Source organism: Dermacentor silvarum, chromosome 4 (assembly GCF_013339745.2).
Source record: "Dermacentor silvarum isolate Dsil-2018 chromosome 4, BIME_Dsil_1.4, whole genome shotgun sequence".
NCBI lineage: Eukaryota > Metazoa > Arthropoda > Arachnida > Ixodida > Ixodidae > Dermacentor > Dermacentor silvarum.
The window spans coordinates 210,477,909-210,622,087 of NC_051157.2; the positions used below are offsets into that span (position 1 = coordinate 210,477,909).

Sequence of the window (144,179 nt, forward strand, 5' to 3'; positions counted from 1 at the left end):
TACCAGCCCGGCAACCGTGTTTGGGATTCAACCCCAATACTTCTACGTGGACTAAGGGAAAAGCTACTTCGACGTTATTTTGGACCATCCAAGACCCTCCGGCGTATTGGCGCACTCGATTATGAGGTCGCGCGGGACGGCATTGCGAAATCAGAGCGCCGCCGCGAGCGTCTTGAATTCATCCACGTGGTGTATCTTAAAGGTACCGTCAAGTTGTTTTGACAATTTTGTACCCACGTTCTGAGTTCGTAGGGTATGTCTTTGGGATCATTTTGTGACACATTTAAGTGCTCCGCGTAAAGCGTGTTTTAGGGCTCAGCTTTTAGGCGTCCCTTCCAACGGCGAGCGTCAGCGTCCCTCAGTGTAACCGGGAGAACGAACTCAGCGGAGGAAAAGAGCGAACGCGGAGCGCAGAGACGGCGATGGTGAAGAGAGCGCGAGGAGGAAAGCGGAGGGGGAGGGTATGGCGAAAGCGTGAGAAGAAAAGCGTAGTGCAAGACGTGCTCTGTGGCGACGATAGCTACGAGATGGCGCCAGAGTAGCGCACTTCAGACATATGGAAACAGAGCGCAGCATGAGCGGAGATCTGTCTGCGGCGGCTGCTGTGAATCGAGCCCACGCTTCACCCACGCGCTGCCTCTCGCGATCACCCGATTACCGAGGCAGTCGTGCCACACTTCGCTCCGTTTGCAACGTGCCGCCGGACACAAATTGTTCGCGGTAGCCAAGATACGGCGAAATGGTAACACGTATAGACCTGCGCGTCGGTAAACTTTTTGAGCGCTTCCAGTTGCAGTAACAGTTCGTCTGTAAAACCGTTGAGAGCTTGGAATGTTGTCTGACCAATGACGGCTCTGTGATAGACGCTCCGCACCGATACTGTGCTAGTATTTGCGATTTTACAATCAAGCGTAGTTAATATAAAAAAATGTGTGTATACATTATGTACAAACGAAATTTTCTGCGCCTCTTCCTCCCACTTTGCGCGTGCTGTCTATAGCCGAGTGGACACTCGGTATGTGCCAGAATAGACAACATGACCCTTGGGCATGTGGAGTGGGCATGTGATACTAGACGACAAGCAGATCAAGACGAACGATGTGAAAATGTGGCCAACAGAAAGTTATTTTCGGTTCAAATCTTTTTTCGCCTATCCTCCCAGGTTTGCTGCCCCTCCTGCTGGTTCTTTCGGCATCTTGGCGGATATATTTGCGTATACACGACGTTTATATGTGCGCCGAATGCCACAACCAGCAAGTGGGCTGATATTAACCCTATAGGCTGGCCCTGTACGCTGACCTACCCTTTGAAAAAATATTGCAGACTTGCTGCAGAAATCTTACAGACCATGAGTCACCCGGGATGCAGAATTCTTGGAGACAGGTGACAGAAAGTGTATACTCATTTTGGTTGTGTTCAACACCACACATCTGCACCACTTCGAACAAAGGGACTGATTCTGATTCACTTAAGACAATTGTGAACAACAATAGACCCTTTTCGTAATTGTAAAGTTAGCTAAAAATATAGACGCGACTATCGGGATGAAATCCTGCGCAACGGACAAGCCCAGCATTTATACCTAGCACATCGTCTTTATTTGAACGATGGCCGGTGCCGCAGTAAGTTCGGAAAATGTGCAGTGCAGAGAAGCGCACACTGGAAAGGGTCTTTATTGAGCCTCCGATTCCTCAGTACATTTAAACTTTCAAGCGATCATTAGTAGAACGTACTGTAGCAGGTGGTCTCATACTTTTCTATAAGCACAAGCAATGAGCAATATAGCAAAGTAAGCGGTTAGCAGAGTTGGTATATGTTCGTTAAAAAAAAGCCAGCAAGAAGAAAGTGCGAAGACAAGAAGAGGACCGGATGACTGCAGCCTTACTAGCTTGCTATTCCGGTTTCGCCTGTGTCTACGTCCTTCTTGCGCGATTTTTTTCTATACTTTCATGGATGACAAATGTCACGACAGCCTGATAATTGTTATTGGTGAAGAACTTCTTGGAGTTCAGCGCATTGGCCGCGCGTCCGGTTAAGTTGGCGGTGACAGTACGTAAAACCATCGGTCGAACTTTAGCCGCTGGTGTTCTCGCCAACGTGACATAACGTGTGCGCGCGTTCACGCTACGTCGGACTATGTTTAGGCCTTTGCGGAGCCCTGAAAGGAGACATTGCTGCCGTTGCCCGAGTAGAGCTGGGCCCGGCTGCGAGTTGCAAGCAAGTCTCACTACTTTACTGATCATCGCAGTGTCTTCATACGCATAAAAATGATGAATAAACACTTTATTCATTGCAAATATGTATGTATATAATTGCGAAACCACACCTCGGCCACAGTTCGACAATGGGCCTAGCCAGGGCAGTGAAGCTTTCGCTATCAACCAGGGTTCATCATCATCATCATCATCATATATTTTATGTCCACTGCAGGACGAAGGCCTCTCCCTGCGATGGCCTCTCCCTGCGAGGGTTAGCCAAAGCTAAACCACACCAATTTTTCTTTTAATCTGCCGAGTGATGACTCCAACTTATATTAGAGCGGTTGTAATTATTTGCTATAGACAAGAAGGATCCTTCGCTTCACACAAGCATACACAAACGGAAGTTTGAGACATTTAATTTGGGTAAATTTTCTCTCAAGAAGTTTTTAATATATTATATTGTTACGAGGCATTGCGTATTAGCCGGCCTTAAAGGACCGCTGCGCTACGCGAAGAGGAAGAAGACGGGACATGCCGCGTGAGCTGCTGTCAGCGAAGCCATGATAAAGGATCATCATCATGTTCTTCTTCTTCTCTGGTAGCAGCAGCTTGTAAATATTGTCTCTCGCGTGTATTTGTGAATCCCCGTGACAATTTTCTGGAAGTGCGGGGTACCAGAAGAAGCACTGTACAACGGAGCTCCGCAGAGGTAGTCAGGTCGGGGTCATCATGATGACAGACGAGACCACGCCGCCTGCGCCGGCCAGTACGACGCCCGTACCAGCCCCGACAATAACGTCAACGATGTCAACGATCGTCGCTACGCACTCTAAGGACCTGGGAAGGTTCTGAGGTATGAATGAAGTTGGTGTCGAAGATTGGATTGCCATTTATGAACGCATCAGTGAGGTAAATCGTTGGGACCCGACGGCGATGCTGGCGAACGTGCTGTTTTACCAGAGATTGGAAGTTTTAGGCAGAGATTGGAAGTTGGGACACTTTCAAAGCAAAACTTAGTGCCTTGTTTAGGAAGCCCATGGGTCGAAAGGCGGCCGCAACGCAAGAGCTATCCATCCGCGCTCAAACGTCCATTGAACCACACATATCCTACATTCAGGACATCTTGGCTCATTGCCGTAAAGTGGACATGGACATGATGGAGTCGGACAAGGTTGGTCACTTACTGAAGGGACTCGCAGACGATGCGTTCAACCTGTTACTGTGCCAAAATTGTGCGACCGTCGACGCAATTATTGAACAATGCCGGCGTTTTGAGCAGGCCAAAAGTCGGCGTATTGCGAGGTCATTCGCTTGGTTACCGAACACCGCCCTGACGTCATCATGCGAAGACGGACAGGCCTCTCGTCGGCAGTCGTCTCCCCCATCGGAAATTACACGAATCGTACGTCAGGAAATCGAAGCAGTTGCTCCTGCTCTCCCTAACAACGGCCACGGCGATCTTTACGTGCCGGCCGTTTCCCTGGTCCAGTCCATTGCGCGGGTGGAACTCGGCAACTTGGGTTTTGCCGTCTGCACCGTTGCTCAGTCTCGGACAACTGACTTTTGCCCTAAGTTGCCGCCTCGGCCGACCTCACCGCCCCAGGAACAACGGTTTTATCCACGCTCTCGTAAACCAGCTCAATGGCGGACGGCAGATGATCGGCCGATTGGCTTCCACTGCCGCCGCATAGGTCACGTCGCGTGCCATTGCAACAACCGTTGGGTGTCGCCGTTAACCCGGGATGACCCTGCTAGCTGCACCGACAACTACCACCGTTTTCAGCCCGCTCAGCCATACCAGCCATACAACAGTGATAACTACCGCCGCTACCAGCCTTTCGAGCCGTGCAACCTCGATGCCCCCCCTACGCCGCACAGCCGTTCCCCGTCGCCCCGAGGTCACCAGTCCCGTTCGCCGCGAGCGCGTCGGCGGTCGTGTCCTCCGCCTCTACGACGACGTCCGACATCGCCGCTCAACCTTCAACAGGGAAACTAAGGGATGCAGCTCTTAGAGGTGACGCTGCATCTTCGACTTCCACCTCAAATCCTCTCCTCGTATTGCCGACGCAATGAAACTTGATCGACGTTGACGTTGAATGCTTAACTGTTCCCGCACTCGTCGATACTGGGGCACAGATATCCGTAATGAGTACTCACCTTCGTCGCCGCCTAAAGAAAGTACTTACCCTTGCCACTACTGGTATTAATCGCGTCGCTAATGGAAGAAGTCCCGCAGTCATCGGAATGTGCACAGCTCGCATCACCATCGCCGGTCACCATAAATGTTTTGTTTACTGTTTTCGAGCAATGCCCCAACGACATCATTCTCGGACTCCATTTCTTGTTGGCCCATGCCGCGCTCCTTGACTGCGTCCTTCAACTTGAGCTGCATCAACTGACAGATGTTGCAGATTTGCCATCACACCGCTTATGCTCTGTCGATTATGTTCGGTTGTCACCACAAGCCGTCACGTGTGTTGCCTTGACGACGGCAAACATTACCAGTTCCAGACTACATAGTGTCTCCACTAGTTGAAGTGCTGTTGACCAGATATATTTCTGTACCGCACACCCTCGTGACTGTTGTCGACAACCACTTCCGGCTCCCGCTTCTCAACTTCAGCAACTTGACCCAAGCTCTCCCACAAGGCATCTCAGTGGCCAACGTGTCTGCGCTTAATGAATGCGACGTCGCGGCACTAGACGTCGACACTTGCTCGTTCTTTCTCGCAACCGGTCCGGCAAGTCCACTCCCCGACGAAATTACCACGCTGATTGCCCCTGATCTTCCGACTTGCTAAGCCGCGGAACTCCACCACCTCATAACGAATTATAGGGATATCTTCGACTTCGATGACCGCCCTCTCGGTCAAACGTCTCTGGTAAGTCATCGAATACGTACCGGAGATGCTATTCTTATCAGACGCCCACCCTACCCTATCGTGTCTCTCATTCCGAACGCCAGGTCATACAACGAGAAGTCGACAAGATGCTCTCCAAAGACGTCGTAGAGGCTTCCTCGAGCCCGTGGGCGTCACCAGTCGTCTTGGTCAAAAAGGAGGAAGGCAGCTGGAGATTTTGCGTCGACGATCTTGCCTTAAACAAAATAACGCGCAAATACATATATCCGCTGCCACGGATCGATGACGCTCTGGAAAGTCTCCATGGTGCGAAGTACATCTCATCCATAGACCTGCGCTCGGGTTACTGGCAGATTTATGTTGATGACTTGGATCGAGAAAAAAACTGTCTTGATCGCACCGGATGGCCTCTATCAGTTCCAAGTTATGTCAATTGGATTATCTAACACCCCCGCAACGTTCGAACGCATGATGGATTCTCTCCTTTGTGGCTACAAATTGTCTATCTGCCTCTGCTAGATCGACGACGTCATTGTGTTTTCCCCAACGTTTTAAAGTCACCTTATTCGTTTGGCGACCATTCTACCTGCCTTTCGTCGAGTACGACTCCAGCTAAATTCCAAAAAGTGTAATTTCGGCAGACAACAAATCACTTTGCTTGGTCATCTTGTAAGTGCTACAGGTGTCCAACCTAACCCTGCCAAGATTAGCGCTGTGAAGAACTTCGCTGTGCCCTCGTCTACTAAAGCTGTTTGGAGTTTTGTTGGATTATGCTCGCATTTATGCCGTTTTATACGCAATTTCGCCATCATAGCCCGACCGCTAACCGACCTCATCAAGAACGACGTGCCCTTCTCGTGGGGCCCCGACCAAGCGACTGCGTTCTCGGCGCTGACCAACTTGCTCAGTTCACCGCCTATATTGGCTCACTTGGACCCATGAGCGCCTACTCAAGTCCGCACGGATGCTAGTGGGCATGGAATCGGCGCCGTCCTCGCTCAGCACCAGCATGGCCCCACACGTGTTATTGCATACGCCAGCCGCCTGCTCTCCACATCTGAACGAAACTATTCGATCACAGAGTGCGAGTGCCTTGCATTGGTTTGAGCTGTCGCAAAATTTCGCCCGCATTTGTACAGCCGCGCATTCTCGGTTCTTACCGAGCACCACGCTCTTTGTTGGCGGTCCTCGCTCAAGGATCCAACTGGTCGCCTTGGTCGCTGGGCTCTAGACTGCAGGAACATACCTTTGAGGTAATTTATAAATCGGGCAGGCTACATCACGATGCCGACTGTCCTCCGCGCCATACGGTGGTCCCTGCTAGCCTCGCTGACCATGACCATGATTCCTGTGTGCTAGCCATCACTGATTTACGCAACATCGGCACCGAACAGCGTCGGGATGCAGCCCTAAAGCTCATCAATCAGCGACTCTCTTCTGCACGTTCAGACCCTGCTCTACGCCAGTATGTCCTACGCGATGCTGTCCTTTACCGTCGCAACATGAAACCTGACGGGCCGGAATTCTAGATAGTTATTCCCCTACACCTGCGCACCACCATTCTTCAACATCTGCATGATGCTCAAACTGCAGGACACCTGGGCGTTTCGCGCACCTACGACCGCGTGCCACAGCGGTTCTTTTGGCCTGGCTTGTATCGTTCGGTGCGCCGATACGTTGCTGCCTGCGAGCGCTGTCCGCACCGCAAACGTCCTGCTCTTCCACAGGATGGCCTGCTTCAACCTGTCGACATTCCACCGGAGCCCTGCTTCCGCATCGGCCTTGACTTGCTCGGACCTTTCCCTACGTCCGTATCCGGCAACAAATGGATTGCCGCCGCAACTGACTACGCCACCAGATATGCCATCACGCGCACCATGCGCAGTAGCTGCGCTACCGACGTTGCAGACTTTCTACTCAATGACATCATTCATCAACACGGGGCTCCGCGCCAGTTTCTTATGGATCGTGGCCGCTGTTTCCTTGCAAAGGTCATTGCAAATTCTGCGTAGCTGCTCTACTGAACTTCACCTTACGACAGCCTACCATCCACAGACCAACAGTCTTACCGAGCGGCTCAAGCGAACTCACACGGATATGCTGTCCATGTACGTCTCTACTGATCACCGCGATTGGGACGCCACCCTACCCTATGTTACTTTTGCCTACAACTCGTCCCGACTGCCCTGCCGGCTATTCGCCGTTCTTTCTCCTGTGCGGCCGCAACCCTGCGTTGCCCTTCGAGAAGCCCCTTCCTGCTGATCCATCCGTACCCACCGCATATGCTCAGTTCGTCCTCTCTCGAGCCAGAATGGCTCGCCAGGTTGCTCACACTAGGCTATGTGCGTCGCAGGCCTCCCAAAATGAGCGCTATGATAGCCGGCACCGCGAGGTAGAGTACTCTCCTGAATCTCTGGTCCTACTCTGGAGGCCGTCTAGACGCCAAGGCCTGTGCGAGAAGCTCCTCCCTCGCTACACAGGACCCTACAAAGTTCTCCACAAGCTCAACGACCACCTGGTCACTCCGCTCAAACATCGCCCGTCTTCTTCTTTTACGTCTGCTGCTGATGTTATCCATGTGTCGCGGCTAAAACCCTACTACACCAGCAGTGCTGACTAATTTTAGAAGGCACTGTGACGGTACTCAGTCTGCCGGGGGTGATGTTACGAGGCATTGCGTATGAGCCTGCCATTAAAGGACCGCTGTGCTGCGCGAAGAAGATGGGTCATGCCGCGTGAGCTGCTGTCAGCCATTCTGTGGTAGCAGCAGCTCGTAAATTTTAACCTGATAGCGTTTAGGGCCCCGTGTCGCAGAAAATCTGGCCTCGGCGTCAGCATTGGCGCCCGCGGCCGAGAGAATGATCCCCAACCACCTTTAGGTATGTCACACCAGTCTATCATTAATGTTGCTCATACCTTGTCTTGCATTCTTGGCAAAGCTATTCCTCCGAATTTTGAGAATTACAATCCCCAAACAAATGTCTTGAAACAAAACACCCACAGCGCATGCCTTTTATGTTAAATATTCTCAGACTGAAATATTAAAAGTGCGAACAAAATACGGAAACTTGAAAGTGTTGAAATTTCTTTGGCGCGGTTGTGCACTATCTCCGGGATCGGCCCACGCAAGAGGCCGCGTTTCCACCAGAAAGCTCACCTACGTGCATAGCAGCGTTCGCCGCCAGTGTTTGCCAGTAACCATTACGGTTGCATAACCTACAGTCGTCGGGAACCATGAGTAGCAGTCAGACATCTTGAATGCTGTATATCGCGTTCCACTCTTAAAGGCGAAGCTTAAGCGTCCTCCTAATTACTTTATTTTTCGTCTCTCCCGTGTACTTGTGAATCCCCGTGACAATATACTCATCGCTTGCACAACACCTACGGTGCCAAAGCCCATTATTTCACACTGCACATAGTTCTGTGCCTTCCGGAGAATATGCTCGGCCGGAGAAGGACAAGGCAAGCCGGTTTCCTACCGCATAATGGTTTCTGGCAGTTGAAGCCGTGCATGGAGCAGTGTTTGTAGCTCTCAGTTTCAAGACGCCTAAGCGCTGGCTTGATTTGCCACGCCACCGTATAAGTTCTGTAACAAAATTGCTCAAATTTTTAAGCGGATGGACGCGCTCAACCCATTTTTCAGCTGATAACTTCTGTTCGCAGTAAAAACAGTAAAACAGCCTAATCGCGAGCATTTCCGGAACAAAAGATTGGTCACTCCAGGTGCGCGTACAAAGGCCGATAATGTGGTGGGCGGAAAGTGCACTTGAATGCGAATACCGCGCCCCTGCCTTTTGTGTCCTTCACTTTTCGTCTTCGGTGATGTCAGCCGTAATAGGAGCGCCGAAAAGGAGAGAAAACAGCGGGCGACGCGACCTCAGAGCGTAAACATTTCTTGTTGGAGTCCCACGCGTGTCCTGCGACACGTTGCCAACGTTGCTGTGGCGGAGTGCTGGCTTTCGAGCGTGTCGCTGTTGCTTGAGGCTGTTATCAGGCACTCTCTCCACACGCACTTCCTATCTGTTTTCCCTTACCCCGCACTCGCGACGAATGATAGCCGAGCGATCGCGTGTGACCGCGGTCGCGTTCACTGCATTGTCGCACACCACGCTTTCCGTCCCGCGGCACTTGATAGCTCTCTCGAACAACGGTGATCCTGCACTGAGCCCGTTTAGCCATAGTAGCACTTGACGGTGTGCCGGAGACCAGTATTTGTAAGTACAATGTTCTCTTGAATATTTGACACGCTAAGCAGTTGTTGCTAAGCCCATTTACAGAATGAAATGAAGTGCAATTGTGAAACGTGTTTAGCATGCCTGGGCAAGCAGTACAGGGTGCAAAAATAAGGAAACTTTTGTGCCATTGCATGTCGTCGAAGAGCTTGTTGCGTTACCGAGATATAAAAATAAAACGCAATAACAAAGCAGAAGTCACCGCAGTCAAGCAGTTCTTCTGACTTTGAGGTAGTGTATTTACTGCTTGTCTCGAGGGCATTAACCTCTCGGACACAACTACCACTGCAGTGTCGTTGGAATTTCACTAGATAAAGCGGGTACATTTCCATGAATTAGTCAGGGACAATTTCATTAGCGAAAATTAGCAAACATTTATTAGCATATATATAGCGCACAAACTTCAAGCAGTTGTGCGATGGCACACTTTACCGGTTATGTTGGCCTTTGAATTTACAAATTGCTGAGTTAACGTATGAACACAACAGCTATGCTTTTATGCATGTTAAGCCTCTAAAGGTGTTTGCACGAGCCGTAGCAGGACCAGTTGAAGCTTTGAATGCCTGATTGAGTTGCCGTTTCTCGCTGCGCCTCTTTTATGCTTAATATTGGAGGCATACTTATGGAACGATTCATCATCTCAATCCGCATTTTACGCGCTTTAACGAACAGCAGGCAATGTCGCAAGCTTACCTAGCATGCTTCATTGCTGTTGTGCTGGCCAAAAAAAATGCGTGGTGGTGTTCTAAGCGATGCTTGGGCTCAGGAACAGCTACATGGACACGTAAGCGGCGTAGACAACACGATGATGTCTCGAAGCGCAACGGCTTTTCACACATTTCTTTCTTGTCAAGGCATTGGACCGCACGAGACAATATTGAGAAAAAGCAATACAGCCATTGCAAAAATGATTTCTCAGTTGTGTATTATGTAGGAAAAGGAAACCTTAGAAAAGCAATATCTATTTCAGGCCCAAATAAGTTATACAGTTTCAAATTTTCTTTGAGAAGGCGGTACCAGATTTTGCACCTGCTGATACTTGAACGCTTTCTTATCAATTGTCACAAGAGTAGCCAAGAGGTCGGAGCGGGGGCTGTGCTGTAAATTGGCTAGCAGATTATATGCTACTCATTACCCGACATTCAATTTGAACGCCACATTCTTTTGTAAAAAAGTGGAGGGATGTCGGAGCATCTTATACTCTACATATTTTGGTTTTGAGGAACAGTCGAGTGCCTTTATAAAAGTCACCTGTGACCACTCCTGCAGAAGTATAATGAAGAGCAAGAACGGCAAAGTATTCGAAGCAGATGTACGCCATCCGACAGGTCGTAATAAGTGGCAATATAAAAGTACCACAGTGAAACACTCACGTTTGAATAGTTTTTTGAACAGCGCAAGAATGTCACTGAAATAGTTTAGTGGTTGAATAAGAAAAACTTTATTTCTGCAAATGAGTATTTTGTTAGCGTTCGTATGACCATGCCTATTTAAATCGGGCATAGCTATCGGTCGTCACAAAAGTAAGCCGGATGTGAGATCCCACACCTGGTGACTTAATGAGAGATGGTGAGGTTTATGTCTTTAGTAGTAAAGAAGGGTTGTCTGACCTGCAGTAAACTTTCTGGTATGTTTCTGGTAAAGGTAATTTATTCAGAGAAGTATCTGCCAAACAAAATAGTTCATATGAAAATAAGAAGGAAGTGAATGGGGGGAAGCGAAGTGTGACTTTTATGCATTTTTTGTGATGCCATGGATGTGTGCGTCCTTTTATTATAAATAAGAAAACGATGAATGTCTGCTGTATTTAAAAGGAACAGTTTTGCAAATTTGAACACAGTCATCAGCAATGGCCTTGGACTTCCTCGTTGCAGATCATATATGTTACCTTAGGATGCCAACCGCCATTGAAGACGTATACATTAAACGATCGTACTGAGACAGATTCCTCTGTGTATTTTGGCGTTTATAGATTATACCTATTAGAAGGCTAGATAGCTCATAATATTGTCACGTAGTAGTGACGCTGAAGAAAGCAGTCGTAAAACTCTGTATGACGAAACTGATTCTTTATTCGGCGAAACCATGCGGACATAGTCCGCATGGTTTCATTACGCGTAAGTCGATTCATTACGCGTAATTACAGCTACCCATCTAGCATAACACAGATTAAACAAGGCCTTGCACTCGAGCCACTAAAAATTCGTCGTGACATTTCCCTTTTATCACTTTTCCACAAACTCATACCCACCAGCATGATGCCATCTGTTCACCTTAATCTAGCTCATCGAACTTCACGCCGACTAAATAACAACTTTAGCTTATCACGCATGAACGGTGAAACCGACGCTTTCAATCCTTTCGGCCCTTCCACGAGCGATTCGTTTGTGGAATGACCTACCAGATGATCTCGCATCAGAGCGGGATCACGCAAAGTTCTTAAACAACCTAAAAAAATATTTATGCACCGAAATTTGATGTATGGCGTTTTCGCGTTCACTCGTGCCTACAATGCTGTTACCGGTATGCTTTTCTTTTCTTTTTTATTTGCTTTTATAGTTTTGGCGATGCTTTTTTCACCTGTTTTAATTTTATCGTCTGTGTACAGTTATTTGCGTAATACTTCTTCGGCAGTTATCATATCTTGTTAAACTGTTGGTGTTTAAATAGTTGCTTTATATTATCTTTTCTGTAACGCCTTCAGACACTACACTTTGCTGTTTTAGTATATTTTGCGTTTCTCTGTTCGTGTGTTCACTTACATCTGTAATAATCAATATTTCACCTATGTGTATTTCTCTATTCTGTACATGCTGTATTGCCCCCTTACACAATGTCCCACGAGGGCGCTGTAAGGTACTCATAAATAAATAAATAAACTCATCCTGTTCATCTCCGTCAGTGAAATATTTCAGCTGAGCGTACTAATCGGGTCCGTGGAACCCACCAATAGGGTTTTTTTGACAGTTCAGCTGTCTTCTCGAATTCGTTATTACAAAACATGCTTTTTCTTCAAGCAGCTAAGATTTGCAGGGTAATTCGGGGGGAAAAAGTGGCCATTCGCAGAAATATATGTTAATAGTTTCATAATACCGATCTGAAGCAGTAATGTTGCCATAACTGCACATATGCTTGTACGCTCGATATTTTCAGACGGACATGCCTCTGCGAACGGGCTTGAACGTCTTTATTCGGCGCTGGGCTTGCAGTTCGCCGAAACACACCGTGCAGCGGCGATTCGTTTCCACCGGTAAGATTCTGCGTGCGTGCAGCGCACTAAAATTGCTTGTTATAACGTCTCATTTCATAGAGACGTTTCAAGACAAATATTGCGTACGGCGACAATAAGTGTAGTTCCATTAATAAAAAAGAACCCTGAAGAAAACAACTTATCTCCTTGAGTAATCCAGCATTACGCAGCCACTACAGGAAGGATTTGTGCACAATATATATACGAATTGCATTGGATATGCCGGCCATGCCATTCTAAGTCGCGAATCAGCATGAAACAAAGCCGTATTCTGGGAGTCTGTAAATATTGCATGTTTGCATCCCATGGACGCAGCTGAACATCGTATTGAACAGTTGCACAACTCACAGTTCTGCGCCGACAGCACCGCCTCACAGTCGCCCATGAGCAAAAATCATAGCGTCTCTACAGCCGCAATTATGCACTATGTTGAGAGGTGATTCCTAAAATTCGCGCCTGGAAACAGAAGCATTGCGAAAGCTGTGTCTACCCTTTAAACAAGATGACGAAGTGGCAAATTTAGCGGTACATTTTTTCGAAGGAAACTTTTTTCTATTTCCTTGCATCAATTTTTCATGTTGATTCTTCAAAATGAACTTTCGTATCCAGTAAAATTGCATGACGGCAATAAAATTGCTATCTTTCGAGCACATTGTGATGTTCTGAGATGGTTATATTGACTCGTTGATTGGCTTAAGGATTATCACGTGGGTAACGTCCAGCTATGTGGCATTTTCGTGAACATAATTTTCATTCTGTCAAATCGTCAGCAGTTTACTATTGCAAATAAGTACCCTTCCTCCATAACAGAAGTTACTTCTGGCGTTCCACAGGGTAGCGTCCTCGGTCCTTTGCTTTTCCTCATCTTTATTAATGACCTACCACACAATGTGTCGTCCACTATAAGAATATTCGCCGACGACTGCATAATTTATCGCCCAATTAAAAGTTCAGACGATCATCTCATTCTTCCGCAGGACCTTGAACAAATTATTAGCTGGTGCAACAAATGGATAATGACTCTAAATACTTCAAAGTGCAAAGTAATGTCGTTTACCTGGAAGCCGACAACTTCATTGTATCCATACAATAATAATAATTTCCCCGTTGCAACGGCTAATCAATATAAGTATCTAGGAGTGCTATTCATATCGACTCTCTTTTGGTCAGAACCACGGTGTAAGAATATTTAGGTGCTGACACTGTGCGCGAGCGAGCGTCCAGATTATGTTCGGCCGCGCGCGGGCGCACCGAGTAGCTCTGCTGCGAGCAGATAGATGGCGCCGCGGCCAGCGGTCCCAGCCTAGCGGCGCCGGCGGCTTGGCATTCCTCTGCCTCCGCTAAATTTTCGTTCATGGTGGAGTGAGTAAATCTCAAAACGCAAAAAAATCGTTATTTCACATTAAAGTGATAAGTCTACCAGTCTTCGCTAACATGAAGGTTCCTTGTGCAGGGCGTGGATGACGTGAACACGAATCAATCGGGCAGCACTCAAAGCCCACTGAAGTTACTCTCGCGCGCACAATTTGTTTCCTCCGGTCTAGCCGTTCATCCAAGCATAAAAAATGAGTGTTAGCCCACGTGCTACCCCTCGATCCGAAAACAATAGTGACTGCACCAGAAAATATATTTCATGCTTATCGCTGCTTCCATTCACACTCAGAAAATCGTTCAATCATCCTTGCGCGAATTCAATGTGGCCGCGATGTAAATTAAGAAATGAAACGGCGCAAGCTTGCGATATGCATTGCACTAGAGCAAAGTGGCTGTTCATGGCTACAACTTAAGATGAGAATGCACATCAGCTACTCTTTCAAATGGGAATTTATTAGGCGGGACGAAGGGCAGGCGTCTATCTTGAATTAGAGCATCACTACCACAGTTTACTGATGAAAACCTGAGCAAATGCCTTTTTTTATTCCAATTCCACTTAACATACACCGTGTATATTATTCATTGGGCTTTCGTCCATTGAGGACTGAGTGGCTCTTGCAAGATCTAAAAAAAGAGGTGACTTTCTTTTTCTGAAATTGCCTATGAGAATGTGCCAATGTAAGCGTGTTTGACAATGCATGCTACAGCCTGTCCACAAATACACACCCATCCACCACACAATAATCCCATAGACCTTTTTTTTTGCATAGACACAATACGAAAAAACTTGTGCATGAAGCAGCTCGATAATTTTAATAGGTGATAACCATCCCAGAAGCACGCGGTCTCATACACTCCAACAATGGAAAAATATTGTATAAAAACATGCAAGCGTGTAATATACACCGCACGCGCATTGTAAAAAGAATTCAGTAGCCAGGATGGAACAAATTCGAAAATCAGGACACATCTGCACAGAAAACAGCAGTATTTTACAGGGAGCACAAATATTTCAAAATATGCAAATGTCACGTAGCTGGACAGAACCATAGTAATGTTGTTGCCGTCCCTTGGAGATACTCAGTTATATTTTACATTCCGCCAAATGAGATAATTTGTTTTATTTATTGATCAACTTCTCAATTATTATAATTAGATTAAAAGTGTCAATGAGAAAATTGTAGAGCAACATGAAAGACTCCAGATACAGCTTTCTATTGCTCAATACGCGCTACGTAGAAGTTTTTCCGAGCATGAAAGAAGCTCACGAATACACGCAAAGTGCCTCGAGCGGCCAGTCGCGCGACAACATTGCTGTATTCGCGGGTTTCGTTCACGCTCGGAAAACACTTTTATGTATCACGTATTGAGCCACAGAAAGTTATATTGGGAGTTTTCCACGCTGCTGTAAATTCTCTCGTTCACATTTTTTATCCAATTAAAGCTTTAAAAAGTTGATTAATCAATTAAGAAAATAGTTATGTAATTAAGCGGAATAAAAAATAATCTGAATATCTCCAAGCGACGGCAGACAAAATTACCTTGGTTCTGTCCAGCTACATGACATTTACATCTTTTCAAATCTTGGTGCATAATAGTAAACCACCCAGTATATATCTTGTACATGCAGCAAAATTTGCACAAACTACTGCGGCACACAGGAGGTTCTCTCTTCCGCAGCGGCTTTCGAGGTTTATTTGACCGTGTGAGGTTCTTTGGACAGTTTGGAAATAAGGTGGGAATCCTTTTATCGAGCGCTCCGCGTAATATTGCCACGTGTCTAGCGCGGCGATGACGATGACATAATACACATCGGCACTTACGAAAAACATAGCAAGAAGAAGAAGCAGTGAAGCGCGTGGCATTTTAAAACCGTCCGTTCTTGTTATTGCCTCTGCCGACAAGTGCGTTTCGTTTGGCCCTCGAGCTTTCGACGTCGTGACAATATGCCATCGATATCGTATCCTCTGAAAAATGGCTGGTGGAGACATGGTCGGTAGGCGTTATAGTTCGGTCTGCCCTCAGATTTGCACGGCGCCACTGCTCTAGACGACCACTGTCGGACGGCGCTTTGAATAAAGGCACACGCTCCGCACAAGTCAGGTATCCAGAATTGCAGTTCGGAACGAAGCATTTTCTAGCCATTTCAAACGACCCTCAGAAGGCCGCTGCCACCTTCGTCGAGGGCCCGTGGCGACAATACCCAAGCACAAGCTCATGAAACGAACGCGAACAAAAATCATGCCTTCAAAACAGCGCAACCGCACATGCAAGCAGGAAGACGAAGCAGCGGCAGCACGCGCCTTGCCGCCCAGGCTGGGACCGCATACCGCAGCGCCCTCTACGACGGCGACGAACCAAATGCAACCAAGCCGAACATAATCTGGACGCGAGCGAGCGGCGCTTTCGCGCGTGTTGGGGGGAGAGTGTCAGCACCTCTCCTTATTCTTACACCGTGGTCAGAACACATCACGTCCATTTCAGCTAACGCCTCCCGATCGTTGGGTACCTGCGACGCAACTTAAGAAATGTCCCTTCAAATGTTCGCAAGCTAGCCTATGTAACTCTCGTTCGGTCCCAGCTGGAGTACGCGTCTCCCATTTGGTCCCCTCACCAAACATACTTAATTGAACTCCTAGAACGGATTCAAAATAGGGCAAGCCGTTTTATCTTAAACGATTACAGCTACCAGTCCAGTGTAGCTCAAATAAAACAAACTTTCATTACAATCCCTGAACACTCGCCGAGACATTGCCCTGCCAAGACTGTTTCACAAATTCATTCATTCCACTCGAGCACCGGCATGCTTGAAACGACCCTACTCCACGTCACACAGGCTTCATAATCATTTCAGCTATGCCCGCATTTATGGTTCTACACAAGCATTCCAATACTTTGCCCTACCTCGTGCCGTGAGGTTTTGGAATTCTCTCCCGGATACCATCGCATGCCTGTCCAAGCATGATTTATTCCGTGACGCCTTGACAGACTATATGTCTAATAAAATGTGAAATTTTAGCATTGTCGCACCACGCATTCTTGTATTTACACTACGTTCTTGCACCCTATTGTAGCGATGGTACAGTTATGTCGCCGTGTATACCGCAATCTATGTCGCGTTAGTACTCCGGTTGAGGATCCGGTTGAGTTATGTCAATTGCTACTGTTTTATGTATGTCAAATATTCTATGTATTTTCTGTGTGTTTTCTATGCATTGCCCCCCTTACTCAATGCCTCAATTGAGGCATGTAAGGTATTTTTAAATAAAAAATAAATAAAAAATTGCGTGCCGTTGCACCCTCACATTCAGAGATTTGCGATTTGCCCCACATTTTCTTTGTTGAGACTGATTCTGTAAAAAACGCTGATGACCGGCCATGTGCACGGCGCCCCGAATGCGAATGTATGGCCGCATGGTCCACGTTTCTGGCCGTGCGGCGTTTCCTTTCTACATTTGCTTCGCTCTCGCGAGGTATTTACATTTGAGTTTTTGGCAGTCATTTATTAACCAATAAGCGTCTATACGAAATAATAATAGTCGCACAATAAACAAGCTTGTTGCGACGTTTCACGCTTTTGATTAATCTATTTTATCGTAAGATTAATGCCTTGTTATATCGCTAGAAACCGTGTTAATGAAGGCTCTTTAATTTATGAAAGTGGTGGTGCCTTGAAGTTCCATCTCGAGATTTGACTAATCGAAATAAACGAAAGGTGGCGGCGGGCATTTGTGTAACGCAGGCGGCCACCTAGGTTGAGCGCGTGGCTACAGCAATATTTGGCTGCTTGTCTGCAAGTGCATTACAGCTTGTTCGCTTAAGTTTCTTCAGAAAGCGATAACATGTCCTTCAAACACGCAATCCTTACATCTGGCTGGTCACTGGTGCTGTTTCGAAGTAGAATAAAAGCCGGTTGGCTCCCAACTAATACAACACTGGGACTTGATCCCGCGACCTCGTGCTTAGCAGCGCAACACCATAGCTGCTACGCCAACGCGGCGGGCAGCACCGATTGTAGGGACGATTGTGCAAGAAATCAATCCGCCATATGCCGCGGATGTAAAAAAACAAACAAACAAACAAATACAGTTTGAAGCAGCTTGCCAGTTGACAGCGGATCCTCACTCGTCCTCTGTCGCTGACGTCGTTCTCGATTTAAACCTGTTCGCGGCCTTGCATGAATTTCTTATGCCAGGCAAACACACGTGGCCTTGACAGTGTTTGCTACCTGATCTATGCCGTCAATTGTTATACTACACACCACAAGTTAAAAAGCTAGGCACCACAAATTACGCCAGCCATAATTTGTGGTGCGTAGCAAGAAAATACCAAGAAAGAAAAGAAAATAAACTTACCGGTCGAGGCGGGATTCGAATCCGCGCTCCCAACGCGACCGTCATAACCACTAGGCTATACATCCCCCTTTTCTTTCTTTATTGCTGGAACTTTCACTTAGCAAACACCAATTGCATAAATTTTTGCTAAAGAAATCAATACATAATTATGCATATACACATACTTTCAATCTTTCATGCATAAATGTTGTGCGGTCAGTCACAATTTGGCGGGCACTGTCATGTCATGTTTAAAATTCTTTTAAAGTTGAGAGGGGCTCAATCCTCGTCATCCAATCCGGGGGGCATTCTTGATCTTTAATTACGTCGATGAGTTTGCAAACACCCTTCCGGAAAAGTAGTCGTGCGGGTCTTCGGTCAGGCTCAGAAAAAAAAAAAACTTGCCATTCGAGCCCGCCATAAACAGTGGAGACCCATTAGCATCATCATCATCATCATCATCATCATCATCATCATCATCATCATCCTATATTCTATGTCCACTGCAGGACGAAGGCCTCTCCCTGCGATCTCCAATTATCCCTGTCTTGCGCTAGTGTTAGCATTAGCATAATGAGGTACAAAGGCAGTCCGCCCTCATTTTCTATAGTTAAAATTTAATACTTAATGGATTTAAGGGCAATTCTTTCTTTAGTGTTCCTTGAAGAACGTCCCAAAAATAAACCCCTTCCCAACAATGCAAAAAACGTGGTTGGTTGTTTCCAATTGTTTACAGTTAAGGCAATTTGCTCCCCAACTATGCTATACATCCACGCCTACAGAGCATGCATTTATGCGAGCCATATGACTGCGTTCGAGCGTCGTCGTCTTCTTCCCCAGCTGGCGCGTTCGTACGCTCGTGCTCTGCGATGATAAGTGGTTCTTGAGGGAAAAGGAAAGGTTGGCGCTATCTTCTGCAGCCCTTGATGGAGCACGGCTCAGCGCCAACGGGGAGGGGTAAGTGGGAGCGAAAGAAGGGATAGAGTGGAGTCGCCATGGCTGGGCGAAGCAAAACCGGCAGGCATAGGCGGCACGTATCAGGCCGAGATGGATTGCTCTGCGAGGTGAAGATGTTTTGCGCGCTTTGAGAGCGAGAGAGAGACGCATTCACAGAGCGGATCTCCTGGACCGTGGTGTCGGCATTGGAACGCGGTGTCGGTGTTGCAAGCTGCGCTAAGCAACGCGCATTGACGGCCGTAAGTCCAAGAAGCGCGAAAATAAATTATCATCATCATGATTAATTAGATGAAAAGTTCGCGCGCACTTCCGGAAAATGCTTGGCTACGATCGCCAAGCTTCGCTGTTTCAAGCGTTGCGCGGCCGAGTGCAAGGTTAAGCGTTTTTTTTTCCTTTTTTCATTTCAGGCCCATTCGTAGTCTCGGAAGAAGTGTCGGCTGCACTGCACGATGGCCGCGCCATTGTCGCACTGGAGACAAGCATCATGACCCATGGAATGCCCTACCCGGAGAACATCAGGTTCGTCTTGATTATGCTCTTCTGTTTAGGTCTCTGTCTGCACGCAAAACGAAGTAAAGATGGAAGAACATAACTTTTTCAAAAGTATTTGCATGCATCATATTGACCAGTTGAGTTGGGCTTTCGTGTTGGCCACGTTCACTGTCACATTACTAGCACCACGGGCACAATACCCCACACAGCTTCCAGAATGTTTAATTTACGGAAATAAAGCAGACCATTAGCAAAAGGGCAGCAGTCGTTAATAGTAGAAACATAAACTCGCTATTACCATTTCATACACTTCCTGCTTGTGTAAGAAAGCATTTTCATTCGTCAATATTCATAATAGCTTTTAACTGAAGCATAACTACGATTCGGCCTAGTTGGAACAGATTCATTTTTAAAACTTCTTGTGCGCAAACAAACAGGGACGAAGAAAAGAAGTAACACAAGGACGAGTGCTTTCTAACAACTGGTTTTATTTTCGAAGAACCACCTGCTTGAATCCCCACAGATCTGCGCGATCCAGTCAATAGAACACGTCAATAGCGCATTTACCAGAACTTGTGATAAAATGCCGTGTATATCAGCGGTACCCTGTCAACATAAAAAAAACAATGTGCATAAAACAAGCACATAAAGCAAAAATGCGTTAAAGATATGATGACAGGAGCGAATTCTCTTTATCTAACAGTGAAACAGAAGGACTGATGCATTTTTCCTTTAGTTTTGGAATCCAGTGAGCTTCCACAATTTATCTCGCGGTTTGATTTATATGCCTAAACAACATATCGGTGCTTCCAAGACAAGGTGAGCACACATGTTCTTGACAATACTATTCCAAATGCGTACTAGGGTGACCTTTCAGATTACACAAGTGTTCCCTTAGTCTCGTGTTAATGCATCTCGCCGTCTGCCCTACGTACACATGACCACGCGTTACAGGAATGTGATACACAACGTTCTTCGCGCCATTGACAAATTGTTTCTTACGCGGATATTTATTACTACATACTTTCTTAGCATCATCCTTACTTTCGAACTTACTTTTGACCTTGGAACACCCACTACCTCTTTTGTTTTTTTGCCGAAAACACCACTTTTCGTAATTCCCAGCCACCTTTTTAAGTCTGAGTGAAAGGCCGTGCACATACGGAATCGCTGAAACATTAGAAGCTAAATCTGTCTGCCTTTGATTTCTTGTGCATAATTATTTATCCTGTTTAAGTTTTTTTCATTAGTCTAGCGCATGACGCCAGCATCACAACGAGAGGGTACCCAGCCTTTCTCAACCGATCAACTTGCTCAAGAAATGCAATGTTTATAGTGTGGTAACATGACTTCAAAAACGCTGACCGGAAACATGAAATGACTATGCCATTGTTCACAAGGCTGGAATGGTTTGAGGCATAGTTCATTAGCGGTTTTCCATCTCGGGGTGAGAAGGACCAACGCACATGTTCCGGTAGAAATTCTAACTTGACGTGTTCTTGTGTTCTTTGGGGTAGCAGGGTCATAAACATTCACAAACAGCAATGGTCTTGACATCCTAAACGACGGCTCACCAACATATTTGCGTGGCACAACGTACAGCAGCTGTCTCGATTTAGCTATCGCTTCACGATGTCTTTCGTCTTCGGCTGCGTGGTGCATAGATGCTGAAACGTACGGCAGGGATCACCTACCTACTTATGTACAATTGAGATGGTTTACGAGAATCCCTAATCCTCATGCGCAACGCACTGACTGGGATGCTTTTCAAACTGGAAGACTCCTGCGGCTGTATACCGTCTCCGCAAGAGATCGAAGAGCGAATCACAGCACCAATGCACGCAACAACAGGCATCGTCGCAACATCAAATGCCAGAACATCCGTTGACGTTTTATATGAACAGCTGCGGGCAGTCAGTCGTCGCGCCGAGAGGAAATACAAGCTAACTAAATTGATATCAGACTTGACGTCACGCCGTGTGCAAAATAAAATTCAAAGACACTTAGAAAAGCTCGACAGACAACGTTGGAAGTCCTTTTGCACCAGCCTGGACCCAAGAAAACCATTATCCACGATATGGCATGTTGTACGAGCCTTGCCATCTACTCCACAACAACGACGTTCTTCCGAGCTCTGGCTATCAGTCAGATGCGCAGTGACAGGGAGATCGCAGAAGATTTCTGTTTGCCTCTCTCCGGCTCTACAACAGTGGTATTTACACTGTTCAGGTGCGCTCCACCAACAGTGGACGATCGTCTCGACCTTCCATTCACACTGCAAGAGCTACGTGCGGCGATCTCTTCTTCAATACACTCAAGTGCGCCGGGGCCTGATGGCATTACCTATTCTACCCAACGCCATCTGGGCCCTCGGGCGACTGAAGAGCTTCTGCCTTTGTATAATCTCTCTTGGACCTCGGGAACTGTGCCTGCACATTGGAAGACAAGCACGATCGTAGCAATATTGAAGCCAGGCAAGTCACCCCATGATATGCTTCCCTACAGACCAGTGGCGCTTGCCAGTTGCATAGGAAAAACCATGGAACGGATGGTTGTGATGCTTCTAGAATGGTTTTTGGAGAAGCGTGATATATATCCAGAAGCGGATGACAGGTTTTCGAAAGGGTAGGTCGTCAATCGACAGCGTTATTGACCTAGTACAACTGTTGAACATCAGAAACGTCAGAGACGATTGATGGCTGCTGACTTTCTGGATATGAAGGGTGCATTTGACAATGTTCTACGTGATGCAATTTTAAATGCCCTTGAAGAATATGGCATTGGTGGCCGTATGCATCAGTGGATAGCCAGTTATCTTCGAGAGAGAACTATATTTATGACCACTGTAGACGGTCATACAAGGAACCATCCTGTCTACCGTGGGGTGCCTCAAGGAGGTGTACTGAGCCCAACCTTATTTAATGTTGTTCTCGTTGGACTCGTCAAAGAACTTATAGGCGCAGTCTCGGTCTCTGTGTACGCAGATGACATCTGTATATGAACCACGAGCTTAACGCGCTTACAAGTACAAACGAAGCTACAGCGTGCAGTGTCAATAACGTCGCAATACCTAAATAGTCATGGGCTTCAGCTCTCGCCGACAAAGAGTGTAGCAATGGCATTTACGCGGAAGTCAATGGCCTGCTACCCCGTCTTGATTGATGGCAAGATTATACCTTCGATAACCCACTTCAAGTTTCTCGGAGTCACCATCGACCGTGACTTATCTTGGTCGAAGCACATATCTGTATTGAGAAAAAAGCTGGACAGCTTTGCACAAATTATTCGACATATGTCTGTAAAATCGTGGGGGCCATTCCAATCATCTCTTCTGCAGCTCTACCAGGCACTTTTTGTAGGATACCTCCGCTACAGCGCGCCTGTACTTTCTCGGATTAGTTCATCTGCCGTCCGCACACTTGACAGAGCTCAGGCTCACGCACTAAGAATTTGCCTAGGATTACCACGATGTACTTCCACATGGGGCACTATTGCAGAGGTACGCGCATGCCCAGCTCGAGTTTATCTGCAACATGAGCCAATGCGAGTGCACTTAAGGCTACTAACTAGGCATAGTAATCATTCACTGACAAATGTCACGAGTATACGGCCTGACGCCGCCTACTCAGAAGCCGTTTTATCGCAACGGGATCTACAGCCGTCGGACTTCGCATCGCATGGCATACCGGAAGCTCCACTCTGGACGATGGCAAAGCCGACGGTGAAAATCTCAATCCCCGGAATAACTAAAAAGTCGAAAATGCCGCTTGCTGGTCTCAAACATTTCGCGTTATCCTACATTGCTTACAGGGACGGATGTACCGAACATGTTTTTGCAAATGGTTCTGTTACACAGACCTCTTCCGCGGCAGCTTGCAGGGTACCTGCAATGGCGCTTACGCAGCGGTTCAAGATAGGACACAAAACATCGTCTACAGCAGCTGAGTTGACCGGCGTTCGAGAAGCAGTCCGCTGCATACTGCAACAAAACCTGGCTAACTGTACAGTGTTCTGCGACTCAAAACCGGCGCTGCAACTCATAAGCAATTATATGAATCACAGAAGCCCATATAGTCATCTAATCTACGACATCATGGCTCTGCCTAATGAGGCGTCTCAATTCGCACATACCATTGCGCTGCAGTGGATTCCCAGCCACTGTGGAATAGCCGGAAATGAGCAGGTTGACGCGGAGGCAAAAATTGCGCACACTGACGGGGAGATTATAAAACTTCCCTTTTGCCGTTATGACATCAACGCCTTGCTACACAACTCCATCAAAAGGTCTATGGCGCGTCAATGGGACAACCCCGAATATCGCCAAGAGCGCCTCCATAGACTTGACGCCGGTTTGCGATTCCGACTTCCACTTCGGATGCGCAGAGGCCAGGAAACACTGATCCATCGATTACGGCTTGGTGTGGCGTGCACTCGCAAATGCCTTTACCAGATTGGGCGAGAACGGGACCCTGATTGCAGCATCTGTCACACTCCCGAGACAATAGAGCACATACTTTGCGTGTGCCCTCAATATGCGACCGTGCGAAGGACACTAAAGCGTAGTGTTGACTGTTTGGACACCCGCCCCTTTTTGGAAGCAAAGGTTTTAGGCGCGTGGAGAAGCATTGATCATGCCCAGCGCACCGTAAGATCACTTTGAACTTTATGTGTGAGACGGGCTTAGACGGTCGTCTCTAGGAACTGTGCAGTGTGCGAAAGGTGTTTGTGCAATGACGTTTTGTGTGGACAACACCACTCCTGCGTGTAGTGTGTGAAAGGGCACAATCGCGTATTGGACAACGTGTGTATATGGTAGCTCATTGTACGATATCATAATCACCTGCCACCTACCTCTCCCTCTATCTCCCACTTCCCCTTACCCCAGTGAGGAGTAGCAGGCTAGAGACACGCTCTCCACGCCGACCTCTCCTCCCTTCTCTTCATTGAAATCTACTCGTCCTCCTAACTTGACGTGAAAAAACTGTAGATTATTATCTACCGGCACTTCCGAACTAAAAGTCAAGCCCCTGCCCAGAGAAGGGCTTGACAAGCCCCTGCCCAGAGAAGGGCTTGACATTTTGTTACTCTGTTTCTTCATCCCTATTTGTTGGGCACCAAAAGTTTAAAAATTGAAGACTTTTAACTGACGCTCGTGTCCCCATATGTCTCAATTTGAGCGCTTTCGATTAGTATATGCTATGTATTCACACTTATTTTTTCACAGGACAGCTATGCTAAAATTGGTGAGTGCAAGCACTCTAGTGGCGTCGAAGGTGAAGTAGTTAACATCTTTTATGATATAAAAAATAATTAAATAAAAACGTGTCGTACAGAGATGTGATGAGTAGGGCACCAAACTATAAATAGAGATCTTAATTGAAGAAAACAGCATAGAAACGATGATTTCATGTGGGTGGTGATAGCAGGCGTAGAAAACGGCAACCAAAACTAATCAACCACATCAAATACGCTGCAGTTTAAAGGTCATGGCAATTTTCTTGACAGGGATAAAGGGTTGCAACCCATTATCGAATATGGCGTCACATTGAGTAGTAATGCACTATGCAAGGGAATGACTGCTAAACAAACTGCACAGCGCTGGGTAAAAGCTGTTCCGATCCTGAAACTGATAGTATAAACTGATAGAATATATACTACAGAGAAACAAAAGCTAAACAGTAAGCCAAATTAGCTTGAAAAGCATGATCCCTCACAAATATGAATCTCCTTTCACGTAAAACGATCGATGGTGATCTCGCATTCCTTGCCTTTCTTGTCACAGCTAATGCCTTCTCAGATTTATCTTATGGGTTGGCTGCAGTAATGAATTTTATTGTCGCCTTCACACAGGAAGGGTCAAACCCTTTCGTGCTGCATTGCTGCATGCATGCTTACTGAACTTGTTGCCAACGCAGCGTCCCGGCTACCGCACGTAATTCCGGCCACAGTGCAACAGTGACGCTTCATAAACGATGTCTGTGTCCTGATCCTTAATTTGGCTCGAATAGTTCTTCTTGCACAATGCTTGTCACCGATAGTTCAGTGTGCGACACAGCACCCTAGCCGGCGCGGCTTTTCCTTTCGCCGTCGTTCTCCTGCACTGTTCCCCGTGTTGAAGGGAAAAAAATGGCCCCATAACTGCTTTCTTCGCTGCAAATGACGTCGAAAGACGATAGTCTTCTGTCGCGCCTGATACGTAACACCCTCTCTTCTCCTTCCTCCCACCCCTCACGCTCTTCCGCTCCCCTCTCACTCCTGCCATGATGCATATAATGGAGGTTTTGCTGAATTCAATTCAAATTTCCCGCGTTCGCCCTGCTCTCGCGCCATCTGTTGGGACCTTTTATAACTGTTGGCTTAAAGCCGGCTACAGAGCAGTGGCTTCAATCGGCTTGTTTTTAACGCGTAGCATCTCTTCGACACCATTTCTAACGCGTTCGACACCGTTTCTGACGCGTTGATTTTTCATTTACTAACGTAAAAAAATCAGGGTAGCTTGCACTAGTGGCGCAAGGCTAAAGACACACTGGAGCTGATCGGTTCCTTGCTGGTCCTGGCTATACAAAGTGATGCTAAGTTATACGAAGTAATGCCAAGTGATCCTAGTTATACGAGGTCTATAAGCATTTCCTTGTGGTCCGTGGCATCGGGGAACGCCTCGCGAAGCACTTGCAGTCCGAGCGCACCTAGGGGAAGTGGGGCGAAAGCTATGCACAGTGTACGGGCGGCGCGCAGCAGACGACACGCCGGGATGACGTCACCGCGCATGCGCAGTAGTGCGCAGCTGGTGGGAGCTCAGCCGAGCCGCCGCCAGAGGCGTCTGCGTCAAAGGTGTATGCCTATTTGTGTTTTAGATGCGAAGCTGCTTATGGTCGGGGCTATGTCACTCCCTCCCTCCCTACCTCCGCCGTGCGGCGTCCGCACCCCTACTGCGCATGCGCAGCCTCCTCCCCTTCCTCTCCTTTCCTTGTCTCATCTCTCCTCCCCCTCCTCTTTTGTCCTTGTCTCCTCTCCTCTCGGCATTCCTCCTCTCCTCTCGGACGCTCCTCTCCTCTCCGGATTGCGCAACGAATGGCAACACCTGGGGCTCCGTGTGCGATAAAGCGAAGCAGCTTAGGTTAGACAAGCGACGGTAGGCGCCCCAGAGGCACCGGCAAAAGTCACCAACGCCGCGCGCGTTCGGTGCGAACGCGGGCAAAACGCCGACGGCGTCGACAACAGTTCTGCGCGTTGCTGGTGCTGCTGCATGTCCAAGTTTATACAGCTGATAAAACTACCTTGAGTCGACCCCATGGCTGCTTCGCATACTACTCAGGGTTCCCCTACGGGAAGATGGTGTAATTTTTTGCAATAGCCGGACTTTGCCCGTTCTCAAATGAATAGAATATGGCTGCACGGCGGTCGCTTCTGGCATTGGCTATTCGGAAATGGATTGTATTTATTTACGTATAATACAATTTTTGCGTGGCGGTACAATTTTGTCGAGCTCTTTCAGCACGTACACGATATCACACTGCCATTTTTTTTTTTGTTGAGGATGCGTCTTAGCTGCATTGTTAGCCTTCCTTTGCACGCCGCCCGTTTTCTACCACAATTTTAGACCAGACACCGAAAGATAAGCAAGAAGAAGCGAGCCAATCGCAGACGCTGGCGCTACCCTCCCATCAAGATCTACTTTCACTGCGCTAGCCCGGTCCCACCAGAACCCTCCACACTATGCAGGCTCGTAGCCTCTGGTCAGCAATCGCATAAGAAAACTGTCAGCCCTTCCACTGGGGTGGAGATGGAAGACCAGCGAAGCTGTACTATGTTGGGAATTATGTATTTCCAATCATGACTATTGAGATGTGATGGTGTAATTCGTTATTTGAACTATGAAAGAATGAGAAATATATATGATCCGGTGGTTTTCATTTATGCAGTGGCCACAGGGACCATGGCCTTATGGTCACTACGGTACACCGCTATAGGGTGTACAGCAAAGGTTGGCACGTTATTCATAAACACGTCACCAATGCCACAGGCGTTCTGTGCGAACGCGGGCAAAACGACGCCGCCGTCGAAAACAGTTTGCGCGTTTTTTGTGTGACCGCACACAACCGCTGTCCAAACGCAGGCTACGTGACTGAATGGATAAACGCCGTTGTCGACACTGTTAAGGGAGAGGCGGGCGAGAGCCCAGAAAGAGCCTGCGGCATAGACGGCAGAGGCCGGCAGGGCAGCGCGCATGCGCCGCAGTGGGAGAGCGACGCACTCGCACAGTCTAGGGTGCCTTGATGGCATCCTCGCCCACCGCTCCCCTTCCACTTGGAAGTCGCGTTTTTGCCATATAGTTCAGTCTTGCCTCCATCTTTCTTTTAATAATTGGGTTTTATTTCAAATTACTTTGGGATGCTGCTGCATCCCCTTTTTAATTTTATTATTGGCACTCACGCCTGCTGTACCTATCTGTTGGTGCGGGCTTCTTCATTTTATTTTTAATATTTTAAATGTTTGAGGACACAAATAAGCAGTCACGGACACCGCGAGCGTTCGGCGCTAATTCGCGGAAACGGAGAAGCACGGATGGCGTCGGCAGCACCTCTGCGCGTTGCCCCGTTGGTGCTGCTACAATTTGTTTCTCTCTCTCGCGCGCGCTCTCATTTTCTCTTTCTCTCTCCCGAGCATATCGCGCGACAGACGCGCTCTCTCTCGCTCTCATGTTCTCTTTCTCTCCTGAGCATAGCGCGCGACGCGCGCACTCTCTTGCTCTCATTTTCCTTCTCTCTCCCGAACATAGCGCGCGACGCTCCGCGAGGTGATTGCTAGGCAACGCAGTGGCAGGCAGCATACATTGCGGCCGGCCTAAACAGCTCCGCTGTTAAAACGAGTCGGATGTGTATTCTTAATTAAATGAGCGCTGCGGATCACGGTTATGTACAGTCAACCACAAAAGTTTGCGGACCACGCGAGCGCGTGCCAGACTGCCTATCCGCGCCACCTAGCGGTACGCCACCTAGCGGCGACAGGGGCGCTCTCCCGGATATGAGCCCTCTTGGTACTCGCCTGCCTGTTAATTTTTTATTCCCGTGCATGACATTGTTAGTTCGTTGTGTTGACGCAGAGCGCTGTCTGCGATAAGACCGCCACATATCTGGCTTGATAGCAGTATCGGAGCAATCACTGCAACCTTTGTCGACTGGTGTGCCAGTGGGTAGATAAGTTTCACGAAGCGCTGCGACGATTTTTTTACGCGACGTTTACTGGCGCACTTTGGTTGGCAGCATCTTGGTCCAATGAGTGTTGCTGCTTCTGCGTCTTGAGAGAAAGGGTAGGGAGGTGTTTCACTGTCATCAAAAATAAAGAAAAAGCGGATGCATAGAAAATTTTCTTTCACACATAGGCGCATCTTCGCATCAGTCGCTGAAAACGTAGTAGACTTGCTTCAGGCCACGTGGTGATTGCCTATTTGGAAAGATGCCGCTGCGTGTTCCACTTGACGAAAGAAGGCACATTGTGCGTTTATTTATAGAGGGAATACCTCAGCGCGAAATCTGCCGCCGAACCAACAGGAGCCGGACTGCCGTGAATAGGATTATTCAAGCTTTCCGCGACGATGACAGATTCACAGATATGGAGCGCAGTGGGCGTCCAAGGGCCACGACTGAGGAAGAGGACCGCCTGATTACGGCCGCCATCGTGGCTGATCCTTTTCAAAGTGCAGAGGATATCCGAGAAGCGCTCTCGCTCACGGTATCGTCTGAGACTGTAAGAAGAAGGCTGAGTGAGCTTGGCCTGCAGTCTTTCGTAGCAGCACAGAAGCTCTGCCTCTCAGACAGCCAGCTACAAGAACGACTCATTTTCGCTACAGAAATGAAAGATTGGACAACAGAGAAATGGGGCGATGTCATCTTTAGCGACGAGTCAATTTTTTCCACGCGCTGGGACCAACGGAAGCGGGTTTGGCGTCCACTAAACTGCAGGTGTGTTTACAGTGTATTGGCAGTTAATTCACGAAGCTAATTCTGCATCACAACATGTTTCACGTAAAATGAGCTTTTGGACATTACGAGATTTTTCTGTAGTGGTATTATGTTGAAAACATTAACGATTGTTTCATAGTACTACTTACTCTGAAGCTAATTAAAAGCTGCCAGTGGGTCTTTCAGTACTATCTAATGATGTTTGCACGTTTTCTATTGCAACTATATAGCAGCATTATAAAGTTCATACGCAAGAGGAATCACAACATTTTTAGACGCGCCGCTGGAACCCAATTGTATGCTATTTCTTGCAGATATCTGCCTAATTACACACAGAGTGTTCTATCCAGTGGACGGTGTTCCGTGAGCGTGTGGGGAGCAATCAGCAAAGATGGCCTTGGTCCCCTTGTGCGTCTGGAAGGGCCCTTCACTGCGTCACGGTACTGCGACGTCATCACTAGACACCTCGTTCCGTATGCGCTGGACGGTCCCTTCAGCGGCGGCTGCTATTTTTTTCAACACGACCGCAGCCCGATCCATAAAGCACGTATCGTCCAGTCATTGCTAGAAGAACATGCTGTTTGCCAGCTTGAGTGGCCTCCATGTGGCGCCGACTTGAATCCCATAAAAAATGTCTGGGGCATGTTGAAGAAACGGCTGTCCACACGAGCCAACCGCGGCCGCACGGCCGATACGCTGTGGCAAGCGATCGCACAAGAATGGGAAAGCCTGCGCGGTCGACCGGAGATTACTGAATCTTTGTACGAGTCGATGCCCACACGCATCAATAAGGTGCTAGAAAACGGCGGACATTTCACTTCCTACTAGATCATTGAGAGACCTATGTTTCATGACACTTCTGTAAATGTCTTGTGAATAAATTCATCCCCTTCAGACAGGAATTATGATGCACTGTCTGCAAATGCGTCAAATGCGCATGGCATCATTTCAAGACGCTCACTATTACATTCCAAGAAAGAAGACGAAGCAATGTGCTGTTTTGTGCGAGTTTCAGTAAAAAAAATTAATTAGCGTATAACTCATTATCTAATTATTCTGAAATTCGTCAGCTTCAATGCTTGCATAAAAAGAATCAACTATTAGGCCCGAAACGCATGCACACTTGCTTTTTCGGTTGTATTCGTGTCGACCGGAGAAAAAAAAATACTCTTGACGTTGGTCTTGGAACGCGGCACGTCGAACGATTGTCTAACATGGTAGTGTCTCCAGCAAAGTGATCATCTGCAGCAATACGCAGGACAATGAAGTTAACTGACCGCTAGTTGTCCCATCAGGAAGCGGACACGAATGTGCACACTGAGTTTTAGGTCATTTGAAGAAACACGTGGCGTGGGACGCGCCTCCGAAGTTCGAGTCTCCAAACGAGGATGCCGTGTCGCAAAGGGTTATGAAAAGAGTCATCGCACCCGATTATTTCTTATTTTTCTAAATGTAACCACTATAGCAGCGCGGTGGTTCGGGCTTTGCGCAGCGATACCTGGGCGCAGGCGATCAAATCCCGGCCGCTACTGTCACTTAGCGATGGGGGAGGAACGGAAAAATTCTGCCTACTGACTAAGCATCTGTGTCCCATGGCTGCCTCACCGCTCACTCACGCACTCACGAAAAAAAAAAACAGCGTGGCTACGCGAAAATAGAACTGATAACAGCCGAAGAATACGCTGTCTGATTACTTGTACTGATATCCTGCTCTCAAAATATAAGCAAGTAGCCCTGGCTAACAAAGAGCGCGTCACGTTGAAAGAGATAGGTAGAAAATATTTGCGCACAGTGCGAAAATAGACAGGCCATAGATTTAAGGAGGGATGCGTCTTCAACGTAGCGCTGCTGTCGATCGCTGGTGACGTAGCGGAAGTGTCACGAAGAGGCTCTTGGCCACGCGCTCGCGTGGTCCGCAAACTTTTGTGGTTGACTGTACATATATTTCGCCTCAAATAGGCCGCTGTATAATGTTGACGTGTATGACTCCATGCCAGCAGTACTAGTGGCTTGGTTGCTTTTGGCCGGGTGGCTGAATTGAGTGAATAGAGTGACAGAAAGACGGACAGGCATATGGACTAAGTTTTTCGCGTTTAAGTAGCCCAAGAAAGACTATCGCCTTTTTAAAAATATGCATGGCTCTACTGTCGCAAACACCAGAGGCCAGCGGAGCTGGGGAAAGCCTAGTAAACTAGTGACAAACCACACACTTATTCTAACTTTTGCTTGGTTTTCCGCATGTCCGCTGGTCTCTGGTGTGTGCGATAGCAGAGCCACGCATAGTTTTTTTCCACTGCGAGTAAAAGGAGCGCCGTAGCGAGTGCCCATTAGCACCGTTATTCCCATGTCGTTGCATGTTGTAAAAGTTCCTGAGCACCCGCAACCCAGGATCTTCCAGTCTACTCTGTTTCCTGGCGTTCAGGATTTCTTCGCGATGTTGTGCGTAGTATTGCGATGAATTCAACCGGCCGCGATCACGAGCCTCGGATCTTCATTTCTTCGCCTACGCGAACTCTCGGCTTCCCTCAATATAAACTCGGGATGATCTCTCCTGCGACGCTTGGTTTTAGCTTCCCTAGCTCTCGCTTCAGTCTTTCGGAAGCGACAAGCGTCCAGTTCTGTGGTCGAAACCTGCCGAGCCGCCACCAGAGGTATCGGCTGCAGTCACGGACACCGGGCGCGTTCGGCGCGAACGCGGGGAAACGCGGCCGGTGTCGGCAGCAGCTCTACGCGTACCACTACCACCTGCCTCACCCCTCCTCTCCACCTCGCATCCGCTAGGCTGCGCGATGCTATTTTTATGCTCTGCTTTTACTCTCTCTCAGCTCTCTCTCCCCCCGTTCGGTGAAGCTGCGGACGACGGAATGATCATTATAGCGAGGTTCTAAGAGCTCCACTGTAAAAAACAACATGCTAGCTGTTCTTTTTGTGCAGTACGCAGAAAGAGCTAGAAGCCATCGTTCGAGGTCGTGGTGCTGTGCCAGCCACGGTTGGCGTTCACGGTGGGAGTCTTCATGTGGGTGAGTGCGCGTACACGATTATATTTTTCAGTGTCGTGCTAGAACACAATTGTTCACTATATTAGTTCGTGTAAAAAGCAAGCGCACATTACCAAATGCTCAAGAGTTGGCTCTGAGTTAATAATTAGAAGCCGTACAGCGGACTTGGCGAACCATTCTGACTGCATTATTAGCAGTGGCATGCGTCAGGACATTTCCGGTAGTGGCAAATTGAATTAAGCAAGTTCACTTATTCATTTGTCGTATCAAATAGCGACATTAGGAAGTACTCCACATACTGCGAAAGTGGTCAAACGCTACGCATTGCATGCCCAATGGCCAGAACCATTGTACCTTGCACCGTCTTCGAGGATTACATTCCAGTGTGTTTTCTGGTAGTGTGCTGTACAGAAAAATCGAACTTTCGCCCGAAAGGCGGAGCATTGATTGCGATAGTAAATTATTATACAGCTACACACAGCAACATTAGTACCTTTATCAGCTGTATAAATGGCTGTAGGCAATCTCCTGCTATCTAAATTAGCAAGCACGCGTTGCCATGGGGGCATAGGCAATCAGGAACGCATCTCATTCGATGACCGCGGACACTCGCTGTGAGAACGCTGGCGTGATAAAGAGCTGCCGCAGCGGTGAGTGAATGCCAATTCATGCGGCCTCTGGCTTCAACGTGAACTAGGCGCGCGAAAACACAGATCATTCGAAGCCATCAGTTATCTGTTCGGCTAGCCTTCGAACCCACCCCCCGATTACCTCCCAGATAGGACGCGCTCAGCCGCGGCCAGAGTGGATGCCGAGACGCGCGCTCCTCTGACACCCCCCTACACCTCCTAGCACACGCACATCTCTGCCCCCCCCCCCCCCCCCCCATAGCGCGAGCAAAAAGACGCCGCCGCACGCTGGCATCCTCTATCTCAGCTCATCTTCGCGTGCTTTTCCTCGTGCCCACAGTATACGGCGCGCGGCCGCTATCTTATCGCACTTGTACTTTGTACGGAAACTCACAGGCACGACGGCGACAATGAATGCGCCAACTTGCAAAGAGTGCTCATATAATTGGTATGACAACGAAAAATGGGAGGACGCTTAAGTTGCGCATTTAAGAGTGGAACACGATAGCGTTATCGGGCTCCATTCGCATCACATTTTTCTTTCAGTAGGCGTCACTGCAACACACAACGCGGGAAAGCCAGCTTACAAAGACCAAGCTTACACTGATCCCCTTAAAGACGGTTTCACTTTTAAACAAACATGCATTGCTGGGAAGACATTTTTCCACGAGCCATTTAAGCAGTCTTATATACCTTTTTAACATTTGATTGATTGTTTGCTGTTGCCCCGAGGCGCACGTCCAGAATTTAGAAAGGCTCATTCCCCTAAATGTTACCTAGAACCAAAGTACAGCGAAACACCATCAGAATTGTGGGACTTTAAGCTTCGCCTATAAAAGTGGAACGCGATAGCATTCAAAGATCCCTGGCGGCTTATCAGGCTTGTTTCTCGTATATTCAAATTACAACCCTAGGCTATCACGCCTGTAAAGTGTGGTTAAGTCGTATTTTGCAATTTTTCTGATGGATTTTACTTTGAGAAATTCAATTTTGGTCCACTAACGTCTTGCGCCACGCGGAGGGCCGGGGTGGTTGGGGTGGTTCGGGAGGATGTGTTTCGGCATCATCGTTTCCGCGAGACGCCGATGCTTAACGCCGCCGCCGAAGCCGACGCCGACACCAGATTTTCCGCGACATGGGGCCCTTAACGCTATCGCGTTAAAATGACGCGAGGGCCCTGGAACATTATTTCAATAAGTTAAGATTAACGCGCTGGCAATCAGTAGACAATGCTACTTGAAAATCGTAGCCAAATACTGCAATGCAAGCAAAAGGGAGCCCGAAGTCCCGAAGTCTCACGAAGTCTTTCAATGCCACGTCACTCACCCATCATGTTCTTCCAGGTCAGTTACTATGAGTGCAGTTGTTGCCGCAGCAGTGATGTCTGTCTGTTAGTGGTGTCGTGGCCCCTTCATGTTTTGGAGCATTTCCGAGCGGTTTCAATGCACATGTGGTGTCTTTTGGTTCTTGGAGGCGATATTGAGATGAATCCTGGGCCGATGATGAAGGCCCAAGAAGGGAAGCTTGAAAGTGTGTAAAACACAGTACAGAGGCTTGAGGCCAGCAACAATAACCTACTCTTGAAAGCGTCAACAAAATTTTACAGATTCATCTTTCACTGCAGAATGATTTACAGGCTCTAACTAAACGTGTTGAAGAACTAGAGTAAAAAAGCTCCACTTTCTTTCAAACTGACATTTAAAAAATGCAAGAAAAAATAGACTACCTGGAAAACCACTCACGCCGCTCTAATGTTCTTTTTTACGGTATTAGCGATACTAACAAATCCGAAGCATGGAACGTCTCCGAGCGTCTTGCCCCTGAATGTTGCACTAATGTATCCACCATAGCTAGGGCGCACCGCATAGGCCGTTTTTCACCTGATAAACCACGGCCTATCATTGCTAAACTGTTTCACGAAAAGGAAGTTGAAACAGTCATGGCCAGCGCTTTCAAGCTGAAGAACACGACATTCAGCGTTTCCTGTGACTACTCAGAAGCTGTTCGCGATATATGACATCCGCTGTGGCAGTTCTCTAAAACGGTAAAGATGGTGACCGCGTGCGCCTTAACTTTAAGAAACTTACTATTAACAATGACACGTATTACTGGGACACTGAAGCTGAATGCGCTGTACGTGCTTCTCAGCCTGTTTCAAAACCGTGCAATAGCGACAGCCATTGACACTCTGCAGTCTTTCGCCCAACTACTGGGGCCAATCAGCATTTTTGCTCACGTGTACGACTTAATACGAACATGACTGCTAGTTTTTTGTTTACTAATATCCGAGGTGTAGTGCCCAAAAGCGTGCCCCTTTCCTCGCTAATCTATTCGTGCTCTGCATCGGTCGTCGCACTAACGGAAACGTGGCTAAATGACAGCATTCCCGATCATTCTATCCTTCTCACTGACTCTGAATTTAAGTTGTATCGCTGGGACCCTGAAAACTGCCCAGCTGGGGGTGTTCTTTTGCCTTGGTAAAGACCTTATTGCTATTCCCGTTTTCATTCATGCATATCTCGATTCTACATGGGTGTCTCTGAAGAATGGTGCTACCAACATAATTATTGGTACTGTTTATCGTCCCCATGATATGAATATGTTTACAGTCGAATTTCGCAGAGTATTAGTCGAGATATCATCAAAATTTTCTAATCCAACGCTAGTCATAATTGGTGATTTTAATGTTCCCACTATCGATTGGTCTACCTTATCTGAAGCTGCCTTGGAATCGGAGCCTCGTGCTTTCCTGGACACCTGCCTTGATTTCTCATTGTTTCAATTAATCAGTCTGCCCACACGACGGTCTTCAACCTCGGCTAACATCCTTGACCTAATTTTAACAAACCATTCCAACCTTTGTTCAGTTATTGCAAATCATGATGGTCTTTCCGATCACGCCATTATCACAGGAAAGCTGACCTTTTCATACATTTCAAAAAGCGTTACTAAAAAGCAAATTAGGTGTTACGGTAGAACTAACTACGATCGTATAAACGAGGAATTGTCTACTTTCGCACGAGTGTTTCTCGACGATCATGAAACCCAATCAGTAGATTAAAATTGGAGTTTTTTAAAACTAAATTTGCCGAACTCATAAACAAATTTGTACCCTTCATAACATTTCCATGTACTAACCCACTTCCTAGGTTTATTAATCAGCTTCGGCGACTTAATAACAAAAAGAAACGCCTTTACAGGCAAGCTAATAAACATAAAGAATCGGCTTCCTGGTCCCGGTACAAATTTTGAGACAGTCAGTACCAATCGCTGCTAAAATCAACCCGCCGTAACTTTTTCACCCAGGACCTGCCATCAATGTTAACCAACAACCCAAGAAAGTTTTGGCGCACAATAAACCCTTGTAATCATCCCGACATCGCCCTTTCAAATGCTGCCGGTGACGCGATTCCCAAAGGACGAGTGCGCGCAGGTGCTAAATAATTTCTTTTTGTCAGTGTTTACTCGAGAGCACGTTGCGTCATCGCCAGCTGTAATCCCTTTTTCCGTTAACTCAATGCCTGAAATAGTTATTGACGAAGCCGCCATCTTTTCCTTACTCAGCAAACTTAAAACGACTTCAGCATCTGATCACCTTGGATTCAATAACAAGATACTAAAAAATGTATCTCACGCCATTAATCGCATCTTATCTGCTCTCTTTTCTAAGTGCTTGTCGTCTGGTCTAATGCCTGAAGACTGGCGATTCGCTAAATTAACACCCATCTTTAAATCTGGAGATCGTTCATCCCCACTAAACCAATATCATTAACTAGCACCATTTGCAAACTTCTAGAACATGTATTTCAGTCGCAGGTAATTAACTATCTGGAAGAGCATAACATCATTTTCAAATACCAACACGGCGTTCGAAAGGGCTACTCGTGCGGCACTCAACTTGCCGGGTTCGTTCATGATTAACATTCTTCCGTTGACGCTGGCATACAAACTGACGCAATTTTTCTTAATTTTTTCAAAGCCTTTGACCGCATGCCTCATAACAGGTTGCTAATCAAATTAACACGGTAATATTCATCCGCTTGTACTGGCATGGATTAGAAATTTCCTTTCAAGAAGAATCCAATTCACATCCGTGAATAACAGTTCCTCATCCCTTGGGATAGTGTACTCAGGCGTTCCTCAGGGCAGCGTCCTAGGCCCCTTGTTTTTTTTAATTTTTATTAATGATTTGCCTAACACAGTTTCATCCCAAATCAGGCTCTTCGCGGACGATTGCGTGATCTGTCGCAAAATTTCGCGTAAAGATGACGAACGGACACTCCAGGCTGACCTGTACTGCGTAACCTCTTGGTGCTCTAAATGGTTAATGTGCCTTAATACTTTGAAAACTAAGCTTATGTCCTTCACTAAAGGCCTTAATCGCATTTCCACCTCGTACTCTTTAAATAATACTGCAGTTGAACTTACTACTACTTAGAAATACCTTGGTGTTTACCTTAGTTCAGACTTATCCTGGAATTATCACTTCAACGTCATACTCGCATCTGCTAACCGCTCATTAGGTCTCTTAAAACATAACTTGAAGCATGCTCCATCGCACCTACGTAAACTTGCTTACATCACCCTAATACAGCCTAAAATCGAGTATGCATGTGCCATTGGGGACCCTTACCAAGCTTAGTTAATCAACAACATCGAATCACTTCAAAACCACGCAGTTCGCTTCATCTTTTCAGACTACTCCCGTCATTCTAGTGTCTCAGCATTGAAAATTCGTGCAGAACTGCCAGACTTGTTGCAACGACGCACAGCTTCACGGTTATCACTGTTTCACAAACTTTATCATCACACATTGCTTCATGACGACTTCTTTTCTTCACCAGTTACCATCCTTCCCAGACGTGACCATACTTTCAAAGTGAAGCGTTTTGCGTGTCATGCCTTGAACTATTCACAATCATTCATTCCACGTACAATCGTTGACTCGAACGCAGTGCCATCAAACATAGCTACCGTCATTGATTCTGTTAAATTTCATGAACTAATAATGACGAAAGTTGTGAAGTGAAAATCAAACTACCGCTAGTTTTATTGTATAACTTCGGACACATTGTTCTCTCTTTGTTTGTTGTTGCTTCTTCCATGTGTCTTCGTGTTATTTGGAGCTAATATTATTTTGTGATATTTGTGTTCGCTCATGCATTGTTCTTTCCACGTTTGACTTATCCCACTGTATAACATTTTTTGTTGTATTGAACACCCCCTATGTAATATCCTCCTACACGAGGGCCTTTATAGGGGTATTTTGAATAAATAAATAATTAAATAAATAAATAAATAAATAAATAATAAATAATAAATAAATAAATAAATAAATAAATAAATAAATAAACGATCGCTCGCTTTCTCCTGGGGCTTTCGATGTTACCTGTGTTGGTATCCACCTATGACGTCAAAGACCCATGTGACAGGCCTCAGACGCCAGCAATTTTATTTATTTATTTGTTTATTTTGGAATACTGTTAGCCCTTCCGGACTGTTACAGGTCGGGAAGAGTACATTCAATCAATACAGGGCAGTTCCAGCTCTTCTTCAACAGTCTCTAATGAGCAAGTATTATCAAATACGCGTCGGTCAAGGTTATTCCATTCTATAATTGTTTTAGGCAGGAACGAATATTTATAGACGTCAACTATCGGCACGTAGGACATAACTGCAACTGAAGGGTTAGTACGTGATGACCGTCTACCGGGTGCCCGCAAGTATAAGCCGGTATCCAAATTGAGTGCATTGTGATAGAGCTGGTAAAGATACTTGAGCCTAGATATTTTTCTACACACAGCCAATGTTGGTAGCTCTGCACGTGCAAGAAGTTCTGTTACGGACTGCGTTCTTCTGTAACAGGAAAATACAAACCTCACTGCCATTCTCTGAAGAAGCTGAAGCTTGTTAATGAGATATTTCTCATTTGGATCCCAAATTATACCGGTGCATTCCAGAGTTGGTTGGATCAGGAGTTATTCTCGAGTGAAAGCTGGCTTACCTTAATGCTGCGCGTAGGGTCAGCTTGAGGATTACCACTTGTGCAACGCAGACAAGAAAGGACGAAGCAATAAGCAGGGCCTTGCTATAGTGGCCGCCTCAACTAAGACGAATGCTGTCCTGAGAAAAGAATGAAAAAAGCATGCATTGCACCCTTTATAGCTCCATTATTAATCGGTCATTTTCAAATATTGCTCTGGAAATATACTCGGCTAAAGGCGTCGCACTCCAGTGGATTCCTAATTCTGGTGAAAAGGTGTTGCAAGGCCCCTTTAACTGCATCTTGCAACAGCGAGTGCAATGTGATCTTGTATACAACCGGCACAGTGACGACCAGCTGGTGTGGCGACAGACTAGATTGGTCAGAGCACGTAGGTTTTCACACTAAACAAGCACTGCTGTATTTTCTTTCAAGTATTCCGTTGAACATTAGGGATTCCATTAGAATCTGCTAATTTTATTAAACCTAAATTAAAAGTCCCTGTAAAGCTTTCGGGTGATAGATGATCAGGTGTAAGGCACTGGCAACGATCCGCGACACGATGGTCGAAGGAAAAGAGGGTGCCTCTGAGTATGGCGCGAGGGTGCACGTGGCTGTTAACATACGGGGTCCAAACAATTTGGCTGACTTGTTCGTGGTGGTTGAGGCAACGTCCTGTTTTATTCTGCGACTGAGTTAAGGCAAGCGGTGGAGCGCACAAATGGTGACCCGGACGCGTATTTCCAATTGCTAGTAGATACAGCGCTCGACCGCTGGCGCCACGCTGCGCCGCTCGCGCGTACCATGTTTCTAGCCGCCGCCATTGGAACGGAGGAGGCGTTGACGGAGAAAACGCTGGGCTGGTGGTGACTAGCCTGCTGTTGGGATCGGTAGTATTATAAACGCATCACTGTTTTGATGGGGCCATGGGTTAATTGTCGGAGTCATGAGGGAGGTAGTGGCCGAATACTGCACCAGGGAGGCCAATTCCTGTTCTGGTGAGGGAGTGACTTTGATGAAGCTTAGTGGGCCTGCCTAGTTTGGTTGCACCTGAACTAGTATAGCCCCACTAGCTCTCGGCAATATGTATTTTTTTTGCCAGTGTCAGGCACCACTCCATGCCCGGTAGTGGAATGGACCAGGATTCGAACTTACGCCCTTCAGATTTGAAGTCGGGCTGAGTGAGCTCGACGAAATCTATCCGTATTACAGGACCATGCAGCAGCAACCTTTAATCGCGATCGAAAAATTCTATCTGGATCGAGCTTGATCGGGATCGAAAGTGCCCGCGCTGCATCGGTAATAAAGAACGACGCTGATCAGAGTGAGCCTGATGTCAGATGCATCTGCGTTATGCGGTCGGGCCATGCTTGGCTGTGATAAGTGCATCGCATGGACCTTGCTGCTGCATCTTCTCTGCATTCTGCGGCTCGTTCGCAGTAAAGCAGCTTAATAGCGAATTACAAGTAGCTCCGCGGTAACGCCCAACCAGCGACAACTCCACCACTCAAAGAATATGAAGGCAGACCAAACGCCGACATGGACCGGCCCTTCACACCAGCAGCGCTCCAAGCACCCACCTACAAGCTCACGAGAAACACGAGCCCAGGCAAGGATTTGTAGGTCATCCTACGAATCCAACAAGCAGGATATTCAACAAGCACTTACAACAGCTGCCCCACCAGGCCTGGACAGCTCTCCTCCGGTATTACAAGTGCTGGGACAAAAGAGAGCTGCAGGCCGCATGGAAGCACTCGGAGGTGCTCACGATACCTAAGCCCAACAAGCCCACAACGCTAGAGAACCTCCGACCAATCTCTCTCACTTCGTGCGTTGGTAAGCTGTTTGAGCTTATGGTCCATGACCAACTCACATCGCACCTCGAAGACAATGGGCACTATACAAACACCACGTTTGGCTTCCACCAGCTTCTTTCAACGCAAGGCATCCTTCTCCTAAAGTATGACCTCTGTGACCACCTCAGCAAGAACAACAAGTCGTGCGTCCATGCAATCGACGTGAAGAGCGCATTTCAATTTGTAAGCCACAAAGAAATACTACAAAACCTCGAGGAGACCGGCTGCGGTTCCAAGACTTACGGCTATGTCCGTAACTTCCTGACCGGCCTGACGGCCACGGTGGGGATATGCAACCTACGCAGTAAAGAATTCAAGCTGCCGAACAGCGCCACAAGGCTCCGTCGTGTCGCCCCTCCTATTCAACGTAGCACTCTTCAAGCTCCCCCGGCTTCTCGAAAACATCCCATGCCTGCGTCACGCCTTCTACGCGGATGACATCACGCTCTGGACGCGAGACACGACCACCGGAGAGCAAGAACGTTGTCTCCATGAAGCGGTTGATGTCGTCGAGCACTATTTTGATAGCTGCGGCCTCCAATCCGCACCAGAGAAAAATGGGAGCTACTCGTACTCAAGAGACGCACGAGGGGAAGACTTCGCACCTGCGAAGCGCCAGACCCGTGCGTCACGCCCAACGGGATCCAAATACCGAAGGTCGCCTCACTTCGAGTACTCGGCTTGCACATGCACCGAGATGGACCAGGAGTCACCACGCTCCCACGGCTCCAACACACAATCTCCAAATTCACACACCTCTTAAGGAGGGTAGCCAATCGACGCAGTGGCCTGAAGGAGCAAGACACACTGAGAGTCGTTCAAGCTCTACTGACAAGCAAAATAACGTACGCTACCCGGTACCTCGCTCTCAAGAACTGCGAAGTCGACAAGTTCAATGTCATCATCCGCAAAGCTACGAAGCTCGCCATGGGTCTACCACCCATGGCATCGACCACCCGACTTCTCAAAATGGGTGCTCATAACAGCTGGCAAGAGCTGGTGGAAGTCCAGAAGACCAACCAACTCGAGAGGCTAAAGCTCACGCCGACGGGCAGATCGGTCCTTGCGCGCCTCGGCTATGGAGAACGCTACTTCTCTGACGCGGATCGCAAGGTAAATATACCGCCATGCATAAGGGAATCCCTGAGCAACGCCAAAGTACCGCGTAACATGCATCCCGAGCATCATCGGGAACGCCGGCTCGCTCGATTCGACGCCATCCGAAGACGGCACAAGCACGATGCAGATGCTCGCTACATATATGCGTTGAAATACCCGGGCAAATCCGCCTACGCCCTGAGTGTGGCCACTGTCAGGGTGCGGAACTCGGAAACCGCGGAAGAAGCGACAATCGCCCTCGCCACCACCACGAGCCCGAATGCGGTCGCAGTCTTCACGGACTCCCAGTCCGCAGTACGCAACTACGTGAATGGCCGAATCTCGGTCGAAAAAGTCAAAATTCTGAAGCCAGAACCACTCCGCTCACTTACACCTGCGTCACGTGGTTACCAGGGCACGAGGGAAACGAAGCGGCACGCGCCGCGGCCCACGATCACGTTAACCGGGCCTCTCTCGCCGCCTCGCGGGACCCTCGACCGCCTGATGACGCAGCGGTAGCGGAGACCTTACCCCCCACGTATAACGCCATCCTCGAAAACTACCGACTGGGACTCAGGGTGTACACGCCACCTCACCCAAAACTGACCAACGAGGAAAGCACCTCATTCCGAAGACTACAGAGCAACACGTACACCCATGGCATCCTCATGCATGGCATCGACCCGACACTACACACCTAAAACTGCCCGATCTGCGTCGTGCCAGGCACTCTGGCTCATTTACTACTAGAGCGCCTGTGGCGCCCTGAAGACGCCGTTACCATGCATACATGGACCGAAGACGTGAACCTCCTCGCCGTGACGTCTGAGGCCACCATCTCCACCCCGGTCCTGGAAGACCAACGACGTGTTGTCGCCAGAGCCCGGGATGCTATCGCGGCCAGAGGATTCCTGGGATGAGGAACCCTCCCACCTAGAGTGATCCAAAGCTGCAACGCTCGGGAACACAGTCTCGAAAGTTAAAGTTTATTTCATCATCATCAAGTAGTGTGCCGTGGGGTGTGGTTGGAGACACCAGACGTGATTTTTCACAAGTTCTCCAACTAAGAACGGTTATAAAAATGCGCCTAGCGTCGGTTGCTATGGGTCGCCATCGAAGCATAAAAACGGTAAATGCCGGTAGTGACCCATGCATGCAACTCTGTTTAAACGATGCCGGAATGCAAAGGTTTGCCGGCAGCGCAACCATGGACTCTTCCCTGATATGATAGACACCATTCCCAGCATGCCCACATGAAACGACACGGCCCCGCTAATTCATGCGTTTCTATTGTCATAAAAGCCGATGCACATACAGCGTTTCTGCCAACGTCGTCTGGCGTAGCGTCATTAAGCGTCATTCGCCATTACGCACAGCACGGAGGCAAGCCATCAATTAAGCTGAAGGCTTACAAGATCTTGGCACCAGCGTTTCTACCGGCGTCGGCTGGCGTCGCTCAGCTTTTCTCGGCGTCTACGAAACATGCCGTCATGGTTGAAGCCGGTGTTTCTAGAGCGTTCGAAATGGCGTAAATTAGAGCTGTCACAGCTCTCTATTCCATTAGAAGACAGGGCGCTGAGGGTTCGCCGATACGTGCAGAGCCTATCGCCCGCGTCGTGCAGGAAGCTGTGAAACAATGGGAAATGACAAAAAAAGAAAAAAATGCAGATCCAACACGGATGTTCGAATGTATGTAAGGTGAAGGTTTAGTGAAGTTAATGAAATGCAATGCAACTAGCGGTGATGTGTACAAATAATTCTGTACAGATTGTAATCTGCAATGTTTATCCGCAACAAAGGCCAAAACTTCAACGTAATACAATTTTTTTATGCACTACACCACCCGGAACCTATGTTGCAATGTAAACCGAGAACTGAGAAATGTAAACACAAAACCAGGCGGATGCACAGCGGGAGAGGCTGACGCGCATGTTGTAACCGATGCGGAGCTCGAGTAGAGTGGTTAAATTACACTTTACAACTAGCAGCGATGGGTACAATTTCGTGATGACAGTGTTATGCACATAAAAAAGCCCACCTCAAGCAACATTTAGGGATTCTGTACCTCTTGTGACGCAGTTGAATATGCCTATTCTGGAGGATTGACCAATAACCCAGTCCTACATGCTGAACGGGTAAATCTATAAAAATAAAGTGGTGCAAAGAATCCTATCAGCATAACTCCCCATTTTATTAACAGATTGGTATGCATTAGAGATGTCTGTGCGCCGACATTATATGTCCAGGTTTTACGCATTCAGTCAGTAAAGAACTTTATTGAGGTCCTGAGGAGTTTTAAGCTGTTGGATATTCCACGCGGAGAGCTCCTCCGGCCGAAACCGTAGGCGACGCCCAAGTCGGGACGGGAACGTGGTGACAATCCGCCACTTCTTGGGCCCTCTGGACGGCCTTGAGTTGGAGTTTGAGGTCCGGGCTTTTGAGGGCTTCTTCCCATTCAGGCTCACTGGAGAGAGGGCACTTTGGTAACGCGGTACATTGCCATAGCATGTGCGAGAGTGAGCAATAAAATTCTGGGCAGTCGGGCAATTTGCCGGGATGTCATAACAAGTTGTAGTGACTTAGTAGGCCGCGTGACTGATACGAGTCCGTTTGTAGCATTCGAAACGCGGCCGCCAGCGCGTATTCGAGTTTGGTGCGCGGGAGCGGGTGTTTGAGTCTGCCTTTTCGATAGTGTGAGGTGACTTCTTGGTAAGAGAGTAGCGTGTCAATAAACTGAATGTCCAGCCCCTCGCAAGACAGACCAACAGACCGACAGCGAACTTTATTTGATCCTGAGGAGCTACTGTTAGGACCTCCTAACGGGAGGCCGTTCTAACCGCTGGCCGCGCCCACGTAGAGGACAGAACGCCGTGACGCTCCGCCCTTTCCTGGGCCCTCTGGATAGCCTGGACTTGCTTTCGGAGTACCGTGCTTCTGATGGCCTCCTCCCATTCGGTTTCGCTGGAGAGTTGGTAGCTAGGTGACGCAGGACATCGCCAGAGCATGTGAGCCATAGAGCAAAAGGTTTCATTACAGTCGGGACAACCAGAGTCCACGTCGGAGTATATCCTACTAAGGAAGCTTCGCGACGAGAAAGATCCCGTCTGCAACATTCTAAGAGTAGCTGATTGACCTCTGCTGAGCTTCGGGTGAGGAGGAGGATAAACTCTCCTTCTAATTGGTAATGTTTAGTAATTTCATTAAATGTGAGAAGTGGATCGTTCTACTGAGTCCCTTCCGGCCCCTCCGGAACCTGCAGACCATCGCGGTGCATCAGTTCTCGCGTACGGTCGTGGGTCACCTCGTTGAGGTTTGGCGAAGCCCTCGCGAACGTTCGTCCCCATGTGTGCGGTGAATCACGTAATATAATGAGAACTTGGGAAAGCCCTCTACTGTAGAATAGAGGCCGCCTCTCGTGCGAGGTTACCCAATTCGAATGCTCTGATGGCGCCTCTCGAGTCGGTGTAAATGTAGAAATGCTCTGGGTCACACAAGGCCAGCGCAACCGCGACCCGGGGTGGCCACCCTTACCGAGGCGGACGAGCGAAGCACTCTCCACCCGTCTATAACCGACAACGCAAACATTCTCCTGTTGCCGTATTGCGCCGCGTCGACAAAGAGCGAGGAGTCTATGTCATCCCTAACTCTCTTCAAGATGGCTCGTGCACGGGTAGCCTCGTTATGATGTGGATGTACATTTCGCGGGAAGGGCCCCACCATGTAGGTCTCTCTCGTTTCCCGTGTCAGTGTTATCCGCCCTTCCTCCATTATCCTAGGAGCCATGCCAACCTTGTCAAGGATTCGCCTGCCAGCCTTGGTCGACGACAGCCTAACCACCTTGGCGCCTCTATGATCTCGTCTATGTTATTGTGCATTTCAAGTTGATCTAGCCTGTTGGAGCTCGTGGCAATCGGCAAGCCTAGCACTCTCTTGATGCTCCTGCACATGAGGGTATTTAACTTGGTTTTTTCCGTTTTGGACCATACTATAGCTGACGACACATAGTTAATATGGCTCATCAGAAACGCGTGGTACATCCGAAGGAGGTTGTCCTCACCTAACCCCTTCTTTCGGTTGGACACCCTAGCGAATAACCTCAATATGTTCTCCGTCTTGGCTGTAACGTGGGTAATTGTTCTGGCATTACAGCCCCCGCATGTATAAGCAGGCCTAGGATCTTGACTGAGTCGACTCTAGGAATTTTCTGCCCATTATTAGCGTATAATACTACGGGTAGCTGGTTGAGCGGTGTCAAACACCTAACCCCTTGCCTTGCCGGTCTGTAAAGTAACAGCTCCGACTTACTCGGAGACAACTTAAGAGCTGTGTCCGCGAGGTAAGCCTGTCTCATCCAAGGCCGCTTGTAGAGGTTGCTCCATTTCCGCTAGGGAGACCCCTGGGCACCCGATAGTGATGTCATCTGCGTACAGAACATGAGCTATGCCCGGGAGGCCGCCCAACCTTTCTGAAAGACCCTTCATGGCTATATTGATGAGCAGTGGTGAGATGACTGATCCCTGGTGGGTACCCCGAGCCCCCAGTTCATACACGCTCGACCGAATCTGCCCCACCTGAATAGTAGCGGTTCTATTCATGAGAAAGGACCTGACAAATGCTTGGAATTTGACTCCCAGGCCTATCCCGGCCGTGGCCTGCAGTATGTATCGATGTAATACTGTGTCTTAGCCTGAGATCAAGGGCGAGAATCCCTCTCACCTTCCGAGTGCCGCTATCAGATTTGCTTCTTCAGCATTAGCATAAACTCCCGCGTCGATAGGCCGGGTTGAAAACCCAGCATATTATGTGGGAGGATGTCTATGCGCTCTATGTACCCGGAAACCCTGTTCAACATCGCGTGCTCCGCTACCTTGACTATGCACGAGGTCAGTGATATCGGTCTCATGTCGAAATCAAGGGGCTTTCCAGGTTTTGGGATGAGTATCACCGATGCCTGCTTCCATCCGTCGGGCACCTGTCCTGCCTCCCATACCCTGTCGATCTCCGTAGTTAGTAGTTCCACTGTCTTATCATCCAGGTTACGCAACAGCCTGTTAGAAATCTTATTTGGACCAGAAGCCGATCTGCTGTTTAAATTGGGGAGCACCGCCCCTATCCCGGCCAAGGCGGCCGCATTTCTATGGGGGCGAAATGCGAAAACACCCGTGTACTTGATTTAGGTGCACGTTAAAGAACCCCAGGTGGTACAAATTTCCGGAGTCCCCCACTACGGCATGCCTCATAATCAGAACTGGTTTTGGCACGTAAAACCCCATAGTTTGGAGCACCGCCCTGATCTCCGATTCTGTGAAGGGCGTTTCCAGCTCCTGCACCGTCGCACACTCGATCTGCGGATAACCCTCTTCCTGCGTCAGCCCTATGGTGAGGTATCTATCCGCGACCGCATTTAAAAGCGACTGTTCAGTACCTCCCTCCTGTTTGTGCTTGTGTATGACTCTACTAAGTGTTTGTCTTTGATTCCCCTTAGCCTGCGCGTCACCCAGGAGGTGCTTGAGGAGGTTCCACTTCCCTCCTAAGCGCATGGACCCGTCTACTGCCGCACAGACCTCGTCCCATTGTAACCTATTGAGTTCCGTGCAATATCTTTCGATCTCTCTATTAAGCTCTGCAACCTTTTTCCTCAGCCTGCGGATTAGTCGTGTTTTTCACCTCATCAGAATCGAGGATTTGGCCTCCAGCAGGTGCGCTAAGTGCGGGTCAATTCGGGGGACCTCCGCTTCCGTTTTTACTATTTCAGTAGCCCTCTCTACGTCTTCCGTGAGCGAGTCAATAGCCTCGCCAAATGAGGAAAATGTGTTCGTTCGCTCCTTCCTAAGTTTTCTAAACGCATTCCAGTCCATGACATGAAATACCCTGGCTGGTCGGGCGTCCACGCTTAAGCTTACTGCCGCTATGAAGTGGGCACTGCCCAGGTTTTCCTGCTTATTGACTCACGTAACGTTACCTACGTTCCTTACAAATGCCAAATCAGGTGTTGTGTCTCGCGCAACCGACGTGCCCAGCCTAGTGGGGAACCCCGGGTCCGTGATTACTGTAAACGCGAGATCATCCAGGTTCCTCTCCAGATTCTCTCCTTTTACCGTCTGTCTGACGTAGCCTCATGCACTATGAGAGGCGTTAAAGTCCCCGGCAACTATCAGGGGAGAGTGCTTGGCTATCGACGTCGCCTTCTTTAGCAGAGACTTAAACTTCTGTCTGGTCTGATGGCGGGCTATAAATATTAAGCACAAAGACGCTCTGCTTAAGCTACCCGTGCGGTATAACCTCCACGAAAAGTCTTACCCCGTCCAGAATGAATTGGGTGCTCAATGAAGGGTAAATTCCCTCGTTCCTGACCGACACAGTTTTGAAGCCAGAGAGGGTAGGGACATACATAGTGTCTCCTGTAATAATAAAATCTGCGGCATTTCCACCTGATTCCTTAAAAACTGCCGTAGTGAAGCCTTGCGCCTTAGAAAACGGGCGCAGTTCCACTGCCAGATTACCAGTTCTTTGTGATCGAACCTCCATGTCTTTCCTTTACCTTTATTCTCTCTTTCTCCCGCCATGATGCTACATTACCATGCCTTGCTCCGCGTCCGGAGCATCCTCGGAGTGATTTGCTTTCATGCTTCGCGCAGGATTTCTGGAAACACGCGCACATAGTACTCATACCGAAACCGGGCAAGCCTCCAGGTCTCACCAACATGCGACCCATATTCCTGACGTCGTGCCTGGGGAAGCTTTTCGAAAACGCTGTGCTCAATCGCCTGAAGCCTCACGTAGATGACACGGGTTTCTTTCCATGCACGATGTATGGCTTCAGGCCGCATTTGTCGACTCAAGACATACTACTCCAATTGAAGGAAGAAGTACTGGACCATGTCACCACACATGCAAAATGCATACTCGCACTGGACCTTAAAGGCGCATTTGATAACGTAGCTCATGAGGCCATCCTAAAAAAACTTATCGCAACTAAATTGCGGCGAACGAATCTACAACGACATTCGGGCATTCTTAACGGACCGCACGGCAACAGTAGGCGTGGATACCCTCAGAACAAAAGAGAAAAAGGTTCCAAATAGAGGCACTCCTCAGGGATCAGTCTTATCGCCTTTTCTCTTCAACGTCGCCATGAAAAACCTCCCAGAGCATCTAGAGAAGATTTCGCACCTTCGTCACGCAATATATGCGGATGACATTACCATTTGGACAACTCGAGGCTCGGATGGAGAACAGCAGGACGCCCAGCAAGCGGCGGTAGACGCTGTCACCGAATACGCCAAAGAGTGCAACCTGAAATGCTCCCCAGAAAAATCCGCGCTCCTCGTTCTCAAAAATAAATCCAGAAGAAAAAGCACAGAGAGAGAGGCCATAGAAATACACCTAAACCAAAAACCTATACCCAGAGTCCAAACACTTCGAATATTAGGTGTCTCCATGCAAAATAGTGGTCGCAATAACCACACTGTAAACGCACTAAAACAAACTGCCTACAGCGTAGCTCGCATGATTAATAGAGTTGCCAGTCGCAGACATGGCATGAAGGAAGAAGACTTACTACGCTTGACTCAGGCCCTTATCGTCAGTAGAGTCATGTACGCGACTCCTTATCTGAACTTAACATCAACAGAAAAAGCCCAATTAAATGTGTTACTGCGGAAAGCGTACAAACAAGCCCTCGGCATTCCTCCAGGCAGCGGAACAATGAAACTTCTATCCCTGGGCATCCACAATACCTTAGAAGAACTAATTGAAGCACACCGACATGCGCAAATCACACGCCTCAACCTCACTAGAACAGGCAGTGCAACACTTCGAAGGTTGCAATACCCCTTGGCGACAACCAACAATCAAGAAGTACTCCGCAAGTACCTAGACGAGCAAATAATGGTGGCCCCTGTTCCGCGTAACATGCACCCGGAATGTCACTTGGGCAGGAGAAAAGCACGAGCGATAACAATAGAAAGGAGATACGGCACTCTCTCCACTGCTCGCTGGACAGATGCGGTCATGTACCCGAATGGAGAGGGCATGGTAATCAGCGTGGCTGGACACAGACAGCAAGAACTGGTATCCGCCTCCGTTCGTACGCAGAACGTCGCCGCAGCCGAAGAGGCCGCTATTGCCCTCGCCATCTCGGCATCGAGACAAAACGAAGAACTATATATTCTTACAGACTGTCAATCAGCATGTCGAGCCTACGCGAACGGCCATCTACATAAAATCGCATGTGATATTCTACATCGCCTCAACGAAATACCCCGCACCACGATAATTTGGACACCGGGACATGAAGGCGTCAGCGGAAACCATCGTGCACATACGATAGCCTGAGGTCACTGCAACCGGGCACTGCAAGAGACGCCAGAAGACCCAAGTCCAGACACACTACAAACTTACTACGATATACTGCAGCAGTACAGCATTTCGAGAAGAACGATGCCGCCACCGCACCCATCCCTCACCAGAGCTGAAGCCACGACCTGGAGGCAACTCCAGACCAACACCTATCCTCACCTCACGCTCCTTCACGCGATGTACCCCACCCTTTATCAGCCCCTTTGTCCTTTTTGTACAGAGCGAGCTACCCTCTATCACACTACATGGACATGCCAAAATATCCCCAATAACTCCCCACATCGAAACGCAACGCACGAGCAGTGGGAGATGGTGCTGACCAGCTCGGCACTGGAGGATCAGCGAATACTTATAGCCAGAGCCGAAAATGCTGCCACCGCCGCTGGGGCCCTGGACTGAAGGCTCCACCCACTACGGAGATCGACGCTTCTCCGTGCCCCATCAAAATAAAGTTTTGTCTCTCTGTCTCTCTCGCGCTCGTACCTTGGCTTTGGCTCTAATCGCCGCCTTTTCCTCTAGTACCGTTACTTTTTGCAGCAAAAGCTTTACACTTTCCTGATTTTCTGTACTTATCCTGAGTAGTTCCTCCAACAATTTTCTTTGCTGAGCCTCTGCCTCAGACGTTTCCGAGTTGCTTTCTTGCTCCTCCTCAGGAAGGAGGGCCTTCTGCTTTGCTTGTCCGAGTCCTACGCGGGGTATCTGACTACCTCTGGCATCTGGTTGCGCGCCTCTATTTCACAGGGCTTGGGTCACAGGGCTTGGGGCTCCTGTCGCCCGCCGTGTTGACGTCGGTCCGCAGCTGCAGCTGCTCGGCGCGTCAACGCCGCTGGTGCCGTTTTATTGCGATAGCAATTATATGGACACTTGAACCGGATTTCTGCCGTCGGCGTCGTCGTCGCCGTCGCCGTCGCCGTGACGTTCCCTATAGATAAAATCTTCGCCGCGCGCCGTATGCCCGAGAGGAAGCGTGCGGAGACGCGCGCTATCACGGAGAGCGAACGCACTCAATCTCCCACGCGCAAGCAAGGAAGCAGGAAGCCAGCGCCGGAGGGAGCAGGGGGGGGGGGGGGGGCACTTCTCTGCCAACAACCGCGCTCGTCGCTCGCTCGCACCGTCTCTTATCTCCACACGGCTCTGACCTTTAAGTGCATTCGCCGCTCAGTTTCCGTTGAAGCGATAGACCGCACGTACCTTCGCCCGCTGCGGCGTATGCTTGCTGCCAGCGTTTTGACAGTCGTTGTCTGCTGTCATTCAGTGTGATCTCTTCGTGTTTGTGCGCGCTCACACCACGCTTGTTCATTCAGTTCGTAATAGTCGGGCCACATTTTCCAACGCACCCTACAAACGCAATGCTGCCCGGATCGGCAGTGCAGCGCTACAGGTGTGTCCCTTCGCACGCGCTGCCCACGGGAAGCGCTTCTCATCAACACCACCGTTTCACACGCGCCTTCTCGTGGTCATCGAGTCTCTCTTCATGTCGGTCTACTTACGCCGCAGCACACCTGCTTACTTAATCAGCTCATGTTTACTACAATTCATATTGCTACCAAAGCCGCTCACCTTACTTCGTATGACATTGCTGTGTTGCTATCGCATTCATTGCTTCGCCCTTAGGGCGAAACTGTGACATTTTTTTTTTGTGCCCAACACAGAGCTGGACATGCATGACCAGCATGCAAGGCTTTATATATATATATATATATATATATATATTGTAATGACGAAGTTAGCACAAGCGTCGCTGTGGTCGCATGGCTCCTGAAGTGAGGAAGAGAAAGACAAAAGGATTGGTGTCGCTGGTATTGCCTCGCGCTGGCGTTTTGGCTGGAACTGCTGGGGTGCTCTTTGCGCTGGACCTAACGGGATTAAACGCCAATAAACCCCATATCATTTGGTGGAGGTGCGGGGTATCCTAACGACTCGCCCTGGAATTCCGGAGCCGCACTCTGCCCTCCGCTACCCCCACGACCATGCCAGACGACGCCGGTGAGCGACCTACTTCGTCAACTGTGCCAGTCACCGGCGGTGCCGTTCGTGAACGAGACGCAGCTTTGTTCAGTGGTACCGCTGATACCGACGTCGACGACTGGCTTTCGTCGTACGAACGGGTGAACAACCACAACAAATGGGACAATCGGACAAAGCTCACCAAGGTTATTTTTTATCTTGCGGGTGTCGCCCACCTCTGGTTCCGCAACCATGAAGCAACCATTGCGAAATGGAATGACTTTAAGACTGCATTCGCGGAGGTATTTGGCAGTCCTGCGGTGCGAAAGCTTCGTGCCGAATAGCACCTTCGCCACCGAGCGCCACAGCCGGGCGAGACTTTCACTAGTTACATCGAGGACGTCATAGATCTCTGCAACCGCGTGAGCCGAACGATGACTGAGGAAGATAAGATTAAAGAAATCCTCAAGGGCATTGATGACGACGCTTTTCAGATGCTCATGGCCAAGAATACTACCACGGCTGCAGCCGTAGTCACATATTGCCAAAGCTTCGACGAATTACGCCGGCAACGAGCGCTCACCCGCCAAACTGTTCAAGTGGCCTCCCTTTCCAGTTTGGTGACTGCTCACGGACAGGCTGATGACGGGTCTCTGCTGCCTCAGATCAAAGCCTTCATTCGTGAAGAGGTGGCCCACCAGCTCTCGCTGCTCCCTCTCACCCAGAAGCCTGTCCAACCTTTGTCCTCGGCCGTGCAGCAGGCCATCCGCGAGCAGGTTGCAGAGGCCATTCCACCAGTCCAACAGATTGCTGCACCAGCTCAGATTACTGCACCTTTGACGTACGCTGAAGTCGTGTCGCGTCCTAGACCAACGACACTCCCCTACTCGGCGCCGCCACCGCGCCCAGCGCTTCTCCCTGTCCCTCTCATGCCCCCTCAGTACTTCCGGCCGCAAGATCCATGGCGCACGCGGGACAATCGGCCGATATGCTTCTCGTGTGGTATCGCGGGACATGTGGCGCGCTTTTGTTGCCGTCGCCTGCCGCATGAGGACGTCGTCGTTGAGCCACAGGTACCTGCAGCCCACCATCATGCTGATTCGAACCCATCGCCGAACTTCTGGCCCGGTCGTCAGAACTTCAGCACCCGTCGTTCACCATCACCGCGTCGCCGTTCGATATCGCCGATGCGTCATCGCCCACCTTCCAACGAGGGAAACTAAATGCTGCAGCTTCGGAGGCAAGAGCTGCACGCTTGTCGAAATGCCCAAGACCTCAGCTATCGCCGCAACACATTATAGAAATACAGGTTGAAGGAGCCGGTACATTCGCACTCATCGACACGGGCGTTGCAGTTTCCGTCATACATGAGACTCTTTGCGGTAAGATTAGGAAGGTCAACACATCACTTTCTGGCCTTGTACTTCGTACTGCCACCACGGAGCCTATCGCACCTTCAGCCGCATGCACCGCTAGGGTCGTTATTCAGGACGTAGTTTACACAATTGAGTTCCTTGTTCTGCCTTCCTGCTCCCATGATGTCATCCTGGGATGGGACTTTCTGTCGCGCCACCGTGCCGTCATTGACTGTGCCCGTGCCGAAGTTGCTCTGTCTGTCGTTAACACCACTCTGCCTGCCGCCTCTCCCGCCCCCTTAAAGATTATTGTCGCCGCCGATACTGATCTGCCACCAAGAACTTCAACACCAGTCGCTTTGTTGTGTCCATCGGCGCCCGACGCCTCGGTACTGTTCACGCCTTCGTCTGTTTTTCTTCACCGCAAATGTCTACCACTTCCATTAGCCGTTCTTGACGTAGCCGCTGATACAACAATTATGCTAGTGGACAACCCGTTCCACTACCCGCTGACTCTGCTTCGCGACGAGTGCCTCGGCTGTGTCGAACCTATTGACATGTCTGAGTGTTTGGAGGTGCCTGGCTCCTCTTCTGGCCTTTCGCTCGACGCCATGACACCATTTCCGAAAAGCTCCCGATTGCCTACCGAAGTCTGATTCATGCGTTGACGCCAACCTTTCCCTCGAGCACCGCGAGCAACTCCTGTCTCTCCTAGATGCTTTCCGTTCTTCGTTCGACTGTACGGAACACGCCTTGGGTCGTACGAACAGTGTTTCCCACCACATCGACACCGGGTCCCAGTCTCCCCTCAGACAACGCCCCTTTCGCGTTTCTGTGGCGGAGCGTCGCATAATCAACGACCAAGTGAATGACATGCTCGAGCGTGGCGTCATTCAACCATCGCAGAGTCCGTGGTCTTCTCCAGTTGTGCTAGTACGAAAAAAAGATGGTTATATTCGTTTCTGTGTCGATTACCGCCGCCTAAACAAAGTCACACGGAAGGACGTCTACCTGTTACCCCGAATTGACGATGCACTCGATTGTTTACAAGGCGCTGAGTACTTCTCGTCATTGGACCTACGATCTGGCTGCTGGCAGGTTTCCATGGCCGAATGCGATCGACCGAAGACAGCGTTTGTCACCCCTGATGGGCTATATAAATTTAACGTCATGCCATTCGGGCTCTGTAATGCACCCGCAACTTTCGAGCGCATGATGGATAACATACTTCGTGGTCTCAAATGGAACATTTGCCTATGCTACCTTGATGACATCGTCGTGTTTTCTTCAGACTTCTCGACGCACCTCTCACGTCTCCACCAAGTTTTTACATGTCTTAAGAAGGGTGGTCTTCAGCTGAATATCAAAAGTGTCGCTTTGCAGCTCGCACCTTGACTATCTTGGGTCACGTTGTGTCCAAAGACGGCGTCCTCCCTGATCCTGCGAAACTTCAAGCTGTCGCCGACTTCCCTAAGCCGACGTCACTGAAGACCCTCCGGAGCTTCATCTGCCTTTGTTCTTATTTTCGTCGATTTGTGCTCAGTTTAGCGACCGTTATCTCACCTTTGACGCGACTTCTCACCGTTGGCACCGACATCTCTCACTGGGCTCGTGAATGTGATGACGCATTCCAGACGCTACGCCAGCTGCTCATAGCTCCTCCGGCACTACAATCCCCGGGCGCCTACGGAGGTGCGCACTGATGCAAGCAGCGTGGGCCTTGTTGCGGTGCTCGCGCAACGAAAGCCTGGCTATAACGAGTATGTTGTCGCCTACGCGAGCCGAACCCTCACAATGGCCGAGACCAACTATTCATCCACTGAGAAATAGTCTGGGCTCTTGCTCCGACCCTACCTTTATGGCCGCCCGTTTTATGTCGTCACGGACCACCACGCTCTTTGCTTGTTGTCGACTTTGAAAGATCCCTCGGGCCGCCTCGGTCGGTGGGCCCTCCGGCTGCAAGAGTATGATATCCAAGTGGTGTACAGGTCTGGCCGCAAGCATTCAGACGCGGACGCCCTTTCTCGCTCCCCTCTACCCCACGATACAGCGTCTCTCTCGGCACAGTACACTGCTATCTCAGCGCTCAACATCGAGTCCATGCATTCGGAGCAACGGAAGGATGCGTGGATTGTTGCCCTTCTCGACCTTCTGTCGGATTCCACCGCCAATCCGCCCTCCCGCACCCTTCGCACCCTTCGCCGTCAAGCCTCTCATTTTACCGTGCGAGACAACCTGCTCTACCGCCGCAACTATATACCGGGTGGTCGCAAGTGGCTTCTCGTAATACCTCGTCACATGCGCTCCGACATCTGCGCTGCTTTTCATGCCGACCCACAGAGTGCTCACGCAGGCGTGCTGAAAACTTACGCAAGGTTGCGCCAACGCTTCTACTGGCGCGGTATGTACAGCTTTGTCCTAAAGTATATCCGTGCTTGCGAAGCATGCCAACAACGCAAGATTTCTCCGCAACGCTCGACCGGCGCTCTTCAGCTTTTACCTTGCCCTGCGCGGCCTTTAGATCGTGTCGGCATCGACCTTTACGGCCCACTCCCATGCACTACGTCTGGAAGCCGATGGATAATCGTTGGTGTTGACCATCTCACCTGATATGCTAAGACCGCCGCCCTTCCTGCCGCTACAGCACGTGAGGTTGCTTTCTTCATCCTGCGCAATTTCGTGCTTCGACATGGCGCTCCTCGAGAACATGGCGCTCCTCGAGTGACAGAGGACGTGTCTTTCTTTCCCAAGTGGTCGAAGCTCTGCTTGCCGAGTGCCACGTCGTCCACCGTACATCAACCGCGTACCATCCGCAAACCAATGGATTAACTGAGCGCTTCAATCGCACTCTTGGCGACATGCTCACGGCCTACGTCGCGTCGGACCACTCCAACTGGGATATGGTTCTCCCCTTTGTCACCTACGCTTACAATACCGCGACTCAAGCGACCACAGGTTTTTCACCATTCTTTTTATTGTATGGACGAAAACCCTCGTGCACGCTCGATACAGTATTGCCATACCAACCTGACGCCTCTGAATATCGACCCATATCAGAAGTAGCCAGGTACGCTGAAGAGTGCCGCCAACTTGGCTGTACCTTCACGACGGAAGGTCAAGCCCATGCACCAGCGGATTCGACATGACGCCGACCTGAGCCCTACCACTTTCCGTGTCGGCTCCCTCGTTTGGTTGTGGATCCCGCCTCACGTTCCCGGTCTTTCGTCTAAGCTGCTGGCTCAATACCACGGACCCTACCGGATCGTCGCCTGTGCATCTGCTGTAAACTATGCGGTCGAACCTCTCACGCTGTCTGACGATCTGCGGCGTCGTGGTCGCGAGACTGTGCACGTCAGCTGGTTTAAACCGTATTACGATCCCTCTATCGTGTCGTCACCGTGAGTCGCCAGGATGGCTAGTCTATTTCGTGAGGCCATTGTAATGACGAAGTTAGCACAAGCGTCGCTGTGGTCGCATGGCTCCTGAAGTGAGGAAGAGAAAGAGAAAAGGATCGGTGTCGCTGGTTGTGCCTCGCGCTGGCGTTTTGGCTGGAACTGCTCGGGTGCTCTTTGCGCTGCACCTAACGGGATTAAACGCCAATAAAAACCATATATGTATATGTATGTATATATATATATATATATATATATATATATATATATTGTACTGAAGGCAGTGGGCCACGTTGCTGGTGAAGGAAGAAGACAAGTGACGCTTGCTCGCCCGCTTCGCCATAGTTCCCTTAGACTTGTTTCGGTCTACCGTTGAAACTCTAGATCGAGTGCTGCTAGGCAAACACCCCCATTGCATCTGGTGGAGGTGCTGGGTTTCTCTTCCACATCCTGGAACTCTGCAGTCGGACGCTACCACCCGCTCCTGCGATGATTGATCCCGGACTGTCCCAGGTTGGTGCTCCCGTACCCCCGACCATTGTCTGCCCTGGCGTCATCCGGCAGCACGATCCTGCTATATTTATCGGCGCAGACGACCTCGACGTCGAGGAATGGCTCACCGAATACGACCGTGTAAGCGCATATAATAAGTGGACCGACCGCGATAAGCTCACTAATGTAGGCTTTTATTTGACGGGAGTGGCGAACCTATCGTTCCGAAATCATGAATCAAGTTTTACCACCTGGAATGCTTTCACGAGCACTTTGACTGATGTCTTCGGCCGTCCTGCCGTTCGCCGCTGTCGTGCTGAGCAGCGATTGCGTGGTCGGGCTCAACGCAATGACGAGAGCTTTACCAGCTACATTGAAGACGTGCTCTCGCTCTGCCGGCGCGTCAACTCATCCATGAACGAAGCTGACAAGATCAAGCACATCATGAAAGGCATCGATGACCACGCCTTCCAGATGCTTGTCTCCAAGAGTCCCCAGACGGTAGCCGAGGTAATTCAGCTCTGTCAGCAGTAGGACGAGCTGCGCAAGCAGCGTGCCTCAACACGTTGTGCTGCTCAGCAGGATACCGCGGATCTCGCTCCCTTGGATTTTAGCCGCGACGCTGCCGACCTTTCTGCTTTAATGCCGCAAATAAATCAGTTCATCCGCCAGGAAGTCGCGCGGCAACTGTCTCTGGCGACTAGCCCTCCTGAGCTGGTGACTTCCTTGGCTCCTTCGCTTCGTCAGGCCTTATGTTCCTCCGACTCCTGAGGCCAACCGGACCACCGGAACTTTCCATGTACCACCACCACCACCTTCACGTCAGGTTCCGGTTCCTTACTCGACCGCTGGAGCCCCTGTCTTCAACCCGTGGCGCACTCCTGATAACCGGCCAATATGCTATTCCTGTGGTTTCCCGGGCCAAGTAGCACGATTCTGCCGCCGTCGCAACTACCGTTTCCCTGACAGTAGGAGCGCCTCCCGCTACATGCCTGCTCGACTTCCGCGTCTTCCGACAAGCGTCGTCGCGGCCAGGAAATTGTCCACGTCTCCCGCCTCAAGCAGTGCCACGACCCCCCTGTGTTCTCCTGCCCCTAGGTCGCCAGGATGGCTCCTCTTTCGGTGGGGAGTGATTGTACTGAAGGCAGTGGGCCACGGCGCTGGTGAAGGAAGAAGACAAGTGACGCTTGCTCGCCCGCTTCGCCATAGTTCCCTTAGACTTGTTTCGGTCTACCGTTGAAACTCTAGATCGAGTGCTGCTAGGCAAACATCCCCATTGCAATATATATATATATATATATATATATATATATATATATATATATACCATGGAAGTTGTACCTTCACATAGAGCAACTTTCATTTTGTAATGTTATCTTACAAGCAATATATATATATATATATATATATATATATATATATATGTATATATAGAGAGAGAGAGAGAGAGAGACAGAGATACTTCTTCTTTCTGGGGTTTTACGTGCCAAAACCAGTTCTCATTATGAGGCACGCCGTATTGGAGCACTCCGGATTAATTTTGACCACTTGGGGTTCTTTAACGTGCAGAGAAAGATATATGTGGCGTGTAAAGATGCACAGGACTGGCTATATACAGGTATACTTAGATGCGCATATGCATGTAGCCCTGCCCATGCCAAGTTATGGACCGTTCTTGCGGATCAGTTTGCTCTAGAGGAACGCAATGGCGGTTTCGGCGAGTCGCAGCACAAGGGCAGTGCCTTGCAATTTGAGGATCGACCCGGTTGCTTAGGGACAAAAACACATCGGAGCACATATTCGATCGGAACTAGATGAGGCATTGCATGCTGCAGTAAAAATGCGGAGACCACTCAGCGCATCCTAATGAAGCGCGCAGGGATTCAACCAGTGGTAACGTACACCTCCCAGAAGCGCTTGGGTGCAAAGTGGACGGAAGCATCAACCTGTCAGCAGTCGAGATAAGCCAGAGACGTTTAGATATTGTTGCCAAAAAGCAGGGAAGAGATTGATACGAATGGATCTCTTATAGTCATAGGTAGCGGTACAAGATAGACTCTGAAGAAAAAAATTAGGCAGGTGTATGCAAAAATGCTCGAGAAAAAAAGTCACAGGCCTGCGCAGCACACGCAGCACAGTCACAGTGTAAGCTGGTGGAGCAGCTCAAGAGTAGCTCCAATTTGTGCACCACGCACAATAGTGTCTTCGCGGCAGTCTGTTCGCCTCGTTTTGACGAGAACGATCTGAACTGTCCGCCCGGCGTCGACGGCGAGCTGAGGCTTGTAATGCTCTCTGCACAGCAGTCTGCTGAGCCCGATCAAGCCTTACAAGTGCAACTTACATGTCTTGCGCGCCGCGTTTGCAGGTCCCTTAACTAGATGGCGCCACCACACTGGAGAAGGCTCGGGAGCACGTTGATTGCGTGCCTCGTCTGAATCACATATCGTTGTCTGCGCCTGCGGACGCTGCGTTTGCAGGCATCTTACCGATATGGCGCCACCATACTGGCGGAAGCTCGAGTCGTCTCCTCCTGCGTGCTTGCCCTATATATGAGTATTTTCCACGCCCCGATAGCAAGCGCTTGCGTGGCTCAGTGGTGGAGTATCCGGCTCCCACGCAGCGGGCGCGGGCTCTATCCCGGCGGGAATCTGGTACTTTTTTCGTGTTTCCGGCGATAGCGGTTACGCGGCCGCCGGCGGCGGCATCATCGCGACCCGAAACGGCTATTGTAATGAGCCCATAACAGCTTACGCTGTAAAATATGCATAGCATACCTGATTAAATCAAGCAGGCTAGGTGACTAATTGTCACCGCCCCGTTTAAAAGGGGATGTCATTAAATCATCGTCATCATCGAACCTTGCCTCAGCGAAAGCGCAGGAATACGAAACTATTGCCCCTTCTGCCCTGCTACTGGGCGATTAGCTGTCGGAAATGCAACTGGGTTTTCGGTAATGCACTCTGCTCCATTTATTCTGGAAGATTTCGAAAGGTAGAAGGAAGACGTGTGCAGTGGGTGGCTGCAAGAGTAGTGACTGCGATCTTAAGGAATCAAATGAATATGTGTGACCAACTACACCGACCGCGGCTACACAAGGACTGCCTGTGTTGCCGGCCTTTCGCGATGCACAGCTTTCCTCCATGATAAAAAATTTCACTCTTCCGCCAGCGTTGTATCGCTAACCTCCTCGGAAGGAGACTTCTCGGAAGTTCCGCAATAATGAGTACCTCTCGTTACACAGTGACAAAGGGAGTAGCACTGCTTCCTGGCACATTCGGAAAAACGACACTAGGTAAGAAACATTACAAACCTGTACTTCAGTGTGTTTGCCAACTAAAGAATGAAGAGCAAAAGTGGAACCAGCTTGGAATACATTCTTAGCCCCGCTTTTAGTACAGCCCCGTATACGCGGCACGCACTGCTTGGACAAGGCGTATAGCACCGAAAGCGCTTACATTATCTCTGATAATGTGGCCAAAGCTTCGTGTCCGCCACCTAGTCACCGTCTATGACATCCGCCGAAACAGAGGTTAGCTGAGCAGACCCGGGGCGTCATGCACATGCATTGTAAACACAGAGGCAAGGGTGGCAGTTAAGGCAAGCAATGGACGCGTCACCACGTGATAAATCATGGCGCCGCTCACGGGATCACCGCGAAAAGGGTCTTTAATGTTGTAGCTTTCGTCATAATCATATTAGCCCTGCTCTTGGTCAGTGAAATAACTGCTCCGTAGCATTACCCCCGGTGGCAGAAGCACAGTCATGGAGCTCTAAAGGCAGTCGTCGGACGCACAGTGGCAGATATTGAGCCTTGATACGTGAATGACGTCATTGGACGGAAGGAGAGACGACGACGTGGAAGTGACAAGGCAGTCTCCTAAGTAACAGGTGTCACCTAACACAGCACACGGTATGGCCCCGTGTACCCAGAAAGAAGCTTCTCGGAGAGACCCGCACTGGGATAAAGGGGCCAGAGAAGCATAAGCGCCCCAGGCGCGAAAGTCGTGTCGTGGTGCGCAGCATAATAACGACGTCACTGGTTGCTTTTGTGACGCCGTAAGCCGAACGCGGGCAACCGGCCGGGCGTGATCAGACCGCGCGATGACACCACGTGCGTACTCTCTAGTGACGGCGGCAGATGGTGGGAGCATAGTGTCCTTAGGTAAAGTCGGCTCTCGTCCGTACATTAGGTAGGAAGGCGAAAATCCGGCTGTATCGTGACGAGATGAATTATACGCTGCGTAGGAAAGAGCAAGGTTCGAATCATGGTGGTCCGGTGGGAGAAACATAGCGAGCATGTCTGTGAGAGTGTGGTTCAGGTGTTCCGTGAGGCCGTTTGTCTGGCAATACAAAGCAGTGGTCACTAGAACAGGAACGCAGTATGTCGGCGGTGACTTGACAGAAAAAGTAACGGCCTCGGTCAGTGAGCAATCATCTGGGGGCGCCGTGAATCAGTATAACGTCATGTAACGAGAAGTCCGCGACATCAGTTGCGCAAGGGCTTATTTCAACACCAGAGGAGACAGTACAACAGTCACAACAGTGATGCTGTGGGGCGAAAGCAAAAAGCCATCAAGGCTTGACAAGGGCGTTCGCACCATTTGACACATAGTAAACAGCAACACGAAATCATAAGTACTTATGATTTCTTGAAATCTGGTCTGCAGATTTCGGGTAATTGAGTAGTGCGTAGCCAAGAAGATCTAGTCCAAAGCGATAGCATGGTCCCGTGGATATGTCGATTGACTGAAGTGGGTCAGCATGTAGTAGGGGGGGGGGGTCGTTTCGCGACGTTGGCACGATTTGCAAATGCCACGTAACGGCGGGTGGAGTATGCAAGGCCTGGCCAAGAGAAACGACGCCGGACACGCTCGTAGGTGCGAGATACGCCAAGGTGTCCCGCATAGGGTGCACCGTGAAGTTCGATGAGGACACTCCGTCGTAAGTGTCTAGGCACGACACCAAGGAGGTCAGGTCTATCGGGTCGAAAATGGCGGTGGTATAGGAAACCCTCCTGAATTACAATATTTGCAGACGGATGCGTCCCTGGCGATGATTCTAGGTGATTGATGATTTCTCGCAACGAAGGATCATGATTTCCTCCTTCACCGATGTGCATTAGGTCCGACACGGAAAAATTTGTGGGGTCAGCAACATTCATATGGGGACGGATTACCAGTGAACCCGTTTGCGCTACATACATGAGCTACATAAATGGGCTGTATTCATTATGAAATCATACATTCTTTTCATACGGCACCACACTACGCCGGCACAAGCGCTGCCGCGGTCACCGCGCCTCCCATGCATCTGCCATAACCGCTGCTGCAGCCACGCATGCACCTACGACGTGCGTGGCGTTATAACCACATAATCGCCGGCCACGTGCACATTCGCCATCTCCACACTTTCCCCCTCTCCCCCTTCCAGGCTCTATTGCTGCAACGCAATTGCCACTCTTCTTCCCTCTATCCCCTACCCGTCTCCATTCCTGTGCACGCGCCGTGTCCTCGAAATGGACGTAAGCTGGCCAAGGTACCACTCCTGGGAACGCATGCGGGGTCCAGAGGTAAACAGCTTCGCTGTAAAAATAGTTGTTGGTAGCTGCATCAGCGTTCTTAGGGTTGTTGACGGATACCGATACAAGCAATCTGCGTTTTAGGTGCAGGTGGCTGGATTTGTAGACGACCAACTATAAAAATCCTTTTAGACGCAGGGCCCAGCAACCAAGCCGTCCGGAAGGATCGTTGAGAGGCGACAGCCAGAACAGTGCGTGGTGGTCCATTACCACAGAAAAAAAGTCGCAGTTTCGTCCAAAAGACGAACCACAGATTGCGATAGCAAATTAGTGGACAGCTACACAAAGTCAGGGTTGTAGTTTCATTGGCTGTAAAAGCTTGTACGCATAGGCGTGCTAACTAAATTGACAAGCATGGTGTCCCGCGCGCACAAGCAAACATGAGCGCATCTCGCTAGATGACCGCGGAAACTCCGTGTCAAAACGCTGGAGTGAATCAGCGCAGCAGCAGCAGCGACCGAATTGAGCTTCATGCTAGCGCTCGCATCGACACGATCTTAGCCGCGAAAACACAGGGTGGGCAGACTCTGGCCCCGCCGCAGATGGTTTTCAAGATAGAGCTGCACGGGCCAGCGCTCGCGGTGCAGAACGCACCCCCCCCCCCTCCCCCAGAGCCTCCCGGCCCAGCGCGAGCGCGCGGTTCCTCGCAACGGAGCCTTCCGGCGCGGCGTGAGCGTACGGCCGCAGTAAAGCGCGGCCCCTCCACCTCCCTACCCTCCCTCCGGAGCGTAGTGCACGACTGAAATACTGCGCTTCCTTCCCGCTTCCCGCCCTAGTGTGCGCGAGCCGCGATTGCCGGCTCACCGTCGCATGCTTTCACTCGCACATACAGCGTACGGTGCGCGGCAACGATTTTATCGCCCGTGGACTTCATACGGAACCTGACGGCGACAGCGGAAATTCGTCTACAGTGTCCATATACTTGCTATCGCAATAAAAGGGTGGTACATATAACTATGGTCTAAATTTCTAAAGCCGCCCAAACGAGGGCCAAACACTCGTGCTCTGTGATTGAATAATGGCGCTCAGCGGCTGATAGGAGGCTGCTATAGTGTAGGCACGCTCATGGTCACGTTGATGTTGGGTTAGTACTGCACCGACGGCAGGTGCGAGAACGCAGAAGACTCTTCCGGGCCCCTTGAAAAATGAACATCTTGCCTCAAAAGCTCAATAATTAAGTCGCGTCGCTATGTCCGCAAAACTCTTTACAAAGCGGTGGAAATGTGATCATAGCCCTAGAAACCTGCGGACATCCTTTGTAGATCGGGAACAGGGAAGTTCTTGACTGCGCAGATTTTTCCCGGGTCTTGTTGGGCACCATTAGCGTCTCTACTAGATGACCAAGCACTGTGAGTTGGCGGCGGCCAAAGTAACATTTGGACGAGTTCAGCTGCAGTCCTGCCCGATGGAAAACGTCAAGGAGGGCTGAGAGGCGTCCTCGGCATCCTCGCGCTTTATTGAGTTTTGAAAGTTGGTGAAAAAAGCGATACATCTGAGCAGAGAGTCCACCATGCGCTTAAAGGTGGCCGGAGCGTTACGAAGCCCAAATGGCATGACCTTGAATTGACAAACCCTGTTAGGTATAACAAATCCCGTCTTTGCGCGGCCAATATCGTCCACAGCAATATGCCAGTACTCGGAATGTAAGTCGATGGAGGAGAAATAGCGGTCACCTTGCAGCCACTCAAGGGCATTATCAGTGCGTGGCAGAAGATACACATTCTTTTTTGTAATTCTGTTAGGGTGCAAATAGTCCACATTGAATCGCCATGTGCCATCTTTCTTTCTCACTAGCACGACATGTGATGTCCAGGGAATGCAAGATGGCTCGATGATGTTCTTGGCGACCACCTTGTCAAACACATTGAACAACTTGACGCCCAGCGACGGACACCTGACATGGGCGCCAGGATTAGGAAGCGCATCGCCGGTAGATATGCGATGAGTCCCGCCAGATGCCTCAAGCAGAGGCCTACGACCACGTCACGCGATTACGTCACCGGTGCGGCATCTTCCTTCTAGCTCACGCACATCTTTGAAAACATCGAATCGTGGGAGAAAATCAAGGTAGAAACGATCAGTCAATTTAAGGTATACATTGCAGACCTCATTATCCAACAGATTGAGACATTGCAACAGGGTCACCGCAGACAACAATGTTCACTTAGCGATCATCATCATTGCCAATCAAAGCCATGTATGACTAGTTCAACAGCTTTCTCATGTAGTGATCCTCCCGAAAAGACGAAGCAGAATCGCAAGCCCATAATGGACAAAGTAAAGCTACCGTTCGCTGAGAAATATTCAAGTCACTTTCTTTCAAGACCAGACCGTCCATCAGGCTTCACTTCCGTGCCGGAATGGCCAATATGTGCGCCTTCATCACGCCATCGTACTCCTGCCAACGCTAATGCATCCAATGCCAGGGGCGTAGCCAGGGGGGGGGGGGGGGGTTACCCAACCTTTACCACTTACCCACCCTTTGTTCTCGTCGCGTCGCGCTGACGACATAATTCATGAAACCGGTGCTACTATCACAATTCCATTCTGGGCGCTTCCGTTTGGGTTGGTAATTTACAGTGAATCATGTCTGCATATGGAAAAAAGCTGTCACGGTGTTTGTCGAGGCTTTGACACTCTGTGAAGTTTTGGGCGAGAATGTGGCGGCCGCATTCTGAAGCATCAAATGCGCAACAAATGAAGCAACAAATGCGGCAGCCGCATTTTAGATGATGGCGAAAACGCTCGATCGAGGCCCGTTTACTTAGATTTAGGTGCACGTTAAAGACCCCAGGTGGTCGAAATCTCCGGTATACATTTCCCCCGCTTCCCTTCAGGTGCCGGTTAGGCCGCGCTCGCGCAGGATCTTACCAGGCCGATTTTTTCGCCATGGCGAAGCGGAAACGCGGCAGAAAGTCGTTCTGCTTCACTGGAAGCTACACTAGCATGTAAACAACCGGTCGTAAAATTGAACATGGCACCAAAAGTGTAGGCTGTAATGCTGATTGCCGCGATCAAGAGCCAGCCCTTGCTCTACGACAAGAGTGGCACTAAAACGTACTGTCAGCAATACTCGCGATATTATTCAACGTCGCGCGACCGGAGGTGCGGCTACGAAGCCTTGGTGTGACCCAACTTTACGCGCTTTTGCAAAGCCAGGCGAACCCAACACCGCCGTTTCCGAGGTGTCCGCGTCTTCCGTTTTTTCATTGTCCATTTCTAGAAAACAAGTAGGTAGAAGTATAAAAGCCATTTCTTCTTCCACTTCCATGGCAGACAATAGTTAGGCAGATTCCTCGTTGGCGCTCCATAATTCTCCTCGCACGTGTACGGTATGTTGCAGAAGTCGCGAGGTGCTTTTCTCGTCGCGACGATAGATTGAGAGCGTAGGTCTCACGTAGGACGCGCAGGCTTTGGCGAGCCCCAACACAAGGGCAAGCCCGGGTTTTAGCTGTGGCGTTCCCGTTGCCCCGTTGGTGTCCTGGAGGCACCGACAATACGAAATGATGAAATGTTATTACAACTTGTAAATAAAACCTATTAAAGAAATAATATCACGCCTAGGCACCAACCTGTGACTCAGCGCTACCGCGCCCGTCTGAGGAGAATTACGGAACGCCAACGACGAATTTACCGATGGTTGCAGATGACACGCGAAGTTGCGTAAAATGATCACTTTTGATGACTGTACGTGGGTCAATGAATGAACATACTGCTCGAAATAATGCGATAATGAGCGCCATGACGCCGACAAACGTACGCAGACTAAATGGATCTGGACGAAAACGGCTGCGGCGGCCGCGGCGGTAGCAAAACAAATGTGAACAACTTGGACAGGCGCGGAAAAAATTTTCCGCCCGCTTTGGCCTTTCCGCCCGCTTGCCGCTTCCCAAGCGTGAACGTAGGCTTAGCCTGCGCGAGAAACGTCTCTTGTTTGCAATTGCGCCCCTACGGAAGGCTGGTATTACTTTTGTGTTGTTGAATCCCAAACCAGCAATTACGGAAGGCTGGTAGTTGCTGTTTTGTTGTGGAATCCCAAACCAGCAATGTACGCACGAAGGGGTTGATGACAGCAGTGAAATTCCACCGACTCGCAATAGAATGCACGAAACAGACAGCCGACAAGCATGAATTACTGCTGTGCGCAGTACAGCGCAAGTAAACTCTTTTTGCAGGCGCTGACAGTTGTCGTAGGAGTTCACGCGTCCTGAGAAATTGATTACGTGCACTCTGCACTGAAGAAGACCGGAGTTCATTCCTACATCACTAGTACACCAATCAGTTGAGATTCTGTGAGGTACAAGGCCGCTTCCTGTTTGCACCGGCGTAATTGAAGCAGAAATGAGTTGCACGCACTACTTAAAGTGCGTACACATGCCATATATATATGTGCTGTGCGGTGAAATATTCTGTACAATTCTGAATTTGTTGAAGTAAAGGCAAATGACGGCTGCACGCTCGCACACAGCGGAAGGCACAGCGGCCCATGCACTTACCGCAGGAAATGTCGTATGAGGGAGCAGGGCGACGAAAGCTTCGAAAAAAAAAGCCTTACGCGCAAAAAATTTAAATTTTCTAGTGCAAAGATGCAGCGAACAAGCTATTGCTATGTTAGTAGGTATAGCCTGGCCACACGTGCATTTTCACGCGTATAGCAGTGCTTGACTTGTGAAACGCACTTCGCCCCGACGAGGACGACGCCTTCTACGCTTAACGGAAATTAACAATTCATGATGTCCTTCTCCGATCGCACGGGTCGTCTCAATGATGCGTTTTAGTAGACTGGTTCATTCAGTGGCGCGATGAGAGACCGTTGCTCCAAACGCCCACTGTACCTGTCGTACTTACTGTATTTACTGAGCTTTACTTTTATTGCGAGAGCAATTATATGGACACTTCAACCGGATTTCTGCCGTCGGCGTCGCCCGTCGCCGTAGCCGTCGCCGTGAGGTTCCGTATAGATAAAATCTTCACCGCGCGCCGTATGCCCGAGCGGAAGCGTGCGGGGACGCGCGCTATCACGGAGAGCGAACGCACTCAATCTCCCACGCGCAAGCAACGAAGCGGGAAGCAAGCGCCGGAGGGAGCGGGGGGGGGGGGGGGGCACTTCTACTGTGCCAACAACCGCGCTCGTCGCTCGACCGCACGGTCTCTTATCTCTCCCACGCGCAAGCAAGGAAGCGGGAAGCCAGCGCCGGAGGGAGCGGGGGGGGGCGCACTTTTCCTCTGCCAGCAACCGCGCTCGTCGCTCGCCGCACCGTCTCTTATCTCCACACGGCTCTGACCTTTATGCACTGTGCATTCGCCGCTCAGTTTCCGTTGAAGCGATAGACCGCACGTACCTTCGCCCGCTGCTTGCTGCCAGCGTTTTGACCGTCGTTGTCTGCAGTCATTCAGTGTGATCTATTCATGTTTGTTTGTGCGCGCTCACACCACGCTTGTACATTCAGTTAGTAATAGTCGGGCCACATTTTCCAACGCACGCTTCACATGTAATGCTGCCCGGATCGGCAGTGCAGCGCTACAGGTGTGTCCCTTCGCACGCGCGCTGCCCACGGGACGCGCTTCTCATCAACACCACCGTTTCACACGCGCCTTCTCGTGGTCATCGAGTCTCTCTTCATGTCGGTCTACTTACGCCGCAGCACACCTGCTTACTTAATCAGCTCATGTTTACTACAATTCATATTGCTACCAAAGCCGCTCACCTTACATCGTATGACATTGCTGTGCTGCTATCGCATTCATTGCTTCGCCCTTAGGGCGAAACTGTGACATTTTCTTACTTCATTTCTTCACAAGCACACGCACACGCGAGGGGGGGGGGTCCCATGTCTTTGATATGGATGCTTAAACTACCGATATGTATTATCGGTCACGTGACGTAGAAGAAAGCAGAAGCTTGCCCCCCCCCCGGTCGGGCCGGTGAACCCCCCCCCCCCCGAAAAAAATTTCTGGCTGCGCCCCTGTCCGATGCGTTCAGTGCGTCTTGAACGCGCGACCCACCGCCTGGTTTCAAGTCACGCGCTTCTATGAAGCTGATTCCGCAGCCCGTGCTTCCAAGAATCGCTTCGTTCACAAGTGAAATCTCGACTTTAATCGAGACAGACCTATCATTGGAAGGACGTGGTGCAGCCGCATTCACTGCGGCATCGTCAAATAATCCACCACCTGGGATTTCAAGCTGCCTGAACACAATCAACCGAACGAGTTTAATTAGGCCATCTTATTTTCGCCCAGGACGACACAATAAAATCACCAGCTTCACATGTTCGCTTCGCGACATAGAGCATTTACTTTCATCAGCAGCGGATGAGCAGCTTACACGTGGAGTTCGAGCTGCATTGCATATTGCAATCTCTTCCGCGCACACTAGACCCCAACAAACTGCTGACATTGCAGAAGCATCGAGGGCACCCGATATCACACATTGCCAACTAACACAAGTGTCCTCTCAGCAGCACGGCATATGGATGACAGCTTTAGAAGTGGCTTCTGAAAAACCTCACAGCTTGACCTCGTCATCAGATAAGCCACACGAAAGCGAGCAGTGTCAGTTGCCCGCCGTTGGCGACACAAGTTTGCCAAACAGATGCCAGTCCTATTCCTGAATCAGTGCTACAGCATCAGCTAACGCAGTCACGTCATAAATATCTAAATCAGTCACTCCAAGATCAACTTCAACTGCCTCGACGACGACTTCGACACAGACGACGACGGAGAGCGTCGCCGAAAGCAGAGTTGCAACAAAGATAACGTCAGTGCTAAAGTCAACAAAACCCAAGACGAACTCAGCGACGATGACGTTTTGCAAGAAAGAAACATCGCCGAGTACCCAACTCCAGTACCTCTTATCTGGACTGCTCCCGCCCAACGGTCTGCTGCGACGATGCTGTGCACAACGACGAGAACAACACGGGAACTTTCCTAACATACCATAACTGGTGTTCCCAAACTGTGCGATGCAAAGTTCGGGAATTAGTATCTCAAAACTACGGTGTCTATCTCAGGGTGTCATCCTGAGAAGCCGTTCCAAGTGGAACCGTCTTGCGATCTCCAAGGCTACAATTTGTAAACTGCAACATGGGCCATGAGTTACTTCGTTAAGATTTTAATTATTGAATTTTGGCTAATTAGTCGATTATGTGCTTAAAATTTGTGTGTAAGTAATATCCACCTGTTCGAGTAGACCAGCTCATGAACTAGAATTGTGCTATCTGCCACCGGCAACCTTTAAAAATTTTAGAAAATGTGCCATGAAACACCCTGTATGAGGCACATCGCGAGTACCTTCACATAACCTTTGTATATATATTGTAATGAAATCAGGGAGACAAAGACACAGCACCCGTTCAATGGGCCGACCTCTCTTTGTCGCATTCTCCTCATGCACCCGCCTTGCGAGCGCCAGCGGCCGAGCTCACTTCGTCTTTACATTCGGCCACGCTGCAAGCTTCCGGAGCGCTTGTGCACGCAACCACGCAACTTGGCCCGGTATTCAAGTCGTCATTTGTGCGCCGTCCAGCGCACACTCAGCTTCTCTGGAGGTCGGCACTGACTGCTGCGCTCTGGTCGCAGGTCCCGCCGATGATTATCTATTCGCAGTTGGAAAAACGGGACAGGCGATCTCGGACACTGAACCGCCGTCTGTCACACAATACGGGTCGGTAGCACTTGTTGCGGTAGGTCTCAGTGCGAAGGTGCTTCAGAGTGCTCGAACCAGCTGGTCTTGGCAAAACGTCACGCGCAGCCAGACTGTGCTCTTCAGAAGGCGTACCGTCGGCAGTATTTGATTGGCCTGCAATGTACATTGTCAAATGCGGTGTTGCGAGCTTTTTAAGGCTCGAAGCAGGGTACGGCTGCGTCTGCGCTGAAACTGATGGCCTCCTGGGCCTCTGGTCTCCCGTGGGTCTCCCGCTGTCTCCCAGCGGCACCTGAAAGCACTCGGCCAACGGCTGCCCTGAAGTTAGGAGCTGTGGTTCCCGTATGGAGCCCGGTGACCACGTTGCCAGCAGCAGCGCATGGGATGTCATCTCGGGCTCCGGCAGCGATGGTGTGGTTCCGGGTGCCCAAGCAGAGTCCGAGACCCGCGGTGGGAAAAGTAGCTCGCGACCGGGGTCCACAGCGGGGCAGGCCGCGAGCCTGTCGGTCAGAAACCCGTCGGGTGCAGCCACAGCGGCGAGATCACACTGCCCCCGAGCCCCGCGGGGCCGCAGTCGCAGAAGATCGGCTGGCGCAGACGGCCATGTTGAAGCAGGAGCAGTGGTCGCCACGTGCCCCCCACCGTCCCCGCAAAGCCAACGGCGACGCCCGGTGAGCCGGTGTCTACGGCGGGGAAACCGGCGGCCCTCACTGTCGGAGCGTTGCTGGACACACCCTCTGCAGGATTAGAGCGGTAGCTCTCCGGAGCGTCGGGCGCAGAACTGCGCTGATCGGACTCACCGCAGGCATGAGGAAGCGGACCGAAAGCAGCCATCAGAGCTGCACTCCACTCAGACCACGAGCCATGGTTGATGCCGGCGTAGTTGTCATGTGCCTTGGCGGTACTGTAAAGTCGTTCCGCTGCAACGTGTGTGGTCTGGCAAGGCATGACGATCACTCAAGGCATTGATGTTGCGAACCCAAAGGATGACGTCGTCTTGAAAGCCGCGAAACGTCGGTGAACGCCGGCTGCAGGGAAGCGTGGACGGCGTTCCCAAGAGGGACGCAACCGCAGACGGATGCGAAACGGTCGTCATAACGTGGAGCTGTTGTGTCAGCTCGGCGATGGCGCGGACGAGGTGATCCGTACATCCCTGACCTAGAGCCATGCACCGAGGAGGCTCGGACGCCATCCCAGGATTAGAACGGTGAACGCCGACAAAATATTAAATAAAAAACAGAGTAGAGAAAAACCAGGCTGCAGTGGGCAAATTGTAGCTGTTAGTATTTACAGTTTCGAACAGACTGTTCTAGACCCACATAGTCAGAACAATCATACAAGCAACACAGCGAAGAGTCGGTAGGTTAACATAGTTAATATTCTTGGCGACACATACGTGTTGTTCATTCTTTGCCCCGGCACATATACGCCAGAAATCTTACAAGTGAACAACCTCTCATGCCAGGCGTACGCATCTCAGCGTTAACAGGAGTGTTTCTCGAGATAAATGTTGCTTTACGCGTTAACAAGGCGAACTCACCTCGCATATCCTGGTCCCTTTGGGAGCCGTTCGGCCTTGGCCCATACGATATCAGCTGCCGGCGCACGTCTGTCCGTCCGCACGGCACCGCGTAAAAAGATTTGCCGCCTTACCTGCGGTTTGTGCAGTTGGGTGTGCTGCACCCCATCATACTGGAATATAAGTGTCAATATGATGTGTTTCGTATCCCTTCACCGAGATGCTTGACTTAATATCGCCGAATACCATACCTGCAACCAAGAGCTGCCGAATGGAACGCACGCCGCACGCTCGACGATTCGCTGATTGCAATGAGAATGGCACCGACGGAAACGTGTCGAGTCGCCGTCGGGCCCGTAAAGTTGGCTTCGCAGCGGCGCAGTTGAACATTTGACGTCATGTTGCTGACTAACGTTGCACGTTGGGCTTGTTGGTGTAACATGATGGAGGCAAAAGTCCATCTTTTTATACCAACAAGCCCAACGTGCAAGGTTAGTCCACTTCATTTCTACTTCAGTGGGCCCATCCTTAAATGTTGTTTCTGATGCGCTGCGCGTTTTGCCTCCGCCATGTTGCGCCACGTGATGGCACTCGGCGAATAGCGGTTCGAGCGGCGCCGGAAAATTTATGCGCAACTCTGCTCCCGTAGGGAGCATATACAGTAACTCTACGGCAGCCTACAACAACCTTGCATGTCGGCTCGCTACGGCAGCCGCATGCGGAGGCGAAGCTGGAGAAAAAGAAAGCAGCAGTTGCCGGAAAGCCTGATAAGCAGTCAGGGATCTTTGAATGCTATCGCGGTCCCCTCTTTAAGGCAAACCATGGCGCCCGCATTTCGATGGGGGCGAAATGCGAAAACACCCGTGTACTTAGATTTAGGTGCACGCTAAAGAACCCTAGGTGGTCAAAATTTTCGTAGTCCCCTACTACGGCGTTCCTCATAATCAGATCGTGGTTTTGGCATGTAAAACTCCATAATTTAACCTTTTTTAAATTTTCTCTTTAAGGCGAAGCTTAAGCCTCCTCCATTTTTTAACCGCTAAGCTGTTTAAGCTAGGCGCAATTTGTGGTGCGTAGCCACGGTAGTCATGGCAACCCGCAGGAGGAGGAGGAGGAGGAGGAGACCGTGTGCATGCGCACGCGGTGTCTTCCTCGCCAGCTTCCTGCCTTTCTGACCCCTGCCTCTCTTCTCTCCGCGGGGCGCTGAACTAGGAGAAAAAAAAGGCAAAAGCTTGCACTAGGCCGCGCAAAGCTCAAGACACAGCGAAGCTGGCCGATTGATATCGAGCGGCTAGCGTCCAACGCGTTCGGCGTCGGCAAGCAGCAGCGTTCTTGGCACTGTGCCAACCTTGGTTAACATGCCTGTGTTTGTGGCATGCCAGGAGCGCTGTCACTCGTAGGCGCCCACACGTCCAGCGCTAGACACGCGAAATGTCGCGAGTGGGAAGGTGCCTCCGAAAAAGATCTCTCGAGAATACCTTCCTACATGCATAGTTTAGTTAAATCAAGTTAAGACCTAGCAGGGAACCAAGTTAATACCTAGTGGATGCAGCCAGTAAGCTTCGCTGTGCCTAAGCTGCACTGCGTGCACTGGGGACACGTCAAAGATACCCAGGTGATCAAAATAACCGGGAGTCCCCCACTACGGTGTGCCCATAATCATATCGTAGTTTTCACACATAATACCCCAGTTTGGCATGCCAATTGCCACACACTTGAAAATTCGCCTGAACATCACCTCTAACATGGAGCCTAACATGGCAGAGCACTTGTTTCTGTGCTATTTTAATTTTTGGTGAAATGTCCGCCTTTCGAGATGCCTCGCCTCCCCGTCTTGCGGCCATGGACGCGGAGCATGCCACAGGTCCGCCTAGCCAGATGTCACCACGGCCATCAACAACAAATAAGCGAGTTGGCTCCAACAGCGACACCGAAGACACCGAGCGGTACTCCATGTCGGAAGACAACTCATCTGACGACAGCTTCTCTATGTCGGAAGACGACTCATCCGACGACAGCTTCATACCCGTCAGGAGTAAGAGGGAGAAGAGAAAGATCGTCAACACATCGCCATTAACTCCTGCGAGTACAACGACTATAAAGTCAAGGCCTGCGCGCCGGCTGTACGTCATCATCTTTATGCCGGAAGAACCCTCAAGCAACCTACGATTGCTGAACAGGCAAGCCGTATCCATTTTTCTGGAATGTGCGGTGCCGGATCAAATTAAAGAAATCAGAATAAAACCACGGAAGAATGCACCCGCCATAGACGTGTACAACGTGAGTACGCTTGGAAAACTTCAAGAAATCACGGAGCTAGGCGGCATCAAAATCCGCCCCTTTATGGCGATCGACGATACACCCATAGCCGGTGTAATTTACGACATCGACATTGCCATTCCCAATGATGACTTACCTAGCCTCATCAAGCCGGCAAACGAGGGCACTATCATTACTCAAGTGCGCTGCCTTGGGAATGCGCGCTGCGTAAAAATAAGTTTTCAAGGGGGATTGTACACCATCCTACGTTAAAGTCAAACATTTTCGACATCCGGTTCGGCCGTTCATCCAGAAGCCGCTTCAATGTTATCAGTGTTTCAGGCTAGGACATGTCAAGGGCGTGTGTCCCAACTCGCTACTGTGTCCCCGTTGCGCTGAACCTCATGCAGAGGATCCCTGCGGTGCCACGGTTCTGAAGTGCGCCAACTTTAGCGGCCCTCACGCTGCCTTGTCGAAAGACTGTCCCCACATCAAGAAGGAGCACGCGGTTCTCAAGCAAATGGCTAGAGAGAATTCGACCCACAGGGAGGCAGCCGAAGTAGTCCGACGTCGGCGTCGACGCCGGACTACTCGCCGGACTACTACTTTGATCCGCAATGGCAGCGTTCGGCGAAGTGTTTTCGCACAAATAGCGAGGGTGAAACTGAGGATGATAGGCTGAACTCACGGAGGACAATTTTATGAAAAGGCATAAACTCAGCGAATGCAGTAACTGGATTTAAAATAGTGATTTGGTGGAACTTGCACTTCGGTAATTTTTTTTTGGTGACAAATCGTTGGGGATGGCCAGGAGAAACACACTGCGGAGGACAATTGTCATTTCTTGCAAATGTATCGGTTGTGGGCACCTAGTCTGCTCCCTCATGCTCCCAGACATTGTATTGAAACAAACGGCACATGTCTAAGTATGTCCTGAATGTGTTAAATAAATACCCCAGTTTATTTATTTATATTTTGTAGGACACCTTCTCTTCAACTGAGATTTTGTGAATTTTATGTCCTGGATACCTGGCGCTGCCAAAGTCATTTTATATTACGCAGCAAAGGGTTCGACGCCCAGTTCACAAACACTACAAGATAATGATCTCTAATTTGGTGTTTCATTGCACGCTATCCACTGCAACAGCTCCTCTTTCAAAGAAGTTTCTTAGGTGGCATAGCACTAGTAAATGGAGCACGCATTGCAAAGCCGCATTGAAAACCGTCGTTTCCGTTCAGCCGCAGAAGCTTATACTACTGTCAGCTACAACTGCGAAATGCTATACTAATGCTGCCGAACATAAGCGAGAGCGTTTGATCGCTCTGCCATAAATAACAAAAGCGGAGAAAAATTCACAGGGTTTCTTCTGTTATCCCTCAGACGACTTGAAGGCGAAAGTCTGAGTGCCGATGGATTAAGGACGGACACATGGTGCACTTTTTTTCACATTCTCTTTTTTGACATTGTCTATTTTTTATTCCTATGTTATTTCCATATTTCATGCACACAATTCCTCGTAGTTCATCGGCAGGTCAGACATGTTCAGATCTCCATCAGTAATCGCTGTGTCATCATCCGAAGCGTAGAGATCCTCAGACCACACCCATCACTTGGGCTTCTGGGAAGCGCAAGTTGCTTTTAAAGCAACTGGCGCCGAAATCAGTTGTAGTGGTGGTTTTGCAACAGCTTCGCTCGACATCCACTATTGAAGGTCGCTAATGACCAATCAAGGTTGATAATGTCGGATTGAGTCCGATAAGGGTGATAACAATCGATAAGGATTGATAAGGGTTAGATGTAGTCCGATAAGGTTGATAACGACCGATAAAGCTTTATAATTAACTGTTTATGCCGATCGCATCAAGTTTGATAAGATTAATAATGACACCGCGCTGCGTAGAGATGAGCAAGTGGCACAATGCTTCCGCATACTTCGACAACTCCAGTGGAGTTTCTTTGTGAATGTTTACTCTTTGCGGCGTGGGCCATTTTTGTACCTTTGCTGTCATCGACGCGTTTTAACTCAATGAATTTCAAGGTCGACTGAACGATGAGACATATAAAGCTGTCGCCTTAAAAAATGTTCGTCTGCCTTCTGGAATCTTTGTGTAAAGCCCAGCATCGTTCTTGAGTGTCCCAGTCGAATCTTTGCGAAGGACTCGAGGATTCCGAGTCACTTTCCGACGATGGTCTGCCGGTTTTATCGTGAAATAGATTATGACGAACGCCACCGAACGCCACTGGGTCGTAAAGATTTGTGTTCAAAAGCAGGCTTTTTCTTTTTTTTCCTCGACGCAACTTACACTATCGTGTGCGATTCAAAAAAGATAAAGGTTGCGCGGTACTTGGTGGTGGCGATGCGAACTAAACGCCATTTGCTTTCTAAATTTCATATTCTTTCACTATCTGGCAGAAGGCTGCTAGATTAATTCCACTGTGATATCGCAAGGTTCGTGTCGAAATTTATTTATTTATTTATTTATTTAAAACTACTGACCAAGCAGGGTGAGCAGGATACACAAGATTATTTACACAAAGATACGGGATGAAACAAGTATGTAACAAGCGTTTCACAATATGTGTGTCGTCATAAGGTAGACGATTAAGAAAATTTAATCAACTTGGTTATAATAAAACTCTAACACGAAATACCACCACTAATTACACAAATGGTATACAGATCACGGGTGCTGGGGGAATGCTTGAGTTTGTTTATTCCAGTGGGCTATTGTTTCAGGAAAAAAAGAGTACCGAAAAGTGTCAGTCCTTCCGAAAACTGGTGTTAGCGAATGAGAGCAGTGGTGTCGAGTGGGTCTGTTTATGAAGGGGGATAGGTATGTTGCGGTGTCTAACGATAGCCTATGATTAATTAAGTTTGATAGAAACTCTAGTCTACTTTTTTTTCTTCGAATTTGTAATAGTTCAATGCCGTTTGCGGTTAGTAATGCAGTGGGGGAGTCAGTAGTCCTAAATTTACTGTAAATAAATCGGACTGCTCTTCTTTGAATTCTTTCAAGTTTCTTAATGTTAACTTTTGTGTGAGGGTCCCAAACTATAGCAGCGTACTCAAGTTTTGGCCTAATTAAGGGAAACTAAGAGTAGTTTAACACTAGGCGGGGCAGTTTTTAGTTTATGGCATAGAAGGTATAGTTTCCGGAAAGCAGCAGAGTAGATGTTATTTATGTGTAAGTTCCACAATAAGTTACTGGTTACTGTGAGACCTAAGTATTTATAGCAGGCTACGTTCTGGAAAGGTGCTGTAGACAAATTGTAAGTGTAGTCTAGGGGGGGCTTTTTTGCGCGTTATGAGGAGATAGACACATTGAGTTGCATTAAGAAGCATTCCCCGTTGCTCACACCATTTTAACACATTGCCTAAGTTAGAGTTAAGGTCACATTGGTCACTAAGGCAGGCAACTTCTCTAAGCAAAACACAATCTTCAGCAAATAGACGAATTTGTACTGGGGTGTTAACCACATTGACAATATCATTAATGTAGGGAGAAAAAATTAGGGGGCCTAGTACGCTCCCCTGCAGAACGCCAGAAGTTACCGGAAGGCAGCGAGAGTGTTGTTCTCCCACCTAAACGTGTTGATTACGGTTATTCAGATATGCTAAAATCCAGGAAATAAACAATTCTGGTATGCCAATTCACCGAAGCTTTATAATTAGTTGATCGTGGGGAACAGTGTTGAATTGAGAGGCAAAATGTGGTGGGGCAGAGTTGCTACTGTAGAAACGCATTGAAGAAAAACAATTAACGCGAGGAAAAGTTTCTGAACCATTCTATCGAGCGGAAGAGCGGTTTTTACAAGTGCAATGAATTGTATGAAAAGTTTTTAAAAGTGAATAAATGAACGAATTTTGCGGAGATGTGTAACATTTGTTCCGAGGTTTCTTCTGGGTACATGCAGTGCGCCTTAATGATTTTGGCTGTTTTTCCTTTCAAGGTTTGGACATGAACAGCCTAGAACATCTGGCACAAGTGGGTAGTCGGGCAGCAAAGATATCGAGACGGGACCTACCTGCGGCGCTGTCGAAGGTATGTAGCGACTTGGAATGCACGGAATAAGAACTAACGCTGTTATTTCAATGTGCAGCCTAGGAATCTTTAGAAAAATGTCGGCGTTCCGTAGAGTGTGCCATAGGAGTACATGCGTTATTTCTCTTGACGCGTCCCCACTGCGTGCTAGCAAACAAATAGCTGTATAGTCACGTCAATGTTGGCGTGCATTCTTTCAAGAGCATATTCAGTGTGCCGGCAAGTACTTTTTCTTAAATTCAGTTACACTCCTACGCACCTACAAATATAAAAACGTCCGCTTGATTCGTAAAAATTCATAGTAGAAAAAAAAATCTACGCACAAGAAATGATGCATGGAATTCTATGAACTGCAGAAATGTGCTCAACTGGTGCATGTTGAGAACTGAATCGAACAGTACTACAGACAAGACGAACTGAAGATGACAGACACAAAGTTCTCACGGTCGACTTCACTTCGTCCTGATTGCAGGGCTGTTCAATTCCTATCCGAACATGCATTTCGATGAATTCGTTCTTCATTGTCATGCACGTTTTTTTTTCTGAGAGCCAGTTTTTGTCTATTGGAAGATTCTGCCTCCAAAATTAATCCGGAGCCCTCGACTACGGCGTGCCTCATAATCAGAACTGGTTTTGGCCCGTAAAGCACCAGAAAGAAGAATTTTTGTACACTTATATTAACATCAGAATTGTACACAAGCGATCTTTAATTCTGGAATAATGAGTCACTGTCGCGTATATGTTGAACAGCACCTTTCTCTATCATTCATTTCCTCGCGAGGAAATGAATTTAAAGAAGCGTTGTATATAACAGAAGTAGCCCGGTGCTAGGAATTAAGGTTATTCGCCTGAAATAATTTTGCAATCAAATAAATGTGGAGCACCTAAAATTTCATATCTAATCTTTTCCTGCATGCTAAAGGTCGTAAGTGTCTGAGGTACTCCCGTAAGCATTCTGACGCTTGGGTGCTTTAGGGTGTTTGCTTCGGCTCGACGCTTCTAGCCGAGGCGCTATTTGCAATATTGAGCTGGGCGCTGAATTACCGTACGGAAACCTTGATCTGATTAAAAGGCACACCATAGGCATGGATACCGACAAATTCACCCCTCGAAATAAAGGTTGGTAAAAATGACGACTCTTTTGATTCACATTTTCTGTTACTGTCCTCACGTTAACCCCTTAGTTATGCGAAATTCGCATGATCGATGGGTAAGTCCCGTCTGTAAACGTCATATCTATATATTGTTACGGGAAGGAAGAAGCGTACTGGTATTTACAGATGGGTTTTAATGGCTGCGCAGAGAAGCGAAAACCCAGAATCTTCTTTGTCGTCTCCCAGGGCACCAACCATGTCTTCTTTCCACCTTACGCACTGTGACATTACCCCCGTCAGAAGAAGCACCGTACTGGTGCGACTCACTGGTTCCAGAAAGGAACGGTTTCAAGCGGCTGACGTGGACGACGTCAGATAGAAGTGAAGGCACGGTAGCATCCAGTGGAGACACTTCATATGTGACAGGCGTCACCTGGCGGAGGATGCGATAAGGGCCGTAGTATCGCGAAAGGAGTTTCTCCGAAAGACCGACACGTCGAGATGGAGACCAAACTAGCACGAGAGCACCTGGTTCGTATTCGACATCGCTGTGGCGCTGATCGTAACGGCACTTCTGACGTGCCTGTGAAGCAGAGAGACGAAGACGGGCAATCTGGCGTGCCTGGGTCGCTGTGGTTATAACATCGCGAGCGTACTCCGTCGGCGAGTCGAGTGTGGTCGAAAGAAGAGTCTCGAAAGGCAAGGTCGGTTCACGGCCATATAGAAGGTAAAAGGGCGAATAACCAGCTGTGTCGTGGCGCGAGGAATTGTACGCAAACGTGACAAATGGTAAAGCAGTGTCCCAGTCGCGATGATCGGAGGAAACATACATCGCGAGCATGTCAGTTACTGTCCGGTTCAGGCGTTCACTAAGACCGTTAGTTTGAGGATGGTAATCTGTAGTAAGCTTGTGTTTAGTAGCACAGGATCGAAGTAAGCCGTTGATGACTTTGGCAAGAAAGTATCGCCCGCGATCGGTGAGAAGTTGACGAGATGCGCCGTGGTGTAAGATAACGTCGTGAAGCAAGAAGTCAGTGACGTCTGTAGCGCAACTGGTGGGAAGGGTTTTTGTAATGGCATAGCGGGTGGTATAGTCTGTAGCGACGGCACTCCACTTATTTCCGTCGTTTGATATAGGGAATGGTCGGAGAAGATCAACGCCAACGCGAAAAAAAGGGTCGGTTGGTATATCCAGAGGCTGCAGCAGACCAGCGGGATGTACAGCTGGTCGTTTTCGACGTTGACACGACTCACACGCGGCGACATAGCGACGGACGGAGCGGTTGAGACGGGGCCAGAAAAATCGTCGCCGAATTCGGTCATAGGTCCGAGAGACGCCAAGGTGTCCAGCAGTGGGAACGTCGTGCAGTTGCTGGAGTACAGTCTGCTGAAGATGAGACGGAATGACGATTAGCAGCTCGGGCCCGTCTGGGTGCATGTTGCGGCGATACAGGGTGTCATTTTGTAGTACGAACATGTGAAGGGATGGGTCAGACGGGTCAGAGAGCAGGCGTTCGATAAGCTGCCGTAACGATTCACCGCATCGCTGTTCAGCCCCTATGTCTTTCAAGGCGGAAAACGAGAGAACGCAGATCGGTGTGGCATCCACTAAATCATTCGGTGCATCGACGGGGTGACGAGACAGGCAGCCGGCGTCTTGATGTAAACGACCCGACTTGTAGACTACAGTGTATGTGTATTCCTGAAGGCGTAGGGCCCAGCGACCGAGGCGTCCGGTGGGATCCTTGAGGGAAGAAAGCCAACAAAGTGCGTGGTGATCGGTTATAACCGTAAATGGTTGACCATATATATATAAGGTCGGAACTTGCCCACAGCCCAAACGAGGGCGAGACATTCCCGCTCAGTAATCGAATAATTGCGCTCAGACGGGGAGAGGAGGTGGCTGGCGTAGGCGAAAACGCGGTTGTTCCCACGTTGGCGTTGGGCTAAAATTGCGCCGATGCCGTATCCACTGGCGTCAGTGCGAATTTCTGTCGGAGCAGAGGCGTCAAAATGGGCCAGAACAGGTGGTGTGGTGAGTAGCGGGATGAGGCGTGAGAAAGAAGTCACTTGTTCAGAGCCCCAGCAGAAAGGAACGTCTTTCTTGAGGAGGTCAGTCAGGGGACGAGCAACATGCGCGAAATTTTGCACAAACCGGCAGAAGTAAGAACAAAGACCGATAATGCTGCGAAAATCTTTGGCAGAGGTCGGTACAGAAAAATTCTGCACTGCACGAACTTTAGCGGGATCGGGGCGAATGCCTGATGAATCGACGAGATGTCCGAGCATGGTTATTTGGCGGTGACCGAAGTGGCACTTAAACGAGTTGAGCTGCAGGCCAGCGGCGCGAAAAACGGAAAACACAGATGAAAGTCGTTCAAGATGGGCCGCAAAAGTTGGAGAGAATACGATGACGTCATCCAAGTAACACAAGCAGATGGACCATTTCAATCCACGCAAGAGCATGTCCATCATACGTTCAAAGGTCGCCGGGGCATTGCACAAGCCGAAAGGCATTACCCTAAACTGATAGAAGCCGTCAGGTGTAACGAATGCGATCTTCTCACGGTACATTTCATCTACGGCAATTTGCCAATATCCGGAGCGAAGGTCTATTGATGAAAAATAAGTGGCACCGTGAAGACAGTCCAGAGCATCGTCGATCCGTGGAAGCGGGTAGACATCTTTCTTGGTAATCTGGTTTAGATGACGATAGTCCACGCAGAATCTCCAGCTGTTGTCCTTCTTTTTGACGAGCACAACAGGGGAAGCCCACGGACTGGAAGAGTGCTCAATAATCCCTTTGGCAAGCATTTTGTCAACTTCGCTCTGGATAACTTTTCGCTCAGAAGGCGACATCCGGTATGCGCGTCGGCGAACAGGTGCCGCATCGTCGGTATTTATACGATGCTTCACAACCGTAGTTTGACCCAAAGAGTGATCGCTCAGGTCGAAAATGTCGGCGAAGGACTCGAGGATGTCATGGAGCACTGCGGCGGATTGGGGGTCGAGGTCCGGCGCAATCATCTTTGCAATGTCGTCGGCCGGGGCAGATGCAGAAGGCGCAGAACGAGCACTGGTCGAAGATGTCGCAACAGATAGAGCTGAAATATAGCACTCGCGGGACGGTGACAACGTGGCAAGCGACATCCCTCGAGGAAGTAGCTGAGGGCACTGGCCGAAATTGAGGATGGGAAGACAGGTCTGATTGGCCGCTACAGAAATGACGGTGTGTGGGAAGGAGACATTGTGGGAAAGCAGGACTGAAGTCGCGGGAGTGAGGACATAGTCTCCGTCTGGAACAGGTGGAAAGGCGAAAACGGTGATGCAGGTTGCTGCTTGGGGAAGAAGACGAATAAAATCCGCAGAACAAAGGTGAGTTGGGGCTTGAGCAGGAAGGTCAATGGAAAGGGGTAGGTCAAGTTGGACCACACCGGCTGAACAGTCAATCAGAGCAGAATGGGTGGTCAAATGTCGAGGCCGAGGATCACATCGTGGGGGCAGCGTTCGAGCACACTAAACAAAACGGACGTGTGGCGTCCGGCGACACTGACACGTGCAACACACATTCCGAGTACAGCCGGAGTTCCACCGTCGGCGGCTGTAGCAGTCGAGTTGGAGCAGGAGTAAGGACTTTCTTCAGGCACGTCCGAAGGTCAGCACTCATGATGGAAACTTGCGCTCCAGTGTCGATGAGTGCTGTAACAGGCAAACCATCCACATCCACGTCCAAAAGGTTCCGATCAGTAGGCAGGGTCAACAGAAGAATTTCAGGCCGGGGTGCTAGAGCAGCGTCACCTCCCGGAGCTGCCCCAGTCAGTTTCCCGTCGGAGAGCGGTGACGGTAAGCAGGGGACGGGGAACGACGCAGCTGGGGTGAACGGGAGCGGCTACTGTGCGGTGATGATGAGCGGTTAGTCGCAGTGACTCGGGCGTTGTCAGGTGCATCTTCGAACTCGGTGGGGGGCGCAGGCGGGAGAGGATTCAGTGGGGAGCGGCGGTAGGCGGGAAAGCTTGGTCGAGAGAGGGCCGGCCAGGAACTTCGGCAATGGCGAGAGATGTGGCCCACACGTCCACAATAGAAGCAGATGGGTCGATCATCATGTGTGCGCCATTCGGCCAGGTTGCGATAGCTCGGGTAAGGACCGCTCTGGTTCCGGTGAACAGGGGCAGAGGCAGCAGACGAAGCGAAGTCAGGACGGTTGGCGGAGCAGATGGATTGCAGACCCACATTGGAAAGTTCTTGGCGAACGACCGATTGAATGAGGGACACGAGCGGCCGGGAATCGTTAAAGCACTGTGTCACTTGTGTGGCAGGAGACGCTGCTTCAATTTCTCGCCGGACTATACGTACGACGTTCTCGGAGGGAGTAGGCTCACGCGGAAGACAAAGGTCTTCACACGTTGATGAAGCAGCGGTGTTGGGTAGGTGCGTGAACTGCTTAACTATGCGGCGGCTTTTCGCTTCTTCAAAGCGGCGACATTCGTTAATGATCTCATTGACTGTTGTGATGTTCTTATACACAAGAAGGTTAAACGCGTCGTCCGCTATGCCTTTTAAAACGTGACTGACCTTGTCTGCCTCTGTTGTGTTTTTATCCACCTTGCGGCAAAGAGCCAAGACGTCCTGGATGTACGCCACGTAAGATTCAGTGGACGTCTGTGCACGGGTCCCAAGGTCCTTCTGAGCAGCACGTTGGCGGCCGATGGGCTTGCCGAACAAATCACGAAGCTTCTGTTTGCATTGCTTCCAACTGGTAATCTCTTCATGTGTCTCGCGCCAGGCTCATGACGTTTTTTTGAGGTAGTATATTACGTTGGCCAGCATAAGCGTGTTATCCCACCTGTTGCTGGCGCAGACCCGTTCGTAATTTTCCAACCAGTCATCGACGTCAACGTTGTCAATCCCAGAAAACATGCCAGGGTCGCGGGGCTGGGTTAGGATGACCGTCGGTGGCGTCGACGGGGCCACGGTTGAAGAGTCCCCTTCGGATGACATGGCAGCCAGGTTACGTCCGCTGCGGAGTTCCGTCTTGCGCAAGTGAGTACCCCGCCCCTCCACCAATAATGTTACGGGAAGGAAGAAGCATACTGGTATTTACAGATGGGTTTCAATGGCTGCGCAGAGAAGCGAAAACCGAGAATCTTCTTTGTCGTCTCCCAGAGCACCAACCATGTCCTCTTCTTTCCACCTTCCGCACTGTGACAATATGATGGCAATCTTCAGGCGTTATTATACATGCCACTTCTGTGTAGCTGAGCGCAGCATTTCTTTCGTGAACATGTAATTTAGATAATAGGTTCGACGATTGCAAGACTTACCGCCATGAATTTGCGCAGAACACTGGCGTTATCCTTTTTATTTTGTGCCCTAAAGATGCGGCACTCATACAATCCCTCCATATTGAGACTTTGCTGTCATGGTTTTCGCTGTTATGACGTACAATGTCGTAAAATGCGATGCCGTGTGTCGTGTTTTGTGCGCTCGGCATGATTTGTTTACAGCGTTATGTAGAATTGCGAGCCAGAGAAGGACCTAAGATAGGCTACAAGTGTTAGCGAATGTGATCCTGTTTTTCCAACCTAAAGCTAGTTTAGTTAAGCATTGCGTTACATATATACGGAGTGTTTCAGCGAACACTTTCAAAAAATTTTAAACGTTGCCTGTGGCAGATCGCACAATTCTAGTTCATGAGCTGGTCTACTCGAAGAGGCGAACATTACTTGCACAAAAAATTTAAAGTCAAAATGGTCTAATTACCAAAAATTTATTAATAAAGTTTCCAACTAATTACCTTATGACCCTCATTGCAATTTACAAGTTCTAGCTTTGGAGTTCGCAAGGTGGATCCTCTTGGAACTAATTCTCAGAGATGACACCAGTTTCGCAAAATTAATGAAGACGAAGAAGTGCGGAACGAACGTCCTTATTCTTTGGTTCTTCAAAGTTGTGCGACTTCTGGATATCAGGAGCTTCCCCGAAGATGTCGTCCTCCGTAATGAAAGACGGAGGACCGCAGCGCCCTACTGACAAAACGAGTCCCGTGGCGGTAGTCCCTGTCCATGGGAAACCGTGACATCACCTACTATAGCCTTCCCGATTCATCTGACAGCTCAACAGCGGCAGAGATGGAATCGGACAGTGATTACACGCTAGTCGAATCGCGCCACTTGAAGCGCAAGATCCGCCGGACGTGGCAGTGATTCTATTCATAAAAGCAGATGTGACGAATGGGTCTTCTCTGTGGGCTACAACCTAACTACGGTAGTAACGAATTTGATTTCGTTGAACAGACAATCGCTGACCAAATACTTCGATCGAATAGCCTCAGGACATGTGAGAGAGATCCGCAGTAATGCGCGGAAGAACATCCTGACGGTGTACGTGAGTTCGCGGGCAGTATTAGAGGCTCGAAAGCCATGCAAGTGGTTGAAAACATCCCAGTTCGCTCATTTCTAGCGTACGGCAACGATACCTGCACTGGTGTTGCATGAGATGTGGACACTGACATCAAGAATGAAGACCTGCAATTTCTTCTATCGTCGAGAATGAGAATCCTCGACATTCACCGTTTCGCCGCTCCCGGTGCATCAAGTTGGTCTTCGAGTCAGACTCTGCCAGCATCCATCAAAGTAGGTTATGTGAGGCACTCAGTGCGTCCATATGTGCCACGACCGTTACAGTGTCACAAGTGTTTCAAACTGGGCCACGTGAGTGCTGTGTGTAAGAACCCTACGTCATGCCGAAGATGTGGTGGTGCTCATCAGGTAGACTCGTGAGGCTGACGCCATGAAATGTGCAAATTGCTCCGGAGCCCATGAAGAGACATCCAAGGACTGCCCCAAAATGGCAGAGGAGAGACAAATTCTGAGAAAAATGGTGAGAGAGAACTCCACGCACAATGAGGCTGCCGATTCCGTCCGCAAGAAAAGGCGCCGGTTGCGGCAACGGCGTCGCCGCTCCCAGAGCAAGTCCCGGCGGAAATAGGCACTTCCTTTGAGTACTTGGATGCAAAACGTGCCACAGTAAGAGCAAGTTCGGCACACACAAGATGCGCCTCCCCCAGTACCTCCGCGCCCGTCGAGGAATGAAGCGTCATCCAACGTGCGTCCAACCTCTTCGGCTGTAGAGTGGCCTCCGCTACCACAAAGGGCTTCAGGTGGAGATACTCCTTCGGTAATGAAAGACTTAGAAATGAAAAGGTGATAGACATGCTTAAACAGGTAGTAAACGCTATGCGTATATTGCTCTCCGGATTGGCAACGCCAACTGCACTATCTGTCGTAAAGGTGTTAGATGCTATAGAGCCGCAATTAGTGGCTCTAAAATAAGGGTGGCAATCATGGCTCTCACGATAAAAGACTGGACATTGGAACAGAAGATGCATCATACTGTTATAATGCAATGGAATGCTCGAGGTCTATGCGGTCGCATGTCTTGACTTTAGGCAACGGCTTTTCAAATACTACTTCCCAGTGATCGTGATATGCGAGCTAAATCTCACGTCGGAATTTCGCCTTTCCGGATACGTTAAGCTCTGGTCATGTGAAGAGGGACACAAAAGCAAAGTGTTAATGGGTATACGCAGTGACATGACGTTTGTTTGGCACACGATCACTCCACAAGACAGCAATGAATGTGTGTGTGACAATAAAACAAACTGCATGTGTTTTCGATCATCGGCGCCCACATACCTCCTGGACGAAGACTTGACCTCTCCAACCTATCTACTGTATTACAAGGTTCCCCAGGCCCTCATGTTGTTATTGGAGACTTCAATGATCATCATGCTTGCCGCAATGAACTGTCGGAGTAGGAACTTGATGGACTTTATAAACACTGAAGGTCTGACTGTCATCAACGATGAGTTTCCCACTTACATCCGCTGCACTACCTACGGAAGTTGCTTAGACCTCAATATTGTATCTCAGAGCCTCCTGCCCTCAGTCAGCTGGTGCTTGGACATAGACACGCATGGGAGCGATCATATACCGACATATGTGCAGATGAAGTGGTTTATGCAATCAACTGCATCTACTGTGCGCTGCACAGATTGGTCCACATTCTCTACATGTGTCGAAGAGTATTGCGGAGACATCACTTCTCCATCTGATATAGAAGACATTATTGTATCGTGAGTGCAGAAGACAACAAAGTTTATCAGTGCACCTACATCCAGAACGGCGATTGATATTGAATATGAACGGCTCCGCGCGATTCTTCGTAGAGCGGAAAGGAAGGTTAGGCGAACTCAATCGTCAATAATTAAAGCTGTCGTATGTCGACGAGCTCAACGAAAAATACGGCGTTACCTTCAAAAAATGGAAAAACAACGGTGGAGGACCTTCTGTTCGCTTCTGGATCTTCGAAAGCCACTTTCTAGGATCTGGCAGATAGTACGAAGCCTTTGTGCCCCTCCTCAGCAAAAACATTCTTTCCGTGCTCTAGCACTTCACCAATCTCTGACGGAAGTGCAGGTTGCCGAAGACTTCTGTAAGAGTCACCCGTACCGATATTTCAACAAGTCCAACATTGGATCGACCCGTGCCACCTCTTAAAGATGCTCGTCTTGGACCTTCCTTTCACGATGCCGGAATTGGAAGCTGCACTTGCTGCTTCGAGATGATCTTCTGCACATGGACCTGGCAGTATTTCATATACTGCTTTGCGCCACCTTAGTGTGGAAGGTCGGAAAGTCCTGACGTCGTACTATAACGCCACGTGGTCATCCAGTACAGTCCCGAAGCAGTGGAAAAACAGCCGTTCGGTGGCCCTCCTAAAGCCAGGAAAATCGCCTTACGAAATGTCATCTTACCGGCTTTAGCTAGCTCTGTCAGTAAGGTGATGGAACAGATGGTGCTCACTATATTAGAATGGTTCAAGGAAAAGAATGAGCTTTCCCCTGAAATGATGACCGGATTTAGACGTGGACATTCTGCAATAGATGGGGTCATTGATCTCGTGTCCACAATCGAACACAAAAAAGGCGACACCGACTTGTAGGAGCAGTTTTCTTTGACATAAAAGGAGCCTATGACAATGTACAGCATGACGCCCTTCTTGATGCCCTCAGTAATTTGGGCACCGGCGGCCGTCTCTACATGTGGATTGAAAATTACCTAGATGGTCGCACAGTCTTCATGTCCACGAATGATGGCGAGACGAGAAGACTCGTTGTGGTCCGTGGAGTGCCTCAAGGTGGCGTGCTCAGCCCGACCCTTTTCAATGTTGCCCTTATTGGCTTAGCGGGAATAATTCCTGATACAGTGCGCATCAGTACCTACGCAGACGACAGATGCATATGGGGTCCGCAGTCCCGCGACCACAAATTCGTGCAGCGATTTGCGCCAAGAGAAATTGAGAATTTTTGCTCTTCAAGGCGTGTTGCCACCTCTAGCGCGCACCACGTGCTTGGCTCACCGATTCAAGGCAAACGTGCGAGCCGCTTTCGGTATTTCCACGGAAAATTTGCGCAGAACGTCGCTTGTGCGCGCCGTCCTGGCTGACGTGGTTTTGCACTTAGTCTCTGCGAGCGGTCGCGTACTCGTCGGCGCAACTCCCGACGTCGCCGCGGTGCGAGCATCGTACAAAACGCACCCCGGCACCGCAAATTGAAAAGCGGTATGCCGTCGGCCGGGGGGGGGGGGGGGGCACAGCTCCCTATAATAGCATTGATAAGTGCCCACACCTCCATGGGGCCGTACTCGTGCGAGCCGGTGGCGATTTGCGCCGAGAGAAATTCCGAATGTTTGCTTTCCAAGGCGTTTTTCCACCTCTCGCGTGTACCACGGTGCCCCGGCTCCCCGATTGAAGGCAAACGTGCGAGCCGCTTTCGGTATTTCCACGGAAAAGTTGCACGGAATGTCTCTTGCGCGCGCCGCCCCGGCTGACGTGCAGCGAGCTGTTTCTTTAAGGTCTCAGTACCTGCAGTGCCAAGGACTGAAACTGGCCCCAGATAAGTGCGCTGCGATAGCGTTCACACGGAAGCTTATGTGTTGGTATCCAATTATGATCAATGGCAATGCCATCCCATATGTGACACACCACAGATAACTCGGCGTTGTCATTGACCACGGTGTTCCATGGTTGAAGCATGTGGCAATGTTAAAGAAAAAATGAACTGGGCTTGCTCAAGTTTTTCGTTTTCTGGCCGGTATGAAGTGGGGTCTATCTGCGCATTTCCTTCTACGGCTGTACCAGGCTCTGTACGTCGGCTACATTCGGTATAGCCTGCCAGTTCTATCAAGTATGAGCCGGTCATGTTTGCGTATGCTGAAAAGTGCCCAGGCGCAGATGCTTAAAACATGTCTTGGTGTTCCACGTTGCACCTCAACCTACGGAACAATTGAGGAGGTTGGCGTCACCCCTTTACCTGTCTATTTAGGATGCGAACCTCTTCGAGTATTCCTGCGACTACTGTGCCGTCATGGATGCCACCCCTTATCGACACTTCCCGACATACGGCCGGACTCCACTTTTTCAGGAGTCATTAAATGCCAAGAATCTACCATACCATCATAGTTTGCCCCTGCTCACCTTCCATGTATGCCCCATGGGTAATGTCAAAAATACGGGTACGTGTATCAATTCCGGGAATTTCTAAGAATCGCGAATACCTACCGTTGGCCACAGATATTTAACACTTGAATATATGTCAAAAGAATACGACTCCTCGGTGAATGTGAATACAGACGGATCGGTTTCGTCGTGTGCGTCTGGGGCGGCTTTCGTCGTGCGTGCGCATCAAGTCATTCGACGGTTTCGTCTGTCTAACAAGGCGACTACAACATCTACGGAACTAGTGACAATCAGAGAGGCCGTTCAATATATTTCGAGACAGCCTCCTCAAGTATGGACAGTCTTCCGTGACGGAAAATCGGCTCATCAATCATCATAGAGTGGTGTTGAAAGAAAGCGCTTACAGAGTGTTGGCTCTTCAAACTGTCGAGCTCTACACTTTAACGCAACAAAACGGCCACCACATCACATTTCAGTGGATTCCCAGTCACTCTGGTATACACGGAAATGAACTGGCCGATTCCGAAGTGAAGAAACCACTCGAACAACCAGAGTCACTGCTTGCAATTCCTTTTTCAAGAGGGGATGACAACTGCCTCCTCTCCAGTGTCATTCGAAAATCGACAGAAAAGCACTGGGACAATCCGGATAATCGACACAGACGACCACAGAGATTGGACCCTACCATGAAACAGAGCTTTGCGAGTCTTCTGCACAGACTAAGGCTGGCGGTAGCGTTTACGCGCGGATACGTGCACCTCATGCGACGCAGCGAGTCTCCAGACTGTGAGTTGTGCAATGTGAATGATGCTATAGGTCATGTGCTTTGTGACTGCCCTAAGTACGTGGAAGAGCATCAAAAGTTGAACAATGACCTTATGTGTCTCGACAGCCCACTGTTGTCGGAGGACGTTATTTTAGGCCCTTAGCCAGACGCTCAATCGAGTTTCAAGGCCATCCAGGCGTTACTGAACTCATTAAAAAGTACGGGCCTGGACTGTAGGCTTTGAGCATGCCAGATTGCTTGCCATATGTTTTACAACCTCCTTCTCTCGTCATCGTCACCCATACTGCGCTTCGTTCTTCCCTCTTTCTTTCCGTCTTCCCCTTCCCCCAACGCCGAGTAGCTGACTAGAGAGAGAGAGAGAGAAAGAAATAACTTTATTTAGGAAAAATAGGGTTAATGGGGCCGGAGGGTGGATCCTTAGTCCAGGACTCCAGTGGCCACCGCCACGCGCCGGGCCTGGTCGAGGAGGCTCAATTGAGTCTCCAGGTAAGTCCGGGCGAGGATGGGCTGCCCAAGGCTCCCTAAAGGAATTTTGTGCTAAATGGGGTGAATTTGAATTTTCGGGTCATTATTGGCACTCCCATGTCACATGGGGCCAGGGTGGCCTCCCCCCACACCAGAGGCATTGACTGGCATATCTGCTTGGCCGGATGGCATGCCATCGCCCGAGATGTGTGTAGGTGTTTGTCTGAATTTTTCTGTATAGCCGAACCTCCTCCACTGTTAATTGCGGGTTTGGCGCGGCGAGTTCTTGGCGAGAACGACGTTGATGTTCTAAGACATCGCATGCTAGTATTTGATTGTTATTTCCGATTGGGGTGTCATTCCTTGCTAGTATTGAAGTTTCGCGAGCAAGAATGTCTGCCCCTGTGTTACCAGTGACACCAACATGCCCCGGATACCATACAATGTGATGTTCTTGGCTTAGTTGATCGCCCAAGATGTTAAGGGAGATCCTAGGGATTCTTCCGTGGAGGAAGAGTCGGCAGGCCCCCTGGGAGTCCGTCAGGACGTAGGCGGGCCTGTCTTCTCCCTCCCGTGTCTTTATCGCCAGGGCCACTGCAGCCGCCTCCACTGTGCTGGTGCAGGCTGTGCAGACTGAAGCTGTTATGGTTCTTGGAATACCGGAGGGTCCCGAAGCAGCCACAATAACGTGTCCCTTAATGTTTCGTGCGGCGTCTGTGTATATTGTGTCGGGGCTATTGCCGAATCGTTTTTCTAATTCTTTGGCTCGGGCATTACGCCTGCCTGCATGATATTTTGGGTTTATTTTGGGGGGGGGGGGGGATGGGGGAGATCTTTAGTTTTTCGCGCATCTCCCTCGATATGTCCACTAGTTCGCTGCTGCAGTAGTGTGGGTTGATCGGGTATGCCAGCTCTTTAAGGACCCTCCTGCCCGCCTGTGACAAATTAACGCGTTCTCGTTGTGTGATCATTAGAATTGCTTTGAGTTCTTCAAAGATGTTGTACACCCCAAGAGCCTCGAGTCTCTCCGTGAATGTCCCTAGTGGTAGACCCAGGGCTGCCTTATACGCCGTCCGTATTAGGATGTCTGCCTGCTCTGTCTCTTTACGGTTAAGCTCGTGATACGGGAGGCTATAGGTAATTCTGCTTATTGCAAAAGATTATTGCAAATGCGTCTGATTCGCTTAGTCCTCTCCCGTTCCGCGTAATTCTTCCTATAATTCTCGTGATTTGTTTTACTGAATTCTTTAGAGTTTTTAGGGTATGATCTGCTCTAGTATTGTATTGTATCCACAGCCCTAAAATCCTCACTTTTTGGGATGCTTTAAGTGTCTCCAAGCTTCAGTTCAGCTTTTTCAGATTTGTTGTAATATTTTCCATGTACCGTAATGCATTCAGATTTTTCAGGTGCACATTTCATTCTGTTCTCAGTGGCGAAACCGTGCACTATGTTTATGGCGTATTGAAGAACTTGTTCTTTTGTTCCGATTGAGCGTTTTATCGCCCAAAGAGTAATGTCATCTGCATAAAAGGCCAAATGCAGATTTGGACACTTTTCCAGCCTGTGGGCTAGGTCATTCATCCCCAAGTTTAATAGTAGGGGTGAAAGGATGGCACCTTGTGGTGTGCCCCTATTTGGCATATTGAAAGAGCCGGATCGGGTTTCTCCTATGCCGATAGTGGCAGTTCAATTCCACAAGAAAGATTTGATATAATTGTATGTCTTTTCACCGCAGCTGGTTTTGTCAAGTTCTTTCAATATCATTTCAATATATTTTCTCAAGTTCTTTCAATATCATGTGCGCGATGGTATCGAATGCGCTTTTGAGGTCTAAGGCTGCTAGTAAATGTTCACTACTTGTTGGAATGTGGCTCAGTACCTTTTCCTTCAGTCTTAGGAATACATTTTGTGAGGATATGTGTGGCCTGAAGCCATACATATAGTTTGACAAGAGGTTATTGTCTTCTATATAGTTTCTAAGTCTTGTGTGGATGACTCGCTCAAAAAGGTTTCCCAACTGGAATACCATTGGATTTCTCCGCAAAGTTCGGGAATAAATATCTCGAAACTGGGGTCATTACGAGAATTGGTTCGAAGTGGATCCGCCTTGCGAACTCGACGGCTACAATTTTTAAATTGCAATATGGGCCGTCAGGTAATTAGCTAAAAACTTAATTAGTTACTTTTTGTTAATTAGTCGATTTTGCATTTCAATTTCTTGTGCAAGTAATGTCCGTCCCTTCGAGTAGACCAGCTCATGAACTAGAAGTGTGCCATCTGCCACAGGCAACCTTTAAGAATTTTTGAAAATGTTCGCGGAAACACCCGGTATATAGTTAGGGTAAGCACTATTAACGTACTTCGTCGTTTTCATTTGTACATAGCCATCATCATCGTTCCTGTTCTTGTACTTCTTCGCGCATTAGCTGGGGCGTTTCCTTTTTTGGAATAAAAAATCGCTTGACAGGTTAGTCGGTCTCGGTCTTATAAAGTGGTGGAGGTGCGGGGTGTTTTTTTAGTTTTTTCGCTGAACAACTGGGCTAACCTTAGCTGGGAAACACGAGATGCTAAGCAGACGCTCGGATGACGACGTGGCGTGGATGAACGCAGCTTGAGGGGCATTCGGCTTTCCCATTGCTTAAGCAGCTTCAATAGTTCTGCTAGGAACCGCCGAGATGATCGCCGTGTGCTGTTGATGATGATGATATCCGTACATACCAACCAACGCGGATAGGCAATGACGTGGGCGAAAAACTTAAAATATGAGGAAAATATGAAAGTTGTCACATAGCGTAGCACTTGTGAGCCAGAGGCTCAGGAATGTAACAAGATTTGTAGCAGTTCAATAAGCTCTTCGCGAAAGCTTCGCTTGACATTGATTCCTAGATGTGCGTAACTTTTGCTTTCCCACTGTGCGCGCCCAGGGACTCTCCGGGGGAACAACGGTGTCGGCAACCATGGTAGCGTGCAACCGGGCCGGCATTCAGGTGTTCGCCACCGGAGGCATCGGAGGAGTGCACAGGGGCGGAGAATCCAGTAAGTACGCTCACCATCAAGGGGACGCTTATCGGTACTGAAATTTAGTAACACGTATGGCGCACTCTTAAAAGCAACATGCACCTCTTGTTCAGCAATCAACGACAACTATAATATACATACATAGGAATGCCTGACAACGCTCTCTATAAATACATGTAGGCATAATGCTCGATATTAACCAGCCTTTTCCTATAATGTTGGGGAAATGCGGAAGTTAGACTGACTGCACTTCTGTTTATCCTCTATTAGAGTCTATTTCCTCAACCTTATCTAGAGGGCGCTGATAGCGTTTTCTGCGTTTCACATTCTCGGTAAAATGTGCACGGAATATTATTTCCAATGGCGCACTTTCACTTCCTTTACGGCAGAACTTGCCATTTTAAGTGTGGCGTTTTACGGGAGCTTTTTGTCTTGGCGTTTTACGCGCACTATTTGTACATGTAGGTAAGCATGTTTTCATTATGAATATGAGTCTCAGTCATACCCTTCATGGTGCGTGATTTAGTTTTTCGCGCTGGTTCATTTTTTGCATCCTGCAGCTTTGGACATAAGTCCGGACGTCATGGAACTTGGCCGCAGTCCTGTCACTGTCGTGTCATCCGGCATCAAGTCAATCCTGGACATAGGCCGCACGCTTGAAGTTCTGGTGCGTAGCTTTCGGTATTTCACATATAGCGATGATACTGTCAAAGACATCGTGCAGGTCTTTATGATCAAGGTAATCACATACGTCGTTTGTTATATTATAGACTTGGTTCAATATACAAAAGTAACTTTTAGAGAATTTATACAATATTCAGTTCGTTTAGAGCAGAACTGAAGGAAAATATGCAGTTGTACCTTCCGCTACACATGAGCACATTTTACGAAAAACAGATGCGAAGGTAAAAGCTGACAATTCGAAGTTCAATTTTTCGATATGTGTATATGTCCTAGCCCAACACACGCCGAATGTCCAAGAAAGAGGTGAAGCTAAAGCAGTTTGCATGTTTCATGGGCGCAAGTTGGAGCTTGAGCAACGAAAATTTTCTTTATATACCCTTGTTTTTAGTTTTGTCTTAACTACAATCACCAAAAAGCTCACTGTAAGTCTGCTGTAAGGCCGCCCGAGAGAATTTAGCTTTGCAGCACCACCTGGAGTCAGCTGCCACAAGCGTGAATAAAGCTGTGATCTCAAAACTATAGGAAGAAGGCCCCTGCGTGAAAATTTAGGCATGTGACATCGACTTGTATTTAATTGACTATTCACAACAACTATTATGACCACTTTTCGAACTCGGCACCACAAAAAAGGCGACAGCATTTTCACTCACGAAACATTTTCAACATTCTCAATTGACAATAAGTACGTTTTACATTTTATTGCAATAGTAATTATATGGAGAACAAGGCACGTTCGCGTCGTCGGCGCCGTGGCGGTCGCGCTGTCTCAGTCGATGATGCACGCATGGCCCGCACGTGGAGGGTTGGGTCTTCAGAGACGAGCAGCGCGTCCCGCTCTAAAAACGAGGCGAAAGTTCTGCGTTCCGCTGCTGACACGAGTGTTTTGCGCATAAACAGTAGCGTTCACGATTTGCCGCTATGTGCACACCACACCCTGGTGCATATACAGTGGTCTGAACGGACAGCAAAATTTGAAGCTACGAACGCTCACAGTTTTCTGTCGAATGCATCTGGTGCACCATCGATGCTCATCGCCTCCAACGCCGCTGGCGGCGCTCTTCGTAACGCCGCAGTATACGGTGCCTCGATGAAAGAAAATCATCATGGAAGAAATACATGTCATCAATAAACAGTGCAGTCACATCTAAACGAATGTGGGAACAGGTGAGGAGTTTAGGGGATATTGTCATCTTACACAATACTTACAAGCCCAGGCACATAAACACCATTACAAGAACAGGCTCATATACTTGGCGAACACTTCTTTTAATCTATCTAGGTCAGTAAATTATTCAAACAAAACTTTAAACTATAAGTACTCTGCTGAGAAACAGAAGCTGGCGACTACTGTCGCTTCAAATGGATTGTATAATACCCCCCTTACACTGCAGGAATTGAACAAAGTCCTTTCTGCAGGTAAAAAACAGCGGTAGCTCACGACCGTATTCACTACACCATGCCAGCACACCTATCCTAAACATCTGCAAAGGCTCTCCTTGAATTTTTGAAAATAATCTGGGATAACGTCAGAATAGTGAAAAAAAAGCCAATAGTAGTTATATTTCTAAAAGCTGGTAAATCTCCAACATCCACCAGCACCTACAGACCCATTGTCCTCACACGCTGTTTGACAATATCGTATCAAAGCATTATTAATATAAGCGTCTCATTTATTTTAGACTCACGAAACCCAATAGACCCTCACCAGTGCGGATATAAAACGGGTTGTTGAACCATCTTGTCCGATTAAAACGTGAAATTCGGTATATATGTTTACACAAACAACATTGCCTTGCCGTTTTCGTTACTTCGAAAAAGTGTGTGATAACAGGTGCAGATATGGAATGTTAAGAAACCGAGCTGACTTGGGAATCTGTGGTAAAATGCTGAAATGCATACCTGATTTCATATCTAATAGAACATTTCAGGTGCCCTCTGGGCTCAGTAAATTCTCGTACATTTATACAGGAAAATGACATTCTACTAGGCTGTGTTCTCAGCACGACATTGCTCATAGTAAAGATGAACTCGTTAATAAAATTATACCATCGTCTCTTATGCACTCTGTATTCGTTGACGATCTGCAAGTGGCTTGCCGCGCCTCAAATTTGTCAATCTGAGGGAGACAGCTTTAAATCACAATAAATAAACTTACACAATGGGCTAACAAAAATGGCTTCTGTTGCTCCACCAAGAAAACAGTAACTGTTTTGTTTTCTCAGAACAGAGGGCTACACTGCGACCCAGTCCTGAATTTGAACGATGCCACACTGCCAGGGAAACAAGATTAATAATATTTAGGAGTAACCATGACACCAAACTAAACTTTCTGGCCCTTATAAACACTGTAAAGATTAAGCAAATGAAGCGTTGAATACCCTCAAACTGTTGTCTCATAAGCACTGGGGTTTCGATCGAGTGTGTTTCTTACGTATTCAACGATCTGTTGTGCGTACACTTCTAGACTATGATTGCATAGTTTATGGCTCAGTGAGACAGTCACATTCGACGACTTGATTCGATGCAAATTTCGGACTACTGGCAAGTGGTGCTTACAGGACATCAGCTGTCCAAAGTTTATATGTAGACTGTAATGATCACTCCTTACAGCAGCGCAGAGCGTTACTCACTTTTTCCTACGTACTCGGGATTCAGTCGTCACCATAGCACATATGCATAACATTGTCACACAATGCAACTCACGCCTACTCTATACAAGTGAAACAAACATGATTAGGCATACGCGGAATATGAGGAATACTGCCACAGATGTTTATTGCGGATACATTCCATAAAACTCCGCCACGCATGCATGCGCTACATCAGAAAGTTTTCCGCGCATCAATGTGTGAGTAAACTTTCGGTTCATCTCACTAATAAGGAAATTCAATTTTTAAGTTTACCACGCCAATCCACGTGTTCTGGCCCTGTCGGGAAGGGTGTGGCTAGTTTCTTTTCGTTGATCTTGAACTAACAACCTAGTTACTGCTCTTGGTTTCCTACGCAAGCGTGGCGGATATTTATGGAATGTATTCGGAATAAGCTTCAGTTGTAAGTCCAGCATTATCCTGTGCGTTTCTTGTGCTCACGTCTGTAATTGCTGGAACCCCCTTATACTGTCATCATGCACCAACTGGCCCAGAAAACCACACTACTAAACTATACTGCGAACACGACAAATGTGACGTTCATACAGCGGCTTCACTTTCGTTCAACTGAGCCAATGGGTGCACAAATTCTACGCGCAAATAGGAAGACGCGCTGGAACATACCCGCACACTTCGAGAACTGGTTGGTTGATTGGTAGCTCGTTTATTCTACTTACTTGCGCTCTTATGAGCTGTGTCCGCAAAACTTTAGCAGCTCCACGATCTTGTGCTTCGCAGGAGATGGCATAAGGCGGGTAGACGACGCCTTCTAAAACCGGAAGTAAGAAACTGATCTTTATGTTGACAATATGAAAGCAATGGTATTTCGTAAATTTTTAATTCGCGAAGAATCATGTGCATTGTTACCGTAGCAGACACTTTTGTGGGTGATGGTAAAGTTAATATTGTTAATGACGTTTTCACACATCTAGCCAATAGTCGTACGCGGTCGCCATGGCGTCATCATGTGCAGTTTCGACAACGTATGTTTGACGGAACCGTAAGAAAGCAGACCAATCTTTACAGCGACGTTGTAGGTTCCCCGCTGCATGGAAGTGAGCAATATTTGGTACAGAATTTTACGGAAGCATCGTCTCGCGTCTACTTCGATATATAATGATGCTCTCTCTTTGTTCCCGCCTGTTCAGATGCTTTAAACCTGCTACTATTCCGATTGCCATTTCCGTAACGGCCCCTGGACAAAGTTTGTCTTCCGTGGGCAACCGTGGCAATTTGCTTCATGCAGGAGACCGAAGGCGTTTGCGTGGCAGCCTTTGGAGAGAGCCAGGAGTTCCCGGCGTTCTTCGCCGTCCGCAGCGGGTATCAGGCTCCGTGGCGTGTTGCTGATGCCGCTGAGGCTGCTTCCCTTATCGGTGGGTGTCAGGTGTCAAAGTTGATTTTGAGGGCACCGCTGTGTGCACAGCAATGTAAGGTCAAGCCCATGCTTTGACGGCTGTCCGTGCTGTTTTTTTTTTATTATTGAGATGGCATTTATATGGACACTCCATGCGCATTTCTGCAATCACCTTGAGGTTCCATATAAAGTCCAACGGCTATAAAGTCGTTGCCGGGCGCCGTATGCTGTATGTGCGAGTGAAAGCGCGTGAGGAGAGCCGACGATTGCTGCTCAATCTAGCGTACGCGAGGGAGGAAGGCGGAGAGCAAAGGCGACGTCCTTCGTTGCGCGAATGGCGGTGGGGGAATGGGAGGGTAATAACCAACTGATTATTTCGCGGCCGGGCGCAAGGTTCATTGGCCATCGCGGCTCAATCGTGCGCGCGAAAGGAGGAAAGCGGGGAAGCAGCGCGGGTGGGATGGCGTGCGGCTTCTACTCCGCCAGCGAATGCGTCGTTTGCGCCGGCGCGCGCGCCGTATCCTGAAACCGATCGCTGTGTTTTCGCCCCATTCAGTTTCCGTTAAAAAAATCAATTATGGGGTTTTACGTGCCAAAACCACGGTCTGATTGAGCCACACCATAGTGGGGCACTCCGCAAATATGGACCACCTGGGGTTCTTTAACGCGCACCTAAATCTCAGTACACGGGTGTTTTCGCATTTCGCCCCCATCGAAATGCAGACGCCGTGGCCGGGATTAGATCCCGCGGCCTCGTGCTCACCAGCCCAACACCATAGCCACTGAGCAACCACGGCGGGTGCTCAGTTTCCGTTGAAGCGATACACAGCACGAAGGTCACTTCGCTCGATGCTGCTCCCACGCTTGCGCAGGCCAGCGTTTTCACAGCGAGTGTCCGCGGTCATCGAGTATGCTGTGTTCGTTTGCTTGTGAGCGCTGGCACCATGCTTGTTAATTCAGTTAGTAAGCCATTGTTAGCAAGCTTAGCAAGCCGATAAAAACTACTATCCCTACTTCAGAGAGCTGTATACCAACTTGCTATCGTACTTTGCCTTTCGGACGAAACTGCGACTTTATTTTTTTAACCTTTTGTTTTTAATGAGTGCATTAACCATTTTTGTGACGCAAAAATAAATAACAATAAAGACATAACAAATAAAAACAGATGAAAATGAAGAAACAAAACACTTTCGGGAACCAGCGCCGCGCAACTCAAGCATTGATAACAAAAAAAAAAAAAAAACTGTCAGCCCTTCCACTGGGGTGGAGCTGGAAGACCAACGAAGCTGTGCTGTGGTAGGAATTATGTATTTCCAGTTATGAGTATTAGGATTTGATGGTGTAATTGGTTATATGAACTATTTAAGAATGAGAAATACATATGATCGGGTGGTTTTCATTTATTTAGTGACCACAGGGACCATGGCCTTATGGTCGCTACGGTACACCGCCATAGGGTGTACGGCAAAGGTTGGAACGTTCTTCATCAACACGTCGCGAACGCGGGCAAAACGCTGGCGTGAGCAAGCGCGCCTGCAACAGCAAGCGAAGGTTCATGCGGTCTATTACTTCAACGGAAACTGAGCGGCGAAAGCACAGCGCATACAAAGGTAGGAGCCGTGTTATAGATCGCTTTCAAGATAAGGTGCGCGCGACCACCTGGCGCCGCGCAAAGTCCAAGTACGCATTTATTTGCTCGCATAGCAAAAGCCGCACTCCTTCCCTCCAGCGCTACCTTCCCGCGTGCCTCCTTTCGCGTGGGTGATTGAGTCGCCAGTTCCCCTTGCGCCCGGTCGCAAGATACGCATTTGGTGCCGCAGCGAAACGTCGCCTCCCCTCCCTCCCTCCCGTCACCCCATGGCCTTAAGCGCGACGGAAGTAGTCGCGTTTGCCCTCCGCCGTGCGTTCGTTCCCCGCATACGGACAATGAGTTTTTGTTGCGATAGCCATTATATGGACACTTCAAGCGGATTTCTGCCGTCGTCGTCGCCGCCGTGAGGTTCCGTATAAAGTCCAAGGGCGATAATATCGTCGCCGCGTGCCGTATGTGTGAGCGATAGTGTGCGGGGGACGCGCGCTTACACGGAGAGCGAATGCACGGTGGAGAACAAGCGCGAGTTCCTCCGTTGCGCGAAAGGCCGTAGGGGTATGGGAGGGAGGGAGGGAGGGAGGGGGGCAACGCTGTGCTGCGGAACCAAATGCATATTTTGCAACCGGGTGCAAGAGTAACTGGCGACGCAATCTCCCACGCGAAAGGATGAAAGCGGGAAGGCAGCGTGGGAGGGAGGGGGTGACTTCTCTTCTCACTGCGTACTTTGCTCCGGTGCGGGCTGTGGCGGACCGTATCTTGAAAGCGATCTCCAGACGGCTCTGACGCTTGCATGTGGTGTGCTTTCGCAGCTCAGTTTCCGTTGAAGCGATAGACCGCACGAATCTTCGCTCGCTGCGGCTGCCACACTTGTTCACTCCACCGTTTTGACAGCGGTTGTTTGCGGTCATCGAGTGTGATCTATTCATCTTTGCTTGTACGCGCTGACACCATGTTTATTAATTCAGTTAGTACGCGAATTTGTCCAAGATTATACAGCCAATAAAACTACTATCCCTGCCCCGTATAGCTCTCTACTAATTTGCTATCGCAATTTATGATTCGCCTTTCGGGCGAAACTGCGACATCTTTTTCTACACGCGGACACGACCATCGGAGACTGAGCCCTTAACAGCTTCGCTCTAAAGAACAATCGTACGGCTGTATATGACACCTAATATGTACTCCCCTTAGCCATGTTCCGCACGCAGATGGTACCTGAGCTACTTCTAATACTTATGCGCGTTCACAACTTAGCAAATACTTGGAGAGTTTCATTTTCACTACTCTTTTCCGACTAGAAGGAAAAGCGAAGGTCGCGGTTATGGTAAGTCACATCTACATGAAGCTAACAAACAATGACAACAAGGGTCGCATAGGGGGAATTATTTGTTTGTTTACTTGAAATATAGAAATTATACACAGAGGGAAAACAAAGTGGATGGAAACATAAGTTAGAATAAATTAGATCCCCACCTTAAGTTTACCAATCACATTGCTCACATCAAACAAAAAACAGCATTTGGTATTAGAGCACTACTCAAATCAGGTGCATTTTTTCCAAAGAAGCACTATTATCGTTATACTTCGCTTTCATTCATAGTCATATCATTTATGGTATTGCTTCTTGGGGTAATACTTATCATTGTCATCTTTCCTCTATTCAGCACATTCAAAATCAGGCCATTCGCATTATAAGCCGAAGCCATTTTTTCTCTAATGCCTCCTCTCAACTACGTACAAACCGCATTCTTCAAGTGACAGAGTTGTTCAACTATAATTTTGCGATATTATTTTTCAAACTATTAACCAACAAGTTTCTTACAACTTCGTTAGTTCTGATCTACTTCTAAATCCTAATAACACAAGGCTTGCAGCAGAAGGCAATTTCCTGTTACCTTTATGCCATACTAATTATGGAAAGATGGCTTCCTCTTTTTGCGCAATTAAACCTTGGAACAGTCTACCATATGCCATTAAATTGTCATCTACCTTGTACTCATTTAAACACCAACTTAAGAATTATTTGCTTTGTGATTAACTTTGTATAATGTTATATTGCTAATTTGTATTTTTGCTTATTCCATTTTGTTGTTTCTCTGCTCTGTATTCCGCTTTATATTTTATATAACAATTAATCAAGGGTCCTGGTGCAGTCGCTGACTATGGGACCCTTGTCTGTATATTACATCCTGTGTAAATAACTGTGTGAATGAATAATAAACTGAACTGAACTGAAGTGGCCGCAGGTAGGACACGAACCTACGTCTTCGCACTACGCGTGCAATGCTTTTACTAATCGAGCCGTGCCTTCGGCTTTCCCGCCCACTTTCTTGGATATTTATGCTGCGTATTTAGTTATCCCTGAGAGTGTTAGGCAGCGTCACCGGTCACGCCCTCGGCGCAAAAGTAGAACACCCTTCCTGCCGCAAGGTGCCCTGTGATACTTGAACTTGAGAGAAGGCAACTGGAAAATGAAACCTCGTATGCAACCTGAAGGATTTCAAGCTGCCGGAGACCAGAACCTCGCTATGTAATGAAACTTTGATGTTTCGTTAAGCTACATGTTGCTTATATCGACAAAAGTTATTTTACTTTTCTGGAACTGTACTCTCTTAATTCTGTCTCTTGTACGCAGAAAGCCGAAACGCACTGCACTTGGACAGCGGTGTCCTGATTGCGGTGCCCATTCCGAAGGAATTCGAAGCAGATGGAAATGTTATCGAAGAGGCCATTCAGCAAGCGCTCAGGGAAGCAGAGTAAGTAACATTGACTGCGCTACCTGCAAATAGCAAAGAAACCTGCGTACCGAATGTTTTCAGTAACGCCAGGTAATGTGCAGTGCTCTTGTCTACCACGGACAGCAATAAAAACAGTAAAAATAGTGTCCTTGAAGTCAAAGTACCATGCTGAATAATTTTTTTGTAAAATTTCCATGTACTGTTCTCATCTCCCGTTTGTGTAAGGGGTTGGTGACAATTACTGTGTTGTGAAAGCAAGATAAACGAGCTTATTGAAGCTTTGTGAAGTTGCATTATTCTTTTAGTGTCTCACCTCCCGTAAGGTTTCCGCACACTCGCTTACAGTTCGTAATTATGATGCATTTCCTGGTAATATAGATGTTATTTCTTTGGTCTTGTCAATGCCAGACAATTCAGCTCAATGTATTTGTTTTTTGGAAGGTTTGCGTGCGGTTGGTGGTTTTTTTGTTTGTTGCAGCTATGGCTAAGGCCGACGCATCAACTGCTGCTTCCGTGTTGAAAAAGAAAGTTCCATTTTCGCCCGAAAGTCGAAGCATCGATTGCGATAGCAAATTAGTCTACATATACGAAGTAATGAAAGTAGATTTATCGGTCGTGTAAACTTGTAAACATTCGCTTACAAACTAAATTAGCAAACATTAAGTCAAACGCGCACAAGCAAACATGAACACATCTCAATCGATGACCGCGAATCTTCGCTGTCAAAACTTTGGCGTGAGGAAGAGTGGCAGCAGCAGCGAGTGAATGGACCTTCGTGCTGCCTCTCGCTTCACCGCGAACTAGTGGCGAAACCAGAGCGCACACAAGGTTATCAGCCCTCGTCGCACCTAGACTCTGTACTTATTGCCGAGCGCTTTCAAGATCTTAGACTCTGTACTTAGCACCCAGACTCTGTACTTATTGCCGAGCGCTTTCAAGATCTTGGACTCTGTACTTAGCAACTAGACTCTGTACTTATCGCAGAGCGCTTTCAAGATCTTAGACTCTCTACTTAGCACCCAAACTCTGTACTTATCGCAGAGCGCTTTCAAGATCTTAGACTCTCTACTTAGCACCTAGACTCTGTACTTATCGCAGAGCACTTTCAGGATCTTAGACTCTGTACATAGCACCTGGACTCTGTACTTATCGCAGAGCGCTTTCAAGATCTTAGACTCTGTACTTGGAACCTAGAGTCTGTACTTATCACAGAGCACTTTCAAGATCTTAGACTCTCTATTTAGCACCCAGACTCTGTACTTATTGCCGAGCGCTTTTAAGATCTTGGACTCTCTACTTAGCACCTAGACTCTGTACTTATCGCAGAGCACTTTCAGGATCTTAGACTTTGTACTTAGCACCTAGACTCTGTACTTATCACAGAGCACTTTCAAGATCTTAGACTCTCTACTTAGCACCTAGACTCTGTACTTATCACAGAGCACTTTCAAGATCTTAGACTCTCTATTTAGCACCCAGACTCTGTACTTATTGCCGAGCGCTTTTAAGATCTTGGACTCTCTACTTAGCACCTAGACTCTGTACTTATCGCAGAGCACTTTCAGGATTTTAGACTTTGTACTTAGCACCTAGACTCTGTACTTATCACAGAGCACTTTCAAGATCTTAGACTCTCTACTTAGCACCTAGACTCTGTACTTATCGCAGAGCGCTTTCAAGATCTTAGACGCTGTACTTAGCACCTAGACTCTGTACTTATCACAGATCACTTTCAAGATCTTAGACTCTCTACTTAGCATCCAGACTCTGTACTTATTGCCGAGCACTTTCAAGATCTTGGACTCTCTACTTAGCACCTAGACTCTGTACTTATCGCAGAGCACTTTCAGGATCTTACTCTGTACTTAGCACCTAGACTCTGTACTTATCGCAGAGCGCTTTCAAGATCTTAGACTCTACTTAGCACCCAGACTCTGTACTTATCGCAGAGCGCTTTCAAGATCTTAGACTCTGTACTTAGCACCTAGACTCTGTACTTATCGCAGAGCGCTTTCAAGATCTCAGACTCTGTGCTCAGCACCTAGACTCTGTACTTATCGCAGAGCGCTTTAAAGATCTCAGACTGTGCTTAGCACCTAGACTCGGTACTTATCGCAGAGCACCTTCAAGATCTTGGACTCTGTGCTTAGCACGCAGCCGCGCCGCTCCTCTCCCCTCCCTGCGGTGCCTTGCGTGCTTCCTACGCGCTTTCCACCCTTGGGGGCGCGACATTGCGCCGCTGTCATCGGCTGAACCTCGAAAGCTTTCACTCGAACATACAGCATACTGCGCCCGGAGATAATGCTACCGCCCTTGGACTTTCTATTGAACACCACGGCGATGCCGACAGCGACGCCGACAGCACAAATGCTCCTGTAGTGTCCTTATAATTGCTATCACAATAAAAAGTGTAGTCTCGGTTGCTGTTGATCAACTTCTGGCAGTAGGTTGTACTTCGTTGTTTGCATGCCTCGTTTCTAAGCTTGTCCATGTGTTAGGTATAGGAGCAAGTGATAGAATTGTCTTGTGTTGTTTTAACAGTCACCTTGCAATCTCGTATGTCGATGTGTCTGATAGGGAAGCCTAATGTATAACATGGATTTATCTACCACGCCGGTTGCTTAGTAGTTTTATTTCTCGCCTTGCGCATACTGATTAGCTTTTGAATCATGGTGCTTCTTGTCATTTCGGGAATCTTGGCTCTACCGCTAATTGATACACCGATCAAGTGTTTGCTGGGTTTCCGCATTAGGGTGTCAAGATGAGAATGCCCCCACTTGCTTATATTATTGTTCAATACATCTTATCCGAGTGTGGACGTGAGAAGTGCATTACGCAGCTTCAACGTGTCCAGTTCCCGTATTCTTCTGACGATTTGATATTCTACGCATCGTTTGTGAAATCTGCTAGCCTTGTAGAATTGCGTGTTTTACTGTTGCCGTACTCTTTCTGCCTTGTTGAAGGTGCAGCCCTTACACTTCCTTATCTTGCGGTCTAATTTGTCCTGCGCATTTCACACTGTTAAATGCACTGATTTCCTCTTTTTGGTGAAATCAAGTAATAGTTGACTTTTCCAGTCAAGATGCGAGGCCAGTAGATTTTGGAGCATCGTCCACAGCATCCGGTGTTCTCTGCAGCATATCGTACGTGTCCTTTCGAATCTGCCTTCCAATGTACAGAGCCTGAATATAGCTGGCGGGGTCAAGCGCATCCGACTAGCCTATACTACACAGTGCAGTCAAATACAAGTGATGCTCACAATTTAGCTAACCTCGTTCATTGGATCTTTCCGCACACTAAGGAAAATAAAGCGGTATACGCGCACGTAAGTATCTGCACGCGCAAGATAGTTGTGTTTTTTAAGATTGCTGCGTTCGCTTCACGGCACGTGATAACTAAACACGTAGTCTAAACACGCTAAATTTGACTTTTCATGATTGATTTTCACAGGGCCGCCGACTTGACGGGCAACGCCGTGACGCCGTTCATCCTGCAGAAACTGACGGAGAGGACCGCGGGCGCCACTCTACGAGCCAGTATCCTTTGGCTTTGTTCCTATGAGCACCTCATGTTTGCATGTGCGTTTAGACTAATTATACCAGTACTAGCTCGCACTGAAAGTGCTCGCCATTAAGATACGCGTCGCATTCTATTCGTGATTCGTCCTGTTCTCCGGTCCCTGTTATCAGTCCATTTTATCTGGTGTTTTTTTTCGTTTTTTTTAGGTGCACAAATGTTTAAAATTGGCTGTGGCAGATAACACAATTCTAACCCTTGAGCTAAATTGCTCCATGAGATGGCCGATCACTTTCACAAGAAACCAAAATCTGTAATTGAACAATCAACATCATTACACTAATTAACTTCTTAATTATTTACTTTATGGCCCATATTTCAATTTAAGAATTGTAGCCGGTGAGTACGCAAGGCGATATATTCACTTAGAATGAATTCTCCGAACTGCACCCCATTCGAGATATTAATTTTCGAAGTGTCATTCCAGTTACTTTAGGGCTTTAATGCATAAAACAGCATTTCCCTAAATAAGATTGAGCGGAACACAGTATTCTTACCACAAGTTTGACCGTACATATCTCAAAACCGGTGCCATACTCAGAATTCATTCCAGGTGAATATGCCTTTCGACATGGTCTACCTCGCACTGATTTTTTGAGCTTTGCTGCGAAACGTCACTCAGAACATTTGCTTTAAAGTAAAGCTACACCATATATGGGGCATCCGCTTCCCCTGCACAGTACTTGGAATCTTCATGGAATCTCAATTTTTCTGCAACCTTTTTGCGTTTATGCAAATTTATTCCTTAGCCCGCAATGTACCAGATGTCGCCTTGATCAAAAACAACTCGGCCATTGCTGCGGACATTGCCAGTGCTCTTGCCAAGATTGAAGGAGAGAACAAGCAACGCAGCCTGTTTCGTCCATCGATACCGCCACAGCCATCCCCACCGGTAGCTAGAACTTGACAATGCATGTTGTGATAAAAGCTGGTATTGCGCCCATTTTACTTGTTTTCTGTTTACAGTTTGTTTCTCACAAAGAGGTGCCGCCGAAGACTTGAATTGAGTCTGCTAGACACATTACCGTTCAACAAGGAGCACGGTTTTAGCTTGGTCTCGCTTATCAAAGGCCGTATATGATTTTCACGGAAAACCTTTCATAACGTGTTTACCGCATTTTTAAAATGCTTCTTTAAAAGACTTCTTTTAAAGCAATTTAATCGGCTGTTTTTTGAGAAACCCTAGAAATATTTTCACACATATGTAAAACTATGATAAATAACACTTCTTTTGAATTATCAGGCTAAACGACTTACGTTGTAGCAGATAAAATATTGCACATTTTATTAGCCAGGCATCACTGTGTAGATAAACAAATTTAATGAGGAAGGTGGTACAAAGCAAAGCGTAGCGCATACATTGAGAACAACATACACCTATGTAGCTTTTCTAGCGAAAATGGCTGAACACACTTTCTCTGGACCTGGCGTTCATCATGTATCTCATTTACACCACCTCATTCTATTCCCTCAAGCTTTCGTGCGTACTTCTTTACCAAAAGGCCTAAACAGCTCCAGCCTTCCAATTGATGGCTAACCACTTCTGAGATAATATTAAAAATAAAAGGATCCCGATAGAAGTGCTTTCAACCTCCCAGTCACGTTCACAAATAAGCCTAACACAACAGTCTTGAATATTTCTCTATGAACGGCTGTCTTTGTCATAGGTGAGGTACCACAATTGGCGCCACAGTACCCAACTACAATGAGGTCTTTTACTTAAATATCTGGCATGTCTGAGCGATGTCTCTTGTCAATTTCTATTCATTCGTCTATAGTAAACATGTTCATTTCATACACCTCCTCCTTAGTACACATCGACAATCTTGACATTTCTAGCAGCTCTCCAATTCTCCGCTTCTTTGTGAGAAATTTTTACAGCGTAAGCAGTAATGGGCTCATTCCAATAGCCGCGCTTGTCGGTGGTGTTGGCCGCCACTGTCCGGTGTCAAGCCCGTTTCACATGGTGCGATTTTGTCTGCGAATTCGCACGTGCGAATTCCCAGCTGCGGAAAATAGGCCGCCGGACCCTTCGTGCGTGCGTTTTTTCGATGTTCGGCGTGCTGAACTTCTCTACGAAAAACGCAGATGCGGTGGTAGCCACTGTAGTGGTGGAAACAGACGACCAATAGGAGGCGAGCCGCCACCTATTGACGCTCATACGTCATCGCGAATCAGAATGCTTAACGAGTATGCGAAAAACGCAGCTGCCATATATCCATGTGAAACGGGATTGCGAATTTCGCATCTGCGGAAATCGCAGCTGCGAAAAACGCACCGCAAAATCGCACCATGTGAAACGGGCTTCAGTCGCTGCTATCACCGGGAATGAGAAAAAAAATCACCGCATATCGACGAAGTGAGTGATTATGAGTGGGCGAAGCACCGGGGGATCATTAGGGTAACCGTGAATCCCCCGTACATGCGAGATCGCGGGAAGCGGCGGCAAAACGCCGGAAGCGTTCTCTACCTGAGGTTGGTGGCGCCGATGCTCGGTTCAAGCGCGATAAAGCGCGAGCCCTCAGCTCCGGGTCCGCTTGCCGGCGAGCCCTTAGCTCCGGGTCGGCATGCCGGCGTTGCCGTGCTGCTACAGCTTCGCGAGCCCTCAGCTCCGGGTCCGCTTGCCTGCGTTGCCGTTTTGCTGCCGGTTCCCGCGCCCTTGACTCCGGGTCCACTTGTTGTCTGCGTCGCGGTGCTGCAGCAGCTTTGCGAGCCCTCGACTCCGCTTGCAGTTGAGCCGCCACTCTCGCTTTTTCATCCATAGCGGGCGTGCCGTTATCAGAAGCGACCGTTATCATCCATGGCTGAAGAGAAAGAGAGCGCGCGTCGGGAACGAACGCCCTTGTGCACCGCAGCGCCCATAGCTGTATCCATGCAAACCAGAGCTACGGACAACGGATGAAGAGGGACAAGGCTCGGCCTAAGGTGCTTCGCCCCCTCAAAAAAGTAGGAGGATGCATAAGCTTCGCCTTTAGGAGTGGAACTCGATACGGTTATCAGGACCCGTTCGCATCGCATTTTATTGCGATAGCAATTATGTGGACACTCAAAGCGGTTTTCTGCCGTCGGCGTCGCCGTCGCTGTCACCGTCGCCGCAAGAAGAAGTAGTAGTTTAATTATTGGAAAATGTAGAGAGGTCGGCCTGAAAATGGAGCATCTCGCCTGCTACTCTAGGTAAGGGAAGGGGAAGAGGGGAAGAAAGAGGGTCGCAATGGGGGATGGTTATGTGAGGAACGAGGTGAAAGGACACATTGCATAAATGTTATCACACGTGGGAGGTTTCTTATGACGTCAACGGCGATAAAATCGTCGCCGCGCGCCGTATGCTGTATGTGCGAGTGAAAGCGCGCGAGGGACGCGCACTTTTGCGGGGAGCGAACACATGGTGGAGAGCAAAGCGCGTTCTGCGCCGTGCTCCCTGAAGGACTGTAGAATTAAGCATCTCTTTCCTCCTTTACAATCACCATATATACAGAGGAAACGCGACTTCTTCCGTCGTGTGAAAGGCCATGGGGGATGGGAGGGAGGGGAGGCGACGTTTAGCTGCGGCCCCAAATGTGGAATTATATAAGAACGTTGCGAGGCGAGAAGGTGGTAATCACTAAAGTCCCGAGATATTTTTTTTGCTTTCTTTAAGTAGCGACAAGGTTTGAAGCACCGCCGACGAATCTCATTGGTCGGCGCTCATTTCGGCAGCCATGTTCTTCCTAACGCTGTTCCGCAGCAGTCACTCGTACGTTGCTGCCAGCTAACCTGAGGTCAGGCTTACGACGCATTATAGTGAGCTGTGTTTCTGTGCGCGCTTATTTTTTTGTCTTTTCCTTGTGCGAAGGATTTTCTGTGGTCGGCGCGAGCGCAGCTAGAATCGCGGCAGGGGTCATATTGCGCGACCGCAATACAACGCGGCAGGCGTCGCTGTAAAGACAACTTTCGCGTTCGGCCTCGACAGTGCAGTACTAAGCCGCTTTTGGGTTCGTATTTGACTATGTGGCCCCATGCCTCAGACTTATATTTGACTCATGCGGTGCAGAAGCGGCCGTTGACGGTCGGATGCTATCTACGCGGATACGCCGCTTCAGGAGGTTAGGCAGAACATGGCTGCCGACGTAGGTAGATGTCGCTACTTAAAAGAGAGCAGGAGATCTAGGGACTTTGGTAAACACTTGCGACGCTGCTCGATGACTGTCCCGTTCTGATGTCGTCGAAAACCTCCGAGCCGCCCCCACAGGCACCGGCAACAATCACCAACGCCGTGCGCATTCGGTGCGAACGCGGGCAAAACGCCGACAGCGTCGACAACAGTTCTGCGCGTTGCTGGAGCTGCTGCATGTCCAAGTTTACACAGCTGATAAAGCTGCTATCCTTACTCCGTATAGCTCTACTGATTTGGTATCGCAATTGATGCTTCGGCTTTCGGGTGAAACTGCAACATTTCTTTCTTTGGGAGTAGGCTTCACTACAACACAGAACGTGGGAAATCCAGCTTACGAAGACCAAGCTTGCACCAATCTCCTTAAAGTCGGCTTCACTTTTAAACAAAAGTGCATTGCTGGGAAGACGTTCTTCCAGGGGAAATATAAGTCGTCTTATTTTATTCTTTATTTATTTATTAGTTACCTGCATCGCCCTGTAGGGCATTACAGAAGGGAGGTTACAGACTTAACTAAATACATGAACAAATAATTACAATGCGTGGCAAAAAGCATCACTTTCTGTGATCTATACAATGAGCGATGGCAAACTGTTCCAATCTCGAACAGTTCTAACAAAAAAAAGAATAACGGAAAACCTCACCCCTACAAGAAAATTCCCTGACCTTCAAACAGTGGTCCAGTCGCTTAGATATGTAGTGTGGTGCCTGGATATATTGTTCGCGGTTTATGTCTGTTTTAGAATAATAAATGTCGTGGAAAATGTTTTATCTGATACGCCTTCTACGATCCTTCAGCTCTTGCCATTTAAGTTTATGTTTGCTTTCTGTCATGCTAAGCCGCCGACTATAGTTACCAAGAACAAACTGCCCTATTCTGGATTTTTCTGATTTATTTATAAGCTCAGATGTGTGTGGGTCCCAACAAACACAACAATATTCAAGTATTGAACGTACATGACTGAAATACAGCTGCGTTTTTAAGTTACTCGGTAAATGAGTAAAATTGCGGCGCGAGAATACCAAAACTGATGCTGCCTTATTTACAATATAGTTAACATGCTTGTTCCATCGTAAATCAGAAGTAAAAAAGACGCCTATATATTTAAATTCCTTGCTTATGTTTAGAGTAAAATCATGAATTCTATACCTATACGGATGATTAGCTCGTTTTCTTGTGAAGGTGACGTGAAAAGTCTTAGTTATATTTAATGACATATCCGAACGCACGCACCAGTCTGCTATAGTATTTAAGTCAACTTGCAGGATTTGTGAATCGGAAATGGAATTTACGACTCTATGAACAACACAATCATCGGCAAACATCCTGAATGAAGACTGTATACCAATTGAAATATTATTAATGTACAACAAAAACAATAGTGGCCCCAACACTGAGCCTTGCGGAACTCCCGACGTAACTGATGCATATTGTAAAAATATACCGTTCAGAACAACAGCCTGTTTCCGTAATGATATATATTCAGCAATAATCCACACTATTATTTGACCATCCAAGTTATAAGCTTTTAATTTTGAGATTAGGAGACTGTGTGCGACTACATCAAATGCTTTACGGAAATCTAAGAAAGCGCATGTCCACAACTTGTTGCTTATCAAGTGCCGAGGCCAAATCGTGTATAAACTCTACCAACTGTGTATTTCAAGATAAACCGCGCCTGAAACCATGTTGGCTGGGGCTTAGGAATTTATGTTTAGTTAAATGGGCCATAACGCAACTGTATATTACGTGCTCCATAATGTTGCAGGTTATACTAGTTAAGGAAACGGGCCTGTAGTTCTGAACGGAGTTTGGCACACCACTCTTATGTATAGGCACGGCTCGCGCTAATTTCCAGTCATCAGGCATGTCTATTTCACTGAAGGACTTCTGGAACAATCGGGAGAAATAAAAGCATAACGCGTCCGCACAATTAATTATGATAGCGGCAGGAATGCCATCAGGGCCGCATGCCTTAGCCTGGTTCACATCTTTTAATAATTTACGGATACCATCGACACAAAAAGTGACTTCCGGCATGCGGTCTATTTCAACAGGTAATTCAAAACAATACATGAGCTAGGCGGCAAAAGCGCAGATGAAAAATAATGGCTAAAAAGTTCAACTTTAGACTCATTATCATGAATAATTGTTTCATCATTTTTAAAGCAGGTATCGATCTGTTGTCCTTGCCAGTACGCTTCACATACCTCCAAAATTCATTGGTATCCCTGACAAGTCTTTCACCTAGATTTAAAAAATACAAGTCCTTGGCGATGTCATACTTTTGTCTGAATTCAATTTTTATTGCTTTCAGCAAGGCCAAATGCTCTGGCGAATTAGACGCCTTGTATCTTTGATAATTTCGTCGCTGTCGTCGAACAAGGGCACGTAACTCTGCGTTAAACCAGGGTCTGTCTCGAGCTCGCCTACTTGATATGACAAAAGCTTCACGTAGTTCAAACATTTTCAGTTTGAAAGTATTCCACAGTTGTTCGATATCTAGATCATCTGCGAGTGCATCAAAGGTTGGAAAGAACGACTCGAAAGCACCGCTAATCGCCTCGTAGTTGGCCCCGCTGTAGGCATAAATCTTTCGACTAGGTGTTTTTGCAACCTTCACATACAGAACTGATAAATCTGCTAGAACAACGTTGTGATCGCTCAAATCTGGCAACACCCGTACATTGTACACCACATCAGGTACGTTACAGAGCAAGAGGTCGAGAACGTGACCTGTTCCGTCAGTGCGCGATGGCTCGTGCACATACTTATAGAAAGTGTTCTGATCTACAATATTAAAGAAAGTTGAGTATAGACTACCTCCAGCAGTATCCCTTGGTTCCCCAGCTGACCAGTCAATATCCGGAAAGTTAAATTCCCCCCCTAGGACAAGGCATTCATTGTTAATAGTTTCAAAAAAATTCGATAAATGAACTAGTGGTTCTACGCAAGGACCAGGAGGCCTATAAAATGACCCAAGAACAATTGTTTTCCCATTCGGCAGCCTTACTTTACAAAAAATGGATTCAGTTTCATTATCGGGAAATTCCATTTGGACGCTCGGGATACTATTATGGACAAGAATAAACACCCCTCCGCCACGTGCACCGCGGTCTCGACCAAAGCACTCGTACGTGTCAGGGAATACTTCAGTCGGGTGTAGCCAACATTCTGTTCGCAAAACAATGGTCGGTTGCATGGTACGAAGAAAAAAGTGAAAATCGTCAACTTTATTATATTGCGATAGCAATTATATGGACACTTCAACCGGATTTCTGCCGTCGGCGTCGCCGTCGCCATCGCCTTGAGGTTCCGTATAGATAAAATCTTCGCCGCGTGCCGTATGCCCGAGCGGAAGCGTGCGGGGACGCGCGCTATCACGGAGAGCGAACGCACTCATCTCCCACGCGCAAGCAAGGAAGCAGGAAGCCAGCGCCGAGGGAGCGGGGGGGGCGCACTACTACTCTGCCAACAACCGCGCTCGTCGCTCGCTCGCACCGTCGCTAATCTCCACACGGCTCTGACCTTTATGCGCCGTGCATTCGCCGCTCAGTTTCCGTTGCAGCGATAGACCGCACGTACCTTCACCCGCTGCGGCGTATGCTTGCTGCCAGCGTTTTGACAGTCGTTGTCTGTAGTCATTCAGTGTGATCTATTCGTGTTTGTTTGTGCGCGCTCACACCACGCTTGTTCATTCAGTTAGTACTAGTCGGGCGACATTTTCCAACGCACGCTACACATGCAATGCTGCCCGGATCGGCAGTGCAGCACTACAGGTGTGTCCCTTCGCACGCGCTGCCCACGGGAAGCGCTTCTCATCAACACCACCATTTCACACGCGTCTTCTCGTGGTCATCGAGTCTCTCTTCATGTCGGTCTACTTACGCCGCAGCACACCTGCTTACTTAATCAGCTCATGTTTACTACAATTCATATTGCTACCAAAGCCGCTCACCTTACTTCGTATGACATTGCTGTGTTGCTATCGCATTCATCGCTTCGCCCTTAGGGCGAAACTGACTTTTTTTTACACTGCGGCAGTTGACTAACAGAACGCTGATGGGGCACATCGCAGCATTAACAGTACTTTGTCATTGCTCCCGTACAACGCCGGCTTTACTGTCCTATTGAACGCGCCTGCTCCCCAAGTGAAGCGTATCAAACTTCAGAACTGGTTTAAAGCCTCCTTCGCTGTTTTGTTTGGCATACGCCCATAATTTCTTTCGCTTATCACGGACAGTACGGGAAAATTCTTCAGATATAGCAACGTTAGATACCTTAAGCTTGAATGCTTTTGCAAGCACGGCTTGGCGGTCTTTGAAAGAACTGAAGCGATCAATGATGGGCCGATTCTTTCCTTCACAGAATTTACCCAGCCTGTGTGCGCGTTCAATAGATAACGAAGATAATCCAAGCTTCGCTGTGCACTGATTTGTGATGAGTTCCTCAGACTGGGCTGGCGTCTCATTGGCATTATGTTCCGCTAAGCCATAAAAAACCAAATTATTGCGCCTCTCACGATTTTCCAAGTCATCCAATTTTTTAATCACGCCTGCCAAAGCATCATGATCTTGTCGCTGCTGACCTTCAACGTTAGCCAAGGTTATTTCAATTCTGTCAATCTTTTCTAGCTTAGTTTCTAACGAAAGAAGCCGAGCTTTAACATCAATAACGTCTGCGGTGAGCTGCGATAACTTGGAAAGTATTGCACTTTGACCATTTAACAGTTCTTGGATTTGTTCAGCAGTTAGTGGACCTGGGTTGCACTCAATATCCCGCCACAAAGCAGGAAAATAAGTAGATAAAATGCCGGGCAACGAAAAAGTGAAAAATACCTCTTGACACGCACACGATTTGACAACACAGAACCGCATTGCCGACAGGAAAAAGTAAGATAAAGTACTTTGGGTGGAACCGGCAAAATGTAGTGCGACGCTTTCAAAGGGTAAAGAGGACCAACCTGCGTGAGCAGTAGAAAACTTGTAAGGGTCACCGCCATCTCGCCGGTTCCACGCCCCATCGTCACAGTGCTGCTCCGGTGATATTGTAGTCGACACTTGACAGCGTCAACGCCCACATGGCAATGTTGCCAGCTTGGAATCTGAAAACGTTCAAATTCGTCACCGGCTGGACACTGTTGTAGCTCGAAGGCCTCGAACAAATCAGTTGAAGACGAAGAACCGCAGTCGGCGAATTCCAGGCATACGTCGTTGAACGGAAATCCATGAGGAAGGACCGCCGTGGAAAAGCTCGCCGAAAACACCTGCGTGATCTGAAGTGAAGGCGCGAAAACGACGACGGACGAAGAGAGAGCACACACACACAGGGCGCCACTTCCAACAATGTTTAATCAGAAAAGAACGCCACTAATTTATACAGGGAGCACAATCACAGTTTCTCAGTGCGCATTCGCGTTCAGGTAAAGTAGTTCTTTGCGTGATAGAGATATTGAGGCAACACTTACGCACTTATCACCTGCTTCAATGATCCTTTTGGCCTCAATTATTAAACGAACCCATTTGTCACGGCTTCTGGCAACCACAGCGCAGGCGTAGAAGTCTGGCTTGCATTTGCAGTCTCTACAGTGAATTGCCAGGTGGCCCTCTCTCCCAATGTTGACTTTGTTATTGTGCTGCCTCAGCCTGTCATTCAGGCACTGCTCGGTTTGGCCCACGTACTTTCTACCGCAATCTAAAGGAATTTCGTAAACTACTCCTGCCTGACAATCTACGTACTTGTTGTCATGTTTTGTGACACAGGCCGGTGCCTTGCGGAAAAAAGGGTTAGTCATTCTACAGAGCTTGGAAAGCTTGCACGGGGCAGAAAACACGACATTTACGTTGGCTCGCTTGGCAATCTTCTTCAAATTGTGCGACATGCGGTGTATGTAAGGTATGACGGCTACCTTTTCTTTTTCGCGAGGTGGTTCCTGGTCCAGTTGGCGTGTTCGGGACTTCTTCAGGATTGTTTCCGCTACGTCGCGAAAAAGAAAAGGTAGCCGTCATACCTTACATACACCGCATGTCGCACAATTTGAAGAAGATTGCCAAGCGAGCTAACGTAAATGTCGTGTTTTCTGCCCCGTGCAAGCTTTCCAAGCTCTGTAGAATGACTAACCCTTTTTTCCGCAAGGCACCGGCCTGTGTCACAAAACATGACAACAAGTACGTAGATTGTCAGGCAGGAGTAGTTTACGAAATTCCTTTAGATTGCGGTAGAAAGTACGTGGGCCAAACCGAGCAGTGCCTGAATGACAGGCTGAGGCAGCACAATAACAAAGTCAACATTGGGAGAGAGGGCCACCTGGCAATTCACTGTAGAGACTGCAAATGCAAGCCAGACTTCTACGCCTGCGCTGTGGTTGCCAGAAGCCGTGACAAATGGGTTCGTTTAATAATTGAGGCCAAAAGGATCATTGAAGCAGGTGATAAGTGCGTAAGTGTTGCCTCAATATCTCTATCACGCAAAGAACTACTTTACCTGAACGCGAATGCGCACTGAGAAACTGTGATTGTGCTCCCTGTATAAATTAGTGGCGTTCTTTTCTGATTAAACATTGTTGGAAGTGGCGCCCTGTGTGTGTGTGCTCTCTCTTCGTCCGTCGTCGTTTTCGCGCCTTCACTTCAGATCATGCTTAACCAACACGGCCAACTATCCATCCTAACACCTGCGTGAGCACTAGAAAACTTGTAAGGGTCACCGCCATCTCACCGGTTCCACGCCCCGGGGGACTATATTTAAATGTGAAGGCCCTAGGACGTTTTTTATTGTTTTATTAATCGTTTGCTATTCCCCTGACGCCCGCGCGTGTCCAAAACGCATTAGGCAGGCGAAGTCCCAATTTGACTTGCCGAGGATGCGAGCGTCATCTAGATATGCTTTTTGCAAGTAATCTACCCGAGCGCGCCGCTGTTGGTATCGTAGAAATGCAGGAAAAGTGGTTTGTGCTTGAGTTTCCTCGTAACAGAATTATGTTTCTTCGTACATTCAAAATACAATCCGACACCATCATGCCTGTAGGTTGTAGTTAAGTCGTACTTTACCATTTTTCTGGCGGATTTCACTGTGAGAAATTCAATTTTTGTTCACCACACGCGGAGGCCTGCGCGGTCGGGGTGGTTCTGGATTATTTTTTCGGCCACGGACGCCGGTGCCGACGCCGGCTTTTCTGCGATACGCGACCCCTAACGCTTTCGCGTTAAAACATCTAGTTTCAGCCGGTATTCAACCCGGGCGTGCTGCGCGGGAGTGACTATTTATCACTGACCTGTTTCAAACGGAGTGCCGTTAAATCATCATCATCATTAGCATCGTATCGCGCCATTTCTCACGCGATGTGACATGCGCGTCGTGTAGCGTCGATACGTGCAAACTTGCATTGCAGTTGCGTTATATTCCTCCAGGTGTCCCGACATGTAGCAATTGCACGCTGCATCTAGGTGGCCCTGGTTAACACAAGCAGGCTAGGTAACTTTTTGTCACCACCCCGTTTCGAAGGGAATGCCATTAAACCATCGTCATCATCATCAGCAGCAATAGCATCGTATCGTGCCACGGGTCAAGGGATGTGACATGTGCGCCCCGTAGTCTGAGTACCTGTGTTTACTTTTCGTCACACGTTATGGCGCCTCCTCGCAAAGTACGAAATGCGAATCGTAGAGCCACGCGCGCGGCTGCAACTAGGCAACGTCGGGCTCAGCAGACTACTGTGCAGAGAGCAGCACAAGCATCAGCTCGCCGTCGACGCCGGGCGCACAGTTGAGATCGTTCTCGTGAAAAGACGCCAAGAGGCTTCAGAGCGAAGACCCTGTAGTCTGTGATGCCGAAATTGGAGCTCCTATGGAGCTGCTCCTACAGCTTACTTGGTGACGGTTCTGCGTGTGCCGCGCAGGCCTGTGAATTTTGAACAGCAAAGCTGTTTCAACTAGCCGTAATTTGTGGTGAGTAGCCGTGGTAGCTATGGCAACACTAAGGAGGAGGCGACCGCGTGCATGCGCACGCGGTCTCCTCCTCGCCAGCTTCCTGTATACCCGACCCTGCCTCTCTTCTCTCCGCGGCGCGCTGAGCCAGGAGAAAAAAAAAAGGCGAAAGCTTGCACTAGGCCGTGCAAAGCTCAAGACACAGCGAAGCTGGCCGATTGATATCGAGCGGCTAGCCTCGAAAGCGTTCGGCGTCGGCAAGCAGCAGCGTTTATGGCATGCCAGGAACGCTGTCGCTCGTAGGCCCCGACGCGTCCAATGCTAGTCACGCGAAATGTCGCCAACGCGTTCGGCGTCGCCAAGCGACAGCGTTCTTGGCACTGTACCAAACTTGGTTAGCCTGCCTGCGTTTGTGGCATGCCAGGAGCGCTGTCGCTCGTAGGCGCCCATGCGTCCAGCGCTAGTCACGCGAAATGTCGCGAATGGGAAGGTACCTCCGAAAATGATGGCTCGAGAATAGCTTCCTACATGCGCAATTCATACCTAGCAGTAGCAGCCAGTAAGCTTCGCTGTGCCTAAGCTTTGCGCGACCGAGTGCAAACTTGCCTGATTTTTCTCGAGGCAGGTGATCGAGGCAGCCCGAGACGCTGATCCAGGACGCACTGTGATGTTTTACAGCTGCCCTCAAACAGTATTGCTATCCACCAGGAAATTTTCATACATACACAGTATTGTTAACATCTCGTACAGAATGCCGTGGCAACTCGTTTGGCAAGGCTGCTTAAGTTTTCCGTCGTTCACTTCACACACATGTTAAATGTACAGTCAACCACAAAAGTTTGCGGACCACGCGAGCGCGTGCCAGACTGCCTATCCGCGCCACCTAGCGGTACGCCACCTAGCGGCGACAGGGGCGCTCTCCCGGATATGAGCCCTCTTGGTACTCGCCTGCCTGTTAATTTTTTATTCCCGTGCATGACATTGTTAGTTCGTTGTGTTGACGCAGAGCGCTGTCTGCGATAAGACCGCCACATATCTGGCTTGATAGCAGTATCGGAGCAATCACTGCAACCTTTGTCGACTGGTGTGCCAGTGGGTAGATAAGTTTCACGAAGCGCTGCGACGATTTTTTTACGCGACGTTTACTGGCGCACTTTGGTTGGCAGCATCTTGGTCCAATGAGTGTTGCTGCTTCTGCGTCTTGAGAGAAAGGGTAGGGAGGTGTTTCACTGTAATCAAAAATAAAGAAAAAGCGGATGCATAGAAAATTTTCTTTCACACATAGGCGCATCTTCGCATCAGTCGCTGAAAACATAGTAGACTTGCTTCAGGCCACGTGGTGATTGCCTATTTGGAAAGATGCCGCTGCGTGTTCCACTTGACGAAAGAAGGCACATTGTGCGTTTATTTATAGAGGGAATACCTCAGCGCGAAATCTGCCGCCGAACCCACAGGAGCCGGACTGCCGTGAATAGGATTATTCAAGCTTTCCGCGACGATGACAGATTCACAGATATGGAGCGCAGTGGGCGTCCAAGGGCCACGACTGAGGAAGAGGACCGCCTGATTACGGCCGCCATCGTGGCTGATCCTTTTCAAAGTGCAGAGGATATCCGAGAAGCGCTCTCGCTCACGGTATCATCTGAGACTGTAAGAAGAAGGCTGAGTGAGCTTGGCCTGCAGTCTTTCGTAGCAGCACAGAAGCCCTGCCTCTCAGACAGCCAGCTACAAGAACGACTCATGTTCGCTACAGCAATGAAAGATTGGACAACAGAGAAATGGGGCGATGTCATCTTTAGCGACGAGTCAACTTTTTCCACGCGCTGGGACCAACGGAAGCGGGTTTGGCGTCCACTAAACTGCAGGTGTGTTTACAGTGTATTGGCAGTTAATTCACGAAGCTAATTCTGCATCACAACATGTTTCACGTAAAATGAGCTTTTGGACATTACGAGATTTTTCTGTAGTGGTATTATGTTGAAAACATTAACGATTGTTTCATAGTACTACTTACTCTGAAGCTAATTAAAAGCTGCCAGTGGGTCTTTCAGTACTATCTAATGATGTTTGCACGTTTTCTATTGCAACTCTATAACAGCATTATAAAGTTCATACGCAAGAGGAATCACAACATTTTTAGACGCGCCGCTGGAACCCAATTGTATGCTATTTCTTGCAGATATCTGCCTAATTACACACAGAGTGTTCTATCCAGTGGACGGTGTTCCGTGAGCGTGTGGGGAGCAATCAGCAAAGATGGCCTTGGTCCCCTTGTGCGTCTGGAAGGGCCCTTCACTGCGTCACGGTACTGCGACGTCATCACTAGACACCTCGTTCCGTATGCGCTGGACGGTCCCTTCAGCGACGGCTGCTATTTTTTTCAACACGACCGCAGCCCGATCCATAAAGCACGTATCGTCCAGTCATTGCTAGAAGAACATGCTGTTTGCCAGCTTGAGTGGCCTCCATGTGGCGCCGACTTGAATCCCATAGAAAATGTCTGGGGCATGTTGAAGAAACGGCTGTCCACACGAGCCAACCGCGGCCGCACGGCCGATACGCTGTGGCAAGCGATCGCACAAGAATGGAAAAGCCTGCGCGGTCGACCGGAGATTACTGAATCTTTGTACGAGTCGATGCCCACACGCATCAATAAGGTGCTAGAAAACGGCGGACATTTCACTTCCTACTAGATCATTGAGAGACCTATGTTTCATGACACTTCTGTAAATGTCTTGTGAATAAATTCATCCCCTTCAGACACGAATTATGATGCACTGTCTGCAAATGCGTCAAATGCGCATGGCATCATTTCAAGACGCTCACTATTACATTCCAAGAAAGAAGACGAAGCAATGTGCTGTTTTGTGCGAGTTTCAGTAAAAAAAATTAATTAGCGTATAACTCATTATCTAATTATTCTGAAATCCGTCCGCTTCAATGCTTGCATAAAAAGAATCAACTATTAGGCCCGAAACGCATGCACACTTGCTTTTTCGGTTGTATTCGTGTCGACCGGAGAAAAAAAATACTCTTGACGTTGGTCTTGGAACGCGGCACGTCGAACGATTGTCTAACATGGTAGTGTCTCCAGCAAAGTGATCATCTGCAGCAATACGCAGGACAATGAAGTTAACTGACCGCTAGTTGACCCATCAGGAAGCGGACACGAATGTGCACACTGAGTTCTAGGTCATTTGAAGAAACACGTGGCGTGGGACGCGCCTCCGAAGTTCGAGTCCCCAAACGAGGACGCCGTGTCGCAAAGGGTTATAAAAAGAGTCATCGCACCCGATTATTTCTTATTTTTCTAAATGTAACCACTATAGCAGCGCGGTGGTTCGGGCTTTGCGCAGCAAAACCTGGGCGCAGGCGATCAAATCCCGGCCGCTACTGTCACTTAGCGATGGGGGAGGAACGGAAAAATTCTGCCTACTGACTAAGCATCTGTGTCCCATGGCTGCCTCACCGCTCACTCACGCACAAACGAAAAAAAAAAAAACAGCGTGGCTACGCGAAAATAGAACTGATAACAGCCGAACCTGGAGTGATCCAGGGAGTGAATTTGGGAGTGATCCCAAAAGTCGCTGTCTGATTACTTGTACTGATATTCTGCTCTCAAAATATAAGCAAGTAGCCCTGGCTAACAAAGAGCGCGTCACGTTGAAAGAGATAGGTAGAAAATATTTGCGCACAGTGCGAAAATAGACAGGCCATAGATTTAAGGAGGGATGCGTCTTCAACGTAGCGCTGCTGTCGATCGCTGGTGACGTAGCGGAAGTGTCGCGAAGAGGCTCTTGGCCACGCGCTCGCGTGGTCCGCAAACTTTTGTGGTTGACTGTACGTAACGAGTTTGATGTAGGTACCCCGAAATCCTTCGTCGATCTGTGACAGATTGTGGACAAACGTGTAGCAAGTGAAGTACTCTTGCAACTTGTGTGGGCGATATATGATATCGTTCTTCAACGAACGTCGTTTGTTCTGTACTTTCTTGGAAAATATGCGAATAGAAAATTCTATTCATCCAATAGATCAAATTATTGGAATTGTATGGGCTTCATTAGGATTCTATCGGTACCAATAGAGTACAATAGGTGACATCTATTTCTCGCCAATAGGAACAGCAGAGTTTGCATTGCTACTAATAACATACAGTTATTTTTCGCTTTTAGGACCAATAAATTTCTATTGGCACCGATACGGAGTTCCCATAGGCGGCAGCTTTTTGGTGCCTGTAAGACAAAAACCTGTATTGGCACCAATATGGTCGAATAGGGAACAGCTGTAGGTTACCTATAAGGCCAATATATTGACATTGCATCAATAGGTCCAATATATTTGTCGCTTGTCGGACCAATAGGCTAACATTGGTGCCAATAGACCAATGAGCAGGAGCAATGAGTTGCCTATTTTTTTTGGTTGAACCGGTAGGGACTTTTAAAAATTAATGAAGCTAGAAAGTCACCGAACAGTGCAATCCCCCTCACCCCCCCAAAAAAAAATGTATTATGGCAGTTGGTAAAGAATGCGATAGCACCTAACTCGCACGCTCAGAATGGAGCAGTTTCCTGCATGATCGACTTGATTCGAAGGTGGCCCCCGCACTTGGTTGTGCCGGCGGAGGTCGCGCATATGGCGTCATTGGGGTTCCATTAACATGATTCTGCTATGCAAAATAACAATAATTGGTGCGTGAGTGCGATGGCTACGAAACAGCGCCCGTCAGCGCTCCGTCGCCATGACAGGTAATACGCGATCAACAAGTGCTGGCAGTGGTCACTTAGGCTTCTCAGCCTTTGGAAGATTTTTCCCTGTGCTTCCCTGTAAAATTTTGCCGAAATTTGGGCCGTCGGTTCACGATTGTTCTCTGCAGTCCGTAATGGCACAGGAGCACCGCTTTGGCACCCGTACAGCGAATACAACGTGAAGTGTCAACCCTACGAACTCGGCCTAAAACTAACGACTGCAACGAAGTTCCCCGCGAAAGCACGAAATGCGTGCCGGCTTACCATTGGTTCCGCCTTGGACTTGCTCACTGCCTCGTGTGTTATTACGGAAGTTTGCCTGGAGCCTCAATATTGTACATGCTGTGATAGACGTTATGTTATGTGACTTGACGTGACTTAATAAATTGACGGGGAGCCCTGACACAGCAGAAATACTTAGGAGTTTGCTGCTTTTCTGCGGTTCGGATCAGCTGTGCGCATTTTATTTATTTCTTGCTGTCTCTGTGGACACATCCGAAGCTGTTTCAAGCCTGCGCCAGAGGTTATTATAATCTAGTTGTGCCACAGTCCGGCGCAATTCTTGACATAGCTTCTTCGTTATTCCTGCCTAAGTGATTCTTCTGTGGCTATTACACCGCATATGTAAGGTAAGTGCCGTCCCATAGAGTGCAAATAAAGTACTTAAGCTTTATCGTGGTGTACAGCATCCCGCATGTTTAACTATATCGCGCGAGAATGCTATAATGTGGTCGTACGTCGTCCTGAAGGGAACATCGCATTTGACGATACTTGCACAGCTGAGTGCTTAGTGCACTTGAGAGTACTTCTGCCGGTCTCGCTGATTGTGAATCGCATTCGCTGGCCTAGACCGCAGAATGTGATTGGTCCAGTTCAGCCATGAGACTTAGATTAAGTCCCAAGTGTTCTACATGCACAATGCCAGGTGCCAGGCCATCTGCGGGTTGAATCACGTAGTTCACGAGATACATCCTGTTCGATCCCTATCTTATGAGGTCCCGTGTAACGTCGGATTGATTGCACTCCGAATGGTGGAGTCTTCAGGATCCCCATTTGCAGTCTTTCAAAAAAGTAACAGGCCTGCGCGGCACACGCAACACAGTCACAGCGTAAGCTGGTGGAGCGACTCAAGAGTAGCTCCAATTTGGGCACCACGCACAACAGGGTCTTCGCGGCAGTCTGTTCACCTCGTTTTGACGAGAACGATCTGAACTGCCCGCCCAGCGTTGACTTACATGTCGGGCGCGCCGCGTTTGCAGGTACATTAACTAGATGGCGCCACCATACTGGCGGAGGCTCGGCAGCTCAGGAGCGCGTTGATTACGCGCCTCGTCTGAATCGCATATCGTCGTCTAGAAACGTTGGTCGTCTGCGCCTGCGGATGTTACGTTTGCAGGCAACTTACCAAGATAGCGCCACAATACTGGCGGAGGCTCGAGTCGTCTCACCCTGCGTTTGCCTTAAAGGGGGTATTTTCGGCGGCCCATAACAAGCGCTTGCGTGGCTCAGTTGTAGAGCATCCGGCTCCCACGCAGCGGGCGCGGGTTCGATCCCGGCGGGAAACGGGTACTTTCAGACCGTAAGCTGTTAAGGACAAATCGCCGTTTCGGGTCGCGATGATACCGGCGTCCCCCGCGCAACCGCTATCGCCGGATAGGCGAAAAAAATACCCGATTCCCACCGGGATCGAACCCGCGCCCGCTGCGTGGGAGCCGGATACTCTACCACTGAGTCACGCAAGCGCTTGTTATGGGCCGCCGAAAACATCCCATTTAAGGCAAACGCAGGGTGAGACGACTCGAGCTTCCGCCAGTATTGTGGCGCCATCTAGGTAAGTTGCCTGCAAACGCAGCGTCCGCAGGCGCAGACGACCAACGTTACTAGACGACGATATGCGAGTCAGACGAGGCGCGCAATCAACGAGCCGCCGAGCCTTCGGCAGTATGGTGGCGCCATCTAGCTAAGGTGCCTGCAAACGCTGCGCACGAGGCGAACAGACTGCCGCGAAGACCTTGTTGTGCGAAGTGCCCAAATTGGAGCTACTCTTGAGCCGCTCCACCACTCTACGTGTGCGCCGCACAGGCCTGTGACTTTTTTATTGAGCGCCAACAGCCAAACCTATGAGGAACGCGCCGCGTTATCCCTCATACTACGCAAGCGAAGAGCTTCCGACAGATGGCGACTCCTAAGTACTCGACCCCAATACTCTTCTTCTTCTTTCTGGGGTTTTACGTGCCAAAACAAGTTCTGATTATGAGGCACGCCGTTGTGGAGGGCTCCGGATTAATTTTGACCACCTGGGGTTCTTTAGCGTGCACTACAACGCAAGCGCACGGCGTCTTTGTATTTCGCCTCCATCGAAATGCGGCCGCCGCGGCCGGGATTCGATCCCGCAATCTCGTGCTCAGCAGCGCAACGCCTTAGCTGACTGAGCCACCCCGGCGGGTGACCCCAATACTCGCGCATGATTCGGCGTCGGAGTCTTCACTCGTCTTCGACTCCAGGCGCTCGATGCGTTCTACAATTGGAGGGAGTAGGTGGCAAAAACGTCGTGGCGATTTAACGCTAAATGCGAGAGAAATACATTAGCATTATGTCGCACCTATTTGGAGTCCTAAATTCATGATTTAAATCGCGGTCACATTATTGAAAAGTGTTGTTCAGGAGCTCACACGACACGCGTCCTGTCTTTTCCAGGAGCGAAGGGCAGCTGACAGTTATACGCAGCAAATCACCATCAGTCGCACCATGTATACACATACATGCTCTTCTAAGCTCTGTCATCCCCTTTCTACCTACTTCACGCATACATTTTTATTGCGATAGTAATGATATGGACACTCCAAGGGCATTTTTTACAGCGGAAAGCTGTTATGGGCTCAATCCAATAGCCGTTTCGGTTCGCTATGGTGCCGCCGCCGTCGGTGTACGCCGCCGTAACCGCTATCGCCGGAAATGTGAAAAAAAAGTACCCGATTCCCGCCGGGATCGAATCCGCGCCCGCTGCGTGGGAGCCAGATACTCTACCACTGAGCCACGCAAGCACTTTCTATCGGACGGCGGAAAAATGCCCTAAAACGCTCCCAAGCGTGCGGGGCAGACGACCCGAGCCTCCGCCAGTATGGTGGCGCCATCTAGGTAAGGCGCCTGCAAACGCAGCGTGCGCAGGCGCACACGACGAGATACGATTCACACGAGGCGCGCAATCAACGCGATCCCGAGCTGCCCGAGTTGCCGAGCCTCCGCCAGTATGGTGGCGCCATCTAGTTAAGGTGCCTGCAAATGCAGCATGCCCGACATGTAAGTTGCAGTTGTAAGGCTTGATCGTGCTCAGCAGCCTGCTGTGCAAAAAGCATTACAAGCCGCAGCTCGCCGTCGACGCCGGGCGGACAGTTCAGATCGTTGTCGTCAAAACGAGGCGAACGCACTGCCGCGAATACCCTTTTGTGCATGGTGCCAAAATTGTAGCTACTCTTGAGCCGCTCCACCAGCTTACGCTGTGACAGTGCTTCGTGTGCACTGTCACTTGTGACTTGTGACTTTTATGTGCCGCCGCCGTCGTCATCGCCGTGATGTTCCGTATAAAGTCCTACGGCGATAAAATCGTCGCCGCGCGCCGTGCGTTGTGTGTGCGAGTGAAACTATGTGAGGGTGAGCCGGCAACCGCAGCTTAATTTCGGGCACGCGAGAGAGGAAGGTGGCCGGAAGGACACGGTCGGAGACGGGAGGGGGCGTGCGTTCTGCTCCCACGGCTGCTGCTCACGGAGCTATCTTGAAAGCGATCTGCGACGCGGCCCAAAGTGTGCGCCCGCGGGGCCTCATCTTCAAAGCAATCTGCGATGGGCTAAAGTGGATTCGCTGAGTGCAGGTAGCTTCGTATGCACTGCGCTTTCGACGTTTATTTCGCGTTGAAGCGATTGCCAGCGCCAAGGTCAATTTGCTCGCTGCCGCTGGCGCGCTTTCTCACTCCAGCGTTTTGACGAGCTCCCGCGGTCGTCGAGTGAGATGTGTTCATGTTTACCTGTGCTCGCGTGACACCGTGGTTGTTTATATAGTTAGTAAGCGAATATTTGCAACTTAATATGGCCGATAAAACTACTATCCTTACTTCGTATAGCTGTCCACGCATTTGCTATCTCAATCGATGCTTCGCCTCTCGGGCGAAACTGCGACTTTTTTCCACTTTGACACTCCTAATGCTATACATAAAGAAAAGTTTACTTGCCTGCAGCTGCAGGTCAAGACGTGGCTTTGGAGTGTCAACTTCAACTGCGTCGTGTTCCTAAGAAAATCTTGCTTTCAGTCCCTAGCTCTAACTCGCGACGGAGCTGCTGGACTTTGTTTGACGTTTAGGGTACTTGCTTCGGACAAGGCTGCCTTGAAGGCTTCCACTCGGGTGGCATCATCCAACAGTTCGAACACATCGATGTAACAGTGGATGGTCGCCATCTTGGGCGCACTGTCTTGTAGTGAGTGGTTCGACCAAAGGAGGTGCGCTTATCCAGCGACGTCCCTACATCAAAGACAAGTAAACGTCGTCGCAGCTCACCCTGAGCCCTTGGACGCCAAGTGTAACGTGCCGTTGGGGCTGTCGGTTGTATGTGTTCCGGGGTAGAAAACAAATGCAATGGTAAACTCGGCGGTCACTGCAGTTCCACTCAACGTGAAAGCTGGGGAAGTACGGAGCAGTGATTCGCCGGTGTTTCCCTTGTGTTTTTCTTGTGTTTATCTTGTTTTATCGAGTGTTTGTCTTGTGTTTAGCAATCCATCATTCGTTTTGACATTTGTGCTAAGGCACAACTGGTGGGAAAGCGCCACACACATGGAGCCAAACCACCACGCACATGGAGCCATAGTCTTAGCTGATAGAAGCGATTTTAACAAATTTCTGTTTATGAAAGGGCGTAATGCTTCATTATTTATATCTTTTCAATTATTCTGAATCATGTTAGTTTATTTTGAACCTGTTTTGATCAATTCTGCACTTGTTTTGACCCTGTTTTGAGCCGTTCTTTTTGAGCGTGATCACGCGACAGACGCCGACAGCCCGGGCCCCTAAAGTGCTTCGCAGTTAAAAGACCATAAGAACGCCGTGGAGACTGAAAAGGGGCTGCCCGTTGCCTTGTATTCTTCGTAGCAGCCCTTGCGCGCTCGAACTCGGCGCCGATCTTCGTCGTTCTTTACTTCGTGCATAAGGCGCGAGACACGCACAGAGTCTGCCCTTACTCGTGACAGTATGAATCTACCATACTGCTTTCAAGACTTGACAAATCAGTTTGCGAAAACTCCACGAGGTGAAGAAAGTTTCATGAAAGGGAATCATTTTCATCCACTTTACAGTAACACCAAGCTACAAAGGAAGTTTTTTGCTTCCTCTGTTGTAGTTTTTTGGGGTTTCATTGATGCATCCCATTTTATGAGGGTATACAGGTTACTTGGTAGCGCTGACGTGGCATAATTCACTGTACGGCGCCCAAGAACGCCGGACTAGCAGGCCGAGGGAGAAAGCACACTGTGGTCTGTGTCATCCCGTAACTACACATAGCACGGAAGTTATCAGTAATCGCGGGCAAGTACACGCGTCCACGTACTCTCATCTACTTAAAAAAATGTGGTTGATCCCTCTTATATAGGAATCGGTATAGAACACGAAAGTGAAACGTGTCTTCACAGAAGTAGTGTAATGTTTATTGCACATTGATATATAATGTCTATTGGTGTTTTGTGGCTAAAGCGCCCTTAGGCGTTGATGCACCCACGCTGACGCCTGGTGGCACGTCTCCTCCATCACGACTACCAACGTCGATGACCATGAGCAACCGTCGTGCATATGGAAGCTGCACTACGCTGCACACGCTAGCACAACGCGAAAGACGAAGCACGTAACTGACACACTAATACAACGCGCAAGACAAAGCACGTAACTGAATCGTCACCGAGTCAAATCAGCGCGTACAGCGCGTCGTAATTGCAGCCTCCGCGATCAACTTCAGAAACATTTTCAGAGCTAATTGCGGAGGCCACGCTCCGCTGTGCTGAGTACGGTGAACGCCACCTAGGTGGCGTTGGTAGTGCTTCTTGATGCCAGCGTCCCTTCGAATGCTCGCATCGAGGCGTCGTAGTGCTGAGACCACCGAAGCGTTCACTGTCGGTGCGCGTTAGTGTCATAATGCAGTACTTCTCTTTTCTGCTCGTAGGCGGCGGCACCGCCCCGAGCAAGAGCGCGGGTACACGGAGGAGTGTTAGATATATAAGGCGCGTCTGTGTAGCTCTCTGCAAATGCGTTTGTGGCGCAATGGGTTAAACGCTCGGCGATCTATCGTCGCGGACCGAGAGGTCGTGGGTTCGATTTCCAAATTTTGCATGTTTGTGGAACTTTTTCTTCCGGTTTCTTTCTTTGTATTATGTTCGTGTACATTGTAAGCTGACGTATTTCCGTGACGGAAATACGTCAGTGAAGTCTTGGTGGACCCCGGCATAAAACACTTTCGTGTTAAAAAAAGGGGGGGGGATAATATGCTGTAAGTATTTGGGGGCACATGAGTAGGTGCTCAGACGAAACTTTGTAAGGCAGCAGCACAGCTGTTGTCTCGTCAGCCTTTATTTGGCTGAGCCACGCGCCGAACGAAGACGACGCGCACAGTGATGATGATTATGTACAGGTGAAGAAGATGAAGGATTAATATTTTGCTCACACTATAATCAAACGAATAGGTGCTGCCAACAATTCTATGAGACTTTCCGCCTTATTGCCCCTATACTGACTAATCAGATGTACGCAGGGGGTCAGGGACCTAAGAATCGCTCGTTGGTTACAGTATGGTGGCTGTAGGAAGAAGTGCAACGACCGGGGAGCGATGGCCTGCAAAATTTAGAGATACAGCCACTGGATAGTCTGTCTTTTAATTTTTTTCTTCTTTTTTTATCCAGCGGCCATGGTAGAGATGAAGATTGCAGGTGGCGCCACAAGACGCTGGTGTGATTGCGATTGTGCCTTTTGCGTCGAAGCAGGAGGAGGATGCCCTGCTATGCTACGCTTTTACCTGGTACCTTTTATCTCCGGCAACTACATCATGTTGTAATTTACATGTGCAGTTACATTCACATTTTTTTGTCTAAATTTGAGACGCTTGGGTGCTCCGGAGAAGTTGCTCCGTGGTTTACTTTATCAGCAGACAGAAGCAAGGAAGTATTACCAGTGCTGCGTACCCTTGGCGCGAAATTAACTTGCTATCATGGCGTGTTGCGTGGTTCTGAAATCGAGTAAGAATTACTGCATCACAAATAAAACAAATTTATTTCCCACAGCGGAACAATAAACGACAGAAGAAACAACTAAAAATTTATTTCAGGTACCTACACGGGAAAACTCCATCAACCGATTTAACTCTTCTGAGCTTCAGGTGTTTCTGGCACTCCCGTTGCAAAGCACGAACTTGTTGATGGCTGCCGATGGTAATGCGATTAGCATTCGAGCAATGTAGAGACATACTGTCGAGCAATCTAGCGTCGTCCTTTGCTTCGGCTACATGTGACGTACCCCAGTATCATGCCATTGGGCTATTACACTCGATTTGAGACCTGCATTACGGCGCCTTTCGCGCAAAACTGCGACTTTTATAAGATGATAACGACGACAGCGTGACGACGATAAGGAGAGGACAATGAGATGACGACGAGTGTTAGACGAGGATTACGTGACGACGACAGTGGGCTATCAAGCGTGACGAGGCTTGAATGACGACGATGGCGTGACCAGGACTCCATGACGACGATGCATCGATGACCATGGCCGGCATTTTGTAGCGATGCGTTATGACTTATTCTATACTAGTCTTATCATCCACCGCTCACGGCCGGCTGATGTCGATAACGCGAGCAGACCATCGCTCTGACCACTGACAAAGCGGGATAAGCGCGAAAAGGCATTAGCACCGGAAAGGCATCGCTACACAATACCGGCCCATTGCATAGCGATGACGCAATCACGACGACGAGGTGACAACGGCGCAATAATCACGATTGATTGACGCCGGCATGGTTAAAATAGAATGGCGAAGAAGGAATGACGTCAAAGAATCCAAGTAAACCGGTATGACGACGACGACCTGAGAAAAGAACGATGTTACTGGAGTGATGACATGACGACAATGCTATGCGGACGACTGCAGACGACGACGGCGGTACGAGGGTCGGATGTCAAGTCAGAATGACGACGATGAAATTTCCTTGGGGGCATTACGACGACGGTAGGACAAGGAATATATGACGGTGACAATATGAATACAATGGCGTGACGACGGCTTTATCACGAAGCCTGTACGATGTCGATGGCGTAACCACAATGAAATGACGACGGCGGTATGACAACGAATGCATGATAGCTACTGTCTCACGATAACGCAATGACGACGATGACAAGATAACGGCAGCAAGGTCTTTGATTCAATAATCAATGCCTAATTACGATAGAATGACGAAAAAAGATTGGCGTCGATGGAAGGATGACGACTTCATGACGGCAATGGATGACGTTACTGAAGTGACGACGATGGCAAAACGACAGCGTGACGACGATGGCGTGGCGACGACGGCATGACGAGTGTCGGATGGCAAAGCTGGAATGACGGTGATGCAACGACGACGACGGCGTCGCGACCACGAGCCTAGTGGCTCAAGTGGCAAGCTGGGCCACTGGGTTAAGCCCGGCCCACATTCAGCGTTTTCACCGGCGTTTCCTGCCGTTGCGTCTCTCGGCGTCGTTGCATCAACGGCGCCGGAGAGGTCACCCAGCCACATGAGACGCACGCAAACAGCGCCAGTCCAGCGTCGCACAATGTGACCAGACAGATTTAACCAGAAGCAGTGTGCAATGTCATTCAAGTGAACTATGAGTAATGTTCCCGATTAAGGTTTTTAAGCCCTGTTTATAGTTCTGCGGCACACACACACACACACGCACACACATTCACGGCAGCGCGCTCGATGGTACGAGCGGCTGCTTTCTCAGACGGCGCCGCCTCGCCGACGAGACACTGGCGCCACATGGTGGCACGCACGCGAAATGGTTGCTGCGGAAGTCGCTTGCAAAAGTTGCCAGCAGCGCGGCCGCAGCCATGCGCTGATTGGTCGGCGCCAAGTCGGCGCTCATCGATCCGCTTCCGGCGGCGGCGCCGGCGCCGAGATTTCCGGTGTGCCTTGAGTACGACGTTTCGGCTTGGCGCCTCCCTCAGCGTCGACGCTGAGCGGCGCCGGGTCACGAAACGCCAGGAAACGCCGGGAAAACGCCGAATGTGGTCGGGCCTTTAGGGTAGAAGGGGTGCAGACGACGCCTCACGAGAATAAGATCACAAAGCTGGAATGACGACTGTGGAACGACCACGGTGGCATCACGACATACCTAGTGGCCTAGGCAGGTAGCCAACATGGGCCACTGGATTGGCCTAAGAGGATAGATAGATATAGAGATAGATGGATAGGTAGATAGATAGGTAGATAGATAGATAGATAGATAGATATATAGATAGATAGATAGATAGATAGATAGGCTCAAAACGGCTGACGTGGGCAAATAATGCTAATCGCAATAGAATGCAGAATCGTGATCACTCCGAGTCGTTTTGGTCGGACAAAAGCAGCAATCGGTGCGCAAAAGCGAGCTTAATCTGTACCCGCTTTCGCACCCCAGTGCACCACCATCCGTTTGGCGTCATAACAAGCTCTTAGCGTCATACTGCACCACACTGTGATCGCACATAAAATTCTAGCCTCACAGGAAGAAGAAAACACTTCACAAAGGGCAAAAGAACGCATTTGGGAACAGATGCAAGCGAATGCCTGCTTCGTGTCCACGTGTAGTTCCGGAGTGCCGTGGCACCCCACCCGCATTGCAGCACCTCTAGAGGCTCCGAGATATTATCATCGGGTTTTGCGCTCTTCCAAACAAGGCCCGCGTAGCCCCGTCCATCGCACTTCTTCCTGGAGCCACCATTATTTGAGGCAAGCCGTCGTCTTTAACGCTCAGTCGTACGGGCATCACATTTGAAATCTTAACGTCATGGCGTTGCTTCAAAGCCCCAAACTCATCGTCGCGAGGACAACACTCATCAGACGCCGTCCGTCCGGAGGCACATTTGCAAAAGCAGCACTGGTTCGCTCACACGCACATATTTCTTTTCATTTTATTCAAGTGACCAAAATGCTCAAGCAAGCCTAATATCAATTGTAAACGTTGTTTAAGCCATTCCAGGTAGCACCAAGAACATAATAAACGTTTAGTACGGTGATTTTCCAAAATAAAACTAAGGTGTTATAGAAGACGTGAATTATCCCTGAAGAGCATCAAACCCTCCGGTAAAGGTCCTATAGATTTGCCAATGCCGCTGGACTAGACGAAAGCAGTCATAAATCCTGATTTTAACCGACGGAACTATCCTGTCTAGAAAAGATCCGACACAGAAAAAAAGTTCATACTGGTATCCTTTTAGGCTGATTTTATTACAGCTTCTAGAAAAACCTTTTATAGTGGTGCCACGAGAGTACACAGTGGTCGCGCATTTATCCAAAGGATGGTTGCACGATAGCCAGCGTAGGTAGCGTACAGCCTCCGGTGCAAACCACTTTAGCTGCACCTCTGCATCCATCCTGCAATAATAAATGCCGACATTTCAAATGCAAATTTATTCTATACCAAAACTTGGCCATGTATATCAGACGACACCGCTTTGGAGCGCTTGTTTCTGTTATCGCTGCTCCCTTATGGTTGCGCTTGCTGGATTCTGCTTGCTCTGTAGCTGGAGATCGTCTTGATGGTGTATTTCCAGCATGTATTCGACCGAAAGAAAAGATTTTCAAAATACCAGCAAGATATACAAAATCATAAGTTCCCTCATGTCCACCACGCACGAAATTAAAATCGGGGTTTTTACCTTCCAGAACCACGATATGATTAGCACCATTGTTCACCATAACATACCTTGCTAACAATCAAACCACGAACATATGCCACGTATATTTAGGTGCTAAAGACTGTGGATTTCTTTCACAAGCAGTATCATATACAATTTTATTCTCCACAAGTGCAGAGTGTTATTGTGCTAATAAAAAGTCGCAGTTTCGCCCGAAAAGTGAAGCATCGATTGCGATAGCAAATTACGAGACAGCTATACGAAGTAAGGATAGTAGTTTTATCGGCCGTATAAAGTTGTAAATATTCGCTTACTAGCTAAATGAACCAGCACGGTGTCACGCACGCACAGGTAAACATGAACACATCTCGCTCGATAACTGCGGAAACTGATTAAAATGATGGAGTGAGAAAGCGCGCCAACAGCAGCGGGCAAATTGACCTTCGCGCTGTCTCTTGTCGCGGTTCAACGCGAACGTCGAAAGCACATCGCATACGAAGCTACCGGCGCTCGGCGCGGGGACTTTGTACCCATCGCAGATCGCTTTGAAGATGAGGCTCCCGCCGGCGCATACTTCGGCCACATAGCTGATCGCTTTCTAGATACGGTGCCCGCGCGAAAGCTCCGTCAGCAGCAGCCGCAAGAGTAGAACGCACCCCCCCCCCCCCTACCGTCTCCGTCGTCTCCTCCCCGTGCCCCGCGATCGAATGAAGAGCGCGCGCTCCCGGCCACCTTCCTCTCTCGCGTACGCGAATACAGCTGCGGTTGCCGGCTCACCCTCGCACGCTTTCACTCGCACACACAGCGTACGGCCCGCGGCGACGGTTTTATCGTAGTTGGACTTTATACGGAACCTCACGGCGCCGACGATGGCGACGGCAAAAAATGCGCTTGGAGTGCCCATATAGTTGCTATCGCAATAAAAGAAAGGATTATGGTATTCCCATACTGCAAAGATCCATCGGGTTGCTTTTGATCTGTACATGAGTGCGCCTTCTGTGGCGCATTTTGCAAAGTTCTTGCTGGCTGTGCGTTCATGCTGTGTGGTCTGTATCGCCTTCAACCATTTGCGCTTCTTGCTGGTCCCATAAATGAGACCCTATGAAACAAATGAAATATGTTCTTGGGCCAGGTAAATTTTAAACCAGTAATTCATCCGATACACGCATCGCATAGTGTTCGTGTAACACCTGTGCCAATATTCTGCCTTATAATGTAGCCTTTGAGGTAGCAATCACCCAAATATACAAAGTATACCAGCACTGTGGATAGAGAATAGTATCAAAATCACAAGTGCTTTCTGATAACAGGCCCTCCAGAAGTTCACCTAACACCGTAGCCACGCGCTCACTTTCAATGATCCCTTAAGGTGGCGGTCCCACTCCGGCGGCACGAGCCCCCCGTTTTCAGTACATTTGGAGCGACCGTGGCGGCTCTTCTACTTAAAATATGAAGTTGCCGAATAAACCATATAAAGCTTAATTCTTGTAGGTTCCAACTATATACAATATAAAGAAATTGATTGATGTGATTAGGAAATAAATGTTCAAGAACAAGCATGAGATACATGGTTTTTGCGAACTGTGTCTCAGTTGTGACCATATTTAGAAGAAACTACCGCACTTACGGCATTGCGGGTTGCAATGTAGCTTTAGGACATATTTATCTAGTTGCTAGACGTAGCAAAATTATTTTGAATTTTTACTTTTTGGATAATTTGTTTTTGAAAATTGCCAAATACCGCAATCTTCTGTTGTAAACAGCCCGACAACTACATGCTCAAAGAAGCTAAATTTTGGATAAAGTAGAGTTCGAGGAATTTACAAGTAGGAAGCAAAATTTTATTCATGTAACTTTATCAGTTTTCCTAATAATGTGGCCGAAATTAAGCATATTTGGAATTCTGGTTTTATTTTGCCCATTTTTGCGGGAAGGTACTAAATCTACGAAGCTGCGCTTTAAAACTAATAAAGGTACATGAATGAAATTTTGGCCCCTAAATGGAAATTTCATGATCTCCACTTTATCCAAAATTTAGCTTCCTTGAGCATGTAGTTGCCGGGCTGTTTACAACAGAAGATTGCGATATAAGGCAATTTTAAAAGCATATTACCCAAAAATTTTAAATTTAAAATTATTTTGCTACGTATAGGAACTAGATAAATATGTCCTATAGCTACATAGCAAGCCGCAATGCAGTAAGTGCGGCAGTTTATTCTAAATATGGTCACAACTGATACACAGTTCGCAAAAACCATGTATCTCATGCTTGTTCTTGAACATTTATTTCCTAATCACATCAATCAATTTCATTATATTGTATATAGTTGGAACCTACAAGAATGAAGCTTTTTATGGTATATACCACAAGTTTATATCCTAAGTAGAAGAGCCGCCACGGTTAGTCCAAAAGTACTGAAAACGGGGGGCTCGTGCCGCCGGAGTGGGACCACCACCTTAAACCAGAGATCATTAAGCCAGTGTCGGCAATTCTCTTTTTTGAGAGCCCTCGCGCATTTCAATGATCTGATTTCAATTTTTTTAAATGTGTGCACCTGGATGCAGTATAGACGCTTTGCATGGCGATCCCATGACCACTGCCATGTTTGATCACGTGGTAACTCGTTCATTTGTTGTTTCAGCTGCCTCCCTCCGTGTTTACAATGGATGTGCATGACACCGACGTAGGTTAGTAAATCTATTTTAGCGTATATCGTAGAAGGATATCGTAGAATGGTGACGACACAAACATTTGGCCGCCGCTTTAGAGCGCTTTCTCAGCTCATTACGCCTTGTCGAAACGTTGCGAGCAGCATATACGGTCCTCCAATATTGTTGCACACATGTGGATCGGAAGAGAGAAGACCTGTGCAGTAGGTGCTGCAAGAATAGTGGCTGGATATAGAATAATGGAATGAATTCTGAATGACCAGTTCACGGACTGCAGCTACACAAGGACTGCCTATGTTGGCGGTACTTTGCAATGCAGAGCTCTCCTTGAGGATAAAAAAATTCACTCATCTGCCCACGTTGTATCGCTAATCTCCAAAGAAAAGACTTCAAACCCGTAACGTCGGCAAGAGTTAGTACCGCTCGTTACTCTGTGATAAAGGAGTAGGACCGTTTCCTGGCATAGTAAGTTCTTCGCACGTTATCTACTCACGTCCAACCCAACACGCACATACACTTACATTTACTGTATCGCCCCCGTATCAAGAAAACTTGGCTGTGGTCTAGCTCTGGTTAAACTTAGTCGAGTAGCGATAGCTACAGACCCCCGGCTGCGCTTAGCTGCGCTTACAGACCAGCGGCGACGCCAGCTCTCCCCTTCTATTGACCCTTTTCGCGGAGCAGTTTGCTCTAGAAGAAAGAGATGGCGGTTTCGGCGGCGCGCCATACGTTGCCTCAGCGAATGCGCACGTATACGAAACCATTACTGCTTCTGCCTGCTACTGTGCGATCAGCTGTCGGAAATGCAAACTGGGTGTTCGCTAATTCACTGTGCCCAATTCATGCTGCAAAATATATAATGATAAAGGGAAGACGCGTGCGGTAGTTCGGTGCAAAAATAGTGATTCACATATAAAGGAATGGAATCAACCTATGTCGGCGCTGCTACATAAGGACTGCCTGTGTTGCCGCCCTTCGTAATGCACGGCTTTCCTCGAGGATCAAAAAAGATAATTAATCCGCCAGAGGTGTATAGCTAACCTCCAAAGAAAGGACTTCAACTCCGGAACGTCGGCCCTTAAGAAGGAGTACCGCTCGTTACTAAAGGAAGTAGCGCCACTTACTGGCAGAGTAAGCTTTTCGCACGTTATCTACACACATCAACGCCTACTCGCACGCAAACTTACGCCCACCCTATCGCCAACGTATCAATCATAAATGAATGGGCGAACACTTGAATCAATGTGCCGGAGCATGAGTTACTGCGACTACACCGACAAGACACGAATGTTTGAAGCTGAGCGTTTCGTGACAGGGTCACCAGAGTAAGCGAGGGACTAGCGACAACACGTCTTTGCTACAAGCTACCGCAAAGTGCAGAACATTTACATTCCAAGCTTTGTGCGCAGTAAGAACAAATCTATTGCAGCAGAGCACACCCGAGCGACTAGGCTGAAAAAAGATATGGCCGCACGGAGGAACCGAGGAAGTTTACTGAGTCAGAAACATGACAAGCCGCTGCTTCAAAATGTTTGCCAAATAAAGAACGAAGAGCACATTGATCTCGATTTAATTGATATGCGGAAAGGTTGGACAGCTTGGAATACATTTGTAGCCCCGCTTTTAGTACAAGCACCGTATACGCTGCTCGCGCCGCTTGGACAAGGCGTAATGAGCTCTAAAAGCACATACATGTCCTCCGTGGCTGTGGTCAAAGCTTCGTGTCATGCACAAAGCCACCGTCTACGATATGTGTCGAAACGGAGGTTTGTTGCGCCGCACGGGCACCACACGGTTGCATTGTAAAAGCGGAGGCACCTGAGGCAAGCAATGGACGCGTCACCACGTGATCAAACATGGCAGCGCCCACAGGAGCGCCGCGAAAAGAGTCAATACTCCCGGTTATCACAGCTGGGGAGCGCGGGGTGTAACGTCATACAGAGGGCGCAGCGAGCGCCCAACGGCTAAGGTCCCTGTATGTTCCAAAGGTAGCGCAAACATTGTTTAAATAGGACAGGAGAATTTCCTTCCCGCCCTCTGCCCCTCTCCTGATTTATTCGCCATTTGCCGCTCTCCCACTGGACGAGGCTTGACACGTGACGAACAACCCGCGCGGCTTTCGTTATCGCGGAAAACGGCGCCATTAGTGAACGTAGAAACACCGGGACACGTGTGCGCTGTGCGTGAGCGTAGACTTTTTACATTTTTGAAGACGCGCTTGAGTGCAGCACGATGCCGATTTGCTGTGCTGTTGGATGTTCGAATAGCATTGCCAAGGGGGCAAGCTTCATTACTGAGGGAGGTGATTACTGAGGGAGGTTCTTATCGCTGTTCTCACCCAGTTAGTGATGAACGCGGGAAGGTGGGTGCGTTCGCAAGGTCACCATCAGCCAACGACTGAGTAAAAAAAATGTCGCAGTTTCGCCCGAAAGGCGAAGCATCAATTGCGATAGCAAATTGGTAGAGAGCTATTCGGAGTAGGGATAGCAGAGTAGTTTTATCGGCCGCATAAACTTGGACACATTCGCTTTCTAAGTGAATTGACAAGCGTGGTGTCATCGCGCACAAGCAAACATGAATAGATCACACTGAATGACCGCAGACAACGACTGTCAAAACGCTGGCGCGGCCGCTGCAGCGGGCGAAGAATCGTGCGGTCTATCGCTTCAACGGAAACTGAGCGGCGAATGGACAGCGCATAAAGGTCAGAGCCGTGTGGAGACACGGCCGGGCTCGACTGGCGCGCGCGCGCGCTCGCTTGAGTACGCGCGCCAGTCGAGCCCGGCCGTGGTGGAGATAAAGAGACGGTGCGGGCGACGGCCACCACAGCCAGTGCAAGCGTATTTGTTGGCAGAGTAGAAGCTGCTCCCCCCGTCCCTCCCGCGCTGCCTCCCCGCTTTCTTATTGCGATAGCAATTATATGGACACTTCAACCGGATTTCTGCCGTCGCCGTCGTCGTCGCCGTCGTCGTCGCCGTCGCCGTGAGATTCCCTATAGATAAAATCTTCGCCGCGCGCCGTATGCCCGAGCGGAAGCGTGCGGGGACGCGCGCTATCACGGAGAGCGAACGCACTCAATCTCGCACGCGCAAGCAAGGAAGCCGGAAGCCAGCGCCGGAGGGAGCGGGGGGGGGGGGGGGGGGGAGGCGCACGTCACCTCTGCCAACAACCGCGCCCTGTCTCGCCCGCACGGTCTCTTGTCTCCCCACGGCTCTGAACTTTATGCGCCGTGCATTCGCCGCTCAGTTTCCGTTGAAGCGATAGACCGCACGTACCTTCGCCGCTGCGGCGTATATATGCGCTTGCTGCCAGCGTTTTGACAGTCGTTGTCTGCAGTCATTCAGTGTGATCTATTCACGTTTGTTTGTGCGCGCTCACACCACGCTTGTTCCTTCGGTTAGTAATAGTCGGGTCACATTTTCCAACGCACGCTACACATGCAATGCTGCCCGGATCGGCAGTGCAGAGCTACAGGTGTGTCCCTTCGCACGCGTTGCCCACGGGAAGCGCTTATCATCAACACCACCGTTTCACACGCGCCTTCTCGTGGTCATCGAGTCTCTCTTCATGTCAGTCTACTTACGCCGCAGCACACCTGCTTACTTAATCAGCTCATGTTTACTACAATTCATATTGTTACCAATGCCGCTCACCTTACTTCGTATGACATTGCTGTGTTGCTATCGCATTCATTGCTTCGCCCTTAGGGCGAAACTGTGACATTTTTTTTCTTTTTTTCTTTTTTTTTTTGCTTTCGCGTGGGAGATTGAATTGCCAGTTCTCCGTGCGCTGGGTTGCAAGCTAAGCATTTGGTGCCGTAGCACAGCGTCGCCCCGCCTCCCTCCCCCCCATACCCCCACGGCCTTTTGGGCGACAATCACGTTTACTTTCTGTCGTGCGTTGGCTCTCCGTGATAGCGCGCGTCCCCCGCGCGCTTTTACTCGCGCATACAGCGCGCGGCGACGATCTTATCGCCCTTGGAATCTATACGGAACCTCACGGCGACTACGACGGTGACGGCGACGCCGATGGCAGAAATCCCGTTGAAGTGTCCATATAATTGCTATCGCAATAAAAAAATCCCCGTTTATGCTCTGCGGCGAACAAAAGGGTGCATTTGGCAATATGAATACCAGCATGACTTATCATACAATGGGCATAATTGGTGAGCCGCCAATTAAAGAGCAAAACGCACAAAGCGCGCGTACACACTGGAACCAATTAAGGCATATAACTGAGGCGGAAAGAAAAGCGCGTGGATGCATTTTTGAAAAAGAAAACACATTGAGGTTATTTAGCACATAAATGTCTCCGCCCCGTTGTGTGCGCATAGTTTGATGTAGCTCTTTGTTTTTGTAAATGCGCCAGGTAAACAGAACACCATTCGATTCTGAGAAACAATCAGCAGTAGTAAAAACTGCTTAGGGTTGCGTCTAACTTGTTCTACCTTTCGTTTTCCTCATCTGAGGGACGCAAAGTTCACCAATAATTGAAGGTACTACATATCTTACGTAGATATCTTACGTACGAACAGTCTTGTGAAAGTGCGCCCTGAACAATCGCGTTTCGAGCAAGCGCTTCAACGCACCGCATGCGATACGAAATGAAGCGGGCGGTAGCGGCCGCGCGCTTCGCTCACTAATGGCGGCCGAGAGGGAGGGGCGAGGAGGAAACGGTGCGGAGAGAAGTTTGCGCTACCTTTGAAAAATGCAGGGACCTTACAACGGTAGGAGTACAGTGCACTAGAAAATATTTGTAGTTCACTGTAGGTAGGAGCCATAGAGTTCGTCACTAGATTACCTAAAGGGAAATGTGGCGCTGCTGCGCTGTGGTATGCATGGGAATGCCGGTATATTGTGGACTCGGTTTGGCATCGTTCTTGGAGAGCCCGAACACCTTGAAGACGCGCCTGGCTAGCACCGTTCCGTCTGTCACAATGATTCCTTTCCTGCTAAACAGCACGCAAAAAACGGCTTTAGCTTTATTGTTACACAACAAAAACTGTCACAGTTTCGCCCTAAGGACGAAGCAATGAATGCGATAGCAACACAGCAATGTCATACGAAGTAAGGTGAGCGGCTTTGGTAGCAATATGAATTGTAGTAAACATGAGCTGATTAAGTAAGCAGGTGTGCTGCGGCGTAAGTAGACCGACATGAAGAGAGACTCGATGACCACGAGAAGGCGCGTGTGAAACGGTGGTGTTGATGAGAAGCGCTTCCCGTGGGCAGCGCGTGCGAAGGGACACACCTGTAGCGCTGCACTGCCGATCCGGGCAGCATGGCATGTGTAGCGTGCGTTGGAAAATGTGGCCCGACTATTACTAACTGAATGAACACGCGTGGTGTGAGCGCGCACAACAAACATGAATAGATCACACTGAATGACTGCAGACAACGACTGCCAAAACGCTGGCAGTGAGCCCATACGCCGCAGCGGGATAAGGTACGTGCGGTCTATCGCTTCAACGGAAACTGAGCGGCGAATGCACGGCGCATAAAGGTCAGAGCCGTGTGGAGATAAGAGGCGAGCGACGAGCGCGGTTGTTGGCAGAGTAGAAGTGCGCCCCCCCCCCCCCCCCCCCGCGCGCTCCCTCCGGCGCTGGCTTCCTGCTTCCTTGCTTGTGCGTGGGTGATTGAGTGCGTTCGCTCTCCGTGATAGTAGCGCGCGTCCCCGCACGCTTCCGCTCGGGCATACGGCGCGCGGCGAAGATTTTATCTATAGGGAACCTCACGGCGACGGCGACGGCAGAAATCCGGTTGAAGTGTCCATATAATTGCTATCGCAATAAAACATGTTTTGTTTAGTTTTGAGGACTTACTATTGGATGCGCAATTATATAAACGTAAAAAGTATTAGCTGGCCGCTAAAGTTGGAGGAAGACGCAAGACTCTCGCTCGCTTTGGAACAACTTGTCGTTTGTTCTTGCTTTTCTTCGCTTGATGCTGCATTGTAGGTGAGTAAGCTTTATTGAGAGATGTAATATGGGTGAATGAAAGCCTTTTATGTAGATTTTATTTTAAGAACGCGTTATTTGTGTAGCCCTATCCACGTTTTAGACGAAGCCTCGTACAACACCAGCCAACACAAGCCTCGCAGACACATATCCCATCATTCCCATGAGGGCACGGCAGCCCTTTAAGAAACTCGCATAGACGGTGGCGCCAGTGTACCCTCTAGGTGTTATAGTGAGAAACTCTATGGTAGGAGCGGTGGCCGCGCGGAGACCGCGACGAGCCGAGTCGCCGGAGAATCGAGCGCCGTGGTGTGACGTCGCTACAAAAAGTGAATGGAATGAACGTTCTGAACCGTGTTTGACGACATAATCGTTTGCAGCTGAACATTTCGTGACATTTCAAAGAGTAAGCGAGTGACTAGCGATAAGGCGTCCTTGCTACAATTTATTAGAAAGTACAGAATATATTCGTTCCAAGCCTTAGGACCTTTCAAGACTAATTTCCCATTTGGGCAGAAACGGCAAGCCTAGTTGCAC

The 144,179-nt window shown here is 48.8% G+C and overlaps 1 protein-coding gene across 2 annotated transcripts; it reads left to right on the forward strand.

The window, feature by feature from the left end:
- The first annotated feature begins 9,097 nt into the window (after positions 1-9,097).
- LOC119450923 (pseudouridine-5'-phosphate glycosidase-like) lies at positions 9,098-108,234 on the forward strand. Of its 2 annotated transcripts, none has more exons than XM_049666347.1 (11): positions 9,098-9,276; positions 12,438-12,544; positions 19,617-19,728; positions 32,598-32,683; positions 78,726-78,817; positions 94,607-94,718; positions 95,261-95,367; positions 99,279-99,405; positions 103,613-103,733; positions 107,166-107,251; positions 108,056-108,234. In XM_049666347.1, exons 2-11 carry the CDS (start codon positions 12,454-12,456, stop codon positions 108,196-108,198), a joined length of 1,077 nt encoding a protein of 358 aa, XP_049522304.1. In that variant the 5' UTR covers positions 9,098-9,276; positions 12,438-12,453; the 3' UTR covers positions 108,199-108,234. The 2 variants fall into 2 exon arrangements, with proteins under 2 accessions (XP_049522304.1, XP_037570317.1); XM_037714389.2 differs by having other exon boundaries at positions 12,448-12,544.
- The last annotated feature ends 35,945 nt before the right edge of the window (positions 108,235-144,179 follow it).

Coding starts and splice junctions, on each gene's coding strand:
- LOC119450923 (XM_049666347.1), top strand. CDS start 12,454: ATGCCTCTGCGAACGGGCTTGAACGTCTTTATTCGGCGCTGGGCTTGC. Junction 12,545..19,616: donor GCGGCGATTCGTTTCCACCG/GTAAGATTCTGC, acceptor TTTTCATTTCAG/GCCCATTCGTAGTCTCGGAA. Junction 19,729..32,597: donor CCCTACCCGGAGAACATCAG/GTTCGTCTTGAT, acceptor CTTTTTGTGCAG/TACGCAGAAAGAGCTAGAAG.